The following is a 144,179-nucleotide window of genomic DNA, read 5'->3' as shown; positions in this document are numbered from 1 at the left end:
CAGTAAATGGGGACCTAGCCAGAATGCCCTTGTTGGGGTCACTGGAATTCCTTGTCCTCGTCTCCTCTGTTTTGTACATGTCTTCAAAAGACAGGTCTTCACATTTCAAAATGCAGTGGTCGAGGTACTGCTTGCTGTTGTGGACTGACTCTGTGAGTTGCTCTGCACAAAAACATACAGCCGTGTGGTAGAAGACCTCAAGGGCCTCTTGCATTGTAGTGCAATTTAACAAGAAAGCAAAGCATTATGTGGCATACTCCTTTAAGCCTTTGTCCGATGTTTGTCTCCCAAATGATTGTGACACTGCCTTCAGTATGTGCACAGAGCACAAATGGAGCACAATGAAAGGGGTCTGTTTCCCTGTACCAATCACAACTGAAAATGTTCTGTCAAGATAGCCAGAGATGTCCTCATGGTTGCAGGCCAGAAGAACACTATCGATCAGGGCCCAACTGTAATCGGTTTCCATCTGGGCTACTCTCCTCCCTGTCATTTGACGCATTCTCCTGAAAAACTCCATCAGCCAATGAGATATTGAGGGCACTGTGTGGCTGTTGGTGACAAGTTCTGCCACAGGAAGAGGTGGCTTGTCCTTGCCCGCACCCGGCAGGACCAGGGCATAGTAAAGTACTCTCTTAGACTGGTTGGGGAGCTTCTGCACCACTCCACCTGTGGCATCAAGGTAGAGGCATGTTTCCATAGATTGTTTTAAATGTGCACACACAATTTGGAGGCCTGCATTTGTGTACAAGTGAGCTGCAAATGGCTCTATCTGCAATAACTGCAAATAACCATTTGAAGAGGCATGCTGACCACTCTCTCTCAATTTTGTGTGAGCATTAGCTCCAACACATTATCATTGTGAAGCTTTGCCACACTTCGAATCTCAGAGGATATTTTTTTTAAAACATCCTTCGTCAGGCTTCTTGTGATGTTTCCCGCCACAAGTTCTTCAATGGGTGTTTTTGAGTAAATCATAACAATTGCTCACACCATTCTGTATGGCCTTTGCTATTTTGCCTCGACGAAGATATTTTGCCGGCCTGAATTTTTTCTGGGATCGTAGGTGACTGACTTCCCCAAATCTTGTTACTATTACAGTAACATTTTTTACGTTTGCTTTTGGTGGGTCTTTCATTTCAAAGTGATATATGCAACAATCGTCAAATGTGCATCTTGCTGTGGCATGAAGGTATGGCACATTCTTTTTGCGGCTGTCATGTTTTTTCACATTTTGATACTTGAATGCCAACGTGCAAGATGGATTTTGTCTTCTGAATTCGTTATAAAAAACATCTGTCCATGGGGGTTTTAGTTTTCTTTGTCCTTTTTCTGGCTTTATTTTGTTCCAATGTTTTCTTTTTATCGTCAGTCTGAATAGTTTTGGTCCTGCATTGCATGTTCTGTATGCCTCCTCTTCATCTGCTGGTACAGCTGAGCGTGTATGTGAACCACGCTTGTCTGTGTTGTCTTCACTGTCCTGATCATCCTTCTGCCGGTCTTCATCCTCTGTCTCTTCCTCACCTTCTTTTCCTTCAGAACTTTCGCTGTCTTCATCTGCTGGTACAGCTGAGCGTGTATGTGAACCACACCTGTCTGTGTTGTCTTCTCTATCCTGATCATCATTCTGCCGGTTTTCATCCTCTGTCTCTTCCTCACCTTTTCCTTCAGAACTTTCCCTGTCTTCATCTGCTGGTACAGCTGAGTGTGTATGTGAACCACGCTTGTCTGTGTTGTCTTCACTGTCCTGATCATCCTTCTGCCGGTCTTCATCCTCTGTCTCTTCCTCACCTTCTTTTCCTTCAGAACTTTCGCTGTCTTCATCTGCTGGTACAGCTGAGTGTGTATGTGAACCACAATAATCTGCAATACATCCTTACAGCCACGGGGTAAGTTGGCACATGCCATAGAATGTCAATGTAAATGAGTGTGCCAACTTGCCCCGTGCACATCAGTACAGCACTCTTGACAAAAATAATGTTGGCCTGTTAACATCTGACACCACAGAATTCCAGTTTTAATATGAAATTATAGCTAGATCCTCCATCTATCAAATGCAATATTTTTTATTTCCCTATTCCTTAGTACTAGCTTTTTAGAGCTAATTTAGTGGAAGGTGTCGATTTTTAGTTTGGTCATCACAAAATCAAAAAAATTCTCTCACCTTAAGAGTTAATAACTTTGACTGCTCTGCATTAGATGGATTAACTGTACTCAAGCTAGGCATCATTTTATTGTTGGAATTTTGATGCTGCCCCCTGTAATGGCCCAGAAAATCAGCCTGTGCCAACTTGCCCCTGTGCCAACAAGCCCCGGTCTCCCCTAGTTGATTACCGCTGCACATAAGCACATTTTAACGTTGAAAAGGAAATAAAGCCACAAACGTGAACAGACACATTTCTTTCTCCGTCTTTCCCGCTTTTGCGCAGCGCGCAGACCCGATTTCATGGTTTAAAAAAACACGCACACGCTCGTTCTCTCTATTGATAACACACAAGCTCTCATAACCGCTAAAGATGTTTTGTTTCTGATTTAAACGGCTTGGTCTTTGATAATTTTGGTAACTTGCAGATGGGACGGTGAGCCCAGAGTCAATAGCTCGACTAAGGTGGTTACATAGTCCGACTAACAATGGCATTATCAAGCAAGCATAGTCGATTCCCGCCGCTCGACTAAGGTGTTTGCATGGCCTTTAATACTCCGACCTTTGTCTTACTAAGGCAATAATTCGATTTTCTCGAATGCATGTAAACTACTGGACTACTGGTAGCTTACCTTCCAACGCTTCAGTGCGAACTCCCCGTCTGTCCTGCTGCCAAATCATCTTCAACCACCTTTGCTGTCTTTTGTTGTCGCTGTTAAACACAGCTAGTGTCACAGCAGACCACTGCTCTGGCAACACATCGTCACATAGTCTTTCAGAGATGAAACACTTGACAACGTTTTCTCTTCCTCCTGCCTGTTGCCAGACGTCAACATTTTTCTTTTTCTGCCCTTTCTTAAACCACCCCATCATCCACTTTCTTTAACATGCTACGCCATGTGCTCCTCTTCTGTGTGACAGGATGCCTACTTCTCACGAGCAGACTGCATGACTGTCGATCTCATAATCGCCCCGCCCTTCAATTATAGTTGGGATAGTGTGGAAGGTTGCGAACATTAACCAGCACGAAACACAGCGTGATTTTCGAGGCCTTATTTCTGTACCAAAAATAAGCAGCTGTATAATTGTGCCTTTTGTTCTTTATCAACTTTACGAGTGTCCCTCTTTCCTCTTGCTAACCCTAACCGAAGACCCAGGCCTAACGCATGCAGCCTCTCTGCTGCCAGACTGGCATTTATTGGCGGGGATCGACCACAGAGTAGCCTACCTAGAAATCAGATCTATGATTTACAATCTCAAATACTTTGTATGTACGCAGGTTTACAACCTCAAATACTTTGCATGTCTTGTACATGTGCAGATTTGACAATTAAAGCCATTCCATTCCATGAAGTGAAGTGCTGCTCACGCTGTTTGTTGCAAACTCCTTACTAAAAGAAGAGAAACTGAACTTGACAATCTCAAGAGCAACTTGAGATTGTCAATTTTTTTTTAAATGTCTTAAATGAGAACATGTCCAGGAAAATGAGGGCGTCTGCTCACCCTTAATATACAGTTTATTGTTCTCAAAACATCCACTCCAAAATGTTCCAATGTTTCCTTCAAAACAATCATATGTTTTCCCTTTGTGTTCGGCAATGTACTTATATCTGGTTATTTCAGCTGGTGCTGCTTTTGCCTAAATCTGGTGCTGCGCATAGTGAAAGAAAGTGCACCTCATCAGTACAATAATGTGTTCCCTCTTTAAAGGAAAACAACACAACATTTCAAATTCATTATTTTCCAGTAGTCTACACATTTTTAAAAGTACATTCATTTGATTTTTTACATTAGTCCGCCATATAATTACCCTGTGGACACGTTTGAGCTTTCCTCTCTCATGGCTGTGACGTCAGTGATCAAGATTTGAGCAGGCTATCTGTCCGCCATTTACATTGTAGAAAAAAGAAAAACAAATACAATGTAAAATGTAAATGGCGGGCAGATAACCTTCTCAAATTGTCTGTGTAGGCCTACATTCCATTTTGAGATTGTAGGCCTAATATGAAAATGTTTAATATTCTATAGGCTACTTAAAAAAAAAAACCTTTTGCAAGATTTTTGCACGCCTCGGAAGAGCTTGTTTTCGATCAGTGACTATGGTAATTGGCGGTTTCCTTCAATATGGGCGACCATTTAGACCCTGACAACATTACTGCTTACAACTTCCAGCCACGCTGGTCAGATTCCGCTGGCGCAGGGACGGAGGAGAGCGAAGAGGGGGGCACAGTGGCCAGGCCAGGGGAAGCTGCAAGTATCGCCCCGCCGGCTGATCCAAGCCTTCTAGACGCCCAGAGCGTCGCTGAGTGGGACGGCCGAGACGTTGAGACTGTGTGGTGGCAGTTATAAAAGTAGCAGCTAGTGAGTGGATAAGCTAGAGAGCGTTTTTTTTTCCTTTGTCATCTGACTCACAACTACACGGCATCAGTAGGCTACTACTTTGAGACTTTGCCACCACGCTTGCAACAGTAGCACCAGCCAGCTTCCAGGAATAACACCGCACTGAATCTCACAGGCATTCAACATTATGTTCAACTAAACCATGCATCACGCCACAAACCAATTTTGTGTTCAATCACACCAGTCTGTGTCCGCTGCCACACAGCCTGCAAATACTCAAGCTTTTGTAGCCTGCGATCATCCTTTGGAAATCTGTGAAAACTTACACCTTTACACTTCAAACATCCATTGTAGTTTTTACAAACTACACACCCCGGCATGATGGCTGCTTACCAGAAACAGAAGCGTGCAATTTGGCGGGTTGGAAGCCTGCTCTGAGCTTCTTTATCACTTATCTTAATGGGCTCTAATCATACCAACTGGATCAATGACGTCAGAGCATTCTCAGAACCAATAATAATTTAAATATGGCGCTATGCAGCGCACAAAGTTCAAACGCGCCCACGGGGTTATTATATGGCGGCCTTATGAAAAAAAATAATGAATACACTTTTTAATGTGTAGACTACTGGAAAATAATGCATTTGAAATTTTGTGGTGCTTTACTTTAAGGTTGCCGCAGGAAATGGTCATCGGTCCAGGGGGCTGAAAAAAGTTTACGAACCACTGCTTTAAAGAACATATTGTAAAAACCACTTTTGGTGCAAGACATGCTAAAATGCAAGAATAAAAGCATTAAAAGGCTTTCCTTTTTTGATATGCATTGTAGTACTACTAGGCCTATAGCATAAGCGAAATTTGAGTTGTTCACCTGTACTGTGTAAGTATGTGTGATTGTGGGGCAGGGGATTGATGTGGGTGGCCTGAGCATGGGCTGTGTGTGAAGGGTAACATGGACTTTGCGTGGGGAGTCTATGGACTATGGGGGGGGGCAGCCATAGAGCAGCATTAAGGTGGGGAATGCCGTCGTTGAAATTCTCTGTCCCCATTTTCAACCATGACTGACGAGTTCAGATCAGGCTCTTTATTGTTGACTGGTGTGCCTTAGTGGTCCCATTGTTACATGCTCTAGGGAGGCATGAACAATCAAAAACCAGGGTGGCGACACAAACCCAAAACGCAAGACGACGTACAGTGAAAAAGTGAAATTTATTTACAATAGTGCTTAACAAAAGGTGATAGAAAAACGGAATGCAAAAGTCCAGCAGAGAGGGTGGCAGCCCCAGGAGCCAACCCTCCAACCGAGCCGACAGACGCGCAATGGCAAGGCGAGCGTGCAAAAAGCCCTCTCCTCTCTCTGGCAGGTGGAAGCACAGGTTTATATAGGCCTTCCTCAAGTGGAAACAGGTGAAGGAGAAGGAGCCAATACCAACCGCTACACCTGGGGAGAGAGAGAGAGGGAGAGAGAGACACACATGCAAGAGAGAGAAACATGCACACACAGACACAGGAGGCGTAACACGTAACACCCATGTAGCCGAAGCGTTCTGCAAGGTTTGGGGACCCAAAATAGGTTTCCCCATAGAAAAACAATGGTATTTTAATTTGATGAAGATATACATTGAAGAGGAACTAAAATCCAATCATTTTGGGTGTGCCCTATTGCACCTGTATAGATGATGCATGCTGCAAGGTTTGGGGTCCCAAGGTCTCAAAGCTATTGAAAAAAAATTGTTTCCCCATTGAAAAACAATGGTATTTTAATTTGATGGAGATATACATTGAAGAGGAACTAAAATCCAATAATTTGGTGTGTGCCCTATTGCGCCTGTATAGGTGATGCATGCTGCAAGGTTTGGGGTCCCAAGGTCGCTTTATGTCAAAGCTATTGAAAAAAAAAGTGTTTCCCCATTGAAAAACAATGGTATTTTAAATTGATGGAGATATACATTGAAGAGGAACTAAAATCCAATAATTTGGGGTGTGCCCTATTGCGCCTGTATAGGTGATGCATGCTGCAAAGTTTGGGGTCCCAAGGTCACTTTATGTCAAAGCTATTGAACCAATAATTTGGTGTGTGCCCTATTGCACCTGTATAGGTGATGCATGCTGCAAGGTTTGGGGTCCCAAGGTCACTTTGTCAAAGCTATTGAAAAAAAAGTGTTTCCCCATTGAAAAACAATGGTATTTTAAATTGATGGAGATATACATTGAAGAGGAACTAAAATCCAATCATTTTGGGTGTGCCCTATTGCACCTGTATAGATGATGCATGCTGCAAGGTTTGGGGTCCCAAGGTCTCAAAACTATTGAAAAAAAATTGCTTCCCCATTGAAAAACAATGGTATTTTAAATTGATGGAGATGTACATTGAAGAGGAACTAAAATCCAATAATTTGGGGTGTGCCCTATTGCGCCTGTATAGGTGATGCATGCTGCAAAGTTTGGGGTCCCAAGGTCACTTTATGTCAAAGCTTTTGAAAAAAAAAGTGTTTCCCCATTGAAAAACAATGGTATTTCACTGATATCTGAATATCCAACGAATTCACTGATATCTGAATATCCAACGAATATCCAACCTGAAACCAACTTCACCATGCTCTCAAAATGAGCGCCCATCTCATTACAAAGCAGGGTAAACAGTCTGTGTTTCATGGGACGGGCTTTAATAAAATTCACTACTTGTATAACCCCCTGTAGTACCTGATTCAACTCGTTATCCATCCTTTTTGCGACCAGTGCCTCGCGATGGAGCATGCAGTGTGTGGCCACCAAAGGAGTAACTTTTAATTTTGACATTGGTGGGGACACAAAAGCATACCTGTCAACTTTGAGGTTTGAAAAAAAAAGGGATATTTCCTTTTAACTCAAAATAAGGGAAAATTTCGGAAAGTCATACCCTTCACCAAAAGTGGGTGTGTAGTTGAATGGGGGGCAATTTTCTATCTAGTATTTGTGATTTCCTGTACTCTGGTGCATGTTGGTGATAGCCAAGACCCAAACTCAATATGCTTATGGTTTATAGAGTGCATTTGTGAATAAACTATACATTTATTTTTATTTGCTTTCAGTGGTACCAGTTATTTCCCAAATTAAGGGCTAAAATATGCATCTTATGTTAAAATAAGAAAGGTCATTATATAACCAGTCAGTAAATTCAATTCCATTGCAATTTATTATGGTTTAACCATAGTCATGGCCTCGTAACGATAGATAGATAGATAGATAGATAGATAGAGTAATATAAGATATTAAACTAAGAGTGATTTTAAAATGGGTAAGTTTCAGATAGAAAATAAAATAATGAGTGGATAAAACAGTTAATACACCAATTAGTTTACACTAGGCTATTTATGAGGTCTTAGCCAGGACATACTTAATGTAAACATGTGTAGCTTACCTTTGATTATTTGGGAGGCTTTCGTTTTTCCCATGGAAAATTTCTTTGCGATGGAAGAGTCTGGGAACATTCCAGCCACGCACTTGTTGAAATCATCAAAGAAAGAGAGGCTAATGTTTTTCTTAGCTATTAGCATCACCATCTTCACCTCAGACCTAATCAGTGTTGCCAGATACTGCTGACGTTTTCCAGCCCAAATTATGTTCAAAACCCGCCAAAATGCACTTGAAACTGCCCAACTTGGGCGGGAAACCTCCCAATCTGGCAACACTGGACCTGATCACTTGTTCAGCCTTGCCTCCGGATGGAGTTCTGTAATTACTGATGCCTGAGAGGGCGGGGACGTGAATTCATGGCCCGACTTCCTGCTCTAAACTCCTGTCAGAGGCGCGTCATGAATTCTGGACCTACCGACTTTTTTATATTGTGAAAATACGGGACTTTTATATAATGTCAAAATACGGGATATTTTCGGGAAAATAAAAAAAACGGGAAGACAGCGGGAAATAAGTCAAAATAAGGGATTTCCCGGAAAAACGGGAGGGTTGACAGGTGTGCACAAAAGTGATCCAAGGCAGAGCTTCCGAAAGGTGTGGGTTTTTTTTTTTTCCCATTAGCAATCATAATTTCATGTCATGCAGATCTTATAGGTTAACAAGGGCAGCTGTGACCTAATGGTTAGGGAGTTGGTCTTTGGATCCCATGGTTGCAGGTTCAAATCCCACCCTTGCCTCTCTCTACTGAATTCAGCTCCCTACTGGGTTGAATCTCATGACCTGACATATCCATCATTAACCTCACCTGTGAATTTCCAACCTCTCTTTCTGCTTTTCTATCTCCTCCAGCTGTGGATTCCTCTCCTTCAGTCTCTGTTCCTCTACCTTCTCTGCACGGTCTTTCATCTCCTCCAGCCTCTCTGCTGTTTGTCACCTTACAAAAATATGTTGATGCATGACATATGAACAGATTAGGGATAGAATGACTGTAGTGTTTCATGGTAAGGTTGTAGCCTCAGCAAAAAGGGCTAGCCAAAAAGGGCAAAATTATTACATAGACTATAATTTATTCCCCACAAAAACATGGATGCATAATATCGCATGATCTTCTAGAATCTGATGATTTATTACAATTCCTGATTTGTGTTTAAGCAATCATTCTGTCTCTTCCACAGAAATGCATGAAAATAAGAATTAAAAACTTTAAGCATTTTTAGCATTAAATATTGTTTTTTTTTTTTTTGTTTTTTTTTTTAATTCAATATCTGTATTGTTTGACGTGTGGGGGGGTGTCTTAAAATTCACTGACTGCCTTATTGAGATACTCAACAGGTGCTACTGGTGGCATTTTCTATTCTGTAATTAAGCTCAAATTTAGTTAAAATGATATTTGGATATATAATTTAGTGATTGCCTATTATAGCATGATTATGATTACATTAGTATTGCATTTGTAGTATACCCCCCATTTTTTTTGTCTTTTTGTTCCACCTCCATTTTCCATATGTCTTTTTGTTGCCTGTTTCTGTGTTCGTAACGTGTGTTATGATTTTCACTGCAGATGTGCTTGTGACTTCTATGTTCATGCTGCAGTTACCAATATTCGTCTGTAGGTGGCAGTAAAGGACCATGGATTTGTTGTATCTAGCCTAGTAGTAGTAGAAAGAGGTCTCTGTAAAACGGTGAACGCAGCAGACTCCGCAGCAGACTCAGTGGCTGTCACGCTGTTGATTCTGAAATGCAAGTCGCACATCTGCATGGCCATGCAGTAGCCTACATCTGATTACTTACATTCTGTAAAACCATTAGGTCTATAAATTTAACATTCATTCAACGAGGATATTATCTCACACCAAGTTACATTGCTCCAGCATTCCTTTTCTCTGCAGCTATGCAGTAGCCTAGCTCTGATGCATCCTGTCACGTTGCTAAACCTGCCTAAGGAGCCGCAGCAATACTTTTATGAAGGGTTTCCATACATCAAAAGGATTTTGTTGAGTTTTTAAAGCTCGACGGAAACCCTGCACTTGCATTCTTGACTTTGAAGAAGAATGAACGAATGTCTCGTTTCTTGGGAGGGGGGGCCATCATCCATGATACTCAAGTCAGCATGCGAGTCGTAGGGCAAGCATGCATGGACATCGAAGTCCAGCTCAATTTGTAGGCTGACGGAGAGTGGGGGGTGCGTGGCGTAGGTCAGGTGTGTACATGTGAGATACGGGGGGTTGATGGGCGGGTAGTCACGGCTGCTGTGGGAAGTGTGCTGCTTTTACAGCAGATGGAGTGACAGCTGGGATGGCCAACCATGTAAATTAGCGAGAAACAGGTAGCCAATCAGAGAATGTACATCTACGTTAGAGGGGGGATTATTAGCAGTGTCATACATTTAACCCTTTGTGTGCCATATAATTATTGCTCAGGTTAGGACATCGGTTTTATTGATCGTGATTACACAGTAGCAGCTGAATATTGGTAGGGACACGTCCCTACCCAAAATTACACCCTAGGTGGCCACTATATGTGGGGCCTTCTGCTTAATGAGCGCGGTCACTCCACTGATCTTCCCGGTCATTGCCGCGGCTCCATCTGAACACACCCCCACACAACGGGTCCAGTCCAATCCGTTAGACTCAATGTAATCATCCAAAACTTGAAAAATGTCTTTCCCAGTAGTTCTTCTTTCAAGTGCTTTACAAAATAGTATTTCCTCCACAAATCTTTCCTGTGAAATAAATCTGATGTACACAAGCAGTTGGGCCTCATTGGATAAATCTGTGCTCTCATCCAGCTGAAGTGCGAAGTATTCGCTGGCTCTCACCTGCTCCAACAGCTGAGCAGTCTTGAGCCATGTCACCGTGCGCCGACGGATTGGTGTTATCAGAGAGTGGGACAGCATCGTTTTTTTTTTTTTTTTGGCAGCATCCTCACCAAGCAATTCTCGGACAATGTCTTTGGTTGCTGGTATAAGCAAATCTTCTCCAATTGAGTGAGGTTTTTTAGCACGAGCAATGTGGTACAAGGCTAAAAATGATGCCTTCAGGGCCCGCTCGGGGACAGTAGCTTGCTGGGTGAATGCAGCAGATTGCCTGACCAAATGCTCTTTGCGTCTGAAGAAATCTACTGTTTTTTTCGGCATCTGTCGGATGTTTTTGTACCAAGTGATGCTGAAGTTTCAAAGGTTTTAAGCACTCGTTTGACAGGGTCTCCAGACAGAGGACGCATTTCGGGCAATCATGGCCATTTTTCTGTATGGCTGTAAAGCCATACTTAATGTATGCTGCCTCATATTTTCGGATTTTAGTTGGCCAGGACTTAGTTTTTTTTCGCAGCAGTGTTCTCCACAGCAGGGCTGTTGGTTTGTACCTTTGGTCTCTTCTTCAAAAACCTGTCCATTTTGCACTAGCAATATGCTAGTTTGAGGAGCAAAGTAGCTTGATAAGTGGCTCAAACCGCAATATCACAGGCAATCGGAGAGATGAGCATGGCAAACAACATTTCGATATGATGTCTTATCATTAATAATTATATTTTATAATAATTAAAAACTAATTACAATATATTTAATAATTATTTTAAAAATATTTTTTTTTGCAATTTTTTTTATCGTCCCTCCAACTTTCTGAGGCCCCCCTGGCGGCCCCCACTTTGAAAACCACTGCATTAGTGCACATGACATGGGTAGCTTGTACATCTGGGAAGGAATCATTAATGCTGAATGATATATACACGTTTTGGAGCAAGATGCTGCCATCCAGATAAGAGCTTTTTCAGGGAAGGCCTTCCTTCTTTCAGCAAGACGATGCCAAACCGTTTTCTGCACATATTAAAACTGCATGGCTCTATAGTAAGAGTCTGGGTGCTAAACTGGCCTGTCTGCAGTCCAGACCTGTGTCCCATTTTAAAGCATTTGGCGCAAAATATGACAAAGGAATCTCGGAACTGTTGAGCTACTGAAACTGTACATCAGGCAAGAATGTGGTAACATTTCTCTTTCAAAACTACAGTAATTGGTCTCCAGTTCCCAAATGTTTACAGAGTGTTGTTAAAAGTAGAGATGATGCAACATGGTGGTAAACATGCCCCTAGCCCAACTTTTTTGAAATATGTTGCTGACATCAAATTCAAAATGAGCGCATATTTTTCAATAAACAATAAAATGAGTTTCAACATGAGTTGTCTTTGTACTATTTTCAGTGAAATCTAGTGTTTCTATGATTTTGCAAATTATTGCATTCTATTTTTATTTAAAGTTTACACAGCATCCCAACTTCTTTTGGAATTGGGGCTGTAAATGGCAAAATAATGGCGTGGTATAATTTTGAATGAATGGCTTATCATACTTTTTACCAGTTTGTAGTCATGTTTAATGTAGACCTGTCAATCTTTATACGGTTTTCTTAAGCGCTCCACATTTGAACACCAGATTATGCTGTTACAAGTTGTCGCTCAAAAATGCACAAAATGAGTGGTCTTCATTTTTCCACAAACAATAGATGTTAACTGACACCCTGGAAATACGACCCCCTCATTTCACATGAGTAATTTCTTATTTATGCCGCTTTTCCACTACCAACGCGGCTGAGTTGGGCTGAGCCGTGCCGTGCTGAGTTGGGCTGAGTCGAGCTGAGTGGGGCTGTTGGAGTTGCATTTCGACTACAACCACGCTGAACCGTGCTGGCTGGAAGTGGGTGGACACATTGGGTGGAGTTAACGAAAGTGGGTGGACGTCATGTGATGTTAGGTGGCGCAAACAGTGACATCAGTGACCTTTTAAGCGGTAGTCTCACGACCCGGATAGTAAACAATAAACATGGAGGACATGGAGTCGTTAGTGTTGCTGGTCTTGGTGCTGTGGCTTGTTGTCACTGACAACGCCAACAGATACTAGCAAGAGTGTATAGATGAGGCGAGGCGCATAAGGCTTCAGAAATTCTCGTAATTCGTAATTATTCTTCTTCCGGGTTTACGGTGTTTACAGATCCCAGCATGCTCGTGGGGCGTATGTGGGCGTGTGAGGACACTCCTCCTCACCAATCAGTGCACAGGGGAGTGTCTCCTCACGCCCCTAGCCCCACTCGGCTCGGTTTGGCTCGCTTCAGCCCCACTCCAAAACCGTGTGAGTTTTGGGAGCTGAGTAGGGCTGAAGCGAGCTGAGTCATGCTGTTCTGAGGTAGTCGAAACGCGAGCCGTGTCGGGCTGAAGTGAGCTGAAAAAGGGTAGTGGAAAAGGGCCATTAATCTCAATTTTCCTGCTTGAAAGATGCATTGATGCAGTGCTTCTTGCTTTTTGTCCAGGAAAATGGAGAATGTTTTGAGTTTGTTAATGTGAAATAAAATCTACCAATGCAACATTAGACAAGTATATAGAGTTAGTTAACTGCATTTATTAAGAATGAACAAGTTCTCTCAGTGGCAAAGTAGTTTAAAAAAAATTAAATAGGCCTACAACAACATGTAAAATTTAACGCAAATATGAATAATGATAATTAGTAAAAAAATTTTGTTCTCTGCAGCTGTATCAAACACTGCCATCAAGCCTGTCGTGGTAGAAACTGAAGTGTATGCACACGGTTTAACCACCAGGCAAGCAACATCTCATGTACAGGACTTGATATTAATGGTAGTCTGACTGTCCAGGACAACCAAATGTTTGGTCTGGACAAGTCAAATTTGCATCTGCCTGTCTGACAGGACAAGTTGAATATTTGTTGAAAAATCCCCCTTTTTTTTTTTTAAATAATAATTGTTCAGGCTTTACATCAATGAAGTTCCAACAAAACTAGTTCAGTCACCTCAGTGATCCGGCCGTGGGTTGTCAGCCTCTTACGAGGCTGCCTGTGTTTATCAAGAGCACACTTAAACTACCGCTGGCTTGCTCGGCCTGTCGCAGCTTCACAACCATTCACACCTATGGTTCAACTTGGAGCCTCCAATTGGCCTAACCTGCATGTCTTTGGACTGTTGGGGAAACCAGAGCACCTGGAGGAAACCCCCACAGACACGGGAAGAACGTGCAAAATTCTCACACAGGCCCCTGTCGGCTATGGGGCTTGAACCCAGAACGTTCTTACTGTGAGGTGACAGTGCTAACCACTGTGCCACCCACCATGGTATTGCTTACAAAAATCCGGGGAAGCAGAGTACAGCGTGGGGGAAAGAATTGTTGTTAATAATAAACAAAAACAAATATTGATTATGATGATAACCACAATATGTAATCAGATTATTAGACTTTTAATTTATCGAAATTGGAGAAATGGTCAAATACCTCCAATAAAATAAATGTTTGTGGTGAAGCTTCATTTCATTTGGACATTCGTTCTGTGTTTCTTTTGTGTGGTCACATTAGGGCTGGGCAATTTTACGATTACGATGTTATTCACGATATAAAATCTCTACGATTAGAAATTAGACACGTACGATATGCCTACGATAAGCCTACGCCTTCAATAAAATTACTTCATCCGAAGTTTTGACAGACACGCGAATAGCCAATCATAACTAAACAGTACCGCACGTAACCAATCAGTTGGAAGAGAGCCACGTCAAGTTAGGTTGCGTGCACACACAAACACACACACGTATAGCAGCAACGCACAGCATGGCTGTGGTGAACTTTGCAGGAGCACGGCATTTCTCCAACAAAGTGATTATAAAAATGAGCGAGAAGCCGACTGACCGGAGTTCTGAATAGGAAAGTCAGAGCACTGCCCTGGAGGACATCGTTGAAAAGAAGGGCCAGAGATCTTCGGTTGTGTGGAGGTATTTTGGATATTTAAAATCGGACATACAACAAAGTGTTACACAAAACCTTAAACACACTGACGTACAGGATTGCACTTTTTTTCTCCTTGCAGCATAAGGTTTACACGTCAATATGTCTTTGTTTATTTGAAAGCTGCTAGAATTTGCACAAATGATTAACAATGGTATATAGTTTTTATTTTTCAGTTTCAGTTTATTCATTTGAATAAAAAGAACAAAAGAATGTGCATCCAGTTTGTTTTGGTTCTGTGAAACTTGAAGGCTTGTTAAGCTATTTTTGTTAATTAGGAAGGAACTACTAATTTGTAATGTTCATATTTTGAGCAGAAAATTAAAGGAAATACAAAAATGGTGATTTGATTTATATCGTGATATATATCGTTATCAAAAATTTTGAAAAAATATATCGTGATATAATTTTTTCTCATATCGCCCAGCCCTAGGTCACATTAACGATCACAAATGTCGTAAAATATTTTGCAGAAATTTTACAACAGTGCCGAACTCCCTTATGGTTTATGTTCACACCATGATTCTGTCACCCTTATGTCCAACTTGTTTGCTTTTGGTTTCATTTTGTCAAAAGAGAGTTGGGGGGGGGACTTACAGTGGTGCTTGAAAGTTTGTGAACCCTTGAGAATTTTCTGTATTTCTGCATAATGACCTAAAACATTAGATTTTCACACAGATCCTAAAAGTAGATAAAGTGAACCCAGTTAAACAAATGAGACAAAAATATTATACTTGGTCACTTATTTACTGAGGGAAATGATCCAATATTACATATCTGTGCGTGGCAAAAGTATGTGAACCTTTTGCATTCAGTATCTGCTGTGACCCCCTTGTGCAGCAATAACTGCAACTAATCGTTTCCAGTAACTGTTGATCAGTCCTACACACTAGCTTGGAGGAATTTTAGCCCATTCCTCTGTACAGAACAGCTTCAACTCTGGGATGTTGGTGAGTTTCCTCACATGAACTGCTCGCTTCAGGTCCTTCCACAACACTTCAATTGGATTAAGGTCAGGACTTGGCCATTCCAAAACATGAACTTTTTATTCTTCTTTAACCATTCTTTGGTGGAATGACTTGTGTGCTTAAGGTCATTGTCTTGCTATATGACCTACCTTCTCTTGAGATTCAGCTCATGGACAGATGTCCTGACATTTAACTTTAGAATTTGCTGGTATAATTCAGAATTCATTGTTCCATCAATGATGGCAAGCCATCCTGGCCCAGATGCAGCAAAACAGGCCCAAACCATGATACTACCACCACCATGTTTCACAGATGGGATAAGGTTCTTATGCTGGAATGCAGTGTTTTCCTTTCTCCACACATAACGCTTCTCATTTAAACCGAAAAGTTCTATTTTGGTCTCATCCTTCCACAAAACCTTTTTCCAGTAGCCTTCTGGCTTGTCCATGTGATCTTTAGCAAACTGCAGATGAGCAGCAATGTTCTTTTTGCAGAGCAGTGGCTTTCTCCTTGCAACCCTGCCATGCACACCATTGTTGTTCAGTGTTCTCCTGATGGTAGCCTCATGAACATTGGCTAATGTGAGAGAGGCCTTCAGTTGCTTAGAAGTTACCCTGGGGTCCTTTGTGACCTTGCCGACTATTACACGCCTTGCTCTTGGAATGATCTTTGTTGGTCGACCACTCCTGGGGAGGGTAACAATGGTCTTGAATTCCCTCCGTTTGTACACAATCTGACTGTAGATTGGTGGAGTCCAAATTCTTTAGGGATGGTTTTGTAACCTTTTCCAGCCTGATCATCATCAATACTTTTCTGAGGTCTTAAGAAATCTCCTTTGTTTGTGCCATGATGCACTTCCACAAACATGTTGTGAAGATGAGACTTTGCTAGATCCCTGTTCTTTAAATAAAACAGGGTGCCCACTCACACCTGATTGTCATCCCATTGATTTGAAAACACCACCTAACTCTAATTTCACCTTCAGATTAACTGCTAATCCCAGAGGTTCACATACTTTTGCCACTCAGATATGTAATATTGGATCATTTTCCCCAATAAATAAATGACCAAGTATAATATTTTTCTCATTTGTTTAACTGGGTTCTCTTTATCTACTTTTAGGACTTGTGTGAAAATCTGATGTTTTAGGTCATATTTTCTATATTTCTGCATAAATTCTAAAGGGTTCACAAACTTTCAAACACCACTGTACAATCCCAAAAAGATAAAAGGACAAACAAACAAGTCATAAGAAAAGGAAATGTGAGTTTCTTTCAAAGTGGCTCAACAAAAAGGAGTCTCCTTTCACCTGGTGACCGCAATGTTTTCTAATGTCTTCTCAATTAATTTATACTTCAAGTTTTACTGGATTAATCAAGATTGAACTTTTATTTCCTCCAGAAGCTTTGAATTTGGGTGAGTAACATTTAAAACTGCAGATTAGGTAATAACGCATACACCAGAATGAGGCATTGGATAGTTTTTCTTTATTGTTAAAGTTTGAGTTTTTTATTGAAAAATTATAAATCATTCAAGCATAATGATGCCTGCTTTTTGATAAACTTTGCTAACCACTTTCCTTTGATTCATCTAGTAAATGCATAATAATAAAGTTATGGTCCAGACAAGTGAAAAATCTTGCTGCTTGTCCAAGTGGGTTAAAAAGTTAATGTCCAGTCCTGATGTATTGAGTTTTTTTTACATACATACCCCTGTTTTGGTTTCTTCGTGTTGTCTCAGAGTTTTCCTTGCCACCATTGCCTATGGCTTGCTCATGACAGATAAACTTGCATGCAGTATGTAAAATTTATAGCTGGAATTTGTATTTGTCAGGCTGCTTTGTGTCGATGCCCACTGTTAAAAGTGCTATCCAAATAAAATTTTAATTGAATTGTTCTGAAGGCTTTCTTGTGGAGGAAAGCACTGACACCTGAGACTTTGTCCTTAAAGAAACTTTAAAGCAATGTCACCATGTCAATGATTGCATGATGTGCTTTTGTTGAATGCCAGCATATTTTTTCATCTCATTATTATCCTCCTCAGATTTTGTGGTGTGTCAACCATGCACATCCCAGTGAAAAGAGTTGTTACCAGAGTATTGGAAAGATTACATTTAATATAAACTTTTCCTTCCTTCCTCCCTCCCTTTCTTTCTTCCCTCCCTCCCTCCGTCCGTCAGAACCACTGTTAGAGAAAACTAATCAATGACCATTCAGATTCAAAAGTTCAACAGCGATGTGATACAACATTCATTAATAAGCCTTATAATTTTTGTGCTGATTATGTGATGTGCATTAGAATATAAAGTATAGTTATATGCACTGTCATGAATCATGTGTTTTGTCTCTTAGGTGCGCTATGATGATGAGCTGAAACGGATTGTTGCAGAGCCTGTGGAACTTGCACAGGAGTTCAGGAAGTTTGACCTGAACAGTCCATGGGAGGCATTTCCTACATACAGGGAGCCCAAAGATGCACCCAAACTAGAGGCTGGGGACAAACCTGCGAAGTAACGTCCTTTTATTTCTGATGTAGGTGAATACCTGACACGCATTGATGCCTTTCTGCTACCGTATTTATGTAAATATGAGACCCTGTGTTGACTTGTCTATCTCGGTCTTTATTTCAGAGACCTCTCAAGCATCTCAATAAAGAATGAATTCCAAAATAACTACTGTGCTTCCTCACGGACTTGTTCACAGCTTAGGCACTGTAATGTCTCCCTGCCCCCATGGTGCTATTCTATACATATCCCTGCCTGACACAAATGCAAGTGTTGTGGTAGTAAAAATACACATTTAGAAATCACAAGCGTAAAGTAACCATTCAAAAATTTTGCAGAATTAGAAATGCTTTATAACCAATAAATGTGCCCTAGAAGCATGGTGATAGAAGCAGGATACTGGCAAGTAGAATACAGACCTCCATTTAGACACATGCATTTATGTTTAAAATAAAAGTTAGAATCTTTTAATTCTTGAATCTGAATCTAATTCTGTTAACTCTGGCTAGTTAAAGCATATACGCAGAGCCATGGCCTCACTTTCGTTTATGGGTGGTTGACATGACATGGCCTTTTTTTGGTCCAATGTGTCAAAGATAAGTAAATTATAGAAAAATATGTCAAAAACTGGTGATATTGTTCAGAAAGTGCTGTTTTATATGAACATACACAGCATTCATGTGATTTCAATTTTCCATTTTTTCACAATTTTCAACCAAACCAGAAAAAGCTCATATGGCGTGACTGTCCCAAGCACATTTCACAAAGTTTGATTTTGAATAAAAACAAAAAAATGAATTCATTTTCTGTTTATTCAATCATATATTGATAACCCAGATGTCTGCTTGTGAGACTACTTGGCTAAAAGTTCAGACATAATATTTTGAAGCCACCCTTAACTAAAACATTTTGTTCCAAAAATGGATATCATATGGTGCGCCGCCATATTCCTTTTTTTTAAACGGGCAATTGTTTGGAGACCTTTGGGGGGTGGCGGTCCTCCTTCTTTCAGGAGGAAGAACAACACCTCAGAAGGACACTGAAAGTTAGAAGGTGAGTTATCTCCATGTTTTCAAAAAAATCAAGTATATCCGGCACTCCTGCTTTAGTTCCCTTTTGCACTGTCTTTTGGTGCAACTCATTTTACACAAAAATGCCAAAATGAAATTACTTTTCAGTCAATATTATCTTTAAAACTATATTGTCATATTGTAGTTAGCATGTTGGCATAAAGGCACATTGCGTAATATCATTAGCCTAGTAAACTAGACCCACCCGCCTAGCGGCCAAAAATATTTTTGCCTAGCGAGTGGGTCTAGCCTCGCACCATATAAACAAAAACACCCCGGGCATCAAATCGTGCCCGCCAATCACAACGCAAGGTTTTTGTTTGGATTTTTTGGGTGGGCTTTTGCAGGAGTGATGACAAAGCTGCGCGACGCTGGAGAAAGCACAGCAGGAAAGATGGCTACCGCTAGTGAACAGCGTACGTTTGACTCCGCTTTGGAATCAGTTTTAGAAGAATTAGACTTGGAGTTTTCGTTGAAACATGAGCAGGAAGAGGCTCTCCGCTCATTCCTTTTCAAGAAGGACGTTTTCACTGTTTTGCCGACCGGCTATGGCAAAAGTCTGATCTACCAGCTGGCTCCGCTCGTAGCCAAAAGGATGGGGCTAGTTTGTGCAGTACAAAGAATTTAATAAACAGCTTTGAAACATTTACTTTTTGATTGTTTCTTGAGTGTATGTGGTACAGACTCCAAACTTGTGGTCATTATCTCCAAACTTCTTAATATCTAGAACCTGTTTATTAATTAATACGCATTTTGAAAAATTATTTATTTCAAGGTCTCCCCCACTGCTTTCTGTCGCTCTGACTACGTCACAGTCACTGTTGCGCTGATTGGTCAGAGCGTTGGCCTATATGCACAGAGACAGTTTGAAAGACAGCGGTTTGTTCCTCCCACCCCCTTTGGAAATGTCTACGGATCGAGGCCAGACTAAATATTCACATTTAGTCTGGCTTGCCAGGCTATAATATCATAAGTACATGAAACCTCATATGGTGTGACACAACATCATAAGGTGTGACAGGGTTTTCTGGTCACACCATATGATTATTTTGTCACACTATATGATATGACCTGCATTTACATACATAAATAATGCTCTTAGATACATATTTTATAACTAATAGTTAAGTTTATTGAATATTTTGTCCTTTTAACACATTTTGATACTATATTATTCACAAATTTAATATTTATACACCAACTCAATTTGGTGAATCTCTACTTCCATAAGATCCCATTTTGAAGCTGAATACATGTTAAACTACAGTATTTTGCCACTTAAATGTTTCCCTTTATTTATTTATTTTCAGTTTGAGGCAGATTTCAGGAGATGGTGAGTAAAGAAAGAACAGGGAAATACAGGGAGAGATTAAATGCAGATTCTGTAAGGAGAGAGGAGGTCTTGAAGAGACGAGCAAAGTAAATGGAAACATTTAACTTATTGATAGTGATGCAGGGGGCTGCATCAAATAGCCTATGTCAGTTGTACAATGTGCAGTTATGTTGAGACCAAGTTGAAAAGGACATTATACTTGGAAAAACTCTGCTCAAAGAAAGCTCTACAGATAAATATACACACGCTTGCACGAGTAGGCACACCGTTTTTAATGATACATCATCAGCACACTGTTTTTAATGATGCATCATCCGCACACTGTTCATCAGCTTGCTGTTTGGTCATTGTTTTGGTATCATCCTCATTTTGAAATGGATTTATGCATTAAATAAAAAAAAATGTTCAATGATTTACTAAAGATGATTAGAATTCATGTAGCTAATATTCAGCAGATTAAAATAAAAAGTGCAACATCGAATTAATACAGTAAGTGGATTAATTAATTTGTTATAAACATGATTCTTTGCGACTTTGAGTAGAAGTCACTGTTCTATAATAATTTTCTGATTTTGCTGTAACAATGATTCCAGTCACTTGTCAAACTGTTTGGTTGTTTGTTAAATGCAGGTAATACAGATTTTTGCATAAAGATTGTTGTGTGGTGTGATTCATCATATGGCGTGACACCATGTCATTTGGGGTGACATTCAGAATTTTGAAAAAAAAAAAAAGGCTTTATGGTTATTAATCATAAATTCATCAGTGTGACAGATGGGGAATAGTGCCAGCAAAGTTTACAAGCATTTTGCTACTTTTATGACAAGGTATACCCAAATTAATTTGAAATATATTGAAAGATTACGAGTAATCGTCTTTCTATGAGTGTTGATAAAGTAAAACAATCAAAATGTAACATATTTGCACATAAGAAATTATATACTTTTATATAGTAATGACAAAGAATCAGGATAAATTGACTTACAATATCACATTATACCCTTTTTTAATTTAATGCACAATAACGTTCATGTCACACCATATGACAGTTTTAATCACCAAGTCCGTAAACTAGTGAATAAATGTAAATTTCAGGACAAAATGTCCGTAACGTCACAGTAGGAAGGCTATCGGTCTCATTGCCATTTCCGCTATACTAAAACACAGAGCTGACTGCAACTCCGGTCCTCCATTTTGAGCCAATTTATCGCCATGGCATGTAGATGTGTTGCTGGTCGGTACAGCAACATGACAGAAGGTGGATTTGCATTGCATTCATGCCCCAAGAATGTTCAAACTGCAAAGATTTGGAAGCATTTTGCGAGTTGTTCACGGGCACATTGGGTGCCAATGAAGTGGTCTCTCCTCTGCTCTTCATTGAAGACTCATACGAAACCTCTGATCTGTTGAGGAGCGTTGGCTATAAGCCCATATTGAAAGAGGGTGCAGTATCAACAATTAAAACTACAAGAAAAGGAAAGTATGTAATTTTTTTTTTTAAAGGAAAGTGAGTTTAGTTGCAACAGTCCTCCCGGAGTGTGAGCCGAGGGTTGTTGGTAAAACCCGGGACAGGACCTATTGCATGGGCAGTGACCTCCCTGCGGTTGTTGCTAAAACCAGTGATGTCCCGTTCCGTCCCTAGTTTTAGTAATTGCCTGAGCCGAGCAGTAATGGAGGAGTAGTTAGTATGGAGAATGATTGGAGCAGCCATCTGATTTTCTCCACTGGATATTGCTGCCATCTCGCCCTTGGATGGAAGAAGCGAATGAACAGAGAACTGAACGAACAACTGAAAGTCAGATTGTTTCAAAACATTCCGCCACAAGATTGGCCTTCAAGAAGCGAGAACACAGATGGGTAAGCTCCGACTCTCATTTGGATAAAAAATAAAAACACGTTGTTTACCTGCATTTAGATTAATACATGTAACTTCTCATCTCATCTCTCATTATCTCTAGCCGCTTTATCCTTCTACAGGGTCGCAGGCAAGCTGGAGCCTATCCCAGCTGACTACGGGCGAAAGGCGGGGTACACCCTGGACAAGTCGCCAGGTCATCACAGGGCTGACACATAGACACAGACAACCATTCACACCTACGGTCAATTTAGAGTCACCAGTTAACCTAACCTGCATGTCTTTGGACTGTGGGGGAAACCGGAGCACCCGGAGGAAACCCACGCGGACACGGGGAGAACATGCAAACTCCACACAGAAAGGCCCTCGCCGGCCCCGGGGCTCGAACCCAGGACCTTCTTGCTGTGAGGTGACAGCGCTAACCACTACACCACCGTGCCGCCTACATGTAACTTGTATTGTGTATTTAAGTTACCGGTATAAGATTATTTAATTTGCTTCAGAATGTGGTGATTGTCTCAGTTCTTCTGATTATTTAATTAGCCTTTTATGTTTGATCAGTGAAAATACATGCGTGTACATGTATGTTACATAAGTGATCACACCTATCCTGTTTTAATGAGTCAACCCACAATCAGTAAAGTCAAATCAGTCTTAGTTGAGCAAGTCGGTAACGGTATTTCTTACTTTCCCCATAATTTTTATTTATTTATGACTTTTTGGTCTAGAGCTGTAAAAGGCCTCAGCCTTAAACCCAGTTACTGCTGTGACATCACACACTCAGGGATGGCTAGCTCAAATACCAACTTTGTGGTTGATTTTAATTCTCAAATATATAATTTTTATTTCCCATTTATGCAGCATACAAGAGTCAAGGATGGAGATACTATCCACTCAATTTAAAAATAAAAGTTCTGCGTATATCCTTTAAAATATGCTGTAGACCATCACAGTCGCATCTGATCACTTTTTTGATGTTATTGTCTGAGCTGTATTCATGTCTTGAGTTGTCTGTGCATTTTGTTCTCCAGTCTGTCAAAAACCTTCGATGCATGGTAGAACCCAGAGCAAAGGATATGTAAAAATGTACATAAGGGCGAGTACATGCCTCAACTCACTCTCTGTCATTTGTTGTATAGTATATAAATGCATCTCCTGTTAGTCATTAGCTGACTGTCAGCTCACCAGCTGTGCAACAGTATAAACTCTACAATGAAAATAAATCCACTGACTATAATCAGCATTCATTTGCACGCCTTTCCCATTCGGGGGGGGGGGGCTCAAAATATTTTAGACCTGAATCCTGTTTCCTCTAATTAGTTTTACAGTTGAACTCAAAATTATTAGCCCCCCTTGTGGAATTGAACATAATTCTTGATTTCTCCATGAAAATGACCATTGACAACAAATGTTTTTATTCTTGAAATAAATGCACTATGAAGACATTGTCCAACAAGTTTCATTACGATATCTTATTATCACACTGAGTTTCAACCAAAAACAGCAAAAGTGAGATGTTCAAAATTATTAGCCCCCTGACCATTAGTAGTCAATTGTGTACCCTTTTTGACCCACAACTGACAACAACCTCTTGGAATAGTTTTTCACTAGGTTGGCACAGGTCTCCTGAGGAATTTTGGCCCATTCCTCCATTGCAAACTGTTCCAACTGGCCCAAATTGGATGGTTTTCGTGCATGGACGTTCTTTTTCAGCACTTGCCACAGGTTTTCTATTGGATTGAGATCTGGGCTCTGTGCAGGCCACTGTATGACGTTGGTCTTGGTATCCTTGAAGTATTGCTGGACTATTTTAGATGTATGCTTTGGGTCGTTATCTTGCTGGAAGACCCAACGACGACCTAAGCGCAAAGTGAGAGCAGACTTCTGCATGTTTTCCTTCAGTATTTTTAGGTAATCTTCCTTTTTCATGGTGCCATGCACCCGAACCAGACTGCCTGTACCTGAGGCTGCAAAACAGCCCCACAGCATGATGCTGCCACCACCATGTTTAACTGTGGGAACTGTGTTCACAGGGTTGAAGGCCTCTCCCTTTCTTCGCCATACATAGGCAATGTCCATATGCCCAAACGGCTCCAATTTCGTCTCATCTGACCAAAGCACAGACTTCCAAAACTCATCTTTCTTCTTCAAGTACTCACGGGCAAACTTTAGTCGGGCTTTGATGTGACGATGTTTTAGTAAGGGGGTTCTTCTGGGACGATAGCCCCGAAGCCCATTCCGATGAAGAGCCCTCACAACAGTGTGCCTTGACACACAAACTCCAGAAGAGGCCAGGTCAGCAACAATTTCCTTTGCAGATGTACGGGGCTCTTTACGGACATCTCTGACAATTTTTCTTTCCCGAGTTCTTGAGATCTTACACTTGCGTCCACGACCAGGTTTGTTCTTGACCGAATTTGTCTCCTTGTACTTGGCAATGATGCACCAAACTGCAGTTCTGGAGACTGTAAACCTCTTCGAAATGGCAGTGTAGCCTTGGCCCTTGTCATGAGCCTCCACAATCTTTTGTCGGAGTTCAAGACTTATTTCTTTAGTCTTCGGCATTGTGACAAATAGTAATCCTCCTCATTCATTCAAATGCCCTGTTCCTTGGAGTCCTTTTAAACTGTTGAATGGAGCCAATTGACTACAGGTGTTGCTAGGAAGCCAATTGATTGCACAGGTGTTGTTTAAAAGCTGATTGGTTAATTAACTGTGTTTTAAAAGCAAGAATCCACATGGGGGCTAATATTTTTGACCAACTCATTTTTACCATATTTCATATAAAGACAGCCTAAAACTAATTTCATATTCCAAAATGCACCACAAACATCTGAATAGTACTGGTGATTGTTTGTGTATATCAATTTTTAGCAATGCTTTAAACATTTGGAGGATATTTGGGAAAATGTTCCAAAATTTAAGGGGGCTAATAATTTTGAGTTCAACTGTATATTAGTTTCTCAATCTCTCACTCTCTCACCCTCTCTTCTAATTGGTTTGTATTGAATTCTCATGCTGTCACCTCTTTGATTAGCTGATGGTTTTCGCCCATCATTATGTAATCACATTTCTTTCTTGCCTAAAGTTGTGGTGTACACATGTGTCTGCAACTCCAACTCAACACCTTGTGAGTTACTATTACAGGATTGAGAGCATGGCAATTAATAAGAGCAATATAACTAGAATCCTGTAATTAATCATTCTGTAAATGTGTAAACTCAAGTCAAAAATAATACTAATAAACTGCTTTAGTGACTCTTATTGAGTAGCTAAAATTATTTAGGGAAGGAAATGTACATAGTGTTTGCTGCAAGAGGTTTGAACCATTTCTCTGAAAGTTTAGTGAAAATTTTTATTTTTTGTGAGGTGGAACTTTTTTCCCTTACTTAAAAGAAAACCCATTTTTAAAATACAGTTATGAAGATGATAAACTGATTCATGTGAATAATTGAAAATAAGGAGCTCACACAAGATATCCATCTCTGAAAGTCAGTTTTTATGCAGAATGGACAATTTCATGGAGGCCGCCATTACAAATGTTTTAAACAATCAGAAAAATCCCCCCCAGTTGTTTCTGGCAATGCTCTGACGTCATTTGGGCGCAAGACACGGGAGCTCTGCATAGCAAGTAAGACTTTGAAGTTGCCCCTGGCTGGAGATTATTTCATTAAGTTTAAATGAAAAAAAAATTTAAATTCAGTTTCTCTAACAAAAAAGTGGAGGGGGAAAGATAATACTGATGTCACTGATTAAACAGCGAGGGGATAGTGAACAGCTGATGTACTCCTGTGTGACTGAATGGAGGGAGGTAACTTTTCATATTTATATCCCCAGTACAAGGAGTGCTGCCTTGACAGACTCATTCTGCAGACTGTAACCTTGCTAGACAACCTACAAACAGATCTGCATGCAATCTGACTTACCTAAATATGTTAGAGGCAAGTGCGCAAGTCTTTACACGTTCCTGGCAGCATTAGCACACTTGGCATGCTCTCGACTCCTCTCATCTCATTATCTCTAGCCGCTTTATCCTGTTCTACAGGGTTGCAGGCAAACTGGAGCCTATCCCAGCTGACTACGGGCGAAAGGCGGGGTACACCCTGGACAAGTCGCCAGGTCATCACAGGGCTGACACATAGACACAAACAACCATTCACACTCACATTCACACCTACGGTCAATTTAGAGTCACCAGTTAACCTAACCTGCATGTCTTTGGACTGTGGGGGAAACCGGAGCACCCGGAGGAAACCCACGCGGACACGGGGAGAACATGCAAACTCTGCACAGAAAGGCCCTTGCCGGCCACGGGGCTCGAACCCGGACCTTCTTGCTGTGAGGCAACAGTGCTAACCACTACACCACCGTGCCGCCCTGCTCTCGACTCATTCATGAAAAACTTCATCAAGCTGTCACCAGGCTAGCCTACCGTAATTACCATAGTAGACAGTCCAAACCCGTCGGCAACGCAGAAAGAGGGTAAACAAACTCTGCTTTACACAGCTCGTGTGCTCGGAACATTTTGAAGAAAATTGTTTCACTCAAACAACTCTGGTGCACCAGGCATTAGGAATACCGTACAAGCCAGCGCTGAATCCAGATGCGGTTCTCACAATCTTTGGCCAAAAAGCGGACAAGACAAACGAGAACACGGTCAGTAGTCTGCAGAAGAGAAGTTCAAAGAGTAAGAAAACACTTTTTATGGTTTCCCTAACTTTTTATTAAGCGTGATGTTATTTTGAGCTCCTTTGGGCATAAACGTAAACACTGGTGATGCACCTAAGCGGCTTGATATTTGTTGGGTGTCTTGCTTTGATTCAATGTTGTCAAAAAAGCCTCGGTAATGACTAACTAAAACAACTCTATATTGTTCACTTGTGTGTAATTAATTGATATGGTAATGCTTGTTTTCCATGATCTTTATTCGTGTCATTGTCCGAAATACTCGAGGAAATCAGTGAAGAAATGTCGCTGGCTGTCTGGTCCATTTTGTCGAATACCATATGTCTGTGTGTTGTAAGTGACGTCACGCTTTACATAAACCATTCGGAGTTCTTTTAGGTATACAGGAATTTGTTTGTGGAATAGCCGACCTTGATCACTGCAGTCTAGTCAAACACGTGATAATTTTAAGAAACAGGTGAAACAGTTTTTATGGAGTAAATTCCAAACCCAGTTTTATGATGTGTATGTAACTAATTTTTAATCATTTGGTGTTATTTCTGTAATCTAGTTGTACTGTAATAATTACAGTTGGCATATTTTTAGTTTGACTTTCATCATTGTTTATACAATTGTCAATTTATTATTGTCACTTTTTTTTTTTCCTGCTATCATCAAGAGGACCACATTGGATCGAAGTGTATTTTATACTTTGTGTTATCCTCGGTGCTATTTATACTGTATCTTTATACATGTATGAATTTTACCAAATAAATCCATACCATGCCAGCAGCTTGGGTGTTTCTGGCAATATTTCCGCCTTTTTTCGTACAAGTGCATCCTGCTGTAATGTTCACATGAATCCTGTATAGTAAAGCAGTGTTTTGTTTTCCCTCTTTCTGCATTGCTACGGGGGTTGGACTGTCTACCACAGTAATTATGGTAGGCTAGCCTGGTGATGTCTTGAAGTTTTTCATGAATGAGTCGAGAGCATACTAACGAGTAGTGTATAACACAGTTTCAGCCTCGTTTTACAGGTAAAGATTTCAGGTTTGTCCATAAGTCAGGGTTGCAGCTCATTAATACACTATTTCAGATGTATAGTGAAAAAATCGACATTGTCCCCTTAGTAGACCTTTTGCTTTGCCCCTTCAGTACTGAAGAGCTATACTCAGCCTTGCACCCAAATGATGTCACACATCGCCCTTCCAACAGGCAACATGGCAGCCTCCTGGTGGCATTAGAGTAGTGATACAAAAATGCTTACAACTTTCTTATAAATGGTCAAACATGCCTGACACTTTTCTTATGGGCTCTCAATATTACAAGCTACCAACCCTTGCATGTATTTACTGTACATTTTCTATTCCTTTAAGACAAATGCAAGGTTCTGATTGAGCAGGGATAGCAACTAATGGCTTTTTCAGCAGAATCAACATACTGCAACCTAGCCTTGGGGGGGGGGGAAGGACAGGAAACATGCACAATAAAGGCAGAAGTTGATCAGGGTATGCTTCGAGACATTGGATTGAGTTAAGATGTTACTGTCCCTTTTCAGTGTGTCAGAGAAAGTATTGTTGCTAGCTTTTTTGGGTCGAAGCCACAAGCCCACTAGTAAGATTTTATTTATTTATTTATTTATTTATACAACAGTGCAATTGAATGTGTGATTTTAATTTTCTGTAACAGCAGGTCTGACAGCAAATCAGTGGTTCGTATTAATGCGCTTGTTCATACAGGGAATCGTATAGTGGATGCTCCATATGTGTCCGGAATACAGATGACGAATGTAAATGTGGTTGAGAGATTATTAGAGCAAACTGATAACCAAGCCCAAATCATAATGCAGTCTCCATCAACAAACAGGCAACGGTCAGGTGAGGCACATACAGTTGTGATCAGAAGTTTACATACAGTGACATGAATGTCCTCTTGTATATGAAGGTCATGGCAATATTTGGGCTTTCAGTAATTTCTTTGAACTGTTCTTTTTCTGTGGCAGAATGATTGTGCAGCATACATCTTTAAAAAAAAATTTGGTGCACAAGTTTTAATTTTCTTTGGGTTTTCTGAAATCAACACAGGGTCAAAATTATACATACAGGATCAAAAACTTACATATGCTCACTTAGATTAATTCAGAGGTGCTAAAACTTCCAAAATGTCTCTTATCTTGCCGAGGTCTCTTAACTTCCTGTTCATCATCATGATGGACTACAGCTGGTAGCTTCTCTGCGCCTTCATAAAAATGGTTTGTTTACAGCACTCATTGGATTGACCAACACACAGTAAAACGGGAAAGTCCAAGGAGCTCAATGCAGATCTGAAAAAGAGGATCGCAGATATACACAACTCCAGAATGTCTCTTGGAGCCAATTCTAAACTGCAAATTCCAAGATCAGTTCAAACAATTGTATCCAAGTTATTGTGAGGTGTAGTCACTTTGCCAAGCCACTTTGCTTCAAGAAAACCCAAACTGTCACCCTCAGCTGAAAGGAAATTGGTTTGGATGGTCAGGAACAACCTGGGAACCACTATGGCACAGCCCTGCCATGAACTGGAAGCTGATGGATCACTGTCTACAGTTCAGATCACCAGGGAGTAAGAGGCTGCTATCCAAGAAATTACCCCCGATCCAAAATTGACACTTTCAAGCTTTAGTTAAAAGTTTGAAGCTGACCATATGGACAAAGAAAAAACCTTCTGGAGGATAGTTGTATGGTCAGATGAGACAAAGATTGAGTTGTTTGGACACAATGACCACCATGTACAGAGGGAAGCTTGTGGTGGTAGGATCATCATGCTCTGGGGCTGTTTTGCTGCCAGTGGAACTGGTTCATTGCACAAAGTAGATGGAGTAATGAAGAAGGAGGACTACTTCAGAATTTTTCAGCATAAACCATCAAACTTGAACACGACTTGGGCGTTACAATAGGACAATGAACCCAAACACACATCAAAGCTGGTTGTGGAGGATAAGGCAGACTAACATTAAGCTTAAAACAAGTCCTGACTTCAACCCTATTGAAAATATATGGACCTTGCTTATAAGTCGAGTCCATGCTAAGGAAAAAATAAAATTTTATTGAACTCTACCAATTCTACCATGAAGAGATTGTGAAATATCCAACTAGAATTCTGCCAGAAGCTTGTTCATGGTAAACAATGTTTGGTCAAGGTGACTCTTGCAAAGAGACATTTTACCCAAATATCAGGTATGCTCTATGTATATTTTTTTTGACACCATGTATAATTTTGACCCTGTCATTTCAAAAAACTCAAAGAAAATTAAAACTTGTACACGGGGGGGCACAAGATGGCGGTGTAGAGTGAGCATCAGTATAGGACAGCTCCGGTGGCATACCATGGCTACAGATGCAATGTGCGTATGGTTGGATTACCTGAGGACACCGAGGGGTCAGATCTGGTAAAATGCTTAGAGAAATGGGTCCCTGAATGCCTCCAGATGACGACAAAAGATGGCCGACTAAAACTTGGCCAGGCTCACAGATCCTTAGCATCGAAACCCGGCCCAATGTCCAAGGCCACTGATACTGAAGTTCCACAACTTTCGAGACAAACAGCAGGTGATGGATGCTGCGCGTCGAACTCGGGTCTCGCGGACGCGACCGGGACGACTCCGCACCCAGAGAGCCCAAAGTCTCATTCTTCAACGACTACTTGGCTGAAGTGGTTGAGACGTAAAGCGTGTGGCGACATGAAATCCTGATTGAAGAAAATGAACATGGACTATGCTTTGCTCTATCCGGCTATCTTAAGGGTGACAGTGGATGGAAAGCAGAGATGTTTTGACTCTCCAAAGGATGCTGTGCTGCTGGCTCAGTCATTAGAGGACACTAAAGGTTTGTCAGATTGACCATCTACAAAGCGGACTCGGTCATTGATCAGATTGATACGTGTTACGGTAACAACATGGTGTATAGATACCCCCTGCTCGACTTACCCTATGTATGCACTCTATTTATTGTGCAGCAAATTATAGCCACTGTGAGTGTGCTTGGATGATTTTTTTTTCTCTTTTTTTTTGGAGAGTTAAGATTATCGCCACAGAGTGAGATGTAGTTTTAATACTGACATTGTTTTGGAATGAGGATTGGATGCCAAGTTTTCTAGTCTTGCCCTGGAGGAAGGTTTGTAATCCCGTCTGTGTACATGGAATGTTAAAGGGGTTCATAATCCTGCTAAGAGAAGAAAAGTACTAACTTTTTTTGAAAAAAGGACAAATTGACATTGCCCTCTTACAAGAAACACATCTGAATGACGAAGAACATCTTAAATTGCAGTGGGAAGGTTTTAATCAAGTGTTTTCTGCCTCGTTCACCTCAAGAAGTAGAGGAGTGGCAATTTTAATGAGAAGACTTTGCAGTTTTCAATATTGGACTGTATCAAAGATAAAAATGGTTGATACTTTGTCAAGGGTATCTTACAAGGTACAATTATTTCGAAATTGAATGTGTACTACCCTCCTGCACACCCCTCTAACTTTATAACTAAGGTGCTCCTAGATTTCTCCCAGATTCAGTCAGACATTGCCATTGTGTGTGGAGATTTTAACTGCATACTCGTCTCGTCTCGTCTTCTTCCGCTTTATCCGGGACCGGGTCGCGGAGGCAGCAGTCTAAGCAGGGAAGCCCAAACTTCCCTTTCCCCAGACACCTCGGCCAGCTCCTCGGGAAGAACACCGAGGCGTTCCCAGGCCAGCCGAGAGACATAGTCCCTCCAGCGTGTCCTGGGTCTTCCCCGGGGCCTCCTCCCGGGGGGACATGCCTGGAACACCTCCCCAGGGAGGCGTCCAGGAGGCATCCGAAAAAGATGCCCGAGCCACCTCAGCTGGTTCCTCTCGATGTGGAGCAGCAGCGGCTCTACTCCGAGCTCCTCCCGAGTGACTGTGCTTCTCACCCTATCTCTAAGGGAGCGCCCAGCCACCCTGCGAAGGAAACTCATTTCGGCCGCTTGTATCCGCGATCTTGTTCTTTCGGTCATTACCCAAAGCTCATGACCATAGGTGAGAGTCGGAACGTAGATCGACCGGTAAATTGAGAGCTTCGCCTTTTGGCTCAGCTCCTTCTTCACCACAACGGACCGGTAAAGCGACCGCATCACTGCGGAGGCTGCACCGATCCGCCTGTCGATCTCACGCTCCATCCTTCCCTCACTCGTGAACAAGATCCCGAGATACTTAAACTCCTCCACTTGAGGCAGAACTTCTCCACCAACCTGGAGAGGGCAAGCCACCCTTTTCCGGTCGAGAACCATGGCCTCGGACTTGGAGGTGCTGATTCTCATCCCAGCCGCTTCACACTCGACTGCAAACCGCCCCAGTGCATGCTGAAGGTCCTGGTTTGAAGAAGCCAACAGGACAACATCATCCGCAAAAAGCAGAGATGAAATCCTGTGGTTCCCAAACAGGATTCCTTCTGGCCCCTGGCTGCGCCTAGAAATTCTGTCCATAAAAATTATGAACAGAACCGGTGACAAAGGGCAGCCCTGCCGGAGTCCAACATGCACTGGGAACAGGTCTGACTTACTGCCGGCAATGCGAACCAGACTCCTGCTCCGTTCGTACAGGGACCGGACAGCCCTTAGCAAAGAGCCCCGAACCCCATACTCCCGAAGCACCCCCCACAGAATACTACGGGGGACACGGTCGAATGCCTTCTCCAGATCCACAAAGCACATGTGGACTGGTTGGGCAAACTCCCATGAACCCTCGAGCACCCTATGAAGGGTATAGAGCTGGTCCAGTGTTCCGCGACCAGGACGAAAACCGCATTGTTCCTCCTGGATCCGAGGTTCGACTATTGGTCGAATTCTCCTCTCCAGTACCCTGGAGTAAACCTTCCCTGGGAGGCTGAGAAGTGTGATTCCCCTATAATTGGGGCACACTCTCCGGTCCCCTTTCTTAAAAAGAGGGACCACCACCCCAGTCTGCCACTCCAGAGGCACTGTCCCTGACCGCCACGCGATGTTGCAGAGGCGTGTCAACCAAGACAGCCCCACAACATCCAGAGACTTGAGATACTCAGGGCGGATCTCATCCACCCCCGGTGCCTTGCCACCGAGGAGCTTGCAAACCACCTCAGTGACTTCGGCTTGGGTAATGGACGAGTCCACCTCTGAGTCATCAGCCTCAGTCTCCTCAGTGGAAGACATGACGGTGGGATTGAGGAGATCCTCAAAGTATTCCTTCCACCGCCCGACAATGTCCCCAGTCGAGGTCAACAGCTCCCCACCCGCACCGTAAACAGTGTTGGCAGAGTACTGCTTCCCCCTCCTGAGGCGCCGGACGGTTTGCCAGAATTTCTTCGAGGCCGACCGATAGTCCTTCTCCATGGCCTCCCCGAACTCCTCCCAGTTCCGAGTTTTTGCCTCCGCAACTGCCCGAGCTGCAGCACGCCTGGCCTGCCGATACCCGTCAGCTGCCTCGGGAGTCCTGGAGGTTAACATGGCCCGATAGGACTCCTTCTTCAGCTTGACGGCATCCCTTACTTCTGGTGTCCACCACCGGGTTCGGGGATTGCCGCCACGACAGGCACCGGAGACCTTGTGGCCACAGCTCTGAACAGCTGCGTCCACAATGGAGGTAGAGAACATGGTCCACTCAGACTCAATGTCCCCCGCCTCCCTCGGAAGCTGGGAAAAGCTCTCCCGGAGGTGGGAGTTGAAGACCTCCCCGACAGAGTGCTCGGCCAGACGTTCCCAGCAGACCCTCACCATACGTTTGGGCCTGCCAGGTCTGTCCAGCTTCCTCCTCCGCCAGCGGATCCAACTCACCACCAGGTGGTGATCAGTTGACAGCTCAGCCCCTCTCTTCACCCGAGTGTCCAAGACATAGGGCCGGAGATCAGATGAAACGACTACAAAGTCGATCATTGACCTCCGACCTAAGGTGTCCTGGTGCCACGTGCACTTATGGACACCCCTATGCTCGAACATGGTGTTCGTTATGGACAAACCGTGACTAGCACAGAAGTCCAATAACAAAACACCACTCGGGTTCAGATCGGGGAGGCCGTTCCTCCCAACCACGCCCCTCCAGGTGTCACTGTCATCTCCCACGTGAGCATTGAAGTCCCCCAGTAACACAATGGAGTCCCCAGTCTGAGCACTAACTGCATACTAAATCCTCTTATTGATAGACTACCTCCTAAAGCTATGCCTCTCTCTTCTCAAGCTAAAGCACTCAGTTCTATATGTGAATATCCTGGATTTGTTGATGTTTGGAGAACAATCCACACGACAGACAAAGCATACACTTTTTTTTTTTTTCCTGCACCTCATGGTTGTTACAGTAGAATCCGATTACTTTTTCTTGTCAGGGCTTTCTCTGCACAGAGTTTTGTCCTGCTCTATTGGCAGTATTCTGATCTCTGACCATGCCATGGTGGTTTTAGATCTCTCCCTCAAGGGTATAAACAGTGGAGTGCAATACTGGAGTTTGAACTCATCTATCTTGAAAGATCATGCTTTTATTACTTACTTTGCCACTGAATTCAGATACTTTCTTTCCATCAATACCCAATCTACGGATAGTCCTGCCATTTTATGGGAAACCGCTAAAGCTTATGCTAGAGGGTTAATCATTTCCTTCTCAGCCAGTAAAAAGAGGCAAAAAAGAGAAAAGCAAAATTTGTTAATGGCTGAGCTTAAGGCTAAAGAAAGTGCCTATATCGAGTCTCCAACTCCCATTATTTTGAAAGAAATATTTGCAGTTAGAGCAACTTTAGACAATCTTCTAACACAAGATGAGGAAGTTAAGATTAGATTTACTAGGTAAAAATTTTATGAACATGGAGATAAACCTGGGAAGTACTTGGCATATCTTGCAAAAAAAAAAAAAGGAGCAGAGTCACAGAATATTGCAGCCCTTTGTGATGCTCAAGGCAACCGTGTATATGATAAGCTTATTAATGACATATTTAAATTATTCTACCACAATCTTTATATTTCTGAACAGCCAAGTGATGTTTTGTTTTAATGGATAAATTCTTTGCTCAGCTCAGTTTGCCCACCATACCATCAGAATACAAACTCTTTCTTAATTCCCCCATTTCGGGACAAAAGGTGGTTAATGCTATAAGAACTCTACAGAATGGAAAAGCCCTGGGCCTGATGGGTTCAGTTGTGAATTTTACAAAGAATTCTCGGACCTATTAGTGGAACCTTTAGTTAACATTAACAACGCATTCTCAAATAATGAGTTACCCCAGACTTTGAGAGAAGCAAATATCTCACTCATTCTGAAAAAGGGGAAATGTCCAGAATCCTGTGCCTCTTATAGGCCCATATCCCTTCTTAATGTAGACCGGAAAATTTTGGCCATGCGCCTTGAAGGTCTCTTGCCTAAAATTATAAAGGAGGACCAAACTGGTTTTATAAAGGGACAAAATTCTAGCAATAATGTTAGGCGACTGCTCAATATCATTCAGGTTTTTCAGCATCGGCAAATTGATGGTTTAGTGCTCTCTTTGGATGCAGAGAAAGCCTTTGACTGAGTTGAATGGATATATTTATTTTACTGTCTAAATACATTTGGTGTAGGGGATAATTTTATCAAATGGGTCAAGGTCCTGTATAATAATCCTCAAGCAGCCATTCTAGCTAATGGGCTCAGATCAGACAGCTTTCCTGTACATAGAGGAACCAGGCAGGGATGTCCTTTGTCCCCCCCCCCCCCCCCCCCCTTTATTTGCCATGGTTATTGAACCATTGGCAGAGGCCATTAGGACAACGCCTGCTATACAGGGCTTGCAAATACACAGAGTGTATCATAAAATAAGTCTTTATGCGGATGATGTTTTAATTTTTGTTTCTAATCCAAATACTTCAGTACCTGCGTTACTTAATGTTATTGACTTATTTAGCAAATTTTCTGGATACAAAGTTAATTTGACGAAATCGGAGACCATGCCGCTAGGGAGCCTAAATTCAGTACCTAAAACACTGCCCTTTTTCCCCTTTAAATGGTCTCCGGCAGGCTTTACTGATTTAGGTGTACACATAACCTCTACATTTAAGCAAATGTATAAAATCAACTTTGTTCCCTTGTTTGAGAAAGTGAGAAGATTTAGAGCGTTGGAACTCTCTGCCGATATCCTAGCTAGGACGTATAGCCTTGATTTTAAAATGAACATATTGCCTAGACTACTTTACCCTATCCAAATGATTCTGATTTTATTTTCAAATAAGCTTGTGAAAAACTAAATGGTTGGCTCAGTTCTTTCATATGGAGTAAACACAAACCAAAGCTAAAAATGGCTACTCTGCAGTTGCCAAGCTCTGAAGGAGGGTTAGATTTACCTGATCTTAGAAGGTACCAGCTGTGTGCTCATTTACGATATGTTTATGATTGGATCTTAAATAAGACGACCTCTGTCTGCCTGGATGTTGAATCCTCCCTTTCAAAATATCCATTAAGAGACTTGCTGTTTATTAAGAATCTCATCTCATTATCTCTAGCCGCATTATCCTGTTCTACAGGGTCGCAGGCAAGCTGGACTATGGGCGAAAGGTGGGGTACACCCTGGACAAGTCGCTAGGTCATCACAGGGCTGACACACAGGCACAGACAACCATTCACACTCACATTCACACCTACGGTCAATTTAGAGTCACCAGTTAACCTAACCTGCATGTCTTTGGACTGGGGGGGAAACCGGAGTATCTGGAGGAAACCCACACAGACTCGGGGAGAACATGCAAACTCTGCACAGAAAAGCCCTCGTCAGCCACGGGGCTCGAACCCGGACCTTCTTGCTGTGAGGCAACAGCGCTAACCACTACACCACCGTGTCGCCCTGTTTATTAAGAATTTTAAAACTATTAAGCTGTGCCGTGACAATCCTGTCACACTCAACACAATTAAGGCATGGCGATTGATGCGTAGACTTGAGGGGAGGTCAAAACTGACATCAGCTTTTACTCCTATTCTGAGTAATCCTGATTTCCAACCAGGACTACTTGATGCTGGCTTTAGACAGTGAGGTAATTGTGGTATTAACAGGTTAAAAGATTTATTTACTGAGAATGCATTAATGTCATTTGACCAGATGATCGAGAAATACCAAATCCCCAGGCATGACTTCTTTCATTATCTACAGAGAAGACGTTATATAGTACACAGCACAACCTTAATTGATAACCCTGACATATCTCCACTTGAGAAAGTGCTGTTTGGAACAGTTAGGAAGGTGTCTATTAGTCTATGGAGCTATGCATGCTGTTCCATCTATGGCTTTACAAGAACTCAGAGAAGGGTGGGAGAGAGAACTTTGTCACAATCAGTGTTACTGAGTGGGAAAATATATGGACCTATGCTAATTCAATCTCAGTTTGTAATCGTGCTAAATCAATACAGTTTAAGATTTTGCACAGAATGCATATATCTCCTAATCGCAGACATAAGTTCGACCCCAGTTTGTCTCCAATGTGTCTCAAATGTAAAACAGAAATTGGCACTCTATCTCATTGTCTTTGGTCATGCCATAAGCTGCAAAAATATTGGTCTAATGCAGAGGTGGGCAAACTACAGCCCGCGGGCCACATCCGGCCCGTTGGCGTTTTTAATCCGGCCCGCGGAAGACAATCATATAAACACGATTGAGCAGATCTATAAACTATAAGCATCAGTGTTATCATGTAGACAGGTGTTCTAGAGATCCGTCTTTCCAGTCAGTCGTATTCACGCGAGATTACATTTGCAGAGTGGTGCAGCGCGTGCCACTGATGATCTCGAGAACACAGGATAAAACTTTTACAATGAGTGGTCCTAAAAGAAGAAAAGTGGACAGTGAGTGCAGGGTGTTCAATAAAGAATGGACAACTAAATATTTTTTTGCTGAAGTCCGATCAAAGGCTGTATGCCTTATTTGCAAAGAAACCGTTGCAGTTTTAAAGGAATATAACATCAAACGGCACTTTTCCTCCAAGCATGCTAATTATGCTAACAACCAGTCAGCGCAAGAACGGACGAATACAGCTCAGCGGTTGCTGAGTGAATGTGAGTATTAACACTTTTTTTTAAAACTATGTTGGAGCTGTAATAAGATGGTAGTCACATGTTTACAGACATAATAATATAAAAAGTATAACTCTTAGTAATTTTGGTTGTCATAGGTGGCTGCTGTAGTGCTGGTGTTTGTTTTTAAGTACCGTGTGCTTTTGGGTGTCTGCTCCGCCCCTCATTTATGTCCCTGTCTGCTATTATAGGTGTATTATGAGCAGCTGACCTTGCTTCTGCTTATATCTGTTCCTGGACTTTTGCCTGTGGAGGTTATTCTGATCTATGAGTGGCCTTTTGGAATATGAAAACCTGTTTGGAACCTGTATTTTGATTTTTTGAGGACTGGAAATATTTCAGTGAGTGACTTTGAACCTGAAAACCAGTTTGGAGTTTTTTGCTTTCTTGAGCTGTTTTGTTTGATTTTGTGGGCTGGATGGATCCAGTGCCAAACCACTGAACTGCAAACATGTTGGCATGGTGTGGTACCCAAACTGTTGAACTGCAAACATTTTGGAATGGTGTGGTACCTCTCCTACTAATGGTGGTTGGTTGTACTGGCAGGCTGGAAGTGGATGGTTAAAAAAAAAACACTCAGGTGTAAATCTACGAGTTCAGTGAAATGTACAAAAATGATATGTACTGATATATGTAATTTAGTTCAATTTAATGATATGCAATTTAGTTGTATGTATAAAATGATACAAATATACAAATACAGTACACTGGCATCCTACTCATCCTGGCAGCTCAAAGATGTAATTTAAGAATTAAGTGTGCTACTTTTCTTACTGTCACGTGTGTGTGTGTGTGTGTGTGTGTGTGTGTGTGTGTGTGTGTGTGTTACTTTTCTGGATGGATCCAGTGCCAATCTATTGAACTGCAAGCATTTTTCTGCTCTGCCTTTGTTGACTGAGAACTAAAATAAATGTCAATCTGATCTGCATTTGGGTCTCTGTCAGTGAAGGCCTTACAATAACACTAAAGCTTTTCCGGTTTATTTTCGATATGCATGAATTTGGTGTTGGCCCGGCCCCAGTGGCAGCTGGTAAAAAAAATTCTTGGTGGGGCTGGTGTGTGCCAGTAGAGTTCCCTGCCTAGTCCAGTATAAGCATTCAAATGAACAGTCAGAAAATGACAGTTCCACAATAATAATTTAATTTCCTTCTCAAAATCAGCAGTTTCACAGATAAAGTAAATTAACAATTTACAGCTATATTAGGCTCCATTTATGCTTTGGAAAGGAACGGTTTCAAATACAATACAATACTCAAGTTCTTGAGAGAAGTTTACAGCAAGGGTATGATTTCAGCTGAATCTATACAAATCAACTGTGTGTGTGTGTGTGTGTGTGTGAGAGAGAGAGAGAGAGAGAAAGAGAGAGTGTGAATGAGTGAGTGAGAGAGAGGGAGGAAGGTTTCTAAGGTGAGTGTGGGACTGAGTGAGGTGGTGTGTGTATGTGTGTGTGTGTCTGATTCTAAGGTGAGTGTAAGATTTCTGTGTGAGAAAGTGACTATGAAATGAGGTGTGTGTGTGTGTGTGTGTGTGTGTGTGTGTGTGTGTGTGTTCTGAGCTAGGTGTATTTCTGTGAAACGAGACAGTGAGAGGGGGAGTGAAACACAGTGTTGACACTTGTTGTGAATACAAACTATGACAAGAAAGATGTTTGATTATTGTCCAATATGAACCAAAAGTCTAGTTTTGAACATCAAAGAGAGAGAGAGAGAGAGAGAGAGATGCATTTTCTGTAGCGGGGCGAAATTTCCAGCGCCCCAAAACCATTAAATTCGGCGATGCTGATTGGCCAAATATTTATGATTTTTCCCAAGCAACCATACACGATTGGCTATTCCGCTGCACTTCTGGGGCGCTTTGCCGAGCGCCCAAGAAGAGAAATGATACGCGTCTGTCGGTGGAAATTCACCATTGAATGAGAGTCAGTTGGTGGAAATGTTGTTTAAATAATTCAGATCGCATGTAGGCACACACTATTAAGTAAAACTGACATTGATAATAAAATTTGTAAAAATATATATTGATATATTTTATATTTTTTTCCCCTCCACATCTGGGAGGGCGGCGCCCGAGCGCCCCCTATTAGCCAGCCGCCACTGCCCGGCCCGCCTGGCAAATTTCAAAAATCAATGTGGCCCCTGAGCCAAAAAGTTTGCCCACCCCTGGTCTAATGTCTTAACAGAAATTGAAAAGATACTAGGATTAAAACTGGGGATGGACCCATTGTCTCTTATATTAGGCCTGCCTGCTAGAGGTGTAAAGCTAACAAATCAAAGACTGTTCTGCATTCTTACATTTGCAGCTAGGAAGAACATTTTGTTGCAGTGGATTAGTGATAAATAACCAAATGTTAAGGGTTGGCATAAAGTGCTGTTTGATTTGGTGCCTTTGGAATACTTGACTTGTATATCACATTCAAAATCAAACCAGTTTTATAAAGTTTGGGAACCTTATTTGAATTACTTGGACCCCAATGTGTCTTCCATTCTGTTACAGGGATTCCCTGGAAGGCCATAATAAGGGGACGCATTGCTGTACACCTAGTTTTCTTTTCCTTCATTTACTTTCTTTTTACTTCCTTTATTAATGTGGATACTGTATGTGTGTAGCAGAGCCATTGTGTGTTGTTGTGTTGAAGTTTTGTGTTTTTTTTTAGTTTGCTTGCTTGTGTTGTTGGAAAAAGGAAAATTAATAAACACATAAAAAAAACCTTGTACACAATTCTAGTGGGTTTTTATTTATTTATTTTTTAAAGTTGTATGCTGTACATTGTGCCACAGGGGAAAAAAAACAGTTCAAAGAAATTACTGGAAGCCCAAATATTGCCATGACATTCATATCTAAGATGACCATCTCACTGTATGTAAACTTCTGACCAAAACAGCATAAAAGGGGAAAATCCAAATGATCAAAATAGTTGAACCAGAAAGACAATACAGGCATAAGCAGCTGGGTAATGTCAGACATGAGCAACTGTGTGTGTGTGTGTGTGTGTGTAAAATGAGTCCTGTGCAGTAATGAGGCTGTGATGATTGTGAACAGGTGTAAATAAGTAGAACTCAGGAAACTGTCAGTGGTGAGGTGCAGAGTGGGTGTTGTAGTCTGTGGTGACCATATTTGAAGGCAGCTGTGGAATCTTGATCTAAAACTAATAAGATTTCAGAAAAGCACGCTCTTATTGAACAAAGTAAAATATATACCTGATGTAATGAAATGTTAAGTCTCCAGTATCAGTGCTTTTGGAGCAGTATGTTTTCCACGATGTGAAAGCCTTCAGGACAGAGGACTTTGCTGTTTCTTGGTATGATGGTAAGCTGTGTGCTGCTTGCTGGTGGTTTTAATTAATTAATTAATTAATTAATTAATTAATTAATTTATTTATTTATTTATTTATTTTGGGTGTGAGTGACAGAGCGCAAGCCAGACAAGCATTCCAGGTTGGGCTATTGTAGGAAAATGGTCAGCTTGGCTCACACCACCCCATTGTTTAATTATTTTCCTATGGTTTATTGCATAGTTAATACATCTCTAATTCTCCTAATAGAATTTAACTGTCCTCCTGTTTATTCCCTGAAATAAGTCTAATATTTATATAAAATTTTGAAGAGATGGTATTCTAGGTAACACTACTCTTTTGAAAGTAATTTACCTTTTTTTTTAGGAGGTATGCATATGAGCTTAAGTTATATTTACATTCAATTTTATGGTAAAATTAAGAACAGATTTTTACTAAATTAAAAACTAAACCTGTTCCAACAGTGATTACACACCAAATTAACCGTAATGACAAAATTATTGCACACATACAAAATATGCTTATACATTGATTGATTGATTGTTTTTGACTAACATATCACCTGATGTTTTTTCCTGTAGAGCATGTTTCTATCAATTATTTTATGTAAATTAAAGGGATTCCTAGGGGATGCAAACTTCTGTGCCTTGAACAAATGTTTAGGTTTCTGGTGGCTGTCCCCCCCCATGGGTTTCTGAAACTAGGTCAACAGACTAGATTCAGATGGGTGACCAATTCAAGGAAAACCCAACATAGTGTATTAATAAGGTGCTGAATCACCACAAACTGTATAACTGCTTCAGTACACACTGGCAGGCTCTATGGGTCCCTGAAACCATATGGGTATCTTCCAAAATACATTTCCACTATTGCAGTGTTTCTCAACCACGGGGTTGCAGCCTATTATTGAGCCATGTAGTGCCATCTAGTGAGCTGCAAATTTTTTTTCAAGTTTAAAGCCAAATACTAAGTAGTTCAGCATGTCTTAGGGCCCTAAATCCGGTAGCTGGTTTGACATTCACTTTTCAAGTGGAATAAATATTTGTGGGTAAATTAATAACAAGCCTTTACTTTTGTCACACTCCTCCTCTACATTTAACTCGCGCGTGCATGCACAGAATAAATACATTTGTGGGTAAATTATATGGATCTGTGATGCCTGCTGGAAGAGAAGAGCAGGGACGATTGAGAATCGAGTGGCTGTGCTTTGTTTACACATGATACTAAAATTTGTAGCATCCAAGCAAACATCTCAAAGACGCAGACAAAAAGCCCAGAAATTCCAACTTACCTGGGCAGCAGTGATACAGGATTTATCTTGTAGTGTCCTGATCACCAGCTATTTAACTCAGCCACGTATAAAAAGTTGTACGCCTCCATGCTCTCCTAGGTTTTCATCTGTTTGTCTGTGTAGAATGATGTCTACAGCACCAGGTAGTTTGCGATGTCGGGGGGGAATCAACGGATGGATAATTTTCCAACTCATCATGAATGAATCTGAGTAACTTTAAACACGATAAGTTGATCAGCAGAGCTGGTGGGGTCGTGCATGTACAGATACAAATAATTACAAATACAAAAGGCAAAAAATATACACAATCTTTTTAAAAACCTTTAAATCTGTTGATTATCTTCACATTAAGTTAATAGTAGCCTGTGCATAACTATTGTCTTTGTATTTAGTTATGGCTACAATAGGATCAAAACTTATTCTACTAATGTCAAATTTAGCTTGTAAATTTTTCTTTCATAGGAAAAATGCTCCTTTGTCAATGTGTAAGGATCTATCCCATTGAGTGGTTTCTAGATCTACTTCTTTTGAGCGTACTTCTGGGTTTTAATAACTTGCTTGTTTGCTGTACACAAACATGGCAAGTTCTTGCGTTACTCGACCAGACTCCACTTTTGGATCATTAACCCCTTTGGACTGAGAATGCCCTGCATGCATGGTTTGGCTTCTGACACATCCATACAGTTTTAAATACAATACCTACAGTTAAAAAAAAAGTTATTGCATTTATTTAATTCCTGGGCTCCATACTGTAAGAGGGAGTGATGTTGCATCCCATTAATACACATTACAATCAATTATTAGATTCTAATAGAATAGATGTGCCAAAATAATTGGGGATCTTTTTTAATGGGCCCCAACTCGTTACAAATATGAATAGGTGGGCCTTAAAGCAGAAAAGGTTGAGAACCCCTGCACTATTGGTGATGGAGAGCACACTGTAACATGTTGCTCTAAAATCTCCCAATGCTGTTCAGTTACACTGAGATCTAATGAGTAAATAGCATATTTACATAATTTATTCAGTGAATCCTTGTGTCCTGTGGATAGGGGGCAGGGTCATCCTAGAAGAGACCACTCCCATTAAGATAGAAATTATTCATCATAAGATAAAAATGATCAGTCAAAATAACTTTGTATGGAACAGAATGGACCCAAACCATGCTGGCAAAATGCCCCCTTAGCATAAGTCATCTGATCCCCTCACTGTAAGGGCCAAGCATTCAGGTCTGTACCACTCTCTTGGTGTACATCACACTCGCACTCTCCCGCTTACATGGTCCAGGATGACTCATCTGACCAAATCCCTTTATTCTCTGTAAGCCAGTGCCTGTCTCTGTAATGAGGTGTTTATTCCCTGCAGCCCTACTATAATAACCTGTTCTGTATAGTTGTAGATGGACTATTCTTGCAGCATTAATGTTGGCGTCCATTGTTAACATTTCTGAATCGCTTAAACAACACTTACACTAATGCATGGCTTATTTCACAATGTCTCGTAGATCTTTAGATGTAGAATGCAGAGGTAATTTTTGTCAGTGTTCCTATTGAGAGCAGTCTTTGTGCCCTAGCAATGAACCCTCTTACAAAGTCACTTTGAGCAGGTCAACCAGGTCTGCTGAGCGTTTTTTCTACGCTTTATAGACTATGGTAAGATGTTAATTACTTAATTGTTTCATGCAGTATGGGAGCATACACGCACTCAAGGACGCGTTATCCTAATGGGCTTCATGGGCAGCTGCCCAGGGCCTCGGCCACTAGGGGGCCTTGGAGGTAGCGAGATCGGAAAATATTAAACGATATTTTCAGAAGTTTTGATCATATCGATAACATTTTTGATGCATTTCGCCACCCATAAGGAAGCCCACCTTGTCCTGTCGCATAAATCACCCATCATTGTCAATATGATCACTGTCCACCATGTCTTCACACGCTACGCCAGCTTGAGTTCAATGATTTAATTAATGACTTCGCTTTCCAGAAAAGTAGGAAAGTGCCCTTGTAAGTTGACCCATGGCTGTCAAACTGAATGCGCAAAGCTGTGTGCCACTGCTGTTTGGGACATTACGTGTGTGAAAGGATGAAATATTTCACATAGCCTAACATTTTGAGATTTATTTCTGAGAAGCAAGATATTTTTCTTTCTTTGTTATCGCTCTTTGTTTTCACAAGTTAAAAGGCGCCTGGATTCCAAAATGAAAACGAACGGTTATATACCAAATGAATGTTCTTGTTCTGAATACTAAAGAAACTGTTGTAGGCCTAGGTTATGTTCTTGACATGTTGTTCATTGACTCACTCATTCAAAGGCTTCTTGAGGCTAAAACGTTAGTTAACCAGACTTGTTAACCGTGATGTCTGATGGATTTTTTTCACCATGCAATTGCCTATTTCACCACTGCTTTTTCTCGATTAAATAGGTGTTGATGGATATAAAGTTTTATCGTTCAATAGTATTTCTAATTGTGCCACTGTCATTATTTAAGTTTCTGTGTCTAGTTAGACAGGCACGTCTGAGGGGGTGAATTTGCTGAGCACAGTTGACAACAGGCGGGGGTGGGACCTCAGGGGTGTGTCTGCCCAGGGCCTCAGCAAGGGTTATCGCGGCCCTGCACACACTGCAGACATGTAGTATATATCCAGTAATAAAATGTTTTTTTCTTTTGATATTTTTATTACAGTTCTCTCAAGTATTACAAAACTACACACCAAAATATGAGCTTGTGAGAGGGGAAAAATATCACAGAAGTAAAAGTCCTACAATAATTGAAGGATGATACTCTTCTGTTGCTGTTAAATGAGGAAATTGCAGATAATGTGGTATGGCCCATCAGTGGCACTGTTCAGCATGACTTGCTGTCAGTTGCATTTATGTTTTAGACAGATTTTCTTAGTGGTCACCTATTGCAGGTTTTACCTAAAATAATTTAATAATAGCAGTCAGTTGTGTATGTGATATTTTTGTCACTTGTTTTCCTTAGTGACCATTTGTAAGTTGTTCTTGATGGCTAATGTAGTGGTGCTTGAAAGTTTGTGAACCCTTTAGAATTTCGTATATTTCTGCATAAATATGACTTAAAACATCAGATTTTCACACGAGTCCTAAAAGTAGATAAAGAGAGCCCAGTTAAACAAATGAGACAAAAATATTATACTTGGTCATTTATTTATTGAGGAAAATGATCCAATATTACATATCTGTGAGTGGCAAAAGTATGTGAACCTTTGCTTTCAGTATCTGGTGTGACCCTCTTGTGCAGCAATAACTGCAACTAAACGTTTCCAGTAACTATTGATCAGTCCTGCACACCGGCTTGGAGGAATTTTAGCCCATTCCTCCCTACAGAACAACTTCAATTCTGGGATGTTGGTGGGTTTCCTCACATGAACTGCTCGCTTCAGGTCCTTCCACAACATTTCAATTGGATTAAGGTCAGGACTTTGACTTGGCCATTCCAAAACATTAACTTTATTCTTCTTTAACCATTCTTTGGTAGAATGACTTGTGTGCTTAAGGTTGTTGTCTTGCTGCATGACCCACCTTCTCTTGAGATTCAGTTCATGGACAGATGTCCTGACATTTTCCTTTAGAATTCGGTGGTATAATTCAGAATTCATTGTTCCATCAATGATGGCAAGCTGTCCTGGCCCAGATGCAGCAAAACAGGCCCAAACCATGATACTACCACCACTATGTTTCACAGATGGGATAAGGTTCTTATGCTGGAATGCAGTGTTTTCCTTTCTCCAAACATAACGCTTCTTATTTAAACCAAAAAGTTCTATTTTGGTCTCATCCTTCCACAAAGCATTTTTCCAATAGCCTTCTGGCTTTTCCACATGATCTTTTGCAAACTGCGGACAAGCAGCAATGTTCTTTTTGGAGAGCAGTGGCTTTCTCTTTGCAATCCTGCTATGCACACCATTGTTGTTCAGTGTTCTCCTGATGGTGAACTCATGAACATTAAAGGAGATACACAGAACCTTTTATTTTTAAATAAATTTGAGTGGATAGTATCTCCACCCTTGTATGCTGCATAAATGGGAATTAAAAGTATATATTTTTGAGAGTTAAAATCGACCACAAAGTTGGCATTCGAGCTGCCCTGCTGAGCCAGCCAGCCCTGAGTGCATGACATCACAGCAGGAACCGATTTTAAGGCCGAGGCCTTTGAAGCTATCGACCAAAGTCATATAAATAAAAATTTATGGTGAAAGTAAGAAATACCGTTACCGACTTGCTCAACTAAGACTGATTTGACTTCACTGATTGTGGGTTGACTCTCATTAAAACAGGACAGGTGTTTATAACTTTTGCAACATACATGTACATGCATGCATTTTCACTGATAAAACATAAAAGGCTAATTAAATAATCAGATGAACTGAGACAATCACTTTCTGAAGTGAAATTAATCTTATACCGGTAACTTAAATACACAATACAAGTTACATGTATTAATCTAAATGCAGGTAAACAACGTGTTTTTGTTGTTTTGTATCCACATGAGTCACAGCTTACCTGTTTGTGTTCTCACTTCTTGAAGGCTGATCTTGTAGCTGATTGTTTTGAAACAATCTGACTTTCAGTTGTTCGTTCAGTTCTCCGTTCATTCGCTTCTTCCACGTAAGGGTGAGATGGCAGCAATATCCAGTGAAGAAATCAGACGGCTGCGCCACTCATTCTCCATTTTCTCCATTGTGAGTACTTCGCCATTACTGCTCGGTTCAGGCAATTACTAAAACCCGGGACGGGACAGAACGGAACATCACCGATTTTAGCAACAACCGCAGGGAGGTCACTGCCAGAGCGATGTCCCATTCCGTCCCAGGTTTTACCAACAACCCTTGGCTCAAGCCCCGGGAGAGCTGGTGCAACTGAACTTACTTTCCTTTAAAAAATAAAATAAAATAAATGCTTTCCTTTTCTTGTAGATTTATTTAATTGTTGATACTGCACCCTCTTTCAATACGGGCTTATAGTCAACACTCCTCAACAGATCAGAGGTCTTGTATGAGTCTTCAGTAAAATGCGCAGAGGAGAGGAGAGACCACTTCATCGGCGCCCAATGTGCCCATGAACTTCTTGCAAAATGCATCCATATCTTTGCAGTTTGAACATTCTTGGGCCATGAATACAACGTAAATCCATCTTCTGTCATGTTGCTGGCACATCTACATGGCATGGTGATAAATTAGCTCAAAGTAGAGGATCGGCGTTGCAGTCAGCTCTGTTTTAGTATAGTGGAAATGGCGATGAGACCAATAGACGTCCTGCTGTGATGTTACGGATGTCAACGTCATTCACTCAAACCACTACCTATATGAATCACTATATTAGATTTATTGTTAATGCTTAGAACTATTCCTGTGCCATTCTTGAGGTCTCAAGCCATTTATAAACAAAAGTGAGGCCATGGTTCTGCATATATGCTTTAATATTAGCCAATGTGAGAGAGGCCTTCAGCCGCTTAGAAGTTACCCTGGGGTCCTCTGTGACCTCGCTGACTATTACACGCCTTGCTCTTGGAGTGATCTTTGTTGGTCGACCACTCCTGGAGAGGGTAACAATGGTCTTGAATTTCCTCCATTTGTACGCAATCTGTCTGACTGTGGATTGGTGGAGCCCAAACTCTTTAGAGATGGTTTTGTAACCTTTTCCAGCCTGATGAGCATCAACAATGCTTTTTCTGAGGTCCTCAGAAATCTCCTTTGTTCGTGCCATGATACACTTCCACAAACATGTGTTGTGAAGATCAGACTTTGATAGATCCCTGTTCTTTAAATAAAACAGGGTGCCCACTCACACCTGATTTGTCATCCCCTTGATTGAAACACCTGACTCTAATTTCACCTTCAAATTAACTGCTAATCCCAGAGACTTACATACTTTTACCACTCACAGATATGTAATATTGGATCATTTTCCTCAATAAATAAATGACCAAGTATAATATTTTTGTCTCATTTGTTTAACTGGGTTCTCTTTATCTACTTTTAGTACTTGTGTGAAAATCTGATGATGTTTTAGGTCATATTTATGCAGAAATATAGAAAATTGTAAAGGGTTCACAAACTTTCAAGCACCACTGTATGTGCTGAAAGCTTTGTAATGCATACTGTACATGTGGTCATCTATTAGATTAACATTTTTTAGTACCAAATAATGTACTGCTAATGTACAGGGTCTCAAACTTGAAATTGGGTACAGCCAGTTTTATTTACTTTGGCATCAGTCACAAAAACATCCACAGAACACTGGAACAGAGATACAATCTCATTGGGCCTGAACTCAGACCACACAAACCAAAATTGCTAGTCAAAGACTCTAGGGTACAACTCAGTATATTCACAACAATTCCTTTTATGATCACATATTACAGTATGAATCACTATGACACCAGTCACAGAATAAACGTGAACATTCACGAGAATATAAATGGATAGAAATCAAATGAAGTATATCCCAGTGTGGAATTGTGCACATGTGCCACGTGTGCTTTTTTTAAAAATTATATCAAGTTCTCAATAGTCGCATGCATTAGGAAGTCAAGCAAAATTCGTGATTTATTTTTATTTTTTAATTTTATTTTTTTAAAGTAACTGCTCATTTTTACTAGTGATAAGAAATGTATAATCCTGGGCAGACTATTACTGTGGTCACATTAGCAAAACGTATACAATGTTCACAGCGAGTTGGTGATCCCAACAATAACACCTATAACTGTCACTCTTTAAAGTTGCCCAGAAATGTGTACACAATTCTGTGCAAGGGAAATACCAGCAAGACTCCAACGAACTGTGTCATAGAAGTCAACAATATTCCACATGCAAAACAAAGACTGTGAATAATACTGTACTTCATGAGTGCACTAAAATGCATGCAGTTTTCCCACTTTTGCTATACTTTTGCATTGCTGATGGATATTTCCACTGAAAACCTTAATTGGATAAAGGGCTGTATTCACAAAAATGATCTTATCTGAAGATTTTTTTTTATTATTCAAACAATTTATGGAACTTTGAGGTGTTTTATTATGGAATCAAATTGTAAGAGTGGGACTGACCTTATTACTATAGAAGATAGTATGTGATGGCAGTGATTGATGTAGCAGAGGGCTGCATGGAGAATTCAGAAGTGAAATACAATGTAAAACTGCATATCGGTGAAAAGTAAATAAGTAAATCGTCGTCAATGCTGAACCCAGTCGAGGCTTGAGGCAAACCATGTTTGGTTGACTTGACCAGAATTGCAGCAGTAGGGTAGCCACTTCTTTCTGCACGCGCACACACACATTCACACCTATGGGCAATTTAGAGTAGCCATTTAACCTAACTAACTGCATGTCTTTGGACTGTGGAGGAAACTGGAGCACCCAAGGGAAGCCCATGCAGACACGGAGAACATGCAAACTCCACACAGAAAGGCCCCCATTGATCACTGGGCTTAAACTCAGAACCTTCTTGCTGTGAGGTGACAGTGATAACTACTGCACCACCATGCCACCCAAATAAATAAATAACCAAACAAAAGCACGGTGGTACAGCAGGGATTGTTACAGCATCCCATCTCTAGTGTCACTGATTTGATCCTGATTTTGGATTACTGAGTTCAGATTTGAGGTAAAGATTCTGTTCTACTTGGGTTCTTGTCTGGGATGTATGGATTCCTAACACAACCCCAAGCACATGCCAGTACATGGATTGGGTATACTAAATTGCCCCTAGCCATAAATACAGTGGTGCTTGAAAGTTTGTGAACCTTTTAGAATTTTCTATATTTCTGCATAAATATGACCTAAAACAAAATCAGATTTTCACACGCATCCTAAAAGTAGATAAAGAGAGCCCAGTTAAACAAATGAGACAAAAATATTATACTTGGTCATTTATTTATTGAGGAAAATGATCCAATATTACATATCTGTGAGTGGAAAAAGTATGTGAACCTTTGCTTTCAGTATCTGGTGTGACCCTCTTGTGCAGCAATAACTGGAACTAAACGTTTCCAGTAACTATCGATCAGTCCTGCACACCGGCTTGGAGGAATTTTAGCCCATTCCTCCCTACAGAACAGCTTCAATTCTGGGATGTTGGTGGGTTTCCTCACATGAACTGCTCGCTTCAGGTCCTTCCACAACATTTCGATTGGATTAAGGTTTGACTTGGCCATTCCAAAACATTAACTTTATTCTTCTTTAACCATTCTTTGGTAGAATGACTTGTGTGCTTAGGGTTGTTGTCTTGCTGCATGACCCACCTTCTCTTGAGATTCAGTTCATGGACAGATGTCCTGACATTTTCCTTTAGAATTCACTGGTATAATTCAGAATTCATTGTTCCATCAATGATGGCAAGCCATCCTGGCCCAGATGCAGCAAAATGGGCCCAAACCATGATACTACCACCACCATGTTTCACAGATGGGCTAAGGTTCTTATGCTGGAATGCAGAGTTTTCCTTTCTCCAAACATAACACTTCTCATTTAAACCAAAAAGTTCTATTTTGGTCTCATCCATCCACAAAACATTTTTCCAATAGCCTTCTGGCTTGTCCATGTGATCTTTAGCAAACTGCAGACAAGCAGCAATGTTCTTTTTGGAGAGCAGTGTCTTTCTCCTTGCAACCCTGCCATGCACACCATTGTTGTTCAGGGTTCTCCTGATGGTGGACTCATGAACATTAACATTAGCCAATGTGAGAGAGGCCTTCAGTTGCTTAGAAGTTACCCTGGGGTCCTTTGTGACCTCACCGACTATTACATGCCTTGCTCTTGGAGTGATATTTGTTGGTCGACCACTCCTGGGGAGGGTAACAATGGTCTTGAATTTCCTCCATTTGTACACAATCTGTCTGACTGTGGATTGGTGGAGTCCAAACTCTTTATAGATGGTTTTGTAATATCTTCCAGCCTGATGAGCATCAGCAAGACTTTTTCTGAGGTCCTCAGAAATCTCCTTTGTTCATGCCATGATACACTTCCACAAACGTGTTGTGAAGATCAGACTTTGATAGATCCCTGTTCTTTAAATAAAACAGGGTGCCTACTCACACCTGATCGTCATCCCATTGATTGAAAACACCTGACTCTAATTTCACCTTCAAATTAACTGCTAATCCTAGAGGTTCACATACTTTTGCCACGCACAGATATGTAATATTGGATCATTTTCCTCAATAAATAAATGACCAAGTATAATATTTTGTCTCATTTGTTTAACTGGGTTCTCTTTATCTATTTTTAGGGCTTGTGTGAAAATCTGATGATGTTTTAGGTCATATTTATGCAGAAATACAGAAAATTGTAAAGGGTTCACAAACTTTCAAGCACCACTGTATGTGTGCATAGTGCGAGTGGACTGGTGTAACATTCAGTGTATACCTCACCTCCCTCATGCGTAGTGATCCTGGGATAGGCTGAGGATTCACCAAGACCAGGATAAAACAGGTACTGAAGATGAATGAATGAATAAATGAATGAATGAATGAATGAACACATAGATTCAACTAAATGGAATGGAGAATGATTTTGGATCCTTAAAGAGGGAAGGTGATGTATGAGAATTTAGTAAAACTTGTGGAGCTACAGGAACTCCATCATCAGTAATGAAATGAAGAAGTGGGACATGGAGCTTCAGGCATAGTCTTTCTCTCAGACTTCACTTATTTCATAACTCTATTTGTGAATTACTTTTAGACTAAAATAATAGTGTTAAAATTAGGATCAAGTCCATTCATTAGAAATAAACATTTTCCCCCTAAATTGGTCACTAAATTGGTCTGTTTACACCATCCATCCATCATCTGTAACCGCTTATCCTGTGCAGGGTGGCAGGCAAGCTGGAGCCTATCCCAGCTGACTATGGGCAAGAGGCGGGGTACACCCTGGACAAGTTGCCAGATTATCGCAGTGTCAACATATAGAGACAAACAACCATTCACATTCACACCTACAGTCAATTTAGAGCCACCAGTTAGCCTAATCTGCATGTCTTTGGGGGAAACCGGAGCACCCTGAGGAAACCTATGCAGACGCGGGGAGAACATGCAAACTCCACACAGAAAGGTCCCCATTGGCCACTGGGCTCAAACCCAGAACCTTCTTGCTGTGAGGCAACAGTGCTAACCACCGTGCCACCCTGCTTTACACTATTATAAGCTTATTGTGAACACAGCCCCAGGAATCTACACTTTTGTCATGTTATTTGTTTTGATATTGTGCTATTAACTATGAACACTGAATGAAGTGCCACTAGTTTTAAACATTTTTGCTCATGAATCTGTAGAGGACAATACTGAAAAATCAAGGCATTTTCAGTGCATAGATCTCTTTGGGGATTGGTGACACTACATTTAACACCTTTTTTGCCCACAAATTATCTGTAATACATTTTTTGTCATATTTTAATGAAACTTTTGTGCTTATAACATAGTTTCTCCACAAAAATGATAAAGCAGAAGAAACTGCAAACATTCAGAGTCCAAACAGAACAGAACAGGAACAGAAGATCACAACTTCAGGTTTCCCTGCATGAGTTCACAAGAGCCGACAGAGTGAAAGAATTTATTTGGATGCAGTCCACATGCAGACAAACCCACTGTCTTTCTGACCTCTGATCACAGACAGAGACTTGTGTCTTGGCTCCATTTAAACCCCCCTCCCCTGCTTTTGCTGCTGAAGGTGGTTGCGGGGGATTTCTGGGTAGACCAGAAATCCAGTGAAGGTGATGTACTTTGCATGATTACTGTATGCACCAAATCCTTCCCTTTGGTGACTGTAGAGCCACACTGTATCTCCTTTTTGCAGCTGCAGCATCAGGCTTTGACTCTGCAAGGCCTTTTCAGTGTCGCTGTCATCATATATCATTGCTTGGACCTCCAAGTGATTCTTCATCAACTTCACAGAAAGGGTCTTGTGTGGCAGCTTACCAGCATTGAATGAAAAATAGTAGGCCCCAGGCACACGGCATATGAATACACCTGAACTCACATTAAAGTCATTGCCAATATTGACAAATTCAGTGTCGAATGTTATTGGCTTGTGCTCAGGGTAGCCTTTATCTATACCCAGAATGCTCTGGGTGCGACCAACTGAGAAAGCAGACCTCTGGTCCTCCTCCTCCTCTACATCCCTCTTCTCTTCTTCTTTCTTTTCTTCAGTTACAGTCCCCTCTGTGTCAACTTGCTGTGGTGTATAATGGGTGAATATTGTTGCTTGGTCCTCACTGATCTGTTCTTTGTGTTCTTGGAATGTATATATATCTGGGTAAATCAGGTATCCACTGAATGTAGTGTAGTGCCCTGTGTTGCTATAGATTGCATAACGTGGGTCACCATGGAGACGTAGCCAGACAGTGTCACCGAAGTCAAGCTGCAGCATGGCGCTCTGACTCTGGACCTTCCGTTCCTCACCCCCGTTGTCATCATAGATGATTGCCTGTACCTCGTTCCGGTTCTTCATCAGCATCACTGACAGATCCCGATGTGGGAACTTCCCCACAGTGAAGGAGAAGTAGTACGCTCCAGGGATCCGGCAGCGAAATAAGCCTGTTTTTGGTTCAAAGTCACCACCGATATTCACATAGATCTTGTCAAATGTGATGACCATCTTTGGCCCACCCTCCATACTAGTAGTACGAGCAACAGAAAATGCAGAACGCAGCTCCACTGCATCAGGCATGCGTGCAAAAGCCCACACGGCCACCCCATGACACAAAGCACACAACAGCAATGACCTGGCACCGGGCAGCATCACTCCTGTAGGGAAAAAAGAGAGGCATAGACTCAAACAGGATTTTTAAACACAAACAATATGAAATGAATGTTTTAATTACAAGTAATTACAGTATGTTTTGTATCTGTTTTATTGGAATGTCACCCTGAGTCACAAGTGGAACCATCAATTTTACTTCAGTGGAGCAAGAACAATGTACAATTTTGTTTCAGAATATCAGCAACAAATTCCTGGTATGAATTTTAATGTGGTATACAGGAAATTATAGATTAACTTAATGATGATTCATTTATTCATTCATCTTCAGTAACCATTTTATCCTGACCAGGTCTGCAGTGGATCCAGAGCTCACCCAAGAACACTTTGCTCAATTCAGATATACACACCAGACCATCTGAATTTGACTTGAACCTTCTGAAGACCAATTTTTTTTCTCAGTATCTTAAAATCACAGAACTTGAGATGGCCATTACTCTAGCCAGCAAAGGATGAGATAGTGAAGAAGTGACCATACAGTATGAAAAGGAACCAATCATACATTATAAATCTTTTGTTTTTAATGCAATTTTACAATCACAAAACCACATTATTATAAAGAAAGATTTTTAAAAATGAGTTCCAGCACTACAGAATGTGCAATCGGTTTAATCTGCTTTTAATTGGAATTTGATTATTGACATTCTTATGTAGAATAAATTGAATTTCCAGGATTTGCAGCTAGACTGTGTGTTTATATTATGTTAATAACAGCCATTATAGAAGCAAATTCCAGTGGGGTGTAAGATCAAAACACAGTAAACACAGCCTTTGGTGACTGTTGTATAAGAACACTAATAGCAGGCTTGGCCTCCTTCCCTTGCCTGCAGAAGGAAGTTTATTGAAATATGTGTTGGATCAGAGTAATAAAGGGTAACAGAAGATGACTCAGTGCTATTGTGTAATGTGTGTTATTTCTGTTGTGTCATAATTTTAAAGAGAACAATAATTTTCCATAATTTTTTCTTCCATCATGGCATCAAGACATCATAGTAGCCTAACTATCAGCAAAATCAGGGTCATTTCTAAATAGCACAAAAGCAGTGATATAAATTTACTTTCTTGCCACTTAAATGTGTGCATGTAGTCTTCACCTGAGTCTCTGTTCTAATGAGAGAAGGATTTAGAATTACCACAGATTCTAAAATTGCAACAGCACTGCAATTGCTTCCCGCCAGCACAGAGGCTGAAAGCATGCACATAAAATTATGAATAATAACGGAGATCAGGTTCTCATAATGAGATCTCCTGAGATTCCAGAAGAGTAAGGGGGAGTTGGAGTATGTAACAATAATAATGTGGGTACTGTGTTTTTAAATTGAGCTTTTGTCTACATTAACAACATTATCTGATGTGAAATATATATGCGAATCTGAATCCATTCCATATGTATACTCTATGGCCAAAAGTATATAGACACCTGACCATCACACCCATATGTAGTCCTTTCACAAGCAGTTGCCACAAAGTTTTAAGCAATTGTGTCGGATGTCTTCATATATTAGAATTACAATTTCCCTTCTCTGGAAATAAAAGGGCCCAAACTTGTTCCAGCATGACAATGGACCTGTGCACGAAGCAAGCTCCACAAAAGCACAGTGTACCATGGTTGTTGTGGAAGAACTTGAGTGACCTAAACAAAGCTCAACCCCACTGAACACCTTTGGGATGAATTAGAATGCTGACTGGACCCCAGGTCTTCTCACCTGACATCAATGCCTGAGCTCACTAATGCTCTTGTGTGTTGATTATAGATGAATGAGCACAAATCCCCACAGCCATGTTCTGAAATCTAGTGGAAAGCTTTCCCAAAAGAGTGGAGGGTTATCATTACAGCAAAGGGAGGACTAAATCTGGAATGGGATGTTTAACAAACACATGTGGGTGTGATGGTCAGGTGTCCACATACTTTTTGCCATATGGGGTATATCTCTTTCTACCATAAGATTTTTCCTTTTACTAGTCAGCTATGGAATCTTCCAGTGTGTGGACTGTAGTAATGGGGATTCCATCTCTTTTTAGTGAGTCAGATCATTTTACTAAGCTCAACATAAGAACTGACCCTTTCGACTACTGAAGGCTAGCTTCCATTTCTTTCAAAACTGGACAAAGTTTGCAATATTTTGACCAGTGATTATTCTACTTTTCCTGCCTACAGCTGAGATTGTTCTGTGAAATCTTATTCTACCTTCTATTAAACATTAATAACATTACAATGCATTTTATAAATATATACATTCATTTATTTATTATACCACTTATCCATTAAGGGATGTGGGAGCCAATCCCAGCTGACTTTGTGTGAGAGGTAGGGTACACCCTGGAGAGGTTGCCAATCTATCACAGGAATCTGAACATGAACAGCACTTTCTCCTTCTTCTGTATCATTGCAGAAGTGCCCTTGAGCAAGGCACCTAACCCCCCAACTGCTCCCTGGATGTAAGCATACTGTAGTTGCCCACTGCTCTGGGTACATGTGTGCGTGCGTCTGTTCGCTGCTTCAGATGGCTTAAATGCAGAGGAGGAATTTTGCTGTGGTTGAGTGTACATGTGACAAATAAAGGCTTCTTCTTCTTCAGAGCTACACTGAGGCCAAGTTTACATGAGACCGTATCTGTCTCGTTTTCTTCGCGGATGCAGTGTCCGTTTACATTAAAATGCCTGGAAACGCCGGGAAACGGGAATCCGCCAGGGTCCACGTATTCAATCCAGATCGTGTCTGGTCCGGTGCTGTGTAAACATTGAGAATACGCGGATACGCGGATACGCTGTGCTGAGCTCTAGCTGGCGTCGTCATTGGACAACGTCACTGTGACATCCACCTTCCTGATTCGCTGGCGTTGGTCATGTGACGCGACTGCTGAAAAATGGCGCGGACTTCCGCCTTGTATCACCTTTCATTAAAGAGTATAAAAGTATGAAAATACTGCAAATACTGCCCATTGTGTAGTTATGATTGTCTTTAGGCTTGCCATCCTTCCACTTGCAAGTGGTAAGTGATATGCACTGAGATCACACACACAGCAGCTCAGTCCCGAATCACTGCTCGTGCGCTATACTCGCGCGCTCTGTGAGCTGCGCAGGGCCGGAGTGCGCACCCTCCAGAGGGCACTCGCTGTTCAGGGCGGAGTGATTTGGAGCGCAGGATGCCTGCGGAGCCGAGCGTATCCGTGTATTGGCGTTGCTGTGTGCACGCGAATCGTGTATTGGTGTTGCTGTGTGCACGCTAATCGTTTTAAAAACGTTAATCTGATGATCCGCTGATACGGTCTAATGTAAACCCCACCTGAATAACAGACAGTCATTTACACTCAAATTCACAGCTATGGGCAATTTCGAGTAGCCAGTTAACCTAATCTGCATGGAACACTTGGTGGAAACCCATGCAGGCATAAGGAGAACATGCAAACTCCACACAGAAAGGCCAGCAAACTTGAACCTAGAACCTGCTTGTTGTGATGCGACAGTGCTAACCACCACATTACCAGGTGGCCCCAGTGAACAGATTATCGAAATTATTTACATTAATTGATTGGAAAATCATCAACGCACTACAAATGTGCATTGACACATATAGTAAACATTATACAATAAGTTTTAAAAAAAGATGTCATTGTGCATGCTCTGTTTGTGCTTTAAAAAAAGAAAAATTTCCATTCATCTTGATAACTGATTCTTGTACTTGACTACATACAATATATCAAACAACAACAACAAAAAAACAGTGCACTTGTCCATCCCAGTCACTCTGCCTCATACACACAGCTGATAGGCAAACACATGAATCACCATTCAAGCGAAGAAACAGCTCAGATGCTGAAAGCATCTCTGGAAACATTATTACACTGTAAAAGTAACAGTATTGCTTACATCTACTAAACACGTCATTATGCGAGTTGGCTCTCAATGTTCACAATGACACTTGTGGACCGCTGAAAACTTCATGCTGTGAACTGCTTTGTCTGCTGAATACAAAATGTCTCCCTTTTAGAGGTAACATGGATTCCAGGTTCCACTGAAATACAAAGTAATGAATTAAATGAGATAGTTGTGAAAACATGCAGCTATGGAAAAAATTAAGAGACCACTTTAAATGGTGGTCACCATTAAAAAAAAAAGTGGTCTCGTCTTTTTCCATAGCTGTACGCAATAAGACAGTGGCAGAGGAAAGAAGACAACCATTTCCACTTGGGCTAGGTTTTGATGAAACAAAAAAAAAAAAAAAAAAAGAGTTGAAACTGAAATAACATAGCTCAACCTGGATAAAACCAGATATTTCAAAGTAATTTAAAGTGCGTCTGTAGGTTCAGGCAATTGAGTTGCATACAATGTTGCACTAATGGCTTGTTTTATTGTGCATATCACAGTATGCACAGAGCACTGTACACTGTATTTCCCTACAAAAAATTGTGTGTGTGTGCGCGCGTGTGTGTGTGTGCGTGCACGCACACACTTATGGGGGAATGGAGGTTTACAGGGACATAAAATTTAAAAAATGAAGCATGGATCAAGATGTTGGAAACTGTAGGTGTTTCAAGTGAGGTAGTGAAGGGTGTAATACATTTGGTCAAAATAGGAAGGAATTGCATGATAACTAGTGCCATAGCATGCAAAAGAGTGTTGGGTACTTATTTACATGTGACTTGAATGATGCTGTCAAAAGGGAGGTATTACGAGATGAGTGTTTGTTTGGGTATGCTAAAATGAAAGCATTTACTTTTGTAGATTTTCTTTTGTAACAAGGCAAAAACAAGTTTAAAAAAAAGTCTACCTGGTCTTCCTAATGGTATAGTTAACAATTTAAAAAAAATACAACCCCGATTCCAAAAAAGTTGGGACAAAGTACAAATTGTAAATAAAATCGGAATGCAATGATGTGGAAGTTTCAAAAGTTTTTCCGGCCTTGACCCTTACGCACAGAGATTCTTCCAGATTCTTTGAATCTTTTGATGATATTATGCACAGTAGATGATGATATGTTCAAACTCTTTGCAATTTTACACTGTCGAACTCCTTTCTGATATTGCTCCACTATTTGTCGGCGCAGAATTAGGGGGATTGGTGATCCTCGTCCCATCTTTACTTCCGAGAGCCGCTGCCACTCCAAGATGCTCTTTTTATACCCAGTCATGTTAATGACCTATTGCCAATTGACCTAATGAGTTGCAATTTGGTCCTCCAGCTGTTCCTTTTTTGTACCTTTAACTTTTCCAGCCTCTTATTGCCCCTGTCCCAACTTTTTTGAGATGTGTTGCTGTCATGAAATTTCAAATGAGCCAATATTTGACATGAAATTTCAAAATGTCTCACTTTCGACACTTGATATGTTGTCTATGTTCTATTGTGAATACAATATCAGTTTTTGAGATTTGTACATTATTGCATTCTGTTTTTATTTACAATTTGTACTTTGTCCCAACATTTTTGGAATTGGGGTTGTATATTTTATGATTTTAATTATTTTAATTATTGTTTAAAATAAATAAATAAATAAATAAATAAATATATATAGGGGCGGCACGGTGGTGTAGTGGTTAGCGCCGTCGCCTCACAGCAAGAAGGTCCGGGTTCGAGCCCTGTGGCCGGCGAGGGCCTTTCTGTGTGGAGTTTGCATGTTCTCCCCATGTCCGCGTGGGTTTCCTCCGGGTGCTCTGGTTTCCCCCACAGTCCAAAGACATGCAGGTTAGGTTAACTGGTGACTCTAAATTGACCGTAGGTGTGAATGGTTGTCTGTGTCTATGTGTCAGCCCTGTGATGACCTGGTGACTTGTCCAGGGTGTACCCCGCCTTTTGCCCGTAGTCAGCTGGGATAGGCTCCAGCTTGCCTGCGACCCTGTAGAACAGGATAAAGCGGCTACAGATAATGAGATGAGATGATATATATATATATATATATATATATAATTTTTATTAAGGTATAACATACTGGTTGGCGTGTGTTTGCTTTGTGGCCATTTTAAATAAAGTTTGGAAGATGGAGCATTCTGAATGACCTTGTAACTGCTGATTTCATTTATATCATAGCATCCAATGAATTTAGCAGCGTCATTGGTAGGGCAGCCAGAATGAATTTTGATGTTCTCACCAGGTTTGGTGTGAGCATAGGGTTAGGCTTACACCTAAACCACAATCAAATACTTTGGTTCTTTTTAAAATAAAAGCTTCAGTTAAATAAGGGTTGAGCCAAATGTCTCCACAAAGCTAATACTCTCTCTCTCTCTCTCTCTCACACACACACACACACACACTTTCACTCTCTTTCATACCTCTCTTCTTCTCTTCTTCCATCTGCTGTACAGTGGTGCTTGAAAGTTTGGGAACCCTTTAGAATTTTCTATATTTCTGCATAAATTCTACACATTCTACAGAGGCAGCATCGAGAACATCCTGACCAGCTGCATCACTGTGTGGTACGGCGCCTGCACCGTGTCCTGCTGCAAGACTCTACAGCGCATCGTGAGAGCAGCTGAGAGGATCATTGGTGTCCCTCTCCCTTCTCTTATGGATATTTATAACTCCCGCCTCACCCGCAAAGCTATCAGGATCGCAGGTGACCCCACCCACCCATCTCACAGCCTCTTCAGCCTGCCGCCGTTGGGGAGGAGACTGCGGAGTCTCCGGGCCAAAACCAGCAGGCTCAAGAACAGTTTCTTTCACCAGGCGGTCAGGAGGCTCAACTCCCTCCCTGTTCTGCCCCTCCTTCCCCCTCTGCCCCCTGCCACAGATTCTGCTCGCACACCCCCCTGCCCCCCCTTCAGCATCTGACATGTCATCCTCACAGTTTCCCCCCCAACACACACACACACACACACACACACACACACACACACACACACACACACACACACACACACACACACACACACACATCTCATCGTTCATTAACACACTGAACTCAGGGACAGCACATCTCACTTTACCTCGTTCATTAATGCACTGAACTCAGGGACCGCACATCTCACTTTACCTCGTTCATTAATGCACTGAACTCAGGGACCGCACATCTCACTTTACCTCACTCATTTGCACTATTCCGCACTACCTCACCTTAACAGCTGCTAGTTTGTTTATACTGCTTATTTTATGTTTCATGTTTACCTGTTATACCTCAAGTGCCCTTGACTGTTTGGTTATTTGTACCAATTTATATATATATATATATATATATATATATATATATATATATATATATATATATATATATATATATATATGTATGTGTGTGTGTGTGTGTGTATATATATATATATATATATATATATATATATATATATATATATATATATATATATATATGAGTGTTTAGTCTAGTTCATATCTAGAGTGTTTATACTGTTTATATTGTCTGTTTGAGTGTTTAGTCTGTCTTGTTCTTATTTAGTGTTTATACTGTTTATACTGTTTATATTGTTTGAGTGTTTAGTCTATGTCTAGTTCCTATCTAGAGTGTTTATACTGTTTATATTGTTTGTTTTTTTCAATTATTCTATTTTTATTTATTGCATTGCCAGTTTGCACCGTGGGTCAGAGAGGACTGATATTTCATCTGTGCTGTATGTCGAGCATGTATAGCATATTTGACAATAAAGTTGACTTGACTTGACTAAATATGACCTAAAACATCATCAGATTTTCACACAAGTACTAAAAGTAGATAAATTAAACAAATGAGACAAAAATATTATACTTGGTCATTTATTTATTGAGGGAAATGATCCGATATTGCATATGTGTGAGTGGCAAAAGTATGTGAACCTCTAGGATTAGCAGTTAATTTGAAGGTAAAATTAGAGTCAGGTGTTTTCAATCAATAGGATGACAATCAGGTGTGAGTGGGCACTGTTTTATTTAAAGAACAGGGATCTATCAAAGTCTGATCTTCACAACACGTTTGTGGAAGTGTATCATGGCACAAACAAAGGAGATTTCTGAGGACCTCAGAAAAAGCATTGTTGATGCTCATCAGGCTGCAAAAGGTTACAAAACCATCTCTAAAGAGTTTGGACTCCACCAATCCACAGTCAGACAGATTGTGTACAAATGGAGGAAATTCAAGACCATTGTTACCCTCCCCAGGAGTGGTCGACCAACAAAGATCACTCCAAGAGCAAGGCGTGTAATAGTTGGTGAGGTCACAAAGGACCCCAGGGTAACTTCTAAGCAACTGAAGGCCTCTCTCACATTGGCTAATGTTCATGAGGCCACCACCAGGAGAACACTGAACAACAATGGTGTGCATGGCAGGGATGCAAGGAGAAAGCCACTGCTCTCCAAAAAGAACATTGCTGCTCATCTGCAGTTTGCTAAAGATCACATGGACAAGCCAGAAGGCTACTGGAAAAAGGTTTTGTGGAAGGATGAGACCAAAATAGAACTTTTCGGTTTAAATGAGAAGCGTTATGTTTGGAGAAAGGAAAACACTGCATTCCAGCATAAGAACCTTATCCCATCTGTGAAACATGGTGGTGGTAGTACCAGCGAATTCTAAAGGAAAATGTCAGAACATCTCTCCATGAACTGAATCTCAAGAGAAGGTGGGTCATGTAGCAAGACAACGACCCTAAGCACACAAGTCGTTCTACCAAAGAATGGTTAAAGAAGAATAAAGTTAATGTTTTGGAATGGCCAAGTCAAAGTCCTGACCTTAATCCAATCGAAATGTTGTGGAAGGACCTGAAGCGAGCAGTTCATGTGAGGAAACCCACCAACATCCCAGAGTTGAAGCTGTTCTGTACGGAGGAATGGGCTAAAATTCCTCCAAGCCAGCGTGCAGGACTGATCAACAGTTACCGGAAACGTTTACTTGCAGTTATTGTTACACAAGGGGGTCACACCAGATACTTAAAGCAAAGGTCCACATACGTTTGCCACTCACAGATATGTAATATTGGGTCATTTTCCTCAATAAATAAATGACCAAGTATAATATTTTTGTCTCATTTGTTTTACTGGGTTCTCTGTATCTACTTTTTAGGACTTGTGTGAAAATCTGATGATGTTTTAGGTCATATTTATGCAGAAATATAGAAAATTCTCAAGGGTTCACAAACTTTCAAGCACCACTGTACCTTTATTTTTTAAAAATCTCCCTCTTTCTATAATTCTGTCAGTTCTTTTTGCCTTAGATCTGCTCTGTCACTCTTTCTTTCATTGAGTCTGACAGGCTGAGTTTAAAGGCCTACTTCTGTGTATTCAAATAATCATGCTTGCCTGTGTGATTATTTGAATGTAATTAAATCATGCATCCAGTTTTATCAATACTACAGCAAGTTTTTTTCTCTTTGAAGAATTAAAAAATGAGCCCCTTTTCACAAATTATCTGCCACCTCTCACGATCCCACACAGTAATGTCCTCATAAAAACTGTCCAGTATAATTCTTTATACTGACTGCAAACCAACAGTATGGTGATGCAGTGTTATAACATAATGAATGTGTGTTAGGATAAGAGATAAGGTTCAGGAACTTCACTTCAGCCTCAGCACAAAATGCATGCTCACACATAATATTTTGCTTTATATAGAGTTGTATACATTGTAGATATAACTAAAATAACGTTAAAATGTCTATATTTGTTAATTGGATAATTAAAGTGTTAACAAAAGTGTTAACTGAAAGTGTGTATGTCAGAGACAGTGTGCATTAGACAATTCTTATTTAAAGCTCTTGAGAAAATCTGAAAAATTGACAGGGACTGAAAAAGAAGGATATACAAGGGAAAGGCATTTAAGATTTTTACGTCACTGCCAATATTTTACTCCTGATTTGCTGCTGAAAAACATTTGCAAGACTTTTCTAAGTACATGAACAAAGACACAGGTTAAGTCTAATGCTGATAGAAAGGTGAAAGATGAAATATCTTAGTCCACGGAATAACACAAGTTCTGTCAGGACCACTTTCATCAAGGAACTTTATTTACATTGTAATATTTGCAACAAGTTTTATTTGGCAGGTGGTTCTGTTCTGGGACCTCCCTGCCCTTCGATGTGCATACATGAAAAGCCTTGGGGCAGGCAGAACACACCTCCTGTTATAGAAGAATGAGATACCGTTCCACCCACCCAACAGAAGGAGACCAGAACTGGTGTTCAGATCTGCAGCCTGTATCCAAGCTCACCCTATCATGGTGTTCTCTACAGATTTACAGAGGTCAAGAAATCTGGATACAAAATAGCATCCCTTGGGAATAACACGCATTGCGTAATTAAGATGTCCAAACATAGAAACAATCCCTTTTGAAATTGCTATTGCCTTCTGCACTTCTCATGACCTCTCTGATGAAATTACATTTTTTTCCAAGAGGCAGTGAAGCTTGCATCCGGTTGCTGTTTAAGGTGATGCCTAGAAATTCTATAGACTGGAGAGGGCCTGATGTTTTCTCTTCAGATAGAGAAATACCCAAATTGTAAATGTATGTTTGAGCACTAAGATACATCGGTCTGGCTTTGAATTGGGTCGTCCACTAGCAAAAGTCACTAGCAAGAGGTGAAGCATGAAAGCAATTTACAGTTGTTAAAGAGGGTCCAACCCCTGATGAGGTGTCAAATATTTTGGACTGCTGCGACTACCAAACATGAGCCTGACTGAGAAATACATCCTATCTCTCCATTTAGCCAAATAAATACCAATGCAAAGGGTGTAAAGGCATGACATGAATGAGACTATTGTTGTTTTGAGCTTTGTCATTGCAAAGAGCAGATAAATCAATTGTTAGGTGGGTTTTTTTGTTGTTTTTTTCTCTTTCCCCAAAATATTTACAGGGAGCTATACCTATAGTGTTAATGCAAGTTGTCAGATTGAATAGTTGGGTGGTGATGTCATTGTTTTGCAATGCAGGAGCTGGCCCCACGGCTAACTTGGGAGCATGGAGGATGTAAATAAACCCTCTGTTGCCGGGAAACACAAACTTGTAGAAGGAGCTGACCAGACTCCAGGGCTTGGATTCTGGAGTTCATGGTGGCAGGTGATACTGGATGCTGGACAAGGCTGACAAGGAGGTGCGGCTTCTGAGCTTAGATTTGCGATCTCTTGTGTAGGTATCATGCCGCCATTTTGTCTCTGGGGACTACAAGTCCCAGTCCTCTTCCGCGTGACCTACGTCACGCGTGGGCAGGATCATCTACGTCATCCTCCAGGAAGGCATAAACCGCCTGGAATTCCTCAGCCCTTTGTCTCTCGCGTCCGGTTTCCAAGGAGTCGAGACGCATAAAGAGATGCTCTCAAACCCGAAAACACTTCCTTCTTGCAAGATCCATCATTCAGCGTGATTTCTTACCCTTGGCCAAGGTAAACTCTAGAATAGCGCGATCTTTAAACTCAACCTGAGTTACAACCGGTTTATTTGTATTAGAAGTGACGTCACGACTGCAGCCCAGGCAGTTAAAAGTTAAGAAGCGATTGAATCCTTTTTAACTCAAAAGCGCTGTGCATCTTATTCTGATCAGAGACCTTTCCTCACGAACGCTGAAGTTCGGACCAAGAGTCCTCTGCTTTCCACGGGAACCACCCAAGTGCTCCGCCGGACCCAAGAAGACTCTGCACTTTCTACACGGGCGGCTCACGTGCTTCATGAACAGTGAAGCTCTGCAACGGCGAACATCTTCTTCATATCTTGCTAAAGGCAGGATTAAGTAAGATTTTGGCATTTGGGCATAATTAAGATAGTCTTAGGAATTTGCTTTTATTTGAAATAGTGTGAATTTAAACCCAGGTTTATTGTTACACTGTTAAAACACGCAGCGTGTTGATTTATTTTGTTAATCTCTCAATTGTTTTTAATAGATAGGCTGTGCATGCTTTTCTTTCTTACTAACATTTTAATTTCATTATTATACATCTTGATCTCATCAAGATTTCAGTGGATTCAGTATGGTTATGAGCTAGTGGGTTAGCTACAGCTTCCCTTTGTCTTTAGCAACACGTGCTCAGTAGGCCTCACCAGGCCTAACAAACACACTTTAGCTAGGCCATAGGGCCTTTCACAAACACACACTAGCAACACAAGGCTAATCTAGGCCTCCACCACATGTAGTTAGCTATACGAGGCTAAACACATGGTCAAGTCCTTCCCACACACACACACACACAAGCACACATTAGCAACAGAGCTAATCCTTTGTTCTATTTAGATAACATTCCTTGGTTTTAGCTAGCAACAAGCTAGGCCATACACACACACACACACACACACACCATATCATATTTGTATAAATTGATTTATTATTTTTCTTTGTATAATAAATTCATTTATTATCAAAGCTGTGTATATTCATCTTGTTGGTGTGAACAATATCTGAAGTTCCCAATCTCTCAAAGGATTCAAAAGGGTGCATATATAAGTTATGTAATATGGTAAGTGATCGTAATAATTTGGAAATATACCATAATCTAGCTGTTTGGTAATTTATCCAGGATTAATGGTATGATTCACTAAATGATTCATTGAACGATTCACTAAATGATTCACTGAATGATTCACTTCAAATGAGACTGATTCTATGGTATGATTCAATTCAAATGAGTCAAAGTAAACGATTCAATGGGATTGATTCATTTTAATTATTAACCTTCAAATTTAATGAGACTGATTTGATGAGATTGATCACTTAATTTCAATAATTAACTGATTGCACCCACACTTGGGCAGTGGAGTGGCCAGAGTTGGGACTGTTCAGAGGTGCGGGCAGTGTTTTTGTTTTTGGCAGCTTCCCTAGGAGTAGAGGAACTGAAAAGATCTGCAGCTGGGGGCTCGATGCAGATGCCCCACGCAAAAACGCAAACAGTTCCTTGTGGGAAGCTCCAAATGGAGCTGCAATGCTATTTGTTAACAAGATTTCCAGGAGCCTGGCACAGGCCATTTGTTAATCCTGAGAGCAGAAGACTTCTACTTGCCAAACGAGAGCGCCGGTGAATGGAAATGGTGATCTCTTGCAAAATGTCTTGCAGAAGAAGCAGCAAAAATAGGCAGGTTAAAACAGCTTAAATAAGGCACTCTATGAGAGATATGCCAATAGAATGCGTAGAAGGGAATCAGCTGAGCTGTCAGCTGATGATGTGGGCTGGCTTGAGATCAGCTGCAGTCAGCTGATGTACTGTAGCTGGGGTTGAGGACTGAGCTTGACTTTGTGGACACACACACACACACACACACACACACACACACACACACACACACACACACACACACAAAGAAGAACAGGGGAAGACAGATGGATAGAGCTGAAACAGACAAGTGACCAATTAAAGTAAAAAAACATCCTAGTAAAAAGTGTTGGGTCACCACAAGCCACCAAAACATACACCTTGGCACAGATTCTACATGTCTCTGGCACTCTACTGGAGTGTTGAACACTATTCTTCCAAATATATTTCTTCAGTTGGTGTTTCAATGATGGTGTTAGAGAGTGCTGTCAAACACACTGCTCCAAAATCTCCAACAGAAATGTTTCATCTTTCGATAAAGGTAATCAATCAGAATAACTTAAATGATTTGAAATCAGTCCTCTCTCTAAGGGTACAAGTGGACCCAAACCATGCTAGTAAAATGCCTCAGAGAATATAACAGAGCCACTGAACCCCCCTCACTATAGAGGGTAAGTGTTCATACTGTTCTACTGCCACACAAACACTCTCCCCCTGCTCTAGAAAATCTCATCTCATCTCATTATCTCTAGCCGCTTTATCCTGTTCTACAGGATCGCAGGCAAGCTGGAGCCTATCCCAGCTGACTATGGGCGAAAGGCGGGGTACACCCTGGACAAGTCGCCTGATCAGCACAGGGCTGACACATAGACACAGACAACCATTCACACTCACATTCACACCTACGGTCAATTTAGAGTCACCAGTTAACCTAACCTGCATGTCTTTGGACTGTGGGGGAAACCGGAGCACCCGGACGAAACCCACGCGGATACGGGGAGAACATGCAAACTCCACACAGAAAGGCCCTCATCGGCCACGGGGCTCGAACCCGGACCTTCTTGCTGTGAGGCGACAGTGCTAACCACTACACCACCATGCCGCCCCTGCTTCAGAAAATGGTTGAGGGTAAATCTTTTTTTTTTAATCATATCGCTGTAGCCCAATAGTTTTGCACCACTGACCTCTCAAATTTTGGCATTGTAACTCTCTTTGTAATTAGGTGTTTATGCCCAGCAACACTTCTGTTACATCCCTCTCTGTGAAGTTACTGATGGAATGTTCTTGCTGATGGCTGAGTACATTTAGCATTGACGTTTTTGAGACACCTAAAGAACAGCTTTTCTCTTTTTTTCTTATATATCACACTAATGCATGAGCATCACATCATTAAATGTCTGCTTTCGATCACAATTTCCATTCTTACTTAATGATGCCTTTCACACAAATCTAAACGCAGATATCATGCATTGTTCCATCTGAAACACAGTCAGCTGAATAGTGACTGAAGCTCCTGCCCTAACCCATGTCACAATAATTAACCCTCTTTCACAGTCACTTAGATATTTTCTACTTGCCATTTTGTTCCAAGGTCAATTGAGTCTTCTCAGCATTAGCTGACATGTCACAGAATATAGATGTTAATTGTTTAATTGCATAATGCAGTACAACTGTCTAAAAGCATCTGCACTCATTATGTTTCTCTACTCATTTATTCAGGATTTTCTTTTAACTTGTTAGGTGTCAGCAAATAGAGAGAAATGGGAACTGGATCTCAGCTGATGACAAGGATTGAATCAGGGTCTTAAACAGAGACTAGGCATGAAGCATACATAACACAACCATTACTTGTGACTGCAGTATCAAGTTAAATAAAGTCAGTAAGATCTATAATCCTGTTTCCAAAAAAGTTGTGTAAAATATAAATAAAAAACCAGAATGTGATGATTTCCAAATTATGGAAACCCCATATTTCATTGAAAATTATACAAAGACAACATATCAAATGTGGAAAAGAGAAATTTAATTCTTTTTTTGAAAAAAATATATGCTCATTTTGAATTTGATGTCAGCAACATGTTTCAAAAAATGAGATAGGGTCATATTTACCACTATGTTGCATTACCTCTATGTTTAACAAAACTCTGTAAACATTTGGGAACTGAGAAGACCAGTTGCTGTAGTTTTGAAAATAAAATAAATGTTGTCCCATTTTTGCCTGTTAGACAGTTTCAGTTGTTCAACAGTTCGGGGTTTCCTTTGTTGTATTTTAAGTTTCATAGTGCACCAATAGTTTTCAATAGATGACAGGTCTAGACTGCAGACAGGCCAGTTTAGCACCCGGACTCTTACAATGGCACCATGCAGCTATAATATGTGCAGAATATAGTTTGGCATTGTTTTTCTGAAATAAGCAAGGCCTTCCCTGAAAAAGATGTTGTCTGGAGTGCAGCATGTTGCTCCAAAACCTGCATATATCCTTCAGCATTAATGGTCCTTTCCCAGATGTGCAAGCTACCCATGCCATGTGCACTAACATACCCCCATACCATCACGGATGCTGGCTTTTGAACTGTGCGCTGATAATAAGCCAGATGGTCCTTCTCCTCTTTAGTGCAAAGGATGCAGCGTCCATGATTTTCAAAAGGAATTTCAAATTTAAATTCATCACACCATCGAACAGTTTTCCACTTCACCTCAGTCCATTGTAAAAGAGCTCGGCCCCAGAGAAGGCTGCAGTGTTTCTGGATATTGTTTATATATTGTTTTAACTTGAATTTGTTGGTCCAGTGATGAATTGTGTTCACAAGACGATGTTTTTTAAAAGTGTTCCTGAGCCCATACGGTCATTTCCATGAGAGAATCGTATCTGATTTTAAGGCAGAGTCACTGGAGGACCTGAAGTTCACAGGTATCCAGTGTTGGTTTTCAGCCTTGTCCCTTGGGTAGAAAGATTTCTCCAGATTCTCTGAATCTTTTAATGATATTATGTACCATCAATGATGTGATCCCAAAATTCTTTGCAATTTTACACTAAAAAACATTATTCTTAAATTGTTGCCCATGCAGTCTTTCACAGAGCACTGAACCCCTCCACATCTTTACTTCTGAGAGACTCAGCCTCTCTGGGATGCTCTTTTATACCCAATCATCTTGCTAACCTGTTAAGTTGTGACCTTAATTAACCTGTTTAGTTGTAAGATGTTCCACCAAGGGTTTTTTGCTCCTGTCCTAGCTTTTTTTTAAATGTGTTGCTGGCACTGAATTCAAAATGAGCATAATTTTTCAAAACACAATAAAATTTCTCAGTTTCAACATCTGATATTTTGTCTTTTGTACTATTTTCAATTATATATAGGGTTTCTAATGATTTGCAAATCATAGCATTCTGTATTCATTTACATTTTACACAGCATCCCAACTTTTTTGGTAACAGGATTGTAGGCCTTAAATAAAACTGCAACCCAGGATTCTGAGAGTTATATGTTGCATGAACTTTGCCTGCCAATTCTGCTTAAACACCTCAGTCAGGTGTTCAGTAAGGCCCAGGTCACCTCTCTCCCTCCTCATCGACCTTACGATTACCCTATCGATCTGCTTCCTGGAACTACTCCCACTAAGGGTTGCATTTATTCCCTCTCTCCCTCCGAGAGAGAGGCCATGGACAAGTATATATCAGAGTCTCTTGCAGCTGGCATCATTCATCCCTCATCATCTCTGGTGGGAGCAAGTTTCTTTTTCATGATCAAGAAGGACAAGTCTCTCAGGCCATGCATTGATTATTGTGGCTTAAATGTGATCACCATTAAGAACTGCTACCCACTACCTCTCATGTCCATGGCCTTTGAGCTGCTGCAAGGGGCCCAATATTTCTCTAAGCTGGATCTACGCAATGCCTATCACCTGGTACACGTTAAGGAGGAGGATGAGTGGAACACGGCCTTCAATACACCCACTGGGCACTATGAATACTTGGTCTTACAATTTGGGCTCACTAACGCACCAGCGGTCTTCCAAGCACTGGTCAACAACGTCTTACGAGAGTTCATCAACCAGTTCATCTTTGTATACCTTGATGACATCTTGATCTTTTCTCCCACACGTGAAACTTTCTGTGTCGGACAGGTTCTGCAGCAACTACTAGAAAACCAACTTTTCGCTAAGGCACAGAAACGTGAGTTCAATAAGTGCACAATCTCCCCAGGTAAGGTCCAAGTGGACCCAGACAAGGTCAAGGGAGTCTCGAATTGGCCCATTCCCTCCTCTTGCAAGGAGCTGCAACGCTTCTTGGGGTTTGCAATTTTTTTTTACTCAAAGGTTTATCAGGAATGATAGCTCCATTGCTGCCCCTCTTACAGAACTCACATCCTCCAAGCACCCCTTTCTCTGGAACAACCATGCTGAGGATCCATTCACATCCCTCAAGACCAAATTTTCCACTGCACTTGTCCTTATCATCCCAGACCCTATAGCTCAGTTTGTGCTTGAGGTGGATGCCTCTGACACAGGAGTAGGGGCAGTCCTGTCCCAGAGATCAACTAAGGATGACAAGATGCACCCCTGTGCATTCTTCTTGCACTGCTTGACTCCGGCTGAGTGCAACTATAGCATAGGTGATTGGGAACTATTGGCCATCAAGTTGGCCCTGGAGGAGTGGAGACATTAATTAGAGGGGACTGAGACCCCTTTTATCATTTGGACTGACCATAAGAATCTTGAGTACATCAAATCTGCTAAGCGACTTAACTCACGCCAAGCTAGGTGGTCTTTATTCTTTTCACGCTTTAACTTTGTGCTTTCCTTCAGACTAAGCTCCAAGAATGCCAAACCAGATGCCCTCTCCAGAGAGTTCTCACCTGACTCCCAGTAAGACACTGCTGAACCAATCCTTCCTGCCCACTGCCTTGTGGCTGCCGCCCAGTTCAACATTGTGAAAGCTGTTCAGGAGGCTCTGGCCAGGGTTCCAGGTCCTGGTAATGGACCAACTAATGCTCTGTTTGTTCCCAGTTGTGTATGTTCCTAGGTGTTTCAGTGGGGGCACAGTTCACTTCTTGCCTGTCACTCTAGGGTGGCCCGAACCCTCTTTGTCCTCAGGCAATGTTTCTGGTGGCCAACTATATGTGTTCCAGAAACAAGACTGGTAACCAGCTCATGGCCAGACTATTAAGACATGAGGGACCTGTTCCTCATTGTCCCTAGTCCCATATTGCCATGGATTTTGTCACCGGCCTCCCCAGTTCCAAGGGTAACACCTGTATCTTGACTATTGTTGATCATTTCTCTAAAATGGCTCACTTTGTCCCTCTCCCCAAGCTGCCATCTGCTAAAGAGATTGCTGAACTACTTATTAACAATATTTTCAGGATTCACAGCCTACCACTGGACATCGTGTCTGACAGAGGTCCACAATTCTCTGTTCACTTTTGTAGGGAATTCTGTAAACTCATTGGCGCCACCTCTAGTCTTTCCTCAGGTTACCACCCTCAGATGAATGGACAGACAGAGCACATTAATCAGAGCTTAGAGGTTGCCCTATGGTGCCTGACCACAAGCGATGCATTTTCCTGGAACCAGGCCCTGCCTTGGACTGAATATGTACACAATAGCCTTTCTTCATCCTCTATTCGATTGACCCTATTTCAGTGTTGTCTCGGGTACCAGCCACCTCTTTTTCCCGAGCAAGAGGAGGAGGCATCTGTTCCTTCTGCCCAAGCTTTCATTCGACACTGTTGCAAGGTGTGGGCATGTGCCAGCTGTCATCTGCTACATTCCAGCCGACTATAGTCAAAGTCAAGTCAAAGTCAACTTTATTGTCAATACTGCAATATGTATGGGACATACAGAAGATTGAAATTGCATTACTCTCAAACCCATGGTGCAGCAATAAACATTAAACAAACACTAAGCATAAAATATATGACTAATACACACTAATCTTAAATATATAAAATATAAAGGTCCCTGATATTGACATCAGGACAATAAAGTGACATAGGCACCTAACAGATTATAGTCTGTGGGTATGGCTAGTGCAATTATAAACAGTAGTGCAAATTGGATGAGTTTATAGACTGCCTAAAGTAATGTGTGCATAACCAATTCTTGATGATGGCAAAGTCCGATATAAGAGGAAGGTGAACTGATGCCACACACCAGCTCCAGTCTATCATCCTGGGCAGAGGGTTATGTTATCCACTGCCAACCTTTCCCTTCAAACCCCCTTTCATAAGCTGGCACCCAGATTTGTTGGTCCTTTTCCCATTTCCAAAGTTATTAACCCCACTACTGTCAGGCTGATGTTACCTAGGTCTATGCGTTGTGCTCACCCTTCCTTCCATGTCTCTCAACTGAGACCCCTGGTCTCCAGCCCTTTCTCCCCTCCCTCCAAGACCCCTCCTCCCCCCAGTTCATTGATGGAGGTGAGGCTTATGCTATCAAGAAGCTGCTAAAGGTCCGTTGGCGAAGTAGGGGGTTGCAGTACCTGGTCGACTGGAAGGGGTATGGCCTGGAGGAGAGGTGTTGGGTTCCTGTATGCTTCATCTTGGACCCCTCTCTCATCAGGGACTTCCACCACAAGAACCCTGAGGCCCCACCTGCGTCGTCTGTAGGCGTCTGTAGGAGGGGGGTACTGTCACGAGCCAGCTGGGAATGTCTAGGTCCTGATCCAGTCTTTTACTCCACTCCCTAGTCTTCTCTGAGCCTCCCCCGCACTGCAGCCAGCATACCTGTCTTTTATCAACTCATCTATGGCTCTAGATTATACTGCTTGGAGATTCTCTCGGCGTGGGATTGTCTTCACCTCACACTGTTATTTCACTTGTTTTTCCCCCCCAGTTTTGCTTCAGACTCTCTTACTTTTCCACTTTGCTGTGCATGTTGGGCTTACTCCACTCCCCCTTTTTGGATTACTTTTTCCGTTCATTTTTGGGACTGCGAGCGCATTTCTCCTGTCGCAGGAGTGCTCTGGACTCTTTACTTTTGTTTTGTGCTGTGAGCTCTTTTTCCCACTGTGGGGTTGCATTCAGGACTCTGACTTTTTTTCCCTGCTTCTGTGCTCGTCTGGTACTTCTACTCTTCCTGTTTTGTGCTAGCTGCCGTTTTCCTAATTTTCCGTTCTGGATTTTCCATTGGCTGTTGCTCTCCTCTCCCTGTGACTCACGCTTCAAGGATTAAAGACATTTTCTACTCCAATCCTGTGCACATGAGTCTGCTTTTGGGTCTAGTCAGCACCTACGTTCATTTGGCCTGTGGCAAAACTAAGTAATAGATGATCACACTTGAATTTTTAGAGTAACCCGATAACAGACATTTAAGAATTGACAAATTTGTTTGTCACATTTTAGACATACCTTTGTTCATGTTCACTACAGTATGCGCTCTTCTGTGTGCACCATGCCTAGTGGGCATGGTGCACACAGAAGAGCTAATATCATTAACCAAGATTGCCAGATTTCAACAAAATTTCCTCAGAATCAAAACAAAGCTCAAATCTCGAAAACTATATAAAGAGTAAAAAAAAATCAGATAATTTTTTTCCTTTTATGCAAACTTTGCTGAAGAGAAAAGGTCACTGTAGTGCACACACATTTTTGGTGTATGGACATTATCCACTCAATAATCCCCTGCTTTTGTACATCACAGACACAAGCTGCACTTACACTTTGCCTTTGTTTGTGGAAATGTATTAGATTTAAGGAAGTGGCTATTCTTACGATGAGTTGTAAGAATAATATTTTCCATATTCTTATGACATGAACGTAAGTTCCAGTAGTGCATGCGCAAATCGCTATCAACAGATTGAAAAATTGGCTGAAGAAACGAGCAACTCAGTGCAGGATAAGTGTTCACAATTTTTGCATGAAGGTGCAAAATTTGAATCTTATGAGTCTCTCAAACTTGCTGTAGAGGAATGGGAGAAGAAGAACTTTGTTAACTTATATACCAGGCGTTCAAGGTCGATCAAGGCAGCTAAAAAACATGCACGTAAAAAGAACTTCAGTTCCAACCTGTTATGCATACGGCTTAACATACTGTTATGTGCTGCATGCTGATATACAGTATAAGTGAAATATGAGACATATCTTTTTTGCATCCTAAGACTTTTCATTTTACATTTCATTTTACAGAAAATTATTAATATGCATAATATGAGATGGAGATAGCTGTACTTATGAAATTTTCTGATTCATGTACACTTTTTTTTTGGTGGCTCAACAATTTTAATGTGTTCTCCCAATTACTTGATGAACCCTGGCAAGCTTTTTCCTCTGCATGAAGGCAGCTTGTTTGTTTATTACTTCCTGATAAACAGTAGGGAAATAAATCTGCAGATGATGTAAGGTGACATACAGTATCTGCTAACACTGTTTGATTTATCTGATGATGGATGCCTAATGGTTTCAAATCAGCACTACTGTGCTGTTGCATATTCTGTTGCCAAGAAACACAATAACTTTTGTAGTCCATCATGAGGGATAAATATTATGCTATTTCTTTCTACACAGTATCACTTGAACAGCCTATTATAATTTAAACTGGTCAAAACCTCTCTATTCCTGAGTCTCTGTTCAGTATCTGACTTCTCCTAAAGAGTTGTGGAGCTTTGAGCACTCATTAGGATTCTTGATAACTTCCTTGTACTTGTACTCTGTAAGAGTAGGACTTATCTGCACTGAGAGGCTGAAAAGATAGACTTAGGATTGGTGATAAACACTAGGGAAGTATCATAGGCTGCAACTGAGACAGGGGAAGAATAAGTAACTGATGCTGGCTCTGTGGAAGGACAGTACATTGGGCAGGTAACTGGTCCTGTGACTGACACTGGGACAATTGCAAAGGATAGTCAGTTCTTCGTCAGAACAACCGGAAAATCTGGAACAGGTGTACATTCTTAGGTATTTGCTGTCTGTCTGTTAAAGTTAAGCTGGTAAATTTTGAGAAACCAGCTAGATTAAGCTAGATTTTGAAAGTATCAAACCTAAAATTCCACTTCTTTCTTTCAGTCCTCCCTCCAAAGCCACTCCTCTGAAACATATGAACATGCACTGTCTAATTACTGGGGGGAGGGCACAGATGATGGATTTTTTTTCTTTTTATTGTCAGAGCATTTGATTTAGTCATTGCTGTCAGGATGTAAAGAGAATTTCAAAAAATAACAAAAAATGCTTCTAAAAATTACACTCTAGCTTTAAGGAGAGAAGGGTATTGTTTCAATGGTGGCTCAACTCTACTGGATGCACTATATTCGACAAAAAACATCAAGTGAGCAGCAGTTCTGTAGGCAGAAACATCTTGGTGATGAGAGAGGTCAGTGGAAAACAGTCAGGGGTTGGTTTCCCTAAAGCCTCTTAAGCCCAAGAATGTCATTAATTACCTCTTAAGATCCATCATCAAGCTAACATGGTTTTCCAGAACAACATCATCTGGGCTGCCAACTCTCACGCAATGAGCGTGAGACACACGCATTTGACTGTCTTCACACGCTCACACACCATACCTCTGATTTCTCATGCTAGAAAAAGATCTAGTTTATCTATCTGATCTAGGCTACCCATTGCATCGTGCCAACCACTTGCGATCGATCAATTACACCTTATGCACGGCTAAACAGGCAGAGAGGTGTTCCCTTCTGTATACACTCCCCTATGGTAGGTGGCGCATCTAATGATGTTGCACTTGCCGGAAGTTGGATAATTGTCTACCGTCAATTTAGAGGAAGAGGAGAGAGAAGAAGGTGTCCGAGTTGAAGACGGGTGTCTCAGACAGGTTTGTACATATGCACGCCAATGTGTGGTGTTACTGGTGTAATTATGAACTTATATAAAGTTTCTTAATCGTTTTAGCCTATAAGTGTTGTGAGAATATTTAATGCCATATCGAGAGCTGTGTACTAGGCATGCTAAATCATTATAGGCCTACTGCCGTGCCACAGCCTCTATCTTCCCCAACAAGCAGCACGGGAGAGCACCTCCTTAGCACACGTTTATTAAGGCGCATTTTTAGTTTGTTTACTGTATGTTATCATACTTTATGACTTTATTTGAAGCCATACTGGAAATGTTGTAAAATAAAGCAAGTAAGAGATAATATTGCAAATGCAAGAAGAGCCATTAGCCACCATACCTATTGTTTATTTACAGGGTATTTATTTTTAATTATTTATGATGTATGTAATTGCTCAGTTAAAGTAAATAAAGCATGGTCACCTGTAATATCAAAGAATTTGAACTTGTGAATAATAAAAAAAAAAAGACAGAGAACAATATACTGAGGAGACAGTGTTTCAAAGAGGGCAAGACAGGTAGAGAATATTTGTCAGATAACAGGCCCTGACGAATGCTCTATTACTAATAAGAAACATAGATAAGAAATAAATTAATAAGAAATATATTAATATAGCTTATTTAAGTATGACCAAAATTTTTAAGCCCAACTTTGTGTGCACATTCCCACCTATGGCCACGGTTCAGCTTTTTGTGTTTCAATACTGTTCAAACTTAATCATTTCAATGTTTCTTGTAGCACATGCACATTTTGCTTACTGTTTAAGCATTTTATTTGTTCTTTTGCTGTTGATATTTTTCCCCATGCCAATCTTCTGCTGAACCCAGTGGTGGGGAAAGCCCTTAAATGCATAATAGTCAGTGAGGGACAATCTTATTTTTGCAACAGTTATTAAAAACTTAACATTTATGGTAGTTTCAATTCAGAAGGTGTTTAGGCTTAGCTGATGAAATATTTTCAAACATGAACTTGCCTTTAAATCTGAAACACAGGTCTATAGGACTACAGGAACATTGGCAGTCATCTGTAGTTTTCTAGTGTGGGGGCTTTTAAGCCAAAACTTGGTGCTTTTGTTGGCCACAAGCTGAAGGCCTGGCAAGTCAGGGTGTGTAAGAATGTAGGTATGGCACAGCAGGCCACTCCAAAAATCCACCAGAATGCAGGAACATCTACTAAATCCAAAATCTCAACCCCCCCTTCATTGTCCATCTCCAGCTGGACGACCCACAAACAAAACACCAGAATGCAGGGGGACAAGTGAATATCAAACTGAATACAAAATTCCCACTTACTGCGTGGTGTACGGAAAAATTTTGCCGTCGACCCCCCCCCCCCCCCCAAAAAAAAAATCTCACTCCAAGGAATTTTGAAAAGTTGGCAGCCCTGTCATAGCCCAAGTAGTCCTTTAGTCTGCTCTGAATTTATAAGAAACCGGATCACTCTTTCACAACAAAGAGCGACTTGCTCACAGCTGAAAACAAGGAATGTGTATGCGCCTCCAAGGGACTCTCACAGTCAACTGGGGAAACTAGTGTTGAATCTGCTGCCAGGGTTCAATTACTTTTCTTGTACAATGTAAGTACATCGAGTTAATTATTAAATAAATATACGCAAAACATTATGAATATATTTCAATATGTTATGGAATTACATATGGATATCATAATGTTATCATATCATATGGATATTATATTGATATTACCACATTTTAATCAAATTTAACTCCATTAGGCAAGAGATTCGCATTTAGTGTCATAAATGAGACATTTCTGCACCTCTAACATTGTGTGTATACGCGTGTGGAGAGAAAGAGAGAGAGAGAGAGAGAGAGAGAGACTTGACTTGAGAAAACCTTTATTTTACAAAAAGTGTGAGGACAAAGGGTATCAATTAACTTTGGTCATTGCTCAAGTAGAGAAATACACACACACAAACAAAAAACAAAATCAAAGTGAAAGCAGCAACTCTCCCTCAATTCCAAGAGTACACAGTACACCTCCCACAGCCCACAGTCACTCTAATAAGTCATAAGGTCATCCACCAAAGTATTAAAAGAATGTTCCATTCTGATCCGTGCTTTAAGAAGCCCTCTGAAAATCTGCTCAGCATCCACAGAGCCCACACCCTGATACCCATGGCTCAACCAAATGGGACATTCCACCGAATGGGTGCCATTTGCTTGATGTACCACTCCCAAATTAAACTTAATTTGTTATATATTTTCAACACTGATTATAATAACACACATTTAATTATTCAAAATGTGTATTGGTCAACCTCAGGCTACATAATTTATTTTTTACAAGGTCTGGAAGTCAAAGATGGCTACATTTTTTTCAGTCCTGTTACCAAAACAGGACTGAGTTTTTAGCCTAGGATTAGCTAATACATGGAATTAAGCCACATGGCGTCATCACTAATAGCATGACCACACTTAGTACATTCTAGTGATTTACCTAAAATCTGTATTTTTAAAATAAACAAATATCATCTAAGAAATAATTTAAGTAACAGGACAGTATGTTGACATTGACCTTATCAGTCAAAGTTAAAAAATAATCAAATATACAGAAAAGTAAATGAGAGAACTAACTTTTGGTCTTCCCATGGCCTTCAGAAGACACAACTGATGTAACTTCCTGTTGAGCATGTGATTTATGGAATGTTCCAAATTTGTCAGATGCCAGATTGTCAGAATGTCAGATTTGTCAGATTATGTGCATTTATACATATACTTTTCTAGGGACGGAAATGGCACCGATTCAGTGGAATGGCTCAAATACAGCTTAGCAGTGGCTAAAAAAAAATGAATCATTGAGTGGATCTTCCCTTACTTTGCTGAATACTTTGGACCATAGATAAACAACTGAAAAGAAAAGTGCCCCCCCCCCCCCCCCCCAAACCCTGAACCAATACCCTCAACAGATCAAAAAGTGTCACCAAACGTGAACACTGAACAAATAAATGTGCTAAAGTCTCTGCTTGTGAACAGAGAAAACAACCCTCCCCGTGATCAGGATCCAGGTGTGCTATGTGTCTGTTTGTGGCTATTGCCCCCTGCACGATCCTCCATTGGAGGTCAGCTGCCCGTTTTTCAACAGGCCGTTTATACAGGGACTGCCAGCAGCCTTTCAGGGATGAGCCTGGGCCAAAAAATTCAGCCCACCTCAACACTTTTATGTCCCAAAGTGACTGAAAGTTCTGTACCTTCACACATGAAATACAGTGCTTTCTTCCCCAAGCCTTCAAACTTTCCTAGCTGTGATATTCTGAAGGAGAGGAGACAATCTTCTCCTTCTTGGCATTCAGTCACATTGGCACTAACATCCAGGAGAGGAAAGGTGTATTCAGCAGCTTTATCCCAGTGATCAAGAAGGGAAGCATCCTCCATGATAAAGGCCTTCAGTCCTTCAGGAAATTATCTTAACACCTCCTCTACCACTCTGGACAGCAGCCTCGGTCTGATGTTTATGGTCTGCTCCAGGACCTCCACGGGCATCAGCAGGCGGCCGAGCTTTACACATCCAGCCTCTCTGAGAGAAGATCTCAGACTGGCTGATGTCAGAACCTCTGCTCTAATGAGACTGTTGAAAAACAAAGGCTTCTCCAACAGCCACAGGCCCGCTGTAGGAGCAGGATCTCTGGTTACCTTTGGTACTCTCCAACACTTGAAAACAGAAAAGTAGAAGGGAGTAAGCCCAGTCAGGTCAGCTTCCTCCCGCCTCAGCAGGAACAGCTGCTTGCTGTAGTCCAGATGCCCCCCCCCCCCCCCAAGCAGTTAGTACCATGGCTGAGTGTGTATAAATCCACACTTACCACAGTCCCCAGTCTCTCTCATTTTCCCTGTTAATGTGTGTTTCCTGCAAAAAAAAACTATGTCTATTTTTTTCTGTTGACTTCAGCAGCTACAGTAGAGCTTTCTTTTGTCCATCCCTGCCACAATTTATATTAAAGAGGCTACCCTGAGTGTATGCATGGAGTTGGAAAAGAACAGAGAGATAGAAACAGGAGGAGACAGAGGAAACATACCTGATGATGCATGATCTCATCTCATTATCTCTAGCCGCTTTATCCTGTTCTACAGGATCGCAGGCAAGCTGGAGTCTATCCCAGCTGACTACGGGCGAAAGGCGGGGTACACCCTGGACAAGTTGCCAGGTCATCACAGGGCTGACACAGACACAGACAACCATTCACACTCACATTCACACCTACGGTCAATTTAGGGTCACCAGTTAACCTAACCTGCATGTCTTTGGACTGTGGGGGAAACCGGAGCACCTGGAGGAAACCCACGCAGACACGGGGAGAACATGCAAACTCCGCACAGAAAGGCCCTCGCTGGCCATGGGGCTCGAACCCAGACCTTCTTGCTGTGAGGCGACAGTGCTACCCACTACACCACCGTGCTGCCCCTGTGATGCATGATCATAAAATCAATTGGATAGTTTCATCCTTTTGCCAGTTCTTCCCTTTACCATCTTCCTGAAAGCTTTGACATGCTTGTTAAGACATTTCTTTGCATCCAGCACATCAACCCCAACCTGTTTTCGCCAAGCCACAACTGATCTAATAAATTTGTCTGTGTCACTGAAATAATCCTTAATTTTTACAGTTTTCCCAAAATAATCAGTTAAAAAGTCATTAATTTCTTCCAGTGAGTATAAATCATTCTACTGTGAGCTATCACCGATATAACCACACTCTGACTCTGTATCATAATCCATGTTCTCCACCTCTCCTCCACACTGACTGTTTAAACCCTCATCCTCCTCTATGTCACCCACACATGCCGCTGCACCTGCCCAAGATCAGCAGGTTCACTGGTACCTGTGAAAGTATTTGCCTCCCCGGCAGCAACAACAGGCCCACAGGTACTCACAGAGGTATTCGCCTCCCTACCAGTACTCATGGAGGCATTCGCCTCTCCGGCGGCAACAGCAAACACGCTGGTACCCGCGGAGGCCTCCGCCTCCCCGGAGGCAGTAGCGGGCTTCACTGTCCGCTCCCCTCCAACATCCTTATTGCGGCCCGCCACGCTAGCAACAGCATTAACGTCCTGCTGTTTATGTGGACATGTATAGCGTTCATGGCCGACATCAACACACTCAAAACACTTCATTTGTCCAGCACTCGCATACACCATATAATAACCATCACCAAATTTCACTCAAAATGAAACCTCCAGTGTCTGAGTGGGAGAGTCAAGAAACACAAAAGCTTGTCTCCTCAGAGACTGAACGTGTCTCAACTTTGGGTCTTTACAGCCCAGATTGACTGTCCGAAACCCGCTAGCAAATTTTCCAAAACTCTAACTCGTTCTCTAACAGTGCATTTCGAATAAATGGAAGCACACCTGACACCATTACGTGGGTAGAGGAAACTGCTAACAGGGAAATTTGGGTAAACAAATCAGTGATGATTACCTCACTCGCTATTAAGTCGCTAATATGTTTCTCCTCTTTGAGAAACACCACCACCGCCCTATTCATTCGAGAAGCATAGAGTAAATTTTCATGTTCTATTTTCTCGCCTACAGTCAGCAAAACTTTCTCCACTGTCACACCGGGATCCAGTGGTACTATCCGCACACCATGACAGATGGACGGAGGAGGCGTCTCAACAGACTCCATTCCTCCCGAAACAATCCACAAACTTCACCCTACTTACTACTCGACAGCAATAAATAAGAAAAAAAGGACTCACCTGATCATGCATGTAAAAGGGAAGAAATAAAAGCAAGAAGAAAGGAAAAAAGAATTAAAAAACAATTCACACTCTCCGCCAAACTCCCGCACACACCTCCACCTGCTACACACCTCACACAACCCACTCCTAGCATGAGACAGAGATGTTTTGATCTGTCTCTACCTAAGGATGGATATATATATATATATATATATATATATATATATATATATATATATATATATATATATATATATCCTAAAGGTCATAGGCAAGGGTCGGAGGTGGAACATAGAATATCAACTTTATTTTCTAGAAGAACGACCCAAAAAGCGAATTCAATCTTCTTGGTGTCTAATTTGCACCCTAAAATTGAATAAAACGGTTAAAATATACTGGTTTGTGCAAGTTCTGAAGGTTTGTTTACATCTCACTTATGCGCACTTTTACCGCCAGGGGACAGTCGTCGTGACGTCATTCAAGTCAAACAGACTGCAAGCAGTTCTGTGTTTACTTGCGAACCGAGCACACGTGTACAGACTTTGGTTGTGAGAGGTTGTGTAAAATGTCTGAAAGCGATAGCGATTTTGAAGTAGGAACTCTCCAAATTGAATATCGAGAGGTGAAACCATATATGTATGAACCTATGGCCATTGCGAAGCAATCGGTGAATGTGGCTCATTGGTTTGACCGTGCGGCCTCGGAATCGGACAGCGACTCGGCCGACTCTGATCGCAGTGACCCCAGACCTCAACAAGACTCGCGCCCAAACGATTTATCCTGGTAGTTAAGATAAATTCTTACTTTCGTCGTAATACTAAATAAGAGCCCTTTTGAAGAATAATTAAACCACACGGGCACACACATAATCCCTATAATATAATGTGGATTCATTTATATTGCTAATATAATATATTGCTAATAGTAATACAAGCATTATACTATTTATAGCCTACTCTAAGTGAGGAAATATCCCTTTTGTCTCATTTCCACAATGATTGTACAGGATCCCTTAGGATTCTTGACTTGTCAATTGCAAGCAAAGGTAAAAGTGTTTACCTCCAATCTTCTCCTTTTTGTTTGAGCGTTGCTGGTCCGTTTCTTCTTTGACTGCTTGATTTTGTGTTCGAATTTTGTCAGAACAGCGTCAGGTTTGAACCTTCTCTATCCGACACTGACACCTAAACCTGGGCTGCTAACTCTCACGCAATGAGCGTGAGACACATGCATTTGACTGTCTTCACACGCTCACACGCCATACCTCCGATTTCTCACGCTAGAAAAAAATCTAGTTTATCTATCTGATCTAGGCTACCTATTGCGTCGCGTCAACCACTTGCGATCGATCAATTACGCCTTACGCACGGCTAAACAGACAGAGAGGTGTTCCCTTCTGTACACACTCCCCTATGGTAGGTGGCGCATCTAATGATGCTGCACTCGCCGGAAGTTGGATAATTGCCTACCGTCAATTTAGAGGAAGAGGAGGGAGAAGAAGGTATCCGAGTTGAAGACGGGTGTCTCAGACAGGTTTGTACATATGTACGCCGATGTGTGGCGTTACTGGCGTAATTATGAACTTATATAAAGTTTCTTAATCGTTTTAGCCTATAAGTGTTGTGAGAATATTTAATGCCATTTCGAGAGCTGTGTACTAGGCATGCTAAATCATTATAGGCCTACTGCCGTGCCACAGCCTCTATCTTCCCCAACAAGCAGCATGAGAGAGCACCTCCTTAGCACATGTTTATTAAGGTGCATTTTTAGTTTGTTTACTGTACGTTATCATACTTTATGACTTTATTTGAAGCCATACTGGAAATGTTGTAAAATAAAGCAAGTAAGAGATAATATTACAAATGCAAGAAGAGCCATTAGCCACCATACCTATTGTTTATTTACAGGGTATTTATTTTTAATTATTTATGATGTATGTAATTGCTCAGTTAAAGTAAATAAAGCATGGTCACCTGTAATATCAAAGAACTTGAACTTGTTGTGAATAATTAAAAAAAAGACAGAGAACAATATACTGAGGAGACAGGGTTTCAAAGAGGGCAAGACAGGTAGAGAATATTTGTCAGATAACAGGCCCTGATGAATGCTCTATTACTAATAAGAAACAGATAAGAAATAAATTAATAAGAAATGTATTAATATAGCTTATTTAAGTATGACCAAAAATTTTTTTATATCTTTTTATTGAAAAATCAGAGATAGCAACGATAAATCATCACCATGGTTACAAAAGATTTTTCATTTTTTAAACTTTTTTTGAACACATTCAAAACCACCCCCCTCCCTTCCCTCCCCCCACCCCGACTGGACCAAAATAATAGTGATAATAAAATAACAGAAACCATACCAATAACAATAACAGACCTTAGTTTTATGTTTGGTAGACCTAAGTAGATGTCAAAATAAACAAATTAAAACAGTAAATAAATAGTTTAATCAAGGGACAACCTGCCTTCAAAGGTCTTTATGGCCAACAAACAAAGTGTGCCTTTGTGTGTGCTCAAATTGTAAGGCTAAACCCATAGAATCTTTTAATTTATTGCAATGCCTGTGGGAGCTCTCGGAGACCACTAAAGTATGATAGAAAGGGTTCCCAAACAGATTGAAATTTGTCTGAGCACCTTATAGCAAATTTGATCTTTTCCAAGTGTAAAAATAGCATTACATCTTTCAACCACTGAGCGACAGTAGGTGGCGCACCTGACTTCCAATGAAGTAAAATTCGCCTTCGTGCCAGCAGTGAAACAAATGCTATAATGTTCTGTTGGTTCTTGGTTAAATTTGCTTCCTTGTTCGGTACCCCAAATAATGCTATCATTGCACAAGGCTGTAGAGTGACTCCAAAAGCTTTGGACAGTACATCATACCAGACCAATAGCCTGTTAACAAATGGCAAGACCAAAACATGTGAGTAATCTGCCACATTAATATGACATCTGACACAATTACTATCAACATTTGGGTAAATGGAAGAGATCCTTGCTCTACTCTAGTGTAGGCGATGGACAACCTTAAACTGAATCAAACTTAGTCTTGCACAAGACGTGCTACTGTTCACTTTTTTTAAAGCACCAGTCCAAGTGTCTTCTGAGATTTCCTCTCCAAGTTCATTCTCCCAGTTTTTTTTTATCTTGTCCAGGTTGACAATGTCCGTTTTCATGATGATTGTGTAACAGTGTGTAGTGAAACCCCTCAGAAAAAAAGGAGCCTTCAAAATTAAGTTCAAAAGTGATTCACTTGGAAGGATAGGAAATTGTGGGCTGTGGCTTCTAGCAAATTGTCGAGCTTGAAAATAGCAAAACAGGTTCTTTTGCTGGAGCTCATATTTAGAACACAAATCCTCAAAACAAGAAAAGGATCCGTTAATATACAGATCACTAAACCTCTTAATTCCTTTCCTATGCCATGTGATAAATGTGTGGTCAAGTTTAGCTGGTAAGAAGTTGTGATTGTTACATAGTGGAGTATAAGTCAAAAGAGTATCCCTCAGGCCATGCTGCTTTCTGAATTGAGCCCATATTTTTAACGTAGATATTACCACTGGGTTGGATGTAAACCTGGAAATCTTCATGGGAAAGTTGGATGAAACCAGAGCGAGGAGAGATGATGATGTGCATGACATGTACTCCATTTCACACCAATCTGTATCTGCAGACTGAATCCAATATGCTATTTTGTGGAAATTTGCTGCCCAATAATAAACTCTAAAGTTTGGCAGAGCCAACCCGCCTTCCACCCTTGATCGTAAGAAATCCTTCTTAATTCTTGGGTTTTGACCTTTCCATATGAATCTAGATATAAGTTTGTCAAGTTTATAGAAAAAAGACTTTGGCAAGAAAATAGGAATGCATTGAAATAAAAATAAAAATTTAGGCAAAACATTCATTTTAATGCAGTTCACTCTGCCTGCCATGGTTAGATGTAGAACATCCCATCTTTGCAAATCTGAGTTCAATTTAGACATGAGTGGTGCAAAATTTTCATCAAAGAGGCTGTTAAATGGAGGTGTTATATTGATACCTAAGTATTTAAATCCTGACCTAGAAATATGAAATGGTAGAGCATGGTCTGGGATTCGCATAGCTAGTTTGTTTATGGGTAAGCATTCACTTTTTGTTAAATTAAGCTTATATCCTGAGATCTGACCAAAATTGTGCAACACTGAAATTATTGTATTAATACAATTCAATGGATCTGATATGTAAAGCAATAAATCATCTGTATACAATGACAACCTCAATTCCAATCCCCATCTTCTGATACCTCTTACTGAGGGTGTTGATTTGAGAGCAAGGGCTAATGGTTCTATGGCAAGTGTGAATAGTAAAGGGCTCAATGGGCAGCCCTGTCTGGTGCCCCTAGACAGAGGAAAATTTTGGGAGCAGATGCGATTTGTAATAACTGAGGCGTGGGGGGAAGAGTAAAGCAGTTGAATCCACTTGAGAAATGTTTTACCAAAACCAAATTTCTTTAGAACAAAAAAAAAAGAAAATCCAATTCCACACGATCGAATGCTTTTAAAGCATCTAAAGACACCACAATTTCTGGAACATCGTTTGATGAGGGGCTGTATAGCACATTCAAAAGACGTCTTATGTTTGAAAATAAATGCCTGTTTTTAATAAAACCTGTTTGGCCAGGTGATATGATGTGTGGCAGCAATTTTTCCAAACGTGTAGCTAGTAGTTTGGAAAGTATTTTAATATCTGTATTTAAAAGGGATATTGGTTGGTATGACCCACACTTAGAAGCATCCTTGCCTGGCTTTAACAAAAGAGTTATGGATGCTTCATTAAGAGAGTCAGGTAATTTGCCCTCTGACAGAGTGTCATCAAACATATCTAACAGCAGCGGGGCTAGTTGTTTAGAGAATTTTTTATAAAAATCGATCGGGAAGCCATCAGGCACTGGAGACTTTCCATTTTGCATGGCCGATATAGCAGAGCTAACTTCCCTCAATTCAATTGGTTCATCCAGACATTCTCTCTAATTAGAAGATAAGGTAGGGACTTCTAGATTTTTGAAAAAATTATGAAACAGCGATGTGTCCTTCGAAGATTCTGAACTATACAAATCAGAATAAAAATCTTTAAAAATGTGATTAATTTTTAAGGGGTCTGTTGTGGCCCTCCCCGTTTCATCTTCAATTTCTGATATAATCTGTGCTGCCGACTTAGACTTAAGTTGATGTGCCAAAAGATGCCCTGATTTTCCCCCCTGCTCATAATATAGTCCTCGTGATCTCATAATAAGTCGTTCCATTTCAGATGTGGATATTAGGTTGTACTGTGTTTGTAATGATATTCTTTCCTTATGAAGTGATGTGCTTGGGGATGTGGAATTTTTCTTATCCAATTCAAATATGGCTTCAATCAACTGTTGTTTTTGTTTCTTTCTTTCCTTATTAATATAAGAAGAATATGCTATTATTTTTCCTCTAAGATAAGCTTTAAGAGTTTCCCAAAGCAGTGATGGGGACACATCATCAATTTTATTAGTTTCCAGAAATCTATTTATGGCTATTTCAATTGAAGTGCAGAATGTGTTATCTGACAGTAGTGTGGTATTAAAACGCCACTGAGGCCGACAACTGTAGTTTTGGTGAAAAATGAGATTCATTAGTATAGGGGCATGGTCTGATTCTACAATGGCTGAATATTCAACTGTCTCTACTGAATTCAAGAGTCTTCTGTCAATAAAAAAATAATCGATCCTCGAGTAAGTATGATGCACATTTGAAAAAAAAGAAAATGCCTTACAATGGGGATTGAAATGTCGCCATGGATCCATACATGCTGCATGGCTGAAAAATTCTGAGAACCTACCAGCCATTTTAGAGAGAGTCTGCGCTTTGGGATTCGACCGGTCCAAATTAGGATCCATTATGCAATTAAAATCTTCCCCCAAAATCAACAGGTTAGCGTCAAGGTCAGATAGCTGAGAGACAACCTTTTGCACGAATCCCACATCATCCCAATTGGGAGCATAAATATTTACCAATAAGACAGGAGTGTGATAAAGTGTCCCTGATACTATAACATACCGGCCTTGTGGGTCAGAAATGAAGCTGGAAGTGATGAACTGAATTTTTTTATGCATTATTATTGCTGTACCCCTTGCTTTACTGTTAAAACTAGAATGAAATATTTGGCCCACCCAGTGTTTCTTTAAACGCAGTTGGTCAGAATTGCTTAAGTGCGTTTCCTGGAGAAAAGCAATATCTGTTTTCAGGTTTTTAATATGAGAAAGTATTCTACCTCTTTTAACAGGACCATTGAGGCCTTTAACGTTCCAAGATGTAAACCTCACGGCTGAACCAGCATTATTTGCACTATTATTAGCCATAGCCACACATTAGACACACTGATGCACATAATATTAGCCTGTATCCCTGTACATACCAAAAGTCAGTCATACCTCTATCCAACACCATTAAAGTTAAAGGTACATCGTGAAAAGCAAAAAGCTGACAATCAGCAAGAATACAAATAAAATAAAAGGTCCAGTCTACCCATTCATCCCCAAAAAACACAACCACGGGCGCAGATAGAGGGTGGGACGGGTGGGATTCATCCCACCCAGATTTAAATTCACCTCGTTCGGTCCCCCCCACTTATAGGGAGGAAAAAACGTCTATGCTGTCTTTCTTTGCATAAGGCAAACCTCACGGAAAAATCAAAAGACTAATTACCATTCGGTTTATTGAGGTGCACAGCAGTACATACATAGTTGCAACAACTCACATAAAACAAAACAAAGACTGATATTCGGTTGGTTGAGCTGCGCAGACTGCACAGGTTGCGAGCTCGAGCTTGGTTGCTATGGTTACCCACAACAAGTTTGACAGGCATATCGGGGACAGCTCCTAGTTCAGGACCCCAACACGGCATGATGAAGGGTGCCAAACCGAAAAGGCAGAAAACGATTGCATAGTTTTTTCAAAAAACAACGACTGTAAGTAAACTGTGCCTTACTTTATCATATCACCTTGCAATTTTTTGATTGTCTGTTCAAAGTAATGTCGTAGTGAAAGTAAAATCGTACGGAGTAGAGATGCCTTTCTGGTAGCCTCCTTCTTTCGGTGGGAGCCTGTAGATACAGTGCTCAGAAGGCAGTTTTAATGTTTAATCTGGCGTTCGCTGCCATAATTTCAGCGAGCATATTGTTTCATAAGGAAACTTTGCGAAGAGTTGTTGACTGACTGCCGCTCATGCAACACACAGGCATAGTTAGAAAGTCAGGATGCACTGGTTTACACTTTACACACACACACGTAGCCCAGCCTCTCGCTATGTTTAACAGTTGGAACTTAGTGGTTTTAAAACTAGTTTTCTTAAAGAATCAGTGTGCTGAAAGTCAGTTAATGTTTAAATAAAACAGTTTTTGCATACGGCATATGGCATGCTTGGGGAGTGATTGGAATCAGTATCAGAATCAATAAGCTTTATTTCTTTCAATGATGGGTAATTAAGTTTGACAGTCCAAGTCTCAATACATAGGATACACAGACCTAGATGCTATAGATAAATACAAAGGGTAGACAAAACAGTCAGCAGTCATCCAGAACCAGAACACACACACACACACACACACACACACACACACACACACACACACACATATTCAACCCACATGACATCCTGTTGTGTCAGTGGTAAATAGCACATGAGAGCACCAGACATCACAGGTGTGCTCTATTCCTACTCTTTATTTATTAGTAGGCCTAAGCTAACGGTTGCAGGGATGAAGGAGTGATGGTTTTTTTGTCTTAGCTGAGTAATGTCGCCGCCATGAGGGCATCAGAGTATATTCCTCGCACAACACATGTTGGGGGTGGGGGTGGTTTGCTGGCAGCTTTGTCCCCCCCAGTTCAAAAAACATATCTGCGCCCCTGAACACAACCCCTCCTATCTCTGCTAAACTAGCAGCACGCAGGATTCGTCCCTCTTCTAAACACTTCCAAAAACTCACTTTTGTTCAGTAACCTCGCTCTCGAGAGAGCTCCTGAGTAATGACATAAAGAAAAAATAGGGGGGAAAATCCACCTATAACCTGAAATATTTGTTCACTATTGAATGAACGAGTGAATAATAAACTTAAGCTCAAAGATAGCGAACCAAGAACAGTGTCCACCGAAGCATGCCTTAACAGTTCGTAGGCTACTTTACCCATCGCTGGAAATGTATGTTGCGTTATTACTCCTGTTCCTCAGCTGGACCATCCAAGTTCTCCTCAGTCAGAATGCCTGGGCTTCCCTCAATCTTTTGAGAGTAGAATGTCTCAGCCTCCGCGGGTGTCTCAAACAGTAGTGTTTCCCTTCCGTAATTAATGCGGAGACGGGCAGGGTAGAGTAGGTTGAACTTAATTCCCTTCTTGTAAAGGGCCACTTTGACGTTCTTAAAAGCTGCGCGCTTTCTTGAGAGATGAGCGCTAAGATCGGGGTAGAATCTCAGGGTTTGTTCCTCGTATATCACTTCGTTCTGCCTTGCCCAGTTCAGAACTCGCTCACGGTCTTGAAAGCTGAGGAAGGCGATTATGGGTCTCGGACTCGGCTGCTTGCCTTTTTTAGGTTTCCGTAGCGAAACCCGGTGGGCTCGTTCCAATTTGGGTGGGGAAGGGAAGATATCTCCCATGTAATCCGTCAAGAGAGTCGAGACGAACGTGACCATGTTGTCCCCTTTCTTCTCGCTACCCTCCTAGACCGGTTCTCCAGGTCATCAATGCGATCCATCAAAGTAGCGTTTAGCTTTTTCAGTTCAGTGATATCTTGCTCAGCCTTAAACAGTGCATCAAAGTTGTCACCTGCTATGGACTCCACCGCGGCGACCCTCTTTTCAAGTGTATCCACCGTCTCTTGGAAATTCGCTATAGACCCTTTTCAGTCACGTGACCTTCGTAAACGCGACCGCCATTTTGGACATGTAGTGGACTTTGGCTCGAATCGGTTTGAATGTGAGGAAGGCGACAAACATAAAAGAAAAAGGAGCGAGATGCAGAAAACTGTATTTACTAGTTTACTGTAATTATGATCTGGCAGCTATTTACACCGGATCCAGTGTAAATAGCTGCCGGAGCCAACGTCCGAGCTTGCCGGAGCGTGCTCCGGCCGGCCGCGAGCTAGCGTGCTCCGGAACCTCGGACGTTGGCTCCGGCAGCTATTTACACTGGATCCGGTGTAAATAGCTGCCAGATCATAATTACAGTAAACTAGAATGGAATGTTAACAGCAATGTAATGCCTTTTCTGGTTAATTTTATTCATCTTACCTCCAACAAAGTGGTCACTACACAAGCATTGGTATGCCGCTATCCATCTTCTCCATTCTTTTAAGTTCGTTTCTTAAGACACGTATTTTTAAGTATGTTACCTCGCTTGTTGACAGTTTCGGCGAACACTTCCGCCTTCTTCAAAACAGTCACCAGATGTCGAGTGGTGACGTGCCTTATCAGCTGATGTTACTCTATGGAGGCGTGAACATCCCGCCCAATTTGACAGGTAGTCCACGCCTCCTGCTGTCAGGTCGCTGCCCCAGGACTGCGCTCCAGGTGTGTGACAGCGCGTACGCTCCCTCGCCCGCGCAGAGGACCATGAACCGGGATGAGGGAGCGTACGCGCTGTCACACACCTGGAGCGCAGTCCTGGGGCAGCGACCTGACAGCAGGAGGCGTGGACTACCTGTCAAATTGGGCGGGACGTTCACGCCTCCACAGAGTAACATCAGCTGATAAGGCACGTCACCACTCGACATCTGGTGACTGTTTTGAAGAAGGCAGAAGTGTTCGCCGAAACTGTCAACAAGCGAGGTAACATACTTAAAAATACGTGTCTTAAGAAACGAACTTAAAAGAATAGTTATAATTATCAGACATAATGAATTTTCACTATATATCCATCTTCTCCGTCGGTCAGCATCTACCGGGATCCGATAAAATGATAACCCTTGCCTTGTTTGTTGATGGCTACTACATCCAGGTGCACAACAATATAGTGGCATGATGGAAGTCTTGCTGAAAATAAACACTTTCTTTGCTGCCGTTCCTCATTGTTGGCTGTGGTAAACTACTGGTAGTACATGTCCAAAATGGCGGCCGCGTTTGTCGTGACGTCACGTGAAAAGGGTCCATAGATGCCTGGATAGGTGCTAACGATGTGTTGATTAGAGCCGCCATGTCCAATTTCAGATGTTCGCGTTGTTTTTCCATTTCTATCACCAATATCATACCAAAGTCGTCGGCATTAGCAGCTGTCGCCATGCTAGCTACTTTACTACTTAGCGTTCGGCTGGACTTCTTCTCAGACTCTTTCTTAGACATGTTTAGTAACCTAAAACAAGCTGTTGTGATAAAAAATAAACTTATGAAACTATCACTTCGGTGTAAGGTCGTGTATATAGGTGTTTTCAGGTAGTTAAAGTCAAAATCTCAGGAGACCCTCGTTCTCACGTCTTGCTCCTACATGTCCCAAACCGGAAGCCATGACCAAAATTTTTAAGCCCAACTTTGTGTGCACATTCCCACCTATGGCCAAGGTTCAGCTTTTTGTGTTTCAATACTGTTCAACCTTAATCATTTTAATGTTTCTTGTAGCATATGCACATTTTGCTTACTGTTTAAGCATTTTATTTGTTCTTTTGCTGTTGGTATTTTTCCCCATGCCAATCTTCTGCTGAACCCAGTGGTGGGGAAAGCCCTTAAATGCATAATGAATAGTCAGTGAGGGACAATCTTATTTTTGCAACAGTTATTAAAAACCTAACATTTAGTTTCAATTCAGAAGGTGTTTAGACTTAGCTGATGTAATATTTTCAAACATGAACTTGCCTTTAAATCTGAAACACAGGTCTATAGGGCTACAGGAACATTGGCAGTCATCTGTAGTTTTCTAGTGTGGGGGCTTTTAAGCCAAAAGTTGGTGCTTTTGTTGGCCACAAGCTGAAGGCCTGGCAAGTCAGGGTGTGTAAGAATGTAGGTATGGCACAGCAGGCCACTCCAAAAATCCACCAGAATGCAGGAACATCTACTAAATCCAAAATCTCAAACCCCCCCCCCCCCCCCCCCCATTGTCCATCTCCAGCTGGACGACCCACAAACAAAACACCAGAATGCAGGGGGACAAGTGAATATCAAACTGAATACAAAATTCCCACTTACTGCGTGGTGTGCGGAAAAATTTTGCCGTCGCCCCCCCCCCAAAAAAAAATCTCACGCCAAGGAATTTTGAAAAGTTGGCAGCCGTGCCTAAACTCTCCAACAGATGGGGATTCTTCAAAAATGAATCAATGCTCCCCCCTCGAAGTGATCGGAGCACAGAGTGGCGCATTTACCTGGCTGCCAACCCTCTTGCTTCACGCGCACAGTGCACTCTCTCCGCCTCTTTTCCTCTCTTGGAAAAAGGTAAAAACTTCTTCCTGAACCGGTCCCGTTGTTACAGCTCACTGCACAACAATAAGGCATGTTTTTTCTTTGGAAATTCCTGAATGCATGTCTACACTCAAGCTGAATGGCAATGCAAATAGACTGAAGTGGACTCAACTCAAGTGATTTATTTGTCATGAATGGCGTCACGCGCCGAGTGGTCACAAAAATCGCTGAGCAGAAATTCGCCATGATCCGTGCTAACTTATTCTAACTTATTTTAATTATTACTTATTAACAATACTTATTGGGACCAGAAGAAAATTATAGAGGGTTTTTTAACATATAAAGTTTCAAATTTACATAAATTGAAAACCTTTGCCTATGACCTTTAAGCCTCACTCACAACCCGCCGTAAGTGTTTTGGACACGTACGGGTCACAGGGTTTGGTAGCTCGCAGCTGTGCCGCAGGGTTGCAGTGAACCCAGGGGAAAGTTTGGGGGAGGAGTACGGGCAAAGTACTTGTCAAGTACAGTTTGCACGCCTGACTTCCTCGAGGCATGGGAAAAATTGTGCCATTAGCCAGTGGAAAGCGTATATCTAATGCACGTGATCAGTGCATGTTCAGTGAGTGTGGAGTGTGCGTGACTTGCATTTTACCAGTTTCCTGCACTCCGAGTTCGGGCCGCACTTGTGAAGCGTTTGTGACACATGTGATCAGCACATTACAATCACTCATAACTTGCATGTGATGCAAGCCAGGAGTGGGTATAAAACCAGCGTGTCCGCAGCATTCTGCATCTGTCTTACGACTGAAGAACATTGGATATTTTGTGGGAAAAATTAAAAAATTTTCATTTTAAAGTTTAGAAAATGGGACCCAAGAAGAAGCGAGCAAAAGTGAAGTAACCCAGCCTGAAACAGCAGAGGGGGAGGAGGAGGAAGAATTTGATGATGATGGTAGCATCGTCATCAGACAAGTCCTGCACAGACAGGGAGAAGTATGCCTTCAAGCCAGCAGAAGGCACAGCACCCTGCCAGAGGTATTTTTAGAGGTAAATCTTCTTCTTTAGCAGTCCGTCGATAACGACGATGACACGGGGAGGGGCTTGTGCCTATGTCGGATGTGGGAGGACATCCCAATTGCTGTCTTAAATGTCCTGTCGCAGATGACACACCTGTAGGTCGCTTCAGCAGGTGGAGGTGCTGGTTCTAGTTTGCGCTGCCTTTTTTTTGACAATAACTGAACATTTCGTTCCCTGATAGCGCCGGCAGCGCCGGCCACCACCTTCCTCCAGGTCACACGATCTTCAGCTTTCACCCTCCAGTTTTCGTATTCATTAATGTTCTTCAGGTGCCTCTTGAACACGTCTTTGTAGCGCAGCCGCGGTGCTCCTACTTTCCTTGACCCTTCTTTCAGTTCTCCATAGAAAACAGCTTTTGGTAGTCGGCTGTCTTCCATGCGTGTAACATGTCCTGTCCACCTTAGTTGACATGTGGTGAGCATTTCCTCAACACTCTGCATTTCTGCCCTTTCCAGTACTTCAAAATTTGACACGTGATCTTTCCATGAGATGTTCATTAGTTGTCGGAGATGTCTCTGCTGTACTTTATCAAGACTCTTAATGTGGCGTTTATAGATGGTCCAAGTTTCAGAGCTGTACAGAAGTGTTGGCATTATGATGGCTCTGTAGACTTTCATCTTGGTTTTCAGATGGATTCCTCTCTGGTCCCATAGACGACTTCTCAGTTTTCCGAAAGCTGATGCTGCAGATTGGATTCTTTTTGATATTTCTATGTCTATACTTCCACTGTTGGAGATAGTACTACCCAGGTAAGTGAACTTGTCTACTTCAGCCAATGGAGTACCATTCAGGAGCACTTTTCGAGGATTCAGCTTTGCGTTATAGGTGTCTTGGATTAAAACTTCTGTTTTCTTTATGTTGATTGTTAGTCCGAATCTTTTGGATGCTTCAGCAAAAGCTGTCAGTAGATCTTGCATGGCCTGAAGACTGTGAGTTACAAGCGCCGAATCATCTGCAAAGAGCAACTCCTGAATCAGTAGTTCCCGTGTCTTGTTCTTTGCTTTCAGGCGCCTAAGGTTAAAAAGGTCTCCATCACTTCTGGTTCGAATGTAAAGGTCACCAAGTTCTTCTGGCATACTTTGTAGGACTGCAGTAAGGAAAATAGTAAATAGAGTTGGTGCAAGAACACATCCTTGTTTTACGCCATGCCCCACACTGAATGGGTCTGAACAACCATCACCACAGCAGATGCTAGCAGTCATACCATCATGGAAACTGCGTAACACTCTGATGAAGGTTTGTGGACAACCGTAACAACTTAGTAGCTTCCATAGGGTCTCTCTGTGAACCGTGTCAAAAGCCTTGCTGAAATCCACGAAGGTGACAATAAGTGGTTGGCGTTGTTCAGCACACTTTTCTTGCAGTTGTCGCAGTGTGAATATCATATCTTGAGTGGATCTGTTTGATCTGAACCCACACTGACTCTCAGGAAGGATATCTTCAGCAAGAGTCTGCAGTCGAAATTGCAGAATTTTGGCAAGTATCTTTCCCGCTACTGACAGAAGTGAAATTCCCCTGTGGTTTCCACATTCTGTACGGTCTCCTTTTCCTTTATAGATGGTCACGATGGTCGCATCCTTAAAATCTTGGGGGACTTCTGCTGTTGTTGACCAGATGTTGCAGAATAACTGCAACAATTGGTTTCTCAAAGCTGGTCCACCATATTTCCAGACCTCCGGTGGTATACCGTCTGGTCCTGCAGCTTTTCCACATTTTGTTCTCTTGATGGCCTTGTCAAGTTCTTCCCCGGTTGGTGGCGCATCCATGTGGTATCTGACTGGTAGCTGTGGGATGTTGCTGACAACATCATCATCGACGGTGGTCTCTGGGTTCAGCAGAAAATTGAAGTGTTCTCTCCATCTCTCCATGATCTTGTTTTTATCTGTGTGGAGCACGCTGCCGTCAATACTCTTCACCGGGTCCAAGCAGGCACCCTTCGGACCATATACTTCCTTCAGTGATGCAAAGAACGCTTTGGAGTCGTTTTGGTCTGCAAGGCTCTGGATTCCAGCCGCCTTCTTGGCCCACCAGTCATTTTGATTTTGAAGAATTTGATGATGATGGTAGCATCGTCATCAGACAAGTCCTGCACAGACAGGGAGAAGTATGCCTTCAAGCCAGCAGAAGGCACAGCACCCTGCCAGAGGTATTTTTAGAGGTAAATACACATGCTTTAAACATTCATTTCAGTATGCTTATGTAATTAATATTATATATGCTGATTTTCATTTATGTTTCAGCTAATGACGCCCAAAAGTGAGGACATTGCAATCCCATCATCACTGTCAGGCCATTGTGCCATGCTCAGTGATGAGGACAAGGACATCCCGACACCCTGTCCCACCACTCAGCAGGAGCAGGACAGCAGCTCGGAGTCAAAGTGTGTTTCAGTGCTCAAACTGCTGGGCTATTTAGTTGGGATTTTTTACAGTGTAATAAAATGCGTTATTCCCTTATACTCATGTTTTATTATTTGATATTTGCATGGTAAGTTAACATATACTCAAATAAAAACAGCAAATGAGGTGGTCTTCTTCCTTTCTACAATGCTACACGCTACATGATCGGTTCCTTGGTTCCTCCCCAATATATATACCCAGAGTCTTGCCCCTCGTGTTGCATGCAGGTTGCGTGCGCTGCGTGCAGGTCGCATGCGCTGCGTACACGCCACACATAGGGGTAGAAAGTGAGATGCACTTCTGTCTTGCGCGCCGCACAAATAGCAAGTGTGGAATACTTGTGTAGTACTTCTGAGGCACGTCACTCGTACAATGATCGTGCGTCACTCATGCGTCTTACTGTCATCGCAAAAAGCCCCTACTAGCTGTGCTGCTGACTTGGTTCAGGTGTACAAAAGGAGTACGGGTCCCATACGTAGTGTATGTGTTCTTGATTTGTTGCAAGACCCGTAGAATTTGTATGTGCAGGATCAAAAGTCTCCACGGCCAGTCTGCGACCTTCTATGGCGCTGAACACACTCAAGTGTTGCGCAAGTCTAAAGCACGGTTTTGCCAAATTTTTTACCGTCGACCGCCCGTAGCAGCACATATGGCATGTTGTGAGTGAGGCTTTAGGTAGAGACAGTTCAAAACCTCTCTCTCTCTCTCTCTCTGCATGCACACACATATAAGGAAGAGCATTGCCCACTTGGCATTGTGGATAACAGTTGAAATAATCCTGACTGCATGTTTGGGTAACAGTGAAATGAGCAGGCACGGGGAAAACACTTACTTCATTACTTAGCTGATTATTTGCTCATTCTTTTGTGTGAACGTTTGTTCATTTAATTAAAAAAAAACACGCTTGAAATAAAAACTATTGGCCAAAAATTTAACTTTCAATTATTTATTACCAAATTATGTATGTCATGCTTAATGAAGATACAATATACTAACATATTTTAAACACTTAATATTGAATTGGTTTTTGGTTAAAAAAAAAAAACGAATGCCATGTGTCCTCATCAACTGGATTTAGCAGCTACTAATGCCTATATCTGGGAGGCACATTGCAGAGATGCTCTTCGTAATGTTGCTATTAAGACTCCTTCTTACGAGTGAGTTTGAGAAAACCACATACAGAGACAATGTTCATTGCTTCAGAGCATCTCTCAACTTACTCTTTAGCCCTAAAGGGCAACATTATCAGAAAACCTACCCCAGGCTGGTTTGAAGTGATAGGAAGTCTACTGTAACTCAAATAAGCACTCTTTACATCCATAGTGAGAAGAAAATCCTCTCAGCTTGAACCTTGAGGCAGATGGGCTACAACAGCAGAGACTCAGCAAAACTGGACAACTTAAGATTAGAAAACCATTGCCTATTTTTCCCCACTATTGAATTGTCGAATTCATCCCAAATATGTTCAGTGGGGTTGAGGTCTGGTTCTGTGCAGGCCACTAGAGGTCTTCACCTCCAGTCTTGGTAACCCATGACTTCACTTTGTGCACAGAGGCATTGTCATGTCATGTCATCCTTTTTTAACTTTTTTTTCTACAAATAAATTTCCAGTATCCTCTTCATTTTTATTGTACTGTCACTTTCATTTTTGTACTTTTCACTTTCGCTTTCCTTTTTCCGTTTTTTTTCCCGTTTTTTTCTCTTTCTTTTTCGGAAGAACGCCGAGACCGGAAGCTTTCTTTTTCTCTCCTCCTGTGTAAAGTCCACAAGCGGAGGCCATCCACATCTGATCTGCTTTAATATCAACAGATCTTCATTTAAGGTACGTGAATCTTTTCATCATGGCACACCTTCAGCCTGTTCAGTGTGCTGAGTGCAGGATGTTTAGTCATTCTTCCTCCGTCACTAGCGATAGCTCTATTAGCTTTACTTGTGATAAGTGCAGATTAGTTAGCTCTCTGACGGAGAAGATTACAGTGCTAGAAGCGCGTGTCCAGGCTTTAGAGCAGGTTAGTGAGCGTGAGAACAGTGTAGTTTCTGTTAGGGAAAGTCTGGACGCCCTAGGTGGAGTTAGCAATCCCCCAACTCCGGCATTAGAGCCCTTACAGCGGGGCGAATGGGTGACGGCTCGGCGGCATAAGCGTAGAGCCAAAGCTACCGCTGAGGCTCGCCCACGGGAGCACCACTCCTCTCCGCGTCACGTGTCGAACAGGTTTGCTCTCCTTAGTGATGCACCCACTGAAAAACCTGAAAGAGCTCTGGTTATAGGGGACTCTATCATACGGCACATGAAATTAGCTCAGCCTTTAGGGGCACCAGCAGCTTTAGTCAGGTGTATACCGGGAGCCAGGGCGCCGGACATAGCAGGTAATCTTAGGGTCCTAGGCAAGCACAGGTTCTCAAAGATAGTTATCCATGCAGTAGCTAATGATATACGCCTTCGTCAGTCTGAGGTTACTAAGAGTAACTTTGTAGAGGTGTTTAAATTAGCGAAGGCGATGTCTGATGCTGTAGTATGCTCTGGCCCCATCCCAATGCAGCGTGGTGATGTAGCTTACAGCAGGTTATGGTCGCTGAACTGCTGGCTGTCCAGGTGGTGCTCTGAAAACAGTGTGGGCTTTATAGATAATTGGGCTAATTTTGAGGGCACTGCTGGCCTGTTAGGGCGGGACGGTATCCATCCCACTCGGGAAGGTGCTGCTCTCATTTCCTGCAGCATAGGTCATAGTCTCAGAACAGGCCTAGTTAATTTCTGACAATCCAGAGCCAAGGCCAGGGAGCAGACGAACAGGCTAATGCCACTTTTCCACTACAAACGCGGCTGAGTCGGGCTGAGCCGTGCCGTGCTGAGTTGGGCTGAGTCGAGCTGAGCGGGGCTGTTGGAGTTGCATTTCAACTACAACCGCGCTGAACCATGCTGGCTGGAAGTGGGTGGACACATTGGGTGGAGTTAACGAAAGTGGGTGGACGTCACGTGATGTCGTTAAGCAGCGCAAACAGTGACATCAGTGAGCTTTTAAGCGGTAGTCTCACGACCCGAATAGTAAACAATAAACATGGAGTCGTTAGTGTTGCTGGTCTTGGTGCTGTGGCTTGTTGTCACCGACAATGCCAACAGATACTGGCAAGAGCGTATAGATGAGGCGAGGCGCATAAGGCTTCAGAAATTCTCGTAATTCGTAATTCTTCTTCTTCCGGGTTTACGGTGTTTACAGATCCCAGCGTGCTCGCGGGGCATGTGTGGGAGTGTGAGGACACTCCTCCTCACCAATCAGTGCACAGGGGAGTGTCTGCTCACGCCCCCAGCCTCACTCGGCTCGCTTTGGCTCGCTTCAGCCCCACTCCAAAACGGTGCGAGTTTTAGGGGCTAAGCAGGGCTGAAGCGAGCCGAGTCGTGCTGTTCTTTGGTAGTCGAAATGCGAGCTGTGTCGGGCTAAAGTGAGCTGAAGCGAGCTGAAGTGAGCTGAAAAAGGGTAATGGAAAAGGGCCATATACCGACTGTCTGCTAGCTGCACAGAGTCATCACTCAGGGCCCACTACATCGAGACTGTGTCTGTTCCCCGAGCTCAACAAAAAGGTAGAAATTTTCAGAGAGTTTGTTCCAGTAACCTAATCAATATAAAATTAAATCAGACTGACTGTACAGCTGCTGCCAGCACCTTTGATCTAAAGGTGGGGCTATTAAATATTAGATCTCTTACATCTAAAGCGCTAATGGTTAATGAACTCATTACTGATCAGGAGTTTAATGTACTGTGTTTAACAGAAACATGGATTAAGCCAAATGAATATATAGCATTAAATGAAGCGAGTCCTCCTGGATACAGTTATATACACCAGCCTCGTCTAACTGGCAGAGGAGGAGGCGTCGCGGTTATTTATAATGATTATCTAGGTGTAACACACAAACCTGGTTATAAATTTAATACATTTGAAGTTCTTCATACTCATATAATGTATGTAGCCTCGAAAAATAAGTCTACCCAGTTAATTCCATTGCTTATTATTTACAGGCCCCCGGGGCCATATTCTGAGTTTCTTTCTGAATTTGCAGATTTGATCTCAGATCTGGTTATTTCCTTAGACAAAGCTTTAGTTGTCGGAGATTTTAATATTCACTTTGATAACCCAGAAGACCCTTTAAAAACAGCGTTTGTGTCCATCTTAGATTCAGTCGGGATTAAGCAGAATGTCATAGGACCGACCCATAATGGTGGTCACACCCTTGATCTAATACTAACATTCAGATTAAACGTAGACAATATAGTCATACTTCCACAGTCTGAAGTTATCTCAGATCATTGTCTCATCTCATTCAAACTATGTCTGAGTAATAATATATGCACCTCACCACGCTACTGTATTAAACGTACTTTCACTTCAACTACTACACAGAGCTTTATAAATGATCTCCCAGAGCTGTCAACTTTGATTGGGTCACTGTCAGCCCCTGCAGAACTTGATCAGGCAACTGAATGCTTAGAGTCAACATTCCGCCATACTTTAGATAATGTAACTCCTCTAAAAAGGAAAATGGTCAGAGACAAAAAAATTAGCACCCTGGTATAATGATGACACTCGCACATTAAAACAGACCACTCGAAAATTGGAACGTAAATGGCGTCAAACAAAATTGGTAGTGTTCAAATTAGCTTGGAAGGAGAGCTTCCTGAAGTATAGAAAAGCTCTTAGTGCTGCGAGATCAACATATTTCTCCTCCCTAATAGAAGATAACAAAAATAATCATAGATTCCTATTTAATACTGTAGCAAAATTAACCAGGAATAAGTCCACTATCAACACATGCACACCTGCAGTATGTAGTAGCAACGACTTCATGAATTTTTTTAATGACAAAATTGAGAATATCCGACAAAAAATTCAAACTACTAATTTAAGGTTAGACAATGAAAGTGACCTTGTAGTTAACAATATAACTGTATCAGATCATCAGTTAGAATGTTTTACTCCCCTAAAAGAAACTGAATTACTTTCATTAATCTCTACATCAAAAGCCTCAACTTGTGTACTAGATCCCTTACTGACACGTCTATTCAAACAGATAATGCCTGGAGTAATTGAACCGCTTCTAAAAATAATAAATTCTTCTCTTATGATTGGCTATGTACCCAAATCCTTTAAACTAGCAGTTATCAACCCCCTGATTAAAAAACCTGACCTTGATCCCTGTCAGCTGTCCAATTATCGGCCAATATCAAACCTCCCCTTTATCTCCAAGATCCTTGAAAAAGCTGTGGCACAGCAGTTATGCTCATATTTACATAGGAATAACATCCATGAAATGTATCAGTCAGGATTTAGACCTTATCATAGCACAGAGACAGCACTGGTTAAAGTAGTAAACGACCTACTGTTGGCGTCTGATCAGGGCTGTGTCTCGCTACTTGTGTTGCTTGACCTTAGTGCAGCATTTGATACCATTGATCATTCCATTCTTCTGGATAGACTAGAAAATGTTGTGGGAGTTAAGGGAATGGCCCTCTCCTGGCTCAGGTCTTATCTAACTGATTGTTATCAGTATGTTGATATAAATGGTGATATTTCTAGACGTACCGAGGTAAAGTTTGGTGTTCCACAAGGTTCTGTCTTGGGTCCACTGCTTTTTTCTCTATATATGTTACCTCTGGGCGATATTATTCGTAAACATTGTATTAGTTTCCACTGTTATGCTGATGACACACAGTTGTATGTCTCTGCAAAACCTGATGAGAGACACCAGCTTAATAGAATTGAGGAATGTGTTAAGGACATTAGACACTGGATGCTTATTAATTTCCTTCTGCTTAACTCTGACAAGACTGAAGTACCTGTACTAGGACCACATACAGCTAGAAGTAAGTTTTCTGATTACACAGTAACTCTGGATGGCCTTTCTGTTTCTTCATGTGCAGCAGTAAAAGACCTCGGAGTGATTATTGACCCCAGTCTTTCATTCGAAACTCACATTGATAACATCACCCAGATAGCTTTCTTTCATCTCAGAAATATTGCAAAGATAAGAAATTTAATGTCATTGCATGATGCAGAAAAACTAGTTCATGCTTTCGTTACCTCCAGGTTGGATTATTGTAATGCCTTACTGTCTGGATGTTCCAATAAGTGCATAAACAAGCTCCAGTTAGTTCAAAATGCAGCAGCAAGAGTCCTTACTAGAACTAGAAAATATGACCACATCACGCCTGTCTTATCCACACTGCATTGGCTCCCAATCAAATTTCGTATTGATTATAAAATACTACTATTGACCTTTAAAGCACTAAATGGTCTCGCACCACAGTACCTGAGTGAACTTCTGCTCCTCTATGACCCGCCACGCCTACTTAGATCAAAAGGTGCAGGCTATCTGCTGGTACCTCGTATAGTGAAGGCTACATCAGGGGGCAGAGCCTTTTCTTACAAAGCCCCACTGTTATGGAACAGCCTTCCAAGTAATGTTCGGGAATCAGACACAGTCTCAGCATTTAAGTCTAGGCTGAAAACATATCTGTTTAGTCAAGCCTTTTGTTAATGGTGTTTATGAGGTAAAGGAGTAGATCTGGAGGGTCCTCAGACATAGAGTGTTTTGGTAAACTGGGATGTATGGATGCTGTCAGTCCCCACTCACTTGCTCACTCGAGTTTGTTGACGGTGTAGTGGCTGGCTGCTTTATGTCCCGGGGCTCCCTCATGCCTGTGTTACCTTCTGGCTCTCTCCTTTTAGTTATGCTGTTATAGTTAGTTGCCGGAGTCCCTGCTTGTACTCGGTGCAATATGTATACTGTTCCTACTTATTCAGGTGACATTGGGCATACCTAACCACCTGTGTTTTCTTTCCCTCCCCCCCACCCCAAATCTGTCCCTCTGAGTTACATGGAGTCAACAGGAAATCTTTTGGTGGAGAGGGTGGAGACCTCGACTGGCTATCGTAGCCTGCAGGGAATCGGCCGTCAGACATTCTGTCGCATGTCCCAGACCCGGTGAAATGTAACTGAATTGTCTTGGCCAGCCCTAAGGGTCCCATCTGCATCTCATCATTGCTGAGGAGTGTGCTCCCATCACCCAATCAAGCATCCAGCCAGAGCAGGTCATGATATACTTTACCATATTAACATGCCATTGTTGTGTGTTATGCCTGATGTAAAGACTCTCGTCTCTGTGAGCCTACCACACAGATTTAATACTTGTCATTTTTAGGGCATACCTAACAACGTGTTTTCTTTCTCTCTCTCTCTTCCCCCCCCAGTCTGTCCCTCTGAGTTACATGTTGATCCTGGGATTGAGATGCTGGCCTCTTCTGCCCCTCGGACCTGCTTGATCCATCTTGGTGCCCTGTGTCTGGTCGGAGTTTTATCGCACCGCTCCTGTGAAGGACGGCCCCATGAGGACAGTTGAGGGTTATACCTGTTAAAACTGTTAATATTATAGTCAGGCTGTCTGTTGTTGCCCAAATGAGGATGGGTTCCCTTTTGAGTCTGGTTCCTCTCGGGGTTTCTTCCTCATGTCGTCTGAGGGAGTTTTTCCTTGCCACTGTTGCCACAGGCTTGCTCATTGGGGATAGATTAGGGATAAAATTAGCTCATGTTTTAAGTCGTTAAAATTCTGTAAAGCTGCTTTGCGACAATGTCTATTGTTAAAAGCGCTATACAAATAAACTTGATTTGATTTGATTTGATTTGATGTCTTTCCAACTTTGTGGGTACAGTTTGGGGAAGGGCCACAAATGGGTGATTGTCGGGTGTCCACAAACATTATATAGTTTAGCAAGGCACCATCCACATATACACTCATTGGCCACTTTAATAGGAACTTGTTCTTGATTCTAAGATTCCTGTTCTTGCCTGGTAGGAGTGGAACCCAGTGTGGTCTTCTGCTGTTGCTTGCTGAGATGCTTTTCGCTCACCACGGTTGTAAAGAGTTACTATGAGTTACTATATCCTTCCTGGCAGCTTGAACCAATCTGGCCATTTTCCGCTGACCTTTCTTATCAGCAAGACATTTCCATCAACAGAACTGTCACTCACTCAATTTTTTTTTTCCACACCATTCTGTGTAAACTCTAGAGACTATTGTTTGTGAAAACCCCAGGAGATCAGCAGTTTCTGAAATACTCAAACCAGTCCATCTGGCACCAAAACCCATGCTACAGTGAAAGTCAGAGAGATCACAATTTTTCCCATTCTGATGTTTGAAGTGAACATTAACATGTGAACATAGTATAAAGTGAACATTGCATAAAGCTCTTGATTTGTATCTGCATGGTTTTATGCATTGTGCTGCTGTCAAGGTTATGCTGATTAGATAACTGCATGTTCCTAATAAAGTGGCCGGTGAATGTACTTTCTTACACTCATTCACACCTAAGGGCAAGTTCGTGTCATTAGTGTTGTATTTCTAAACATTTTAAAAATTGTGTTTTTTTGTGCAGATTTTGCAAGATAAAGAAAATCTGCACAAAAAACACTAATGACACAAACTTGCCCTTAGGTGTGAATAAGTGTAAGAATGTACATTCATCAGCCACTTTATTAGGAACACCCATACACCTGCTGTTTTATACAGTTATCTAATCAGCCAATCCCTTGACAGCAGCAAAATAAAAGAATAAAAAAGTTAATTAATTACACAGAAAGTAAATGCTAAATTAATCATATGCCTGTCATACTGAACAGGTTATTTAGCTCTACATATTAGGGCTGGATGACATCTAAATATAATTGTGATGCTATTCCTTTGTAAATAAATAAATAAAAAAGAGAGCGAGAGAGAGTGAGAGAGAGAGAGAGAGAGACTGCATTACATTGTCTGTCATAGTAACTTGCTTCTCACTGATCATGCTGGTGTCCTATTTTTATCTGTCCCACTCTAATCCTTGTCCCTCCGCACATTTCAAAAAGCTGCTCAAAGTATAAAACACTGTTAAAAAGCTTCTTTGGTCTAAATATGGCTTAAAAATCATCAAACTTTTGTGGTGAAAATGCACAGTCTGAGCAAAAAGCAGAAAAGAAGGACAGTGTGGAAGTACATGCCTGAATGATTTTTGCTTTGACATATTTTCCTTATCAATCAGTTGAAGTTGCTGTATTAGTTTTATAGCCTATCTTTTGTCTTTTTAATCATATGACATTGCTGTGTAATCACTATTTTTTGTAACTGAGATATGTAATTCAACAAAAATGTTAGTTATTCTTATTTGTAAATTTTGTTGACAAACTGTCTAAAATTACATCTCTCTTTATCTATTAATTTTCCTGCCCAACATGAATGATTTTGTTGAAGGATTCATGCTAATTATACTAGTTATTCACAATATCTGATTACATTTTCTCAGTCTTATTAATTATAGATGTTATTACTGTGTCATGTTCCTGTCATAGTGTTAATGTAATTAAAAAGGCATTAGTTTTTCTTTAGCTCTAGAAGAGATGTCATTATTTTATCATGTGCTTGTCACAGAGTGTCAATGCAGTTAACAAGGGGCTACATTTACTTTAGCTATGGTAAAGTATCTGTCATGTCATGTATCTGTCATAGCCTGGCAAAATGGGTACAATATTAAAAGTTTGCTTTATATTTGTCTGTCATTATAATTAAAATCTTGTTGCTTATGATGTGACATAAGATGTTAAATTGACAGAGTTATGACAGTTCTTATAAAATATGAGGAATAAAGTACTAGCATCAACTATTATTTAATTTATGACTGCATTTGACATGCAGCATGACAGGTGTATGGTCATGCCACAGTGTTCAGGTAAAGTGTCATTCTATTATGGTGAACTGTAAAGGTGTAACAAAGAAAACTCAGGAGATGTGTGAGATGGTTTATTATAAAAAGTCCACAATACGGAACCAGAACAGTCCAAGGTTAATATGCAAAATCCAAAATAACCAGAGATCAGCAGGTTAAATCCAAAAAATAGTGAAAAGCTAGGTTAGGGTCAAAAAATGATGATGGACATGATAAGAAATGGCTCAGAATATATACAATGAGGCAATATCAGTAATGGGAATGAACACTCTCTGATAGATGTAATTTTGGAAGACATGCAGATGAAGTGGTTGTACATTCCTGTGTTAAATTTTCATTCTGAAATTGGCTGTGCTTCTGCTGGCTTTACAAGCTGCTCTAGTGCTAGATTCAGGCTTTCTGTCATTCAGAGTAGATGTCGTGGTGTCTGTCATATGTAACAGCTTTAAACCCCACTGTGACATCAAGTAACTGCTGCTACACCATGATGGTGGTCAAACTGATGTTGAAAATATAACTCTGTTAAGGTTCTATTAAATGTATAGTGTTTTGCTGTTTTAATAATCACAACGTATTAGTTTTTCTACCCTCTTTTTCTACATTCTTCTGAAGATAATCAATTATTCCCTTCTAACTGTCTATGTAAATAAATCCTTTACACTAGCAGTTATCAAACCCCTGATTAAAAAACTTGACCTTGATCCCTGTCAGATGTCCAACTATAGGCCAATATCAAACCTCCCCTTTATCTCCAAGATCCTAGAAAAAAAACATGGCACAGCAGTTATGCTCATATCCACATAGGAATAACATCCATGAAATCTATCAGTCAGGATTTAGACCTCATCATAGCACTGAGACAGCACTGGTTAAAGTAGTAAATGACCTTCTACTGGCCTCTGATCAGGGCTGTCTCCTTGCTTGTGTTGCTTGACCTTCATACAGCTTTTGATAGCATTGATCATACCATTCTCCTGGATAGACTAGAAAATGCTGCTGTTAAGGAAATGGCCTTCTCCTGGTTCTGTTCTTATTTAACTGATTGCTATCAGTTTCTTGATGTAAATGGTGATTTTTCTATGCATATTAAGATAAAGTTTGGTGTTCCACAAGATTCTGTCTTAGGCCCACTGCTTTTTTCTTTATATATGTTACCTCTGGGTAATATTATTTATTTATATTATTTATAAGCATGGTATTAGTGTACACTGTTATGCTGATGACACACAGTTTTATGTTTCTGCAAAGCCAGATGAGAGAAACAAACTTAATACAATTGAGGAATATGTAAAGGACATTAGACACTGGATGCTTATTAACTTCCTTATACTTAACTCTGACAAGACAGAAGTACTTGTACTAGGACTGCATGCAGCTGGAAGTAAGTTACTGTATAATCAGAAAACTTTGGATGACCTTTCTGTTTCTTCATGGGCAGCAGTAAAAGACCTTGGGGTGATAATTGATTCCAGTCTTTCATTTGAAACTCATGTAGATAATATTATGAGGATGGCCTTCTTTCATCTCAGAAACATTGCGAAGATAAGAAATATAATCTCACTACATGATTCAAGAAAACTAATTCATCCCTTTATTACCTCTAGGTTGGATTACTGTAATGCCTTACTGTATGGATTTTCCAGTAGGTAGATAACCAAGCTCCAGTTAATCCAGAATGCAGCAGGAAGATTTCTTATTAGAACCAGAAGATATTACCATAATATCTGTCTTATCCACACTATATTGGCTCACAATCAAATTTTGCATTGATTATGAAATACTATGATTGACTTATGAAGCACTGAATGGTCTCGCACCACAGTACCTGAGCGAACATCTGGTCCTTTATGACTCACTATGCCTACTTAGATCAAAATGTGCAGGCTATTTGTTGGTACCTCAAATAGCAAAGGCTACAGCAGGGGGCAGAGCCCCCTTACAAAGCCCCACAGTTATGGAACACCCTTCCAAGTAGTGTTTGGGACTCAGACACAGTCTCAGTGTTTAAGTCTAGGCTGAAAACATATTTGTTTAGTCAAGCCTTTTGTTCTAGCTTTTACTTAGGTAAAGGAGCAGATCTGGAGGGTTTTGGGGTGTGGAATGTTTGGTAAACTGGGATCTATGGATGCTGTTGCCCCCCACTCTCACGCATTCACTCAGGTTTGTTAACAGTGGAGCAGCTCGTCACTTTATGCCCCAGGGCTCCCTCATGTCTGTGCTACTTTCTTGCTCTCCCTTTATTTATGCTGTCATAGTTAGTCTTAGATTAGATGAGATTAGATTAGATTAGATTAGATAGAACTTTATTGATCCCTTTGGGAGGTCTTGCCAGAGTCCCTGCTTGCACTTAGCACACAATGTTCTTAACCATTAGGTGACAATGGGCATACCTAACAATCTGTGTTTTTTCTCTCTCTCTCTATTTCTGTCTCTCTTTGTTGAGTTCCACATGTCAATCCTGAGATAACAGTGATACTGGCCTCTCCTGCTCTTTGGACCTGCCTGATCCATCCTCATGCCCTACTGCTGGCTGGAGTTCTCATCACTTCACTCTTGCAAGGATGGCCCCATATAGACAGCCCTGATCCATCCTGATGCTCTACCTCTTGCCGAGGTAGAGCATTGCTCCTGTGAAGGATGGCCCCATATGGACAGTCAAAAGATACACTTATAAGATGGCTTTGGACACTTACAGTTTTGCTATGATGGCTGAGGACTACAATTGCCATGATAACTTTAGGACTGCAGTTGGCATGAATAGTCTTGCGCTCAAGTCACCATCAGTGAACAGCTGATAACTTCAACAAAATAGACTTCATGTTAAAACTATAATGAATTTCCTGGTTACACAATTGCAAGTTGTGACTATGAAGGACACAGTTTTAGAAGTGAGTTATTTATAATCACGCTATCTGTTATCACCCAAATGAGTATGGGTTCCCTTTTGAGCAGGGCTTTGAACCAGAATTTTTTTCCTATTGGTTCGTTCCGAACAGAAACAGAATTTTAACGTTTCCGGTTTTGGGTTCCACCATTAAATAGACGTTTCTGAACCGGTTAGAACAAAAAAAATTTCATTCCCGGAACGGTTAATTACGTTCCCTGTCAGCTGTTTAACAAATGGCTATAAAATTATGTCTCTGTCTCATCCAGCTTAAGCCAAATGTAGGCTAATTCTATTACAACCTTCATTAAATAAGACAAGAAATAATTCAAAACAATTATTATTTCAAATGTTGGCGATTTGGATTCTCAGTATGTCTTCCCATCTACACAAACAGAAAAAGTGCCAAAAATGAAAGATAATTCGTTTAGTGTGTTACCAAAGGCTAGTCAGGCCCTATAGAGGGCTACCGCATGACGTCACCGTGCCACGAGATTTTGTTAGGCGCCATATTGGAAGACCAAGTACACATCTATGCAAGTACATACATACATAAAACAAACTACACCTGAAATGTAGCCAGGGCCGGTTCTGCCCTAATCTGGACCCGGGTGCAACATCGCGCAACCCCCCCCCCCAAAAAAAAAAAAAAAAAACAGTCTAAATCAGGACAACCATCACATAACTATAAACATTTTAGATCAACTATTTTAAATAAATGGACTACAATAAATAAGCCTGCAGGCAGCCACGGCGGGCTGCCTCAGAAAAGTAACCATTCAATGACACAACTGAAAGCCTGCAGCCACGGCGGGCTGCCTTAAAAAGTTAGTAACCATTTGTCCTACCTTAAAACTCGTTTTGCATTTTCTGTCTCCTTTTTTGTATTTTCGACCCTCCGTTTATTTTCTTTCCTTTTCTGAAAACCCGATTTGTGTCCAGACATTTTGTTCTGCTACCAACGAACTAACTCGTCAGGTCTCGTCTCTCGAGCCCGCGATGATTCCCGTGGGAAGGGCAACAACTGATACATTTTTACAAACAGCCAATAGGGAGGTTGCAACATTCAGGCTCTTCTTTGCTCAGACACTCAGTAATGCACTTACTCACTAGTAGTCCACCTTCCCGCTCTCTCCATTCAATCAGCGAACGTCACACAGGAAGTGAACCCCAGCGGGTCATAGAAACTTGCGCAGGAGAAGAATGACTTTTATTTGTAGGCTACAGAAACTTTGAGGAATGAAATAAAAACCGGTATTAACCGGTTACCATTATTTTTAATAAGCGTTTCTGTTCCGGAACATAAAAAATAATAAAGTTTCTGGTTTCGTTTCTGTTCCATGTGAAATAGAAAAAGTTCCCGGTTTTCGTTTTCGTTCCTTGAACCGGTTCAAAGCCCTGCTTTTGAGTATGGTTTCTATCAAGGGTTCTTCCTCATGGTCTCTCAGGGAGTTTTTCCTTGCCATTAGGCTTGCTCATTAGGGATAAATTTATTGGGGATAAATTTATTAGTTCATATTTTAAAAATCTTTATTTTTCTGCAAAGCTGCTTTGCAACAAAATCTATTGTTAAAAGCACTATACAAATAAATGGACTTGACTCAACTTAAATTGTCCTTAGTCACTGTGCAGTTTTGCAGTCAGATATCTGGAGGTATTTTTAGTGTCTCCATCCAAAGACCTTGACAAGCAAAGCCAGTTTGCATCCAAATCTGATATTGCTGTGTTATGACTTAACTAATAGACTCAGTGGGGTGATCTAATTAAAACCAGTGAATGGTAGTGTCAAACAACATCTTACCAGCCTACATATTTGTATAACAACTACAGTCATACATTTCACAAAGATAGCCGTTCAACACTAGTTGTATAAACAGTCAACCAAATGGCAAACAATAAAGCCCACCTCACCACCATTTTTTATAAGGATTAATTAAATAAAATTTACTTCATGGATCTCACCATGAATGAAGACAGGACTAATCACATTCAGCACTGTTCATAAATAATAAACCTATATACAGATGATAGTCTTTTCTTTGTAGAAAACCAGAATATAATTATAGTTTTGTATAAATCAGTAAGCTGGTCATTGTCTAAACTATCAACTGCAAAAAAACATGGACAGCATAATGCCTCTAAAAAGTGAAGCCAACAGAGATCTAGCACCCCTGCTGTCTGGCTGCAGTACAATTTTTAGCACCGCCTATCCCCATGTTGTCAGATCGCAGGCACTTATGGATGCAAATGCAGGGGAGAGCGGGTGCGGTGCAAACTGCAGACAAAGCCAAAATGTGAATCAGGAATCGTAGTCAGAAAAACAGCCGTGGGTCGATCGATCGGCAAACAGTGCAGTGCAGGGCAGATGAAAAGACAAACTCGGAAGAAAAAAGGAACAGAGGTCTTAACAGGAAGTCAGTCAGATAAACAAAAGGCTTGGTCAAGTCAGGTACAAGACACAGAATGATACTTCATGAGAAGTGCTTGTGACTGCAGAGCTTATATTGGGTTGGTGATTGTGGGGTAATTGGCTGCAGGTGAAGTGATTAGAATTCCGGTGATGGGGGCGCTGTTGCTCTTGGGAAGTGTAATCTGGAGCGGCCATGTTTGGATGCTGCTCCAAACTCTGGTTTTCAGTACTGCTACTGACAGAACCCCCCGAGGAGCTCCCTCTTGACGCAACCTCTTTTCTTGGTTGACCTCTTTTTCTTGGTGTGGGCTTTTCAGGATGCTAGCTATGGAATTCTTGCATGAGAAGTGGGTCTAAGATGTCCTTGGAACTGACCCAACTGCATTCCTCTAGGCCATAGCCTTCCCAGTTGACCAAGTATTCGAGGTGTCCCTGTCTGCGGTGAGAGTTGAGGATTTTGTTCACTTTGTAGTTGGGCTCGCATTTGATGTCTGGGGAGGGGTTTTCTTGGGTGGGCGTGTCTGAATCTAGGGGACCTTGGATAGCAGGTTTGAGGCATGATACGTGGAAAGTGGGTGCCATCCTGCTGTGAAAGGGAAGCTCGAGCCTATATGAGACCTCATTGACTCTGTGGAGTATTCTTTTTTAAACTTTGTTTATTGGGTTTTACAGACATATACGATTGTATTGAAACATTTACAAAGAGTTAAGTATACATTCTTTCTTTTTAGACAACAAAAAAAGCAAAAAAAAAGTGGACATTGAAATATTTTTTAGGACTAGGACAGAACCAGACAATTGAAAAAGAATATAGACAAAAAAAAAAAAGGGACAGGCACAACAGTCAGGTAACAGTAAACAGCAATAGACATAGCAACAGACATCCCAAGTCAGAGTAATGGCACCTCTCTTAGCTGCCTCAGTCATGTCAGTCAGTCAGGGGCGAGTGAAAGATCTGTCCTCATAATGAATTGAAAGAATGGGCACCATAATTTCCCAAATTTACTGGAGCAGCCACTCAAAGACAGTCTAATTTTCTCCAACTTCAGAAAATAAAGGGCGTCTCTAATCCAGTGGGCGTGACTGGGCGGAACTCTGTGGAGTATTTTGAATGGGCCAATGAACCTGGCTTGTAGTTTCTTGCAGGAGTTTGGAGTGCTGAGGTTTTTTGTAGACACCCATACTCTGTCACCTGGGGCATATTCTGGAGTGGTGCTTCTGTGCTTGTCAGCGTAGTGTTTATACCTGATGTTCACCTCCTCCGTCCTTTGAAGTACCTCCTTCCAGACTTGTTGACTTTTCTGGAACCAAGAGTCAATGGCTGTAATCTGTGTGGGAGTGTCATCCCATGGGAAGAGTGGGGGTTGGTAGCCAAGTACGCACTGAAACGGTGTTAACTGAATGTCTGAGAGAATTCTGTGTGTACCTAGCCCATGGAAGGAAACGTGCCCACTCTTTTTGGTTCCACATGCAGTATATGTGAAGGAAACAGCTCACTTCTTGGTTTGCCCATTCTGCTTGACCGTTGGACTGAGGGTGATATCTGGAGGTCAAGCTGACAGATACTCCCAGCCTGTCCATGAAGCTCGACCATAGTCATAAGATAAACTGGGACCCCAATCACTGACAATGTCCTCTGGGATTACATAATAATGGAAAACATGGTTGAACAGTAGTTCAGTGGTTTCAAATGCTGTAGGGTGACCTGGTAGTGGGATGACTCTGAGGGTTTTGGAGAACCTGCCAATTATGACCAGGGTGACTGTGTGACCTTGAGACTGAGGTAGGTCAGTGAGAAAGTCCAGGGCAATGTGTGACCAGGGTTGTTGAGGTACTGGGAGAGGACATAGTTTACCAGCCAGAAGAACTCTGGGGATCTTGGCTTGGGCACAGGCTGAGCAAGATAAGATGTACTGGTTAATGTCTGACATCATATTCTCCCACCAATACTTGTGTTGGAGGAGTTGGTAGGTGTGTTGGCTGCTGGGATCTCTGATGGCAGGAGAAGAGTGTGCCCAGGTGATCAGTTTGCCTCTAAGTCTGGGTGGAACGTGCAAACGACCCAGAGGGCAGTTTTCAGGTGGGTTGAGCTTGTCTGATCTGTCTGTCAACATCCCAAGTGATGGCTTGCAGAAAACATTCGGGTGGAAGGATAGTAGTGGTTTCAGACGGGTTGGGTGAGGATGTGTGAATTCTGGAGAATTTGTCAGCCTTGGTGTTTCTGGAACCTGGATGACAGGAAATGGTGAATTGAAACCTGGTGAAGAATAGGGCCCATCTGGCCTGACGGGGGTTTAATCATTTAGCTGTCCTCAGATATGCCAGGCATTTATAGTCAGTCAGGATCGTGAATGGGTGTGGTGCACCCTCCAACCAGTGTCTCCACTCCTCCAGGGCCAGCTTGACAGCCAGGAGCTCTTGATTCCTGATATCATAGTTTCACTTGGCCGGTGTGAGTTTCTTCAAGTAGAAACTGATTGGATGCAACTTGGGTCATTCTCCAAGGCGCTGTGATAGAACCTCTCTGACTCCCATTTCTGATGCATCCATCTCCACTAAAAATTACTTAGAAGGATCAGGGTGTTGAAGGATAGGGGCTGTGGTGAAAGCGTCCTTCAGCTGGTTGAAAGCCTGATCAGCTGCTGGACTCCAGTGGAGGCGATGGGTACCTTCTTCAAAAGACTAGTGAGAGGAGCTGTGACAGAGCTGAAGCCACGGATGAAGCGGTGGTAGAAGTTGGCAAACCCCAGAAAACATTGAAGCTCCTTGACAGAGGTGGGAGTGGGCCATGATGTTACTGCAGTGACCTTGGCTTGATCCATATTCACTCCCTCTGAGGTGATGACATATCCCAGGAATGAGATCTGGCGGACATGGAACTTGCATTTCTCAGCTTTCACACATAGGTGGTATTGGAGCAGGGGAGAGAGCGCCTGACGTGCTCATGGTGGATGCTTTCATCTAGGGTGTAGATCAGGATGTCATTGATGTACAGTAGGCAATTACGAACCAGCCCTGAGCACATCATTGATGAGACACTGGAAGGGACTGGATGCACAAGAGAGGCCATAAGGCATTACCAAATATTTGAAGTGACCTGCTGTGGTGCTAAAAGAGGTCTTCCACTCATCACCCTCATGGATCCTGACCAGGTTTTAAGCACTGCAACGGTTGAGCTTGGAGAATATTTTAGCTGATCGGAGTTGTTCTAGAGCTGAAGGTACCAAGAGAAGAGGATAGGGATACTTTACTCTGATCTGGTTCAGGCCTCGATAGTCTATACATGGCCAGAGACCTCCTGCTTTCTTCTTGATGAAGAAGAACCCCACTGAGGCTGGAGATATTGAATGTCGGATGTACCCCTGAAAAACTAGTTCATGCTTTTGTTACCTCCAGGTTGGATTATTGTAATGCCTTACTGTCCAGATGTTCCAATAAGTGCATAAACAAGCTCCAGTTAGTTCAAAATGCAGCAGCAAGGGTCCTTACTAGAACTAGAAAATATGACCACATCATCCCTGTCATATTCACACTGCATTGGCTCCCAATCAAATTTCGTATTGTTTATAAAATACTACTATTGACCTTTAAAGCACCGAATGGTCTCACGCCACAGTACCTGAGCGAACTTCTGGTCCTTTATGACCTGTCACGTCTACTTAGATCAAAAGGTGCAGGCTATCTTCTGGTACCTCGTATAGTGAAGACTACATCAGGGGGCAGAGCCTTTTCTTACAAAGCCCCACAGTTATGGAACAGCCTTCCAAGTAGTGTTCAGGAATCAGACACGGTCTCAGCGTTTAAGTCTAAGCTGAGAACATATCTTTTTAGTCAAGCCTTTTGTTAATAGTGTTTATGAGGTAAAGCAGTAGATCTGGCGGGTCCTCAGACATAGAGTGTTGGTAAACTGGGATGTATGGATGCTGTCAGTTCCCCACTCACTTGCTCACTCAAGTTTGTTGACAGTATAGTGGCTGGCTGTTTTATGTCCCGGAGAGCCCTCATGCCTGTGCTACCTTCTGGCTCTCCCCTTTTAGTTATGCTGTCATAGTTAGTTGCTGGAGTCCCTGCTTGTACTCAGCACAAAATGTATACTGTTCCTACTCATCAGGTGACATTAGGCATACCTAACAACCTGTGTTTTCTCTCTCTTTTTCTCCCTCCCCACCCCTCTCTCTGTCTATCCCTCTGAGTTACATGTCAATCCTGAGATCGAGATGCTGACCTCTTCTGCTCCTCAGACCTGCCTGATCCATCCTGGTGCCCTATGTTTAGCTGGAGTCTCATCACATCGCTCCTGTGGAGGACGGCCCCATATGGACAGTTGAAAGTCACACTTGGAAGATGCTCTGGACACTTATAGTAATACTTGACTTGACTTGACCCCTACTGCAGAGCTTCTTGCACATACTCGCTACTGAAGTGGAGGAAAATGTGATCTGGGGAAGTTTCAGGCAGTTTTGCTGACAGGAGGGTGACACCTGAAAGATGTCCCATTGCTGCCATGAGATCAGAGGGTCATGTAGTTGTAGCCATGGACATCCTAGTATTATGTCGTGATTGGAAGTTGGGGTGACAAGGAGAGTTATGTGTTCCATATGGATGGCTCCTACTTGAATCTCAAGGGGAGTTGTTTTTGTTGAGACCAGTCCTTCCCCTATGGGTCCCCTGTCAATGGCTTTTAGCTTGATAGGTTGTAGGAGAGGGTGAGTGGAGAGTTGATACTTCTGTACAATTGTACTGTTTATGAAGTTTCCCTCAGCCCCTGAGTCAGTGAAGGCAGAAAGTAAATGGGTTGAGTATGGTAGCTTTAATAACACTGGTATTTGGAAAGATTGAGAGCTGTGAGACATTTCTGGACTCATCAGGTTAACAGGTCTGGGAGCCTTGCTTGGCTGATGATTCCGTGGGGGCTGAGTAGGGCGCCTAGAGATCTGATGACCCGTCTCTCTGCAGTAGAAGCAGAGGCCCTCTCTTCTTCTTCTCTCCCTCTCTGACTTCTGTAGTTGTGTGTGGGAGATCTCTATGGGTGTTCCCGAGTTTGTGCTGGGAGAGGAGGTTGGAGGCAGTTGAAGTGAGGGGAGGGTCATTTGCAGAGGAGGTGATCCAAGCAGATGGCCAGATCAATGAGAGAGTCTAGTGAGAGATGTTCATTGCGGCAGGCTAACTCACTGAGCACTTCTGGATGCAACCCTTATCGAAACATGGCTTTTAAGGCAGACTTATTTCAACCACTACTGGTGGTGAGGGTGCGGAAGTCCAGTGCACATTTGGTGATGCTTGTTTCACCCTGTCAGATTGTCAGTAGACTCTCTCCAATCTCTATACCCTCGGGTTGATGATCAAACAATCTCGAGAACAACTCCAGAAAACAGTCATAGGATATAGTGTGTTTGCCCCATGCATCTATACAGTGCTTACCCAGTGAAGAATCTTACCGGTGAGAAGACTGATAAACTGGGAGATCTTGTGCTCATTGGTGACTCCAGTGAGTGTGGAGAACTCTAGCAAACACTGGAGAAGGAATCCCTTGCAATTGGAAACCTCCCTGGAGAACTTTTCAGGCAGGGGAATGCTACAAGGCACACTGGCAGGCGATGAGGGGCATGTGAGGATGGCCTGCAACACCACAGCAGTGAGTTGTGACATCCTGGTGTTGAGATCACTGATTATCTGCTGGTGCTCTCCTAACAGATGCCCCTGTGGGTGCATTGCAATCTGCTTTGCTTATTCTGCTGTATCCATGATGGTGAAGTATCCTGTCAGATTGTAGGCACTTACGGATGCAAATGCAGGGGAGAGCGGGTGCAGCACAAACTGCAGACAAAACCAAAACATGAATGACTAATCATAGTCAGGAAAACAGGCATGGGTCGATTGATCTGCAAACAGCGCAGTGCAGGGCAGACGAGAAGATGATGTTGGGAGAAAAAAGGAACAGAGGTCTTAACAGGAAGTCAGTCAGACAAACAGAAGGCTTGATAAAGTCAGGTACGAGACACAGAACAATACTTTGTGAGAAGTGCTTGTGACTGCTGAGCTTATATGGGGTTGGTGATTGTGGGGTAATTGGCTGCAGGTGAAGTGATTAGAATTCCAGTGATGGGGCACTGTTGCTCTTGGGAAGTGTAGTCTGGAGCGCCCATGTTTGGAGGCCTTCTCTGAACTCTGGTTTTCAGCACTGTTACTGACATTTCAACGACAAAATAGCCTATTTACCATTGTAGGGATGGACTGCCATGCCGTAACCATAGTAACCATCTTCCCCCTTTCACTGTACAGCATTGAAGACACAAATCCCTGCACTCTATGCCATGTTCTATCTCTGCCCATTCTTCTGACTCCCTGTAATGGTATTGGATACAGAGATGATACCGGATACCAAATACAGTGACGTCACGACTGTGCTTTAAACCCATGGCGGAATCGAAATTCTTTCTCTCTGGCGGTGGATTCCATGTGTGAAAGAGAAGCCGATGCATCGGTGCTACAGAAGGACAGAGAACAAAGAGTGAGCTATTGATACAGGACCTTTATCCAAAGTTCAATGTATTTGACCTTTGCATAGTTGTAATAATAACTGAACTGGTTAGTTACTGCAGCCCACGCAGTATTTCAAAGAGAAAAGGTGACCGGATCCCTTTTCCCTTTCTCAATATCGATGAACTATAAACAAGATTCCTTCCAGATCATCGGATAACCGACGGAACACTGACGATCTTCAACTGACGAGCTGTTAAAGTGAAAGAAACAGAACTGTTTTCTCCCTGGACCTGCGCTCCATGCTGTCTTCAGATAACAGAAGGTGCACTTTCAGTCGCCATGCAAGAGCGATCTCAGGTAAGGCTGGCAATTGTTAGTTTTAGTTGTGGCTAGTTAATGTGAAGAGTGTTGTTTATTTTAATTCATTTATGGTTTAAATGTACGCATTTTGATTCATATGAAAGTTGGTCTTAGAACGCATGTGGTTTGATTTACTTTGTTTAATATCTGTATTTAGTTAGATCGTGCATGCGCTCTCTCTCTCTCTCTCTCTCTTTAACTCCCTCCGTTGCACTACACCCCTCAACATTGGGATTTCAGGAGTAGCTAAGGGTTGAGTAGAAGTTTGGGGTTTAAGGCCTAGCTGGACTAGTTTAAGCTACAGATTCCTTTGTTACTCTTCCATGCGCGCCGCCTCGTTCCCTCACTTCGCCCCTCCTTGTCGTGCGCCTGCGCACGCTCTCTCTCTCTCTCCCTAGCTCCTCCTCATCCCGTTAGTGCGCAGCTGTGCACACATACACATGCCTACACTCTCACACACACTCACACACACACTCTCACACAGACACACAAACACGTGATTTCCCTCTCACATTTTAACATCCACTCACTCCTACACTGTAAACTTGCATATAGCTTATTACTTCTGATCACCATTAGTGCCTTAGTTATCATCATATACACTACTGATTCTCATTTGTATACATTGTATCACCATTTATATTGAATTATTCCTTGGCTGCTATTGTTGCTATATTTGATCAGTATTAGTTTGCTAATTCATGTCAGCTATTTCAATAAATGGCATCTTTGGAATAAACTGTGATCTGTCTATTGCTACAACATTCACTGAGTGCCAACCTCTGCCAAACAAGTATTCTAATTGCCTTCGCCCATTTGGTTGTTATATGAATGTTATAGATCTAGAGTAAACATATTATATTAGAGCTACAATACTCACTAAAATGATAACAACATCACCACTAAGTTATTCCATTGATATTAATAGTTTAGCTATAAACTATTAGACACTTGAATTAATGATGAATGAATTTATGATACTGATCCCTTTTTACATGAGACTGATTTGATAAGCCTATTGCACCTACACTATGCCAATTTTCTCATCTAAACTATCTTTCTATTTACAGTCTAATTTGAAATTCCATCCATCGATCCATCCATCCATCCATTTTCTGCCACTTATCCAGGTCTGGCTCGTGGGGGTAGTAGCCTAAGCAGAGCAGCCCAGACTTCCCTCTCCCTGGCCACCTCCACCAGCTCTTCTGGGGGAATACTGAAGCGGTCCCAGGCCAGCCGAGAAATGTAATCTCTCCAGCGTGTCCTGGGTCTGCCCTGGTGTCTCCTCCCAGTGGGGCATGCCCAGAGAACCTCCCCTGGGAGGCATCCAGGGGCATCTTAAGAAGGTGCCTGAACCACCTCAACTGATTCCTTTCAATGTGGAGGAGCAGCAGTTCTACTCTGAGTCTCTCCCGAATGACTAAGCTTTTCACCCTGTCTCTAAGGGAGAGCCCAGTCACCCTGCGGAGAAAACTCATTTCGACTGCTCGTATCCATGATCTCATTCTTTCGGTCACTACCCACAGCTCATGACCATAGGTGAGGGTGGGAATGTAGATGGACCAGTAAATAGAGAGCTTTGCCTTTTGGTTCAGCTCTCTACCACAACAGACCAGTTTAGCATCTGCATCACTGCTGACATTGCCCCGATCCATCTGTCCAACTCCTGCTCCCCCCTACCCTCACTTGTGAACAAGACCCTGAGATACTTAAACTCCTCCACTTGAAATAGCAACTCCCTCCTGACCCAAAGTAGGCACTCCACCTGCTTCCGGCTGAGCGCCATGGCCACAAACTTGGAGGTGCTGATCCTCATCCCAGCCACTTCACACTCGGCTGCAAACCATCCCAGTGCATGCTGTAGGTCACAGATTGATGAAGCCCAACAGGACTATATCATCTGCAAAAAGCAGAGACGTGAGCCTGATTCCACCAAACTGGACACCCTCTGCCCCTTGGCTGCACCTAGAAAATCTGTCCATAAAAGTTATGAACAGAACCAGTGACAAAGGGCAGCCCTGGTGGAGACCCACATGCACTGGGAACAAGTCCGACTTACTGCCGGCAATGCGAACCAAACTCTTGCTCTGGTCATACAGGGTCCGAATGGCCTGCAGCAGTGGACCCCGAACCCCATACTTCCGAAGCACCCCCCACAGGGCACCCCAAGGGAGACAGTCATAAGCCTTCTCCAGGTCCAAAAAACACAGACCAGTTAGGCAAACTCCCATGAACCCTCCAGTACCCTTGCAAGGGTAAAGAGCTGGTCCAGTGTTCCACAACCAGAATGAAAACCGCATTGTTCCCCCTGAATCTGAGGTTCAACTATTGACCGGACTCTCCTCTCCAGCACCCCAGCATAGGTTTTCCTGGGGAGGCTGATAAGTGTGATGCCCCTATAGTTGGAAAACACTCTCTGGTGCCCCTTTTTAAAAAGGGGAACCACCACCCCAGTCTGCCAATCCAGAGGCACTGTCCCCGACCTCCACGCAATGTTGAAGAGGCATGTCAGCCAAGACAGCCCAACAACATCCAGTGCCTTCAGGAACGCAGGACGAATCTCTTCCACCCCCAGAGCCTGGCCACCGATGAGCTTTTTAACCACCTTGGCAACCTCAGTCCCTGTGATGGGTGAGTCCTCCCAAGCACCCTCAGACTCTGCATCCTCCTTGGATGACATGAAGGTGGGATTGAGGAGATCCTTGAACTATTCCTTCCACCGCCGGATGATGTCCCCAGTTGAGGTCAACAGCACGCCATCCCCACTGTAAACAGTCAGGACAGAGCACTGTTTCCCCTTCCTGAGCTGCCAGATGGTTTGCCAGAATCTCTTCAAAGCTGACCGAAAGTCGCTTTTCATGGCCTCACCGAACTCCTCCCACACTCGAGTTTTTGCTTCAGCGACCACCAGAGCTGCGTTCCGCTTGGCCAGCTGCCTTTGGAGACCCACAGGCTAACCAAGCCCGATAGGAGTCCTTCAGTTTGACGGCTCCCCTCACCGCAGGTGTCCACCATCAGGTTCAGGGATTACCGCCACAACAGGCACCAACAACCTTGCAGCCGCAACTCTGCATGGCCGCCTCAGCAATGGAGGTATGGAATATGGTCCATTCGGAATCAATGTCTCCATCCTCCCCCAGTATGCAGTTGAAACTCTGCTGGAGGTGGCAGTTGAAGATCCTACAGACAGGAGTCTCCACCAGATGTTCCTCGCATACCCTCACTACATGTTTGAGGCTACCAGGTCTGTCCGCCCTCCTCCCCTGCCATCTGATCCAGCTCACCACCAGGTAGTGATCAGTTGACAGCTCTGCTCCTCTCCTCACCCGAGTGTCCAAGACATATGGTCGCAGATCAAATGAAACAACTACAAAGTCAATCATAGATCTACAGCCTTGGGTGTCCTCATGCCATGTACACTTATGGACACCCTTATGCTTGAACATGATGTTCATTATGGCCAAACCGTGCATGGCACAGAAGTCCAACAACAGAACATCACTCGGGTTCAGATCGGGCAGGCCATTCCTCCCAATCACACCCCTCCAGGTCTCACCTTCATTACCCACATGAGCATTGAAGTCCTCCAGTAAAGCAATGGAGTCCCCTCATGGTGCACTGTCTAGTACCCCACTCAAAGACTCCAAGAAGGCTGGGTACTCTAAACTACCATTTGGTGCATAAGTGCAAGTGACAGTCAGAGACCGTTCCCCGACCCAAAGGCAAATGACCCTCTCATTTACTGGGGAGAACTCTGATGTTAGCACACCAAACTTGGGGGCTACCAATAGCCCCACCCCTGTCTGGTGCCACTCACCCTTGGCAACTCCAGCATGGAAGAGAGTCCAACACCTCTCCAGGAAATTGGTTCCAGAGCCCAAGCTATGCATTGAGGTGAGCCCAACTATATCAAGTCGGTACCTCTCAACCTCATGCACAAACTCAGGCTCCTTCCCCACCAGAGAGGTGACATTCCATGTCCCAAAAGCCAGTTTTATCAGTTGGGGATCAGTACACCAGGGCCTCCACCTTTGGCTGCCACCCGATCCACAATGCACCAGACCCTTACGGCACCTCCTGTGGGTGGTGGGTCCACAAGAGAGTAGTTCTGTGTTGCTCATTCTGGTTAGGCCTGGCTGGGCCCCATGGACATAGGCCTGGCCACCAGGCATTTGCCGATGAGCCCCTCCTCCAGGCCTGGCTCCAGGGTGGGGCCCTGGTATCCCTGGTCCGGGTGAGGGCACTCGGATCCTTGCTTTTTCTCTCATAAGGGTCTTCAGAACCATTCTTTGACCTCTCATCTAAGACCTTTTTGCCTTGGGAGACCTTACCAAGGGCAAATGCCCCTGACAACATGAATCACTGAGGCACTCAAACCCTTCCACCACATTAAGGTGGTGATTCAAGGAGGGGCTAATTCAAAATTACTTTTCCTTATGCTGACATCTGTACATTTTTTCATTTTCCTGCAGAAATTAGTTTTTAAAATGTTATTCTACTATATTATAAGAAGTCAGGTCAGGTCTATACTTGGGAATGAAATGCCTTGGCTGGAACAGACTGGCTGCAAAACCTGCATTGCATCCTGTCTGTTTGTTATGTGGAGTTGCTGAGTTTCTAGTCAAGTTTGCCAGGCAACCTAGTCTAACCTACCATTGAAACCTAGTATAACCTACACAGGTGAAAAAAATTACGCTCTCTGGTTGATTGCCACAATGAAGACATTCTCTGATGCATGGGACCTTAGTATGGGGAGAAGGGGGCAGGCCCTTCTCTAATCCTATCACCCTATCAAATCAGTGGGTGAACCTGAGTTCGACCCTCATGCCTATTGTGCAGACTGATTCCAAATTTGACAACATGGCAGAAGAATTTTGGCTCCATTTCTATAGAATGGAAAGGAATGGAGACATACCATCCATGGTTTTTTTTTTCAGTCATTAGTACAAACCTTTAAAGTAGACCATTCAATAAACTATAAATCCAATCAAATCCCAAACTATGATTAAAAAGTATATATAAATAATAGTTAGTCTTACCAAAATTAGTTAACTACTATTATGATATAATTAATTCTGGTAACTGCAGTTAATGTGTCCTTATAAAAGAAAAAAAAGACAATGGAAACATGACCAAGCCAGAAGTGTATCCTCTGAGAGTCTGCTAAACAAGTAGAGTCATTAGTGAAGTAATTCACACCCAGTCACTTAGCGACCCACCCAATCGCACATTTAAATTCAGTTATTAATTTTCCTGCCCTGTGATGACCTGGCGACTTGTCCAGGGTGTACCCCGCCTTTCGCCCGTAGTCAGCTGGGATAGGCTCCAGCTTGCCTGCGACCCTGTAGAACAGGATAAAGCGGCTAGAGATAATGAGATGAGATGAGATTAATTTTCCAGTACAATATGCTTTCTAATGGTCTTATTTGTGATAATAAAATGCTTCACTAATTTTATTATTTGTATTTTTTTCTCTTGTTGTTAACTCCTAAAGTAAAATTAAAGCTAGTCTCATAATTTATTACGTGTATAGCTATTTTGCTCTTGTTTTAAATGACCCAAATATTGGAAAGTAATACTTAACAACTGATCCTGATATTTTGTGAGCAATGCAGTAAATACTGCATTGGACTATGGACTATACATTATATGAGCTGTATGAGGGTTGGATCACTGAACAAGAAAACAAAAAGAAGAGTAGAGAAGAAACAAAGAATGAGACATTGATCACATACAGTTATCCTTTTCTGTCTCCATCTCTGTTTCTTCATTTAGATCAATATACACTAAGCACATGTGTAATGCGATTATTAACCAAAGACACAATTTCTCTGTAAAAGATACACTACAATATAAAAGGCATGAATGAATAGCAATTCCTTGTATTTATCTGCTGTTTAAAAAAATAGCATCAGTCCTTTGAGAGCTGGCAGTCTCACACTGTCTCATCTTTTGCACACACACACACACACACACACACACACACACACACACACCTGTGTGCTAAGCAGTCTTCTTTGTGATATTTAGGTCAATTGTGTTGTCTTGCCTGAGGGATAGAACAGATCAGAGTGTACTGTCTTTGTTAATATCAATCCTATATATGTTGCATGTTCAAATTCTTTTCATTACAAAGCCTAGGTTCACCTTGTGCTTCAATCTGGTTTTTAATCTAGTACTTAATGTAGGTAAGTATGTACTGCACATGAGAGATACTGTATGAAAGGAAGAGAGATGCTGAGATAAAGAAACACATAGCTTCAGAGATATCAGAGATCACATAGCATGCAGAGATATAAACAGTTCAACAGATAATCTGTCATTGTATAGCTGTTTGAGATTCTAATCGGCTTCACAGTTTGAATTAAATATGCTAAAAAGAATACATGAACAGGTAATTGCTTTGACTGTATGCTTATTCAGACCATAAAAATGCATACAATGCTGTTGTCCACATCACATCAGATCTGAGAAATACAGATACATAGATTCACAAATGCATGAAGACATGGATTCAGAGATACATAGATAGAGAGATTATGTTCTTTGTTTTTGCTTACCACTGACTTGTAGGTAGAAGGAGGTTTGCGTAAAGTTCTGTTAGTCGTATTGTGCGTTGTGCTTCTAATTCTCGCCTTCTCTCTCTTCCCTTCTCTGTATATTTGTTCTCAACCTGCTGCTGATGTCTGGCAAACTGCAGGCATAGCTCTCTCTCTCTCTCTCTCTCTCTCTCTCTCTCACACACACACACACACACACGAGCGCGCGCACATAAGCACTAAGAGTCATACATTCATTGGAGGATCTAAGAGAAATCGGGGGCTACGAGCTGATCGGGGGACTCTGGAGAGGACGAACAACAAAAAAAAATGACCATCTGGGGTGACATCAGGGGGAGAAATTGTATAGGGGGGTGTTTAGGGGTAAATTTTACATTTTGAAAGCTGGTATTCAGCATTAGCAGAAAATAAAATACTGACATTATGTATGTTGTTATATGTACCTAACAGTATTTTTTTAATTTAAACTGATTCATGTGGCTCACACTAATGGCATTTTGAAAGCAAACTACAGATAACGCATTTATTTCCAAACTCTCAAACTGTTTGGTATTTGTTTTAGGAATAGAGAAAACTATAACCTCATTTACACCAGACCTTATCATGCATCTTAAACATGCATTTACACATAGCCAAATGCATCTCCAGTTGGCCAGACAGAAATATGGTAGATGTCTTCCTCATTAATATGCAAATCAGCTCATTAACTTCAAATACCAACTCACAGTTTTGTTCTCTTATTCCTTACGTGTTTTATAAAAAAAAGATGTTCGCTGCATCAAAAATAATGATTTATTACTACTGTTTTTAATCTTGGTAATATTTTTAAAAGCACCAACATCAGCGTTCACAGAGGAGGTCATTTATCTATTGGTTTGGGTCCTGGTTGACAGATACATTCACAACTGTATAATGTGGCTAAAATGCATCGCAGACCACCTCTTGAAGTGAATGTTGCATATTGGTTGCATTTACTCTTTAATTTTTATGCTGATAATTTCCATCTGCATAATACTGAGCCATAAAATGGGCAAATGTAAACAGTGTCTGTGAGGCACAATTGGGTTATTTTTTATCACAAGAAATGCGACAGTATTACACATCTTCACACTATCTAGTCATTACCAGCCCCTGAGGAGAAAGATGTTAAAGAGGCAAGATGGATACATGCACTTCATTTCACAGTTCCAGCTGTCTAACATTATGTTAATATCCATCACTTAAATCTCTCTCTCTCTCTCTCTCTCTCTCTCTCTCTCTCAATATGCACACAATATTCCACATATAAAATGACTGACTAACTTTCTTATGGGTTTTCCAGAGAGTAAAACCAGGCTAGATGTGATTTATTGGGATTTTCCATTGTGCAGATCAAGTATAGTAGTGATGTTCCATTGCTGACAATTTCCTGAATTATATTGAAATAAATACAATCCCAATTCCAAAAAAGTTGGGACGCTGTATAAAATGTAAATAAAAACAAAATGTGATGATTACAAATCATGGAAACCTTATATTTCATTGAAAATAGTTCAAAGACAACATATTAAATGTTGAAACTGAGAAATTTTTACTCTTTTTTGAAAAATATATGCTCATTTTGAAAGTGATGTTAGCAACACATTAAAAAAAAGTTGTGACAGGGGCAGGTTTACCACTGTTTCTTTTTTTTTCTTTTATTGAGGTTTGCCAAAATAAATACATAAATAGCAAAAAGTGGCAGGAGAAGAATACAGGGCAAAGCCCCAATTAACATTCAACCCCTTAACAAAATACAAAACATTACAAGACATATTTAGATGATTAAAAACAAGAAAAACAATAAATATAAATAATTATTATCAATTGACTAAGTAGCAAAAATATCCAAGTTAAATAAATATAGGTCATGGTGCCCGGTATGAGTACAATCTTAAATTATAATGGCTATGAAGTAGTTTTTTGAACTCAGGAACTGACGTAGACTGCTTTATACTGTTATACTGTTTATACTGTTGCATCACTTTTACTTTTAACAACACTCTGTAAAAATTTGGGTACTGAGGAGACCAATTGCTATAGTTATGAAAGTCAAATGTTGCCCATTCTTGCCTGATATACAATGTCAGTTGCTCAACAGTTCAGTGTCTCCTTTGTCGTATTTTGCACTTCATAATGTGCCAAATGTTTTAAATGGGTGACAGGTCTGGACTGCAGGCAGGCCAGTTTAGCACCTGGACTCTTTTATTACGGAGCCATGCAGTTGTAATATATTTGGCAGTTTAGCATTGTCTTCCTGAAATAAGTAAGGCCTTCCTTGAAAAAGATGTTGTCTGGATGGCAGCATGTTCTTCCAAAACCTGTATATTAGATGTGCAAGCTACCCATGCCATGTGCACTAATACTCCCCATACCATCACAAATGCTGGCTTTTGAACTGTACACTGATAACAAGCCAGATGGATGCAGTGTCCATGATTTCCAAAAAGAATTTCAAATTTCAATTCATCAGATCACAGGACAGTTTTCCACTTCACCTCAGTACATCATAAAAGAGCTCAAGCCCAGAGAAGGCAGCAGTGTTTCTGGATATTGTTTATATATGGTTTTAAATTGAAATCTGGATGCAGGGATGAACTATGTTCACAGACGATAGTTGTCTGAAGGGTTCCTGAGCCCACAATTCTGTTGTGGAAATTCTGTAGATTTCCACTACAGAATTGTGTCTGTTTTTAATGCAGTATCGCCTGAGGGCCTGAAGACCACAGACATTTAATGCCAGTTTTCAGCCTTGTCCCTTGCATACAGAGATTTCTCCAGATTCTCTGAATATTTTAATGATATTATGTACCGTTGATGATGTGATCCCCAAATTCTTTGCAGTTTTACACTGAGTAACATTATCCTGGGCACCATGGTGGTGTAGTGGTTAGCACTGTCGCCTCACAGCAAGAAGGTCCTGGGTTCAAGCCCAGCGGCTGACCAGGGCCTTTCTGTGTGGAGTTTGTATGTTCTCCCCATGTCTGTGTGGGTTTCATCTGGGTGTTCTGGTTTCCCCCACAGTCCAAAGACATGCAGGTTAGGCTAATTGGTGGCTCTAAATTGACTGTAGGTGTGAGTGTGAGTGGTTGTCTGTCTCTATGTGCCAGCTCTGTGATGACCTGGTAACTTGTCCAGGGTGTACCCAGCCTCTCACCCATAGTCAGCTGGGATAGGCTCCTTCACCTTGCCTGTGACCCTTCACAGGACAAGCGGCTACAGATAATGGATGGAACGTTATCCTTAAATTGTTGCACTGTTTGCCCATGCAGTCTTTCACAGAGCGGTGAACCCTTCCCCATCTTTACTTCTGAGAGACTCAGCCTCTCTTGGATGCTCTTTTTACACCCAACCTGACTTGGTGCCAATTAACTTAGTTTTTTCTTGTTTCTTTTTTACATTACACAACTTTTCCAGTCTTTTGTTGCCCCTGTTCCAACTTTTTTTTAAAATGTGTTACCGGCACTAAATTCAAAATGAGCATATATTTCTCAAAAAACAATGATTTCTCAGTTTCAGCATTTTATATGTTGTTTTTGTACTATTTTCAAGATATTGGGGTTGTAAGTTAAAAAAAATGTGTATTATAGTTTTCACATTCATATTCAGTTAACTGTAATCTGCATGTGTTTACCACATTGTATACTGATTGAGTAGAAATACAATCTTGTTTAAATTTAAATCTGTGCCCTTTTCTTTTTCATGTGGTCTAGTATATTCACCTCTAGAATAAAATGTATTGGATTTTGGAAAATTATGCTGAAATAAACAGTTCAGCATCCTGTCTTGCAGACCAAAACACTGCCCTTCTTATGCTCTTTTGACATCCTGTGAAAGACTTGTTGAATTAATCAGGACTTATATGACTTTCAACAAAAAATCGCTTCATGAAAGCTCTGCTTGCATCTCATTAATTCTCAGTCTCCAGTATGGGAAGACAGACATGTTCTGTGAGAAACATAATCCGCTGAATCTCCCTCACACTAAATGTCCCCAGCCACAGTCAAAGATTCAGTGATAGAGCGACATGAGATGCTATTCCAATATATATCTGTGCTTAGGAATTTAGAAGGCTTTTTTAAAAAAAATTGAACTGCTTTAATCTTAATCCCCCTCAAGGGCAAGGTATTATTCTTGAACAGGTGTCTCAATGGTGATATCCCTGTTACTGCAACTGTTGACAGAGCTCATCAATTTTTAACAGATTTTTTTTTCCAGTTCAGTTTAAGCGTCTTCCATTTGAGCTGTTTATGTAAATATATTCAGCTGCAACACATAAATAATCTCAATTGACTATACTGAGAACACTTTGTGCATCCAGATTGAAATGCTTGTGCACTGAAGAACTATGTATCAAAATCTTGACTGCTAATAAATAATTAGATTTTGCTTCCCAGATTATTCTCATGTCAAATTGAATATAATTAATTTGGCAAGAAACAACAGATACTAGATTCCATTATTGCATTGTGCTATGCTTGAATTGTACAGTGATATGCCTCAGAAAATATTATAATTGAAGTATAGAATTTTTTTTATGGGGAAAGAGATCTAGGATGATAATAAAAAGATGCATGAGTTAAACATTTTGTACCATCTTATATTTAAAGCACAACTCTAATGATAATACGCCTTTGATGATGTATTTTATTTGTTGCATTGTGTTTGTTTGTGTGCCAGTGGGTAGGCATAAGTATGGCTATTTATAGATGATTTGTATGCCTGTTTACACACACACACACACACACACACACACACACACACACACACACACACACACACACACACACACACACTCTTATATACAAAACCAAAACCACCCACCCCAATGAAGTTATATAAGCCACCTAATTCATTAAGTCCATCCTACCTAATTCTTTCATTCTTCAAATCAACCTCAACACACACCAGTATGTTTAATACAAACAAATAAATCATACAACAAGGACAAAAAGAAAAGCACGTTGTGTAGAAAGAGTAAAGCATAAAAAATATACCTGTTATGAGTAATCATCATCATCCACAGGGTAAAGAATGCTCTTTATTTATTTTCTGGTTCTATCTATTGTAATGGAACCTTCTAATAAACACTTCAGAACACTTAGCAGTTGTCTTTTCAGTTATTTATTACAGTAGATCATATAAAACAGAGATATAAAATAGGAAAGGAAAGAGAAGAAGAAGAAGGGAAGATGACACCACTTCAGTGATGCCAAGAGTACACACTCTGAGTTGTGTTTTAGTGGCTGTTATCTATTATACTCTAAAGGCATTCACTTACTGCTCGTGTCTTCATGTGATTGGCTCAAGATTTTCTATGAAGCTTTGTTAAAGCATGCACCTGGCATGCTCTGGGATGTGCAGGAACTCAGACACCCTGCTTATCACCAGCCAAGGCCACAGAAAAGCGATTACAGCATGTGGGGAAAACAACTTTTCTCAGTACACTTGGCCACTTGAGCTCAACACACAGAAACACATAGAATAGGAATGTTCATTCACTAAATTTCCTTCACATTTCCCCCCTTTTTATCCTACAGGATAATAACTGCTAAAAGAAAGAAATGTACACAATTTCAGTGGTAAGAGTTCCCAGAGAGATTCAACTTAACACGTCATTGAGTGTACAGAGATAATGCTAAAGCTGTTTTGTAAGACATAGACATCTTAAGTTAATGCTAGCAAGCTACATGCATAGATCAGGAAACAATAGAACAGAAAACAACCACAAATGAGAGTGTTTTAAACTAGGGCTAATTTCATATCAGCTGTGCTGATGTTGTCAAATTATTATTTTTATTATTTATTAACCAATATTTCAACAGGATAAAACCCTTCAGACAGTGTCTGCTATCACTGGGGGTCCTGCATTAAATTATTACAATTGAAAAACAGATTACTAATTAAAAAGCAAAATACAACAACTAAAAAAACAGCTAAAAAGAGGCAAAATTTTTACTCTAAGAGATTTGTTAAAGGGTGGCACGGTGGTGTAGTGGTTAGCGCTGTCGCCGCACAGCAAGAAGGTCCGGGTTCGAGCCCCGTGGCCGGCGAGGGCCTTTCTGTGTGGAGTCTGCATGTTCTCCCCGTGTCCGCGTGGGTTTCCTCCGAGTGCTCCGGTTTCCCCCACAGTCCAAAGACATGCAGGTTAGGTTAACTGGTGACTCTAAATTGACCATAGGTGTGAGTGTGAATGGTTGTCTGTGTCTACGTGTCAGCCCTGTGATGACCTGGTGATTTGTCCAGGGTGTACCCCGCCTTTCGCCCGTAGTCAGCTGGGATAGGCTCCAGCTTGCCTGCGACCCTGTAGAACAGGATAAAGCGGCTAGAGATAATGATATGAGATGAGATGAGATGAGATTTGTTAAACTATAGAATGTTCTTGATTCTCCTTTTGAAGCCAGTTAATGATCTTTCTAACTTTGCTTCTACAGGTAGGGTATTAAATGTTTTCGGTTCCATATACTTAATCGATTTTCTGAAGAATTCTGTTTTAACTTGTGGAAGTTCAAGGTTTATCCCTTTTTGTCTAGTGTTGTACTTTGAGGAGATCCAGCAGAAAGTCATGGGGAGATCCTGAGGGGGCAAGCCATACAGGCATCTATGAATGGAGACGCACATATGCCGTTTTCAGAGGCGATTCTAGGGTCTGGTGGGGCCCCAAGCAGAAATCCCCCCCCCATCCCACCCCACACCACACAACAGAAATTCACTAGGACAAACTCTTTATTTTAATAAAACATCAACAAATTCTAAGCAATATAGTTTTTTTATTTCACAAGTTACAAATTGTGAAGTTACGAACACATGCAGTTCAATAAATCAACAACAAAGTGTGAACAGTAATGTTTTTTTTGTTTCACACGCTACAAAAAGTGAAGTTACAAAAAGTTACAAATAGATGTCAGCATTTTCATAAATGTTTCATAAAAACAACAATTTGTGAACAGCGTTTTCTATATTTCTTAAGTTACTGTAAGTTTCTGTTCATTTTAACAGACAGTGCAAGGTAATTGCCAATTATATTAAAACAAACAAACAAAACAAAAAACTTTAAAGGCTTTTAGCCTTTGTGTAAGGGATATCTTCACAGTATCTGATGATATCTTCATTTTATGATATCTTCATTTTCTTCTTGACGTCGTAATTAGAAGAATAGCTGGTTTATGTATGACAGGCACAATTTTCTATTTGCAGGTTAATACACGCAATGACTTTTCAAAACGCAAGTGTCAAATCTCGACTCTCTTTCGCCACCTAGTGGATCAGGGGCCCCAAGCAGCTGCCTGCCTTGACTGGTGACAAGATGCGCCTCTGGCCGTTTTTGTCGGGTTCGCAGGTCTTTCCAGCCCAGTCATTCCAGATTGATATCTTTGCTATGCTGCTCTTTCAGTACAATCTTGGCTGCTCTTATCTGCAGTCTCTCAAGTTTTTCTAGGAGTGTTGAGCTAGCTCTACTCTAGTAGATATAGTAGTCTAAGACCGGCAGAATGAATGCCCTGTAAATGGTGTTGGCTGTCTCTGTTGTCAGGTTTGGTCTGGTTCTTCTGAGGGCGCCAAGACACTGCGAAACCTTCCTAGCTAAATTGTTAATGTGCTCTTCGTATGTGAGTACAGCATCAATATGCACCCCAAGGTACTTATATGATGTCACTTGCTTAAGTACTTAGTCTCCAATTGCGATGTTCAGATTAGAAGAACGCGCCAATTTTTGGTGTGTCCCAAATAGTAAGCACTCAGTCTTTTTCGAATGAATTATCATCTCATTTTGGTCAAGCCAGTAGAGCATGTTGTTGAAATCCGCATTAAGCGTTGTCTCGATGCAGTTTGAGGTTGGCCCAGATGTGAAGATAACAGTATCGTCAGCATACATGAGAATGGAAGGTCTTTCAAAGACACGCTGTACGTCGTTAACATATAAAATGAAGAGGAGAGGGCCTAAGATGCTGCCTTGCAGAACTCCACTTGTGACATTTTGGGGGGCAGATGTTATCCCATTACAATATACAACCTGTTGTCTCTGCATCAGGTAACTTGAAAACCATTTCAGCTCTTTATCTTTTACGCCGTATTTAGTGAGTTTGCTAAGCAACAGGCCATGTGGTACCAAATCAAATGCCTTTCTGAGATCAATAAATATGGCACCGGTCAAGCATCCCTTGTCGGCGTTTGCTCTGATGGTTTCTGTTAGATGAGTGACTGTGGCTTGTGTGGGATGTCCCTTTCGAAATCCATGCTGGTTATTACTTAGCAGATTGTTGACCTCCAAGTAACTCATCAGTTGAAAGTGCACAGCCTTTTCCAGGACTTTGGAGACAATCGAGAGTAGAGATATGGGGCGATAGTTGTCCATGTCTTTGTGGTTGCCAGCCTTGAATAATGGTATCACTTTTGCCACCCTCCATTCCTCTGGAACCCTTGATGTTCGTAGGGAGGTGTTGATAAGCCTAGCCAGCGAGACAGCAATTTCCACTGCACCATCCCTGAGCATTCGAGGAGGAATATTGTCAAGACCAGGTGCCTTATTAGGCTTGAGTGTCCTGAGTTGTTGGTAAACAAAGGCAGAGCTGACTGGTTGGAAGCGGAACTCCTTCCTGGTTAAGGTCTCAAGGGGATAGGATTTTTTTGCCCGGCAAGATGAGATGTGGGATCCGATCAATGATGGTTGAAAAAAAAAACACAAAACCCATTTGCAATTACAGTTTTATCAGTGGTGATTGTTCCGCTGACTGACATAGCATCGGGTGGAGATCTGCTTGTCTTGTTGCTGGTTGGATGTATTTTCTTGATGGTATTCCAAAAATTGCGTGGATCGTTGATGTTAGTGTCAAATAATTGTCGAGTGTAGCTTGCTTTAGAGGCTCTTATCTTTGTAGTAACAAGGTTGCGATGACATCTGTACTCCTTCCAATTCTCTTCTGAACCTGATCTCCTTGCTCTTTTCAGAAACATGTCTCTTGCTCTCATGAGATTGCTTATTTCTGTAGTGAACCGGGGCAGTCGCGGCCACGAATCTTCTTTGTTACCATGGGTGCATGAGCATTGCAGATCTTAGTAAAATGTTCCCTCCACTGTGTGTCCAAAAACAATCAACATCCTCGATATTTGCATCAAAGTCCTGAAAAGCTTCATGTAAGTCGACGCAGAATAATTCTGGATCACACTTGCTGAAAACTCGGCAGATGGTGACTCATGGTTGGAATTTCAAGGAGTTCGGTTTTCTAACACATACTACCATTTCGTGATCACTGAAAGCTGTTGATATGACATCACGTCTCACGATGTTCTGTGGGCTATTAGAAGCAATGATGTCTAGGAGTGATGTCTTTGTTATCCTCATGGGCACATCAACCAACTGTTCCAGACCGATAGTATGAAAAACGCTGACCAATTTCTTGGTGTCGCTGTTGCGCTTTGAGCCAGGCAATAAGTCACAGTTAAGATCTCCCAAGATGATTATCTCCTTGTTTTCTACAGACGCTTTATTCAAAACATCCAGTAACTTATCCATGAACTCGGGGTCGTGATAATCAGATGTAGTTGCGGGGTTGTAGAAATTACCTATCAGAATGCCTTTCGATTTTGGATATAAAACCTCAATCCATATACCCTCAACATCATCAGGTTCTAGGTCAGTTCTCCTGATGTTAGATGTGAATTCAGCAATGTAGACCAGGACTCCACCATCCGAACCAACAGGCCTGTCCTTTCTATAGATTTTGAAGCCATCCACCTGGAGCTCACTATCCGGGATATCCTCAGAAAGGTGGGTTTCTGAAAGTCCTATCACATGGAGTCCTTTGTTTGTAGAGCTGAAGAGCCTTAGTTGGTCCAGTTTGCCTAGAAGCGACCATATATTTTGATGCACGATCTTAAGTCCACAGGTTAGACAAAATTCACTGATCCTGTCTGGTTGGCTCACATTTGGAGCAGCACAACATACATCTTTACTACATGGCGGGGAGCACTTTAGACAGGATTTGGAATCCTCGTATTGTGCCCCTAGACACTTCAGATGGAATTCAAAATTACAGGATGCACAATAAGCAAATCCTTGGTTTTTCTGGATTGTTTTGCTGCACAAACTGCACACGGGAGGGCCTGGGTTGACTTCCACGTCATTGGAAAGCTGTTGTGTCCTTTCGCTGGGATTTTTCATAATCGCCTGCCAAAAACTGCTATCCACATAAGACGCCATTCTGTTGTTTTAAAACCACGTATTAAAACCAAACACATTAAATAACTTCTGTTAGACTTGAAACATTTCTCCTGACTGCTTTCGTCCGGCTGAATGAAAACGAGTCCTGTGAGAAGTCTTCAGAAAAGGATAAAAGTCTGTCTGATTGTCTTAGGCCACTTTCGAAGCCGCAGACTCGAGTTGCTCTGAGTGCCCGAAGAAAGGAGAGATGTTCCGGCGTCAGTTCAGCGTCTTCTTGCTACAGGGAGCTATCTTTCATACACTGCTCGGTGTATCAGGAGACAGTTTATCACACCAGTATAGACCCATTTTAGATTACAGAGGTATAACTTACCTCAGAAAAAAAGAGCAGTTCGTTTACTTTGGAGTAATGAGCTAACTAACGGGCAGTGGCTACGGCTAGGCTAGTGCTCAGTGAAGGAGTCTGATCGCATCCCTGCATGATGTTGTCTGAATCACGGTTTGCTCAAAGATCCAGTTTGTTTGTGTAATCAAAAGGTCCACTGTGCTTTCAGGTGGATTTAGTTTAAAAGTTAAGCTGCTGACGAATATACAACACCCATTAAACCGAGATAAGACGTGAACACAGGATGGGCAGGGCTTTAGCTCTGTCTCTATGCAGGCGGTCAAACGGTGGGTTATAGTCTTCTTGTGGGTTTGGAGGCCAGTCAGGCAAGTTGTCTGGGTCTATTTTCACCATCTGGTAACCAATATTTGTCAGCTGCCTCTGAAACACAGACATACAACATTGACAGAAAATAGAGAGCAAACATAGCATCACAATCACTAAACCCAGGACCGGTATGGTGGATGGAATCAGAGTCTTCCATCCACTGAACCAACGCCACCGACTGTCTTCGACTTTGTGTCAGCCTGGGTTCCCTGTATCGACCACCACACAAATCCTTCCGTGAGCCCCAGCAGGATCAGGATGCTCAGGCCCACGACTGGACCTAGCTTATAATGATTTACCCCCTTCATTTTATGTTAAAGGAACAGTCCACCGTACTTCCATAATGAAATATGTTCTTTTCTGAATTGAGACAAGCTGATCCGTACCTCTCCGAGCTTTGTGCAACCTCCCAGTCAGTCAGACGCGCTGTTACTCCTGTTTACTCCTGTTAGCAATGTAGCTAGGCTCAGTATGGCCAACGGTATTTTTTGGGGCTGTAGTTAGATGCGACCAAACTCTTCCACGTTTTTCCTGTTTACATAGGTTTATATGACCAGTGACATGAAACAAAGTTCAGTTACACAAATTGAAACGTGGCGATTTTCTATGCTATGGAAAGTCCGCACTAGAATGACAGGCGTACTAACACCTTCTGCGCGCTTCGACAGCGCATTGATACCTTCACTCATACGTGGCCTGTCATTATAGTGCGGACTTTCCATAGCATAGAAAATCACCACGTTTCAATTTGTGTAACTGAACTTTGTTTCATGTCACTGGTCATATAAACCTATGTAACCAGGAAAAACGTGGAAGAGTTTGGTCGCATCTAACTACAGCCCCAAAAAATACCGTTGACCATACTGAGCCTAGCTACATTGCTAACAGGAGTAAACAGGAGTAACAGCGCGTCTGACTGACTGGGAGGTCGCGCAAAGCTCGGAGAGGTACGGATCAGCTCGTCTCAATTCAGAAAAGAACATATTTCATTATGGAAGTACGGTGGACTGTTCCTTTAACTAGGTCTCCGAGTTAACCCTTGCCTTTCTTGACGTATATTGGTGCTCAGAGGGCGGGCATGCCCTATCAGCCCTCATCCCACCTCAATGGGACTTGGAGGAAACTCGAAACCCTAAGACTTATTTATCTATCGGCTAGACACTGAAATACTCTTCCTTATTGAGGGTGCGTGCATGATTGATGTGATACTCACACTGTTCCATGCAGTGATGCCTTTCTTCCTCATGCACTTTACTAGCGTCTGGGTCACTTAGGCCTTCCTTTTCCTCCTGCTCAGCCGGTTCAGGAACCCTCCTGCAGTGGCTAGCGTGGATCCATGTCACTCTGCCTGTGATCTTCACTGCCACTGGGGTCGTGAGCAGGACCTGGAATGGGCCATTCCACCGTGGCTTGTTCCACTTGGTTCGTCGGAAGTCTTTCACCACTATCCAATCCCCTGGCTGTAGATCGTGCGGAGGTCCCTCAGCGGGCTTGGGAAGTGCTTCTTTTACCTGTTTGTGGATAGATTTCAAAGCAGAGGACAGCGTTGCACAGTAATTCAACATTGCATCATCACACAGTGTGGTGTCCGGCAGTGTTCCTTGGGCTGGCCCTATCCCCGTGTTGGGTACTTGTCCAAACAGAATTTCAAATGGGCTTAACCTATGTTTAGGCCTAGTTTGCGTCCTCATTTGTGTGAGTACTACAGGGAGGACCTTTGTCCATCCTAGCCCAGTTTCTGCACAAGCTTTGCTCAGTTTATTTTTAAGGGACCCATTTTCCCTCTCTACTGCTCCCGCACTGGCAGGATGGTAGGCACAATGTTGTTTCAGGTCTATCCCTAGGAATGCTCTTATTTTCTTTAGGGCTGCATTAACAAAGGGTGTTCCATTGTCACTTGAGATTTTGCTAGGTATACCCCACCTAGGAATTATATCCCTCAGGAGTGCTTTGACTACTGCCTCTGAGTCTTGTTGAGCTGTGGGGAATACTTCAACCCATTTTGAAAATGTTAACTATTACCAGGCAGTACCTTTTTCCCTCACTAGGTGTCAGTTCAGTGAAGCCCATTTGGAGATGATCAAATGGTTTGCTTGGTATTGGGTGTGCTGCTTAAGTTAGTTTGATACCTTGACCTGCATTATGTTGTGCACATATCAAGCATTGCTTGCAAAATTTCGCAGCATAATTTGAAAACCCCTTTGTGAACCATCTCTTTGTTACTTCTGCTACCATTCCCTAGCCTGGGCCTGCTCATCCTAAGTGTGATGCAACACAGGGGGCTGTTGCAAACTTAGTCTGGCAAGGCAAGCTATCTCCAGCTCTTCCAAGCTCCCGAAAAATCGGGAGCCAATCAACTTTGAGCATCTCCAACGGCCCTGGGTAGAGGCGTGTTCAAGGCAGTGACGTAGTAGAACTGCGACCGGAAGCCATAGATTGTTTACAGAATCTATGCCGGAAGCACTTCATTCACTAGAAACATTACGAACATGGAGCAGCGGCAAGCTTTTGACACAGCGGTAGATGCTGTATTGAAAGCATTCAATGGGAAGTTTCTCTCCATTTCTGCTCGTGTTATTATCTTCCTCTTCAGCTCCTCCTTCTTCTTCCTGTTACTCAAGCAGTTTCCGTCGCATCACATACGTCAGAGGAAAGAGTGATGTGATTGGTTTAAGCTTTGTCACAGCCTTTTCTGGCTTCAACCAGTAGCAAACTGAGGCATTTCAGGGAGGTGGGTCAACCACGTGCTTTGGGAAACAGTTGGGCTTAATATCTATGCCAGACCAATGCTCGCAGAGCTTTGAAGTTGCGTTAGCCAGACTAACCATTCCCCCTTTTAACACATGGGTGAGCCCATGGGCCAATTTTGCATAGAAAGGGAACATGTGTTTTGGTAGACAGGGACGGCCCAAGGGACAACAAACCCAGACTGAGTTTGCACAGATACAACCGGCCTGTTTCCAGACTCGTCTCTTGTCCTGAGTGGCAGTACTCTGAAGGTCCGCTAGCTGTAAACAGGAGGTAGAAACCTGAGAAAAAGCAAGGTTAGAGGGTGAACTGGAAGCTGAGGCTGCACACTTAGCTGCCGTCTCCGCCCTGGCATTTCCTTGAGACACAAGATCAGTATTGTTAGTATGGGCAGCACACTTACACACAGCAGTGGCTCTAGGGAGTAGAATAGCATCCAACAACTCAGAGACCAGTTTATGATGTGCAATGGGAGATCCTGTGCTAGTGAGAAAATTTCTGTGTTTCCAAGTGGTGCCAAAATCGTGCACAATGCCAAATGCATACCTACTGTCCGTAAAAATATTGACAGATTGCCCTGTAGCCAATTTGCATGCCTTGATAAGGGCATAGAGCTTTGCGGCCTGCGCTGACAGGTTTGAGGACAGACACGACACCTTGAGAACCTCGTGATCTGAGACTACGGCAAAATCTACTTTGTTCTTTCCCATCTCTGGGTCTCTGGAGGCTGAACCATCCACATAGAGGACCATGTCTGGATTTCCCAAAGGGTCGCTCTTTAAGTCTGCCCTGGGGGAACAAAAATCATTAGTGAGAGCGACACAGCCATGTGGCTCTCCATCATCCTCTGTAGGGAGAAGAGAGGCAGGATTCAGAACGGAACAACGTTTCACAATGATGTTAGGCATATCAAGTATGACAGTGTTATACTTTAACCATCTCTGTGCTGACAAATGTGACATCTTTCTCCAACAGAAGCAGGGAGACAGCATGTGAGACCAAAAGGGTGAGGTTAGAATACCCCACAATATTTCTGGAAGCAGTTACTGCCTTTTCAGCCGCAGCAACTGCACGCAGGCAAACAGGAAGTCCAGCCGCCACTGGGTCCAATTTGCTGGAGAAGTAGGCTACAGGTCTTAATCTATCCCTTTGCTTCTGCAAAAGAACAGAGGTCATGAAACCCTTCTTTTCATCTACAGTTTGAACAAATGGTTTATTGGGGTCAGGCAATCCTAGAGTGGGTGTGGTCTGCAGGGCGCTCTTTAGGGATGTCAGTTGCGCGCGGAACAACCGCAGCATTGACTGCTTGCAGATCTTGGACAAACCTCCACTCATCGGGCTGGGACGGTTTTCTTGCCTTTTTAACTGGGGAAATAGGAATGCGCACTGGAGAGTCCTGGCAAGGGACAATTATACCTGCCTTCAGCGAAGAATCAAAGACCGGTCTTATACCTGCAATTGCTTCTGGTTTGAGTGGGTACTGGGTCTGTTTAGGCCTGAAATCTGATTTGGGGGTGATCACCACTGGTTCAGCATTCTTTATTAGGCCTACATCATGTTTACCCTTCACCCAAATGGAATTTGGAACTCCCGCCAATTTGGGGTGCACCTCTGCTGGAGTTATGCCTGTGGAAACAGAAACAAACAGGCCACTATGGCTGGGGTCCCCAGGACCCTGGTCATCAGTGGCTAATATTACGCTGTGCTTAACATACACACACATAGCATGACTTTGTTTGTAGTCCCCAAGCTTTTGGCAAAACAACACACTAGGGTCCTCTGTTTGGGACCATTCATTGCCATTGGCTGCGCACTTCTTGACCCATTTCCCCACATCTTTCCAATGGGCGGCTCGTGGCTTTGCTAATGAGACATGGGGTATGGACTTAACAATGCCAAAGAAATCATGCTGGCAGCAGCCGACCTCAGAGTCCTCTGACACAAGGCCGCGTATAACATGTTTGAGAACACTGCGATGAACATTGATGCAGCTGTTCGGACAATGAATAAAATGGACTTGCACAGCGCAATAATGTTTAGACCAATATGTAGTTTTGAGGGTCAATCTTTCACATGCATGGGGGTCTGCAAACCAAGTCTTTTCAAACTCTACATCTTGCCCTTGGTGAACATGTGCTGTGCAATGCAAATCTTCCTCTTTCATATAATCTGTGTCAACTGATGAGGTGTTTAAGTGTGTGAGCTGTACAAGGTGTTTGGGAGTTTGTGTGAGTTGATCTGAGCAGAGCCGCCAGACATACACATACAGAGGGCTTCCAAGACCATACTGCACACTGCACATTTCACTTACTTCAATAGTTAGTCCATCTGGAGTGGATGTGAGGTTTACTCCTAATTTGCACATTAAATCGTGTATTAACAAATTTACTGTACATGTATGTGAGATGAGAAATGAGTGGGACATAACCATTCCTCCCTCGCTTTTACACAGGAGGTTGACTGAGAAAGTTTCGGTTACAGGTCGTCCTGAGATGCCCATCATCTGAATAGAATTTGAGCTGAGCAGTGGGTCTACTGGAAGTACCCCATGTTGTATGACTGAGTGTCCCGCTCCAGAATCTACTAAAAAGGTCAACACATGCCCACATACAGTGAGGAGCATACAAGGGAGTTTAGAGAAGGGAGTAGTTGTGTATTTTAACAAACTTAATGCAACTTCAGGTGTATCTACCTGGACTGGTGTATCGGGCGTTTATATGTAGTCTTGCTGTTGCATGCAGGTGCTGCTGCTAATGTGTAATGTTATGTGAATGTTCCTGTCTATGTGTATGTGTATCATCAGGTGTGTATGTGTTACCTCCCCTGTTCTCTGTGCGGGGCCCGTTCCCAGAGTCCTCCCGTCAGTCTGCTTTGCTGTACTCCTCATGGGGCCTCTGGCTGCTACTGTGGAGACAATCTTGAGCAATGTGTCCCTTCTGATTGCAGTTGTAGCAGGTTGTGCCTTTTATCCAGGACAGGTCACCCCAGGTCATCCTGCCTCGGCCCCTACCTCGACCTCTTCCTCTTTGTCCAGGTTGAGCAGTCTGGAGAAGAGTGAGAGTGGCGGCGTGTAGATCTTGGTCTCTTTTTGTTGACTTGCCTTCTCCTTCTCTTTCAGCAGCCTTTCTGCATGCACAGTGTACTGCTCGATCTTGGTGAGGCTGGCGGTTTCCCACAGGAGACAGAACTGCTTTATTGACTTGGCCACTGCTGGATTCATACCGTTCATGAAACTGTCCTGCAGGTGCGCTTCCCAGACCTCAGGAGTGCCTTCCACTCCAGCCAGGGTCACGGGTCTGGTCAGGTCACTGTGTTTCTCGTGTGCAGCGGTGAGACGGGCGAGAAACGCTGACACCACTTCACCATCTTCTTGCTTACACATACTGATCTTAGTCATGTCTATGTTCAAGGGAAAGGCACTGCCCAGACAAGCACAGAAAGCAGTGAGGGTATTTTTATACTCACTATTGCCATCCACTGGTCAGCTTCTGACCACTCTCTGGAAACCTTTTTCCAATCTATACCCATCTTGGTCATGAGTAGGCAGTGAAGTTCATGGGTGGTTGGTCGGAATTCTCTGCAAAACAACAGTTCGTTATCAAATCTCTTTCCTCCTACCTCTTTCACATTGGGAAGAGAAGCCATGCTTTCCTTCATGTCAGCTGTCGTCCAGGGTCTGTGGACTAGAAGCATACTGTCAGCTCCAGCCACTTCCACCATTGGAAGATGAAGGACTTCAGAATTTAGGTTATGGCCTTGTGGACCCACTGGTGAGGATGTGGTCAGGTCCAGGGGGGTGTCTCTTCTCTCGCCATATGCAAGAACGGATCTCGTGTGTGACGGAGAAGCGAGGAGAAGCGCTGATGCTGGAGGCGGCTGGTAGGCTGGGAGAGATTCCAGAGGCTCAGTTTTTTTTTGCTTTGTCTCAACTTCTCCCCCTTTCTGTGGGTGAGGCGCTTGTGGGAGTGATGCTCTGCCTTGCTGAGGAGGCAGTGCAGAGCCGGCCCGTGGCAGAGGCAATATAGGCAAATGCTAAGGGCACTGCGTCCATCCAGGGGCGCAGAAACGGGGGGAGAAAAATTATGACTTCCACTATTCTGAAAACGAGTCAGCATTATAATGTCTTAGCCTAATTTAGTCAGGGTGCGATTTCTCAAAAAAAGTACGGTGGGGTGTGGTGGTGGTTGTTAATCATGAAACAATAAGCACTCAACAGTGGTTCGCCCTGTCTATAGTGTGTCTTCGGGCGCGCAAGTGCGCATCCGCGGCTATTCTCTGTTTTGGCCTAAGTGTTGTTGGCTAAAGAGTGTTTTTGCATAACATAGATAACTGACATAGATCTGTTGCTTGTTTTGAATATGGCTGCACTTGGAGCAGTCTGTCGGTGTCGTTGAGCAGTCTGGGCTGAAG

At 41.9% G+C, this 144,179-nt stretch overlaps 2 protein-coding genes across 3 annotated transcripts in view; one reads left to right on the top strand and one right to left on the bottom strand.

The window, feature by feature from the left end:
* Positions 1 to 18,922, top strand: part of ndufs3 (NADH:ubiquinone oxidoreductase core subunit S3) — an 81,648-nt gene extending 62,726 nt beyond the window's left edge. Inside the window, exons 7-8 of one of the 2 annotated variants that reach the window (XM_060911779.1) lie at positions 17,973 to 18,152; positions 18,251 to 18,922. In XM_060911779.1, coding sequence (XP_060767762.1) covers positions 17,973 to 18,134 — 162 coding nt within the window. In that variant the 3' untranslated portion in view covers positions 18,135 to 18,152; positions 18,251 to 18,922. Of the gene's footprint in view, positions 1 to 17,972 lie in introns of both variants that reach the window. The other variant, XM_060911778.1, reaches the window with a different exon arrangement.
* Positions 18,923 to 53,317: 34,395 nt separating this feature from the next.
* c1qtnf4 (C1q and TNF related 4) lies at positions 53,318 to 126,219 on the bottom strand. The gene is made up of 2 exons (XM_060911468.1): positions 126,133 to 126,219; positions 53,318 to 54,426 (listed from the first exon to the last, which is right to left on the bottom strand). The coding sequence occupies exon 2, from the start codon at positions 54,419 to 54,421 to the stop codon at positions 53,318 to 53,320; it is 1,104 nt and encodes a 367-aa protein (XP_060767451.1). The 5' UTR covers positions 54,422 to 54,426; positions 126,133 to 126,219.
* Between the last annotated feature and the right edge of the window lie 17,960 nt (positions 126,220 to 144,179).

Source organism: Neoarius graeffei, chromosome 27 (assembly GCF_027579695.1).
Source record: "Neoarius graeffei isolate fNeoGra1 chromosome 27, fNeoGra1.pri, whole genome shotgun sequence".
Taxonomy (NCBI): Eukaryota; Metazoa; Chordata; class Actinopteri; order Siluriformes; family Ariidae; genus Neoarius; species Neoarius graeffei.
Note: the sequence above shows the minus strand (reverse complement) of the source record. Positions and strands in the feature narration are given on the sequence as shown.

Coding starts and splice junctions, on each gene's coding strand:
- c1qtnf4 (XM_060911468.1), bottom strand. CDS start 54,421: ATGCTGCCCGGTGCCAGGTCATTGCTGTTGTGTGCTTTGTGTCATGGG.